The 142,493-nt window shown below is 42.4% G+C and overlaps 7 protein-coding genes across 12 annotated transcripts; 3 read left to right on the top strand and 4 right to left on the bottom strand.

Moving 5' to 3' along the window:
• Positions 1–11,559: 11,559 nt before the first annotated feature.
• On the bottom strand, positions 11,560–14,549 carry LOC146379709 (complement C1q tumor necrosis factor-related protein 3-like). Of its 2 annotated transcripts, XM_084941310.1 has the most exons (4): positions 14,274–14,549; positions 13,031–13,093; positions 12,088–12,219; positions 11,560–11,984 (listed from the first exon to the last, which is right to left on the bottom strand). In XM_084941310.1, the coding sequence occupies exons 1-4, from the start codon at positions 14,482–14,484 to the stop codon at positions 11,707–11,709; spliced, it is 684 nt and encodes a 227-aa protein (XP_084797436.1). In that variant the 5' UTR covers positions 14,485–14,549; the 3' UTR covers positions 11,560–11,706. The 2 variants fall into 2 exon arrangements, with proteins under 2 accessions (XP_084797436.1, XP_084797437.1); XM_084941311.1 differs by lacking the exon at positions 13,031–13,093.
• A 10,627-nt stretch (positions 14,550–25,176) lies between these two features.
• LOC146379708 (neuronal acetylcholine receptor subunit alpha-10-like) lies at positions 25,177–45,745 on the bottom strand. The gene is made up of 6 exons (XM_084941309.1): positions 45,588–45,745; positions 28,775–28,920; positions 28,526–28,680; positions 28,202–28,448; positions 27,843–28,128; positions 25,177–26,406 (listed from the first exon to the last, which is right to left on the bottom strand). Exons 1-6 carry the CDS (start codon positions 45,643–45,645, stop codon positions 25,706–25,708), a joined length of 1,593 nt encoding a protein of 530 aa, XP_084797435.1. The 5' UTR covers positions 45,646–45,745; the 3' UTR covers positions 25,177–25,705.
• Positions 45,746–51,488: 5,743 nt separating this feature from the next.
• On the top strand, positions 51,489–77,179 carry siah2l (seven in absentia homolog 2 (Drosophila)-like). Its single transcript, XM_084941036.1, has 3 exons — positions 51,489–52,128; positions 72,991–73,170; positions 73,821–77,179. The coding sequence occupies exons 1-3, from the start codon at positions 51,682–51,684 to the stop codon at positions 74,190–74,192; spliced, it is 999 nt and encodes a 332-aa protein (XP_084797162.1). The 5' UTR covers positions 51,489–51,681; the 3' UTR covers positions 74,193–77,179.
• A 3,353-nt stretch (positions 77,180–80,532) lies between these two features.
• Positions 80,533–86,356, bottom strand: rbmx2 (RNA binding motif protein X-linked 2). The gene is made up of 6 exons (XM_084941033.1): positions 86,227–86,356; positions 85,279–85,394; positions 84,222–84,273; positions 84,020–84,149; positions 81,430–81,613; positions 80,533–81,342 (listed from the first exon to the last, which is right to left on the bottom strand). Exons 1-6 carry the CDS (start codon positions 86,229–86,231, stop codon positions 80,933–80,935), a joined length of 897 nt encoding a protein of 298 aa, XP_084797159.1. The 5' UTR covers positions 86,232–86,356; the 3' UTR covers positions 80,533–80,932.
• Positions 86,357–86,532: 176 nt separating this feature from the next.
• ap4m1 (adaptor related protein complex 4 subunit mu 1) lies at positions 86,533–103,158 on the top strand. Of its 2 annotated transcripts, none has more exons than XM_084941028.1 (16): positions 86,533–86,862; positions 87,371–87,429; positions 87,642–87,727; positions 88,158–88,264; positions 88,402–88,498; positions 89,743–89,853; positions 91,108–91,185; positions 91,716–91,778; positions 92,005–92,071; positions 93,085–93,138; positions 94,928–95,034; positions 95,389–95,480; positions 98,994–99,038; positions 99,553–99,603; positions 101,467–101,584; positions 102,702–103,158. In XM_084941028.1, the coding sequence occupies exons 2-16, from the start codon at positions 87,372–87,374 to the stop codon at positions 102,891–102,893; spliced, it is 1,326 nt and encodes a 441-aa protein (XP_084797154.1). In that variant the 5' UTR covers positions 86,533–86,862; position 87,371; the 3' UTR covers positions 102,894–103,158. The 2 variants fall into 2 exon arrangements, with proteins under 2 accessions (XP_084797154.1, XP_084797153.1); XM_084941027.1 differs by having other exon boundaries at positions 87,368–87,429.
• Positions 103,159–107,089: 3,931 nt separating this feature from the next.
• On the top strand, positions 107,090–129,898 carry LOC146379704 (arrestin red cell). Of its 4 annotated transcripts, none has more exons than XM_084941029.1 (17): positions 107,090–107,345; positions 116,620–116,650; positions 117,699–117,759; positions 117,904–117,948; positions 118,913–119,010; positions 119,098–119,196; positions 120,258–120,317; positions 122,499–122,566; positions 122,948–123,083; positions 123,155–123,239; positions 123,325–123,397; positions 123,826–123,963; positions 124,047–124,130; positions 124,919–124,942; positions 125,177–125,253; positions 125,349–125,403; positions 125,915–129,898. In XM_084941029.1, exons 1-17 carry the CDS (start codon positions 107,323–107,325, stop codon positions 126,003–126,005), a joined length of 1,248 nt encoding a protein of 415 aa, XP_084797155.1. In that variant the 5' UTR covers positions 107,090–107,322; the 3' UTR covers positions 126,006–129,898. The 4 variants fall into 4 exon arrangements, with proteins under 4 accessions (XP_084797155.1, XP_084797156.1, XP_084797157.1 ...); XM_084941030.1 differs by having other exon boundaries at positions 107,091–107,345; positions 125,918–129,898; XM_084941031.1 differs by lacking the exon at positions 124,919–124,942 and having other exon boundaries at positions 107,093–107,345.
• A 2,236-nt stretch (positions 129,899–132,134) lies between these two features.
• Positions 132,135–135,498, bottom strand: taf9 (TAF9 RNA polymerase II, TATA box binding protein (TBP)-associated factor). The gene is made up of 7 exons (XM_084941034.1): positions 135,374–135,498; positions 134,654–134,735; positions 134,367–134,503; positions 134,047–134,181; positions 133,888–133,969; positions 133,682–133,795; positions 132,135–133,446 (listed from the first exon to the last, which is right to left on the bottom strand). Exons 1-7 carry the CDS (start codon positions 135,407–135,409, stop codon positions 133,289–133,291), a joined length of 744 nt encoding a protein of 247 aa, XP_084797160.1. The 5' UTR covers positions 135,410–135,498; the 3' UTR covers positions 132,135–133,288.
• Positions 135,499–142,493: the final 6,995 nt, after the last annotated feature.

Genomic DNA, 142,493 nt, shown 5'->3' with positions numbered 1-142,493 from the left:
ATAAACAGTTTCAGTTATCTTTGTGAAATCCAGGATAGTTTTCGACTATCACTGATGAAACTGTAAGAGTTTCAGCTTATTTGGTAAATTCAGACACCCAGAAAAATTACAGCTAAAAGGTTAAATTTACAGAGCTCACACTTTGTCATGTGACTCAAAGTTTCCTCCTCTGGTCTCCTCCTTCTCCTGCAACAAAAGACACACACCCATAAATACACCCCTTTGTCACATCTGGGTGGGGGTTAACCTTGCATAGTGGTGTTAAGTCAGTCAAGTCAGTCAACTCTTGTCAGCTTTTACCAGTCCAGTCAGTTCCCCATTTTTTCATTCATTATTCATTCATTCACTCATTGCTGATTGTGGAATCTATCGTCGCATTTCGTTTCCACCCTCAGCAATATGATGCCATTTCAAAAAGAAAAATAATTTAGACTAGATTACTTTGCTAAATCCTTTCAGACAGGGACTCTGATTGTCTCAATAAGTGACTTTCTCCCGAGCCCATTTTAATATGGAGAAACTCACTTTGCGACTGTTCCCGACAACACTGTCTAGCTCTTCCTGTTCAAGAGATTGTAGTTGTTTTAGGCTGAGAAACACCAAACACTCTCCATATTATTATTGCTTGTTTTCATCAACAACGCAACTATTTTCTTTCGTTTGTGTCCACTGGGGTAGAAGGTGACCTGCAGAATCACCTCTTCCCCAGTTGGAGACCGCTTCACACATACTCTTCTGGAGCACGCACACACACAGTGACATCAGACACATTCACCTGCTTTGCGCACAGTTTCACTTATTTTCTTCCTTCAATGATCTACATACTACGTGCTGCCCGGTGAATACTTTCAATGTATTCCATCCCCTTTCAAGGCAGACTTACTCAGTTTATTCCCCATTTCAAGACAACTTTCAGCCACACACAGAACACGTCTGGTGTGTACTTACTCACATCCCGCACACACACACAAAATAGGCCTAAGATCTCCCTTACAGCAGAGGAGAAACCATCCTTAAAAACTCAACGGCCCTAATTGCGGAGAACCCTGCTTAAAAAAAACTTGCGGAGAAACCAGACCTCCTTAAAAAACTGGTGGGGAAACCAAGTAGCTTGCGTCTGCATGCACAGCTAGCGCGCTGCCGTACATGCGTTTAATCGCATGGTCACGGTGACGAATAAGGCCCTCTCTCTTTACTTACTGTTGTGTTGCTTCTCGTTCACGGGGAGAGTCTCTGGATGCCGTCAATCAGCCTCCAACCTGAGGGGAGGTCAGACGTTAACTCACCGGCCTGGCCACAAATTAAATACCGGGGCTTTCGTCAAGCATCTCGGACGTCCTGGCTGCTAGCAGACTGCGGCGTCGGCGTCTCTCCCTCCTCAGTGGAAAGCCATTTGCTGGGCTCTGGCTCGGAAGGACCAAATAAATGTTGTGTCTGCGCTTCCACAGGCCCCGCTGGTTTAGAAACTTATTCCCGTTAACGAAGCAAGACAAACAGCTTAACCGGTTTTTCACATGCTATAGCAAGGGAAGGATCTCAGAGCAGCCCTTTTGCCTTCGGTGTCAGACCACTTCGAAGAACCACCACCCCACAGCAGCCTTTTATTTCTGTGACACACAGTTTACACAAACACCCATTGTAAACCCCCCCTATGGTGTCAAGCACTAGGTGTGTGTGTGTCTGTGTGTGTGTGTGTGTGTGTGTGTGTGTGTTTGGGGGTGCATTTGTGTGACCTCCTGCTCACAAAAGGGTCATAAAGGCAGGAAGTTTACTAAACAAGAAAACAGAACCTTCATGTGCCTATAATAAAACACTACAGCCTCCCCCACCATTCAACAGGCTGGGGAGGGGGTCAGAAACAAAAGAATGTCTTTGATCCTATAGTTTGAACCAAGACTTACAAATTTAAGTACAATGATGGCAACATTTAACAATTTGACTCCAACAGGAAACATTTCCCAGCTTGGTGAAGAACACTCATTCAGACAGAAAGATCCCTCAAACATCAGTAAGATAGTTTAGATTCATGCAGGTTTCATAGTAAAAATGTAATCAGATTCAATTTATCTGATTCTTCACAGTATATTTATGTTCCCCATTTTCTCTCATTTCCCCTTTGTTTTTATTGTTTTAAGATCCCAGGTATCACTTTTTTAACAAACTAATAATTAAATACATACACAAACACAACTTAGCTGATTAACTGGCTACAGCCTGCTTCACACTACATATATGCAAACCACACAACACTATTAAATATCTCTTTGCAGAGATTGTCTGAAAATATGTACCATTAGTCTGTTTTTTGGAGAATGTGAGAAAGTAATGGCTGCGCATTATTAAATGTTATGGTCCTTAACATGTCAGCTCAAACTCTGATATACTATGTAGGTATAGCGCACGTAAAGTATGGAGAATTTCCATGTCTCCAACTGTCGGCATGCTCTATCCAGAAAACACCCTCAAATCCAGAAAGAATATTTTCCAAGTTCTGAAGCAGATTATTTCCTGCTGGGTCCTACATATGGGAAAGTATAACTTTACACAAAATCCAAACAACATTATCATGACATTGTTAATATGCAGTGTTGGGGAGTAACGGAATACATGTACCGCCGTTACGTATTTAAAATACAAAGTATGAGTAACTGTATTCCGTTACAGGCACCGTTTAAAAAGGTGGTATTTAGAATACAGTTACTTTGTTGAAATAAATGGATTACACGACGGTACTTTCCTGTTTCATATTGTCGCGGGTCAGGCCTGTTTGGGTTTTGTTTGACAGCTACGTTCTGTTGTTCCAGGCGGCAGCGTTACGGTTACCATGGTTACAGGGTGACGCTCTCTCTCTGCGTGTTTCCTGGGTGAGAGAGCGCCTTTTTGTTGTTGTTGTGCTAAGCTAATAGGCAGAATGCTACAGGTATAGCTCTAAAGAAGGTAGCATCATAGGCAGTGTAGTCCGTGCTGCAGGGAGAATGGACTGCCATACACGTTATGTGTCTGTGAGCGAGGGAGGGAGAAAAAGGAAAAGTACGAGTTATCATTGAGCAGAAACGGGAGCTGGAAGCATGTAAATATAATAATAACCACTGCAGCCAAGAAGAGAGCCTGACGAGCCCAGCTGTAAGTAAGTTATTAAGACTCGACTGTACGCTGTGTTCGTGTTTTCCTCCAAAAACAATAAGTTCGGTTGGAGCAGCCTTTCAACGCCTCTCTGTGTCTCTTGCAAGCATAGTTGACCCAGACAACAAAGTAAAGCTATTTTTCGGCTACGAGCCCGACACAGAACCCACCGTATTAGCCAGAGGTCCCTTTACTACGGTTCGGAGTCGCGGACCTTCAGTAACATTAATAAATCACAGCAATAGTACATTCACGTAGTTGAAAACAGCATGATAATATATTAAGTAATCCAAAGTATTCAGAATACGTTACTCTCATTGAGTAACGTAACGGCAGTGGCGGTCCTAGCCTGTTTGGCGCCCTGGGCGAACACTCCCTCTGCCGCCCCCCCCCACACACACACACACACACACAGCCAAAACATATTAAGGATCGTACATTAACATAAAGCTGTTGTACACACACACACACACACACATATGAAGAGCGAGAGAGAGTATGCATAGTATGCAAACGGCTACCAAACAGCCATCATAATTCGTCATACAATGAGAACAGGACAAATCAACAATTGACAATGACTCATTAAGATTAAAACCTGTAACCTAATGTATTGTTTGCAGTTTAGTCTGTTACTGTTACTATTTTTACCATTTCTTCTTGGAGCAACTGTAACCCACATAATTTCCTTAGGGATTAATGTCTGTGAAGGTTCTCAGTCATCCAGGTCATCGTAGTCAAAGGAGCTTGCAAAGAAAAGCATCTGGACTTCAAGTAACTTAAAGAAGTCCAGACGCTTTTCTTTGCAAGCTCCTTTGACCCTTAGGGATTAATAAAGTATTCTGATTCTGATTGTTTCAGGATGACCTGCCATTATCCAATCACACATCTGCTTACCTGCATCTTTTGCTCGTTTCTCTTCCTCTTCTTTTCTCTTTTTTCTAAACTGAGCACCTGATGGCTTTGAACTTTTATTGTCCATCTTCCATTGGTTTTAATTTTGCACTCCAGTATGAACACAAATCCCACAACTCGAGGATCACCACAACATGATCTAACACACCTACACCTTAGTTCACAGATTCACTAGGGTGCATTTCTGAGATTTCACACAACCCAGGATTCAAATCATGAATACATAATGGACTTGGATTTACATCATTATAAATGAAATGTGCTCTATTTGGAAGCAGCCGCCCCCCTCCCCTTTCGACGGGTTGTGCGTGAGACTTTAAATCATCAAACTGTAAATTTTAAATTGTTATTGATCCCTTTACCCTGGTCCTAAAGTGTATATTTATTTTCTTACTCTCCTTATGTCTGTGAAGGTTCTCAGTCATCCAGGTCATCGTAGTCAAAGGAGCTTGCGAGTCCAGACGCTTTTCTTTGCAAGCTCCTTTGATTACTCTCCTTATATATATTGTTTGTTTCCTTGCACTGCTGTAACTGGAGCCTCGTCGTCTCGTCTCTCTATATACTGGACTGTATGTAGCGGAGATGACAATAAAGTTTACTTTGACAACAGCAGCGAGCAGGCGCACCGAGGGCTCTCGCGCTCACTTTTCGTGTATAGAATTTCGAAAAAACATCGGTGCAAATTATACGTCTGTATTATGATGTCTGGTGTTTTCGTGTTTGTTGGTTTGTTTTTATTTTGTTTTATTTTTGCGAGTTGGTTATTAGACGCTGCTCCAGCCAGCCAGAGAATCCTCCGCCGCCCCGCCCTCTCCTCCCTGTGCCGCAAGCAGCAGGCGCACCTCGCAAACGGAGGGGGCCCTTACTCCCAGCAAATGGGCGATAGAAAACCGATCGGTGCCTGTACCATTCCCAATATGCGCTGGCTGACGTCGGGGCAGCACGAGCATTTTTTTTTTTTTTTTTTGCCGATGCCCGTGATGCCGCCCCCCACCACGATGCCGCCCCCCACCACGATGCCGCCCCGGGCAACCACCCGTGTCGCCCGTATCTAAAACCGCTACTGCGTAACGGAATACGTTACAGAATACATTTTGGGGCATGTATTCTGTAATGAAATACATTTTAAAAGTAACCTTCCCAACACTGTTAATATGTTAATGAATGGTAATAAATAAACTGATGTTTACTGACTAGTAAGTCAGTGACTACTGACTTACTGATTTAGTGTGAGAATAGATTATCGTAGTATTAGGGATTTAGTTGTATTAACCATAGTAAAGCATTATATTCATCATTCATTTACACACACACTGAACATTCTGGACATTGTTTTCACTTCATCACTTAATCACTTTAAGCATATTTGCACTGCACAAGACACTTAATAATGTGGATTGCACAACACTGGACATTATATCTCTTCATTTCCATTTAATACTTGTACAGCTGCTGTTATTGTGTATATATATATATATATATATATATATATATTTATATTTCTCATACATTCGTATATATTTCTATACTGTGTATTGTGTATTTTGTTGTACAGTTATTTTATTTTCAACTTTAATTTATATATTTTATCTTATTCTTTCCCAGTTAAATTTACCCTTCATTCTAATTTGTGTTGTACAGTTATTTCATTTTTAACTTTAATTTTTATATTTTATTTTATTTTATTCCTTCCTAGTTAAATTTACCCTTTTTAATTTTCATATTTATTTCCTATCTTATTCATAGCCTTTTCTTTTTTCTTTAGGTCACGAGCAGTTGTGTAAGCATTTCACTGCATATCGTACTGTGCATGACTGAGTATGTGACAAATAAAATTTGAATTTGATTTGATTTGAATTTTAAGTAGGTCATAGGTAAAGCTACTAAACATTCACACATAGAATTGGGAGAATAGGTCAGAGGTGTATGTGAGAAGCAGAGGCGACAGAAAAGCTGCCGTTAGTGGGATAAGGAGTTGGCAAGCCAAAGCAAGGAGAATATAGTGTGCGAAGAAGTGGGCAGCAAGGACGTGAGATAGGGAGGCAGGAGGTAGAGAGGGATCCGCAGGAACCTAGTTTTGAGAGACAAAGATTGTTGATGTCTGTGCATAAAATGTGTGCTGCTGGGACTGCCCCAGCGGATTTTGATGTTGGATGCTGTCCTGTGAAAATCCCCATGTATATGTAATAAAATTAATTGATTGTTGACTTTGTTAATTGTTGACTTTGGCTGCGTTAGGTTTGTTTTGGTTTTTGCTTTTGACACTATTACATGCATCATTTTCCACTCATCCATTCGTTCACACACTACTGATGGTACTGATTACACACACCACTGTTTGTTTCTGACAGTAGGGTTCTTTTCGGTTTTATTTGCTTAAAAGAATAAAGCAGCTTGGAATACATTCCTAACCATGTGTGGGGGTTTTTTGTCATGACTGTACGGCCGAAAAAAACAGGAATGGAATATTACACTGTTTTATGATGCAATATACTGCTGATTTATAAGAAATTCTGTTTGCATAGAATCATGGCCTTATTTCTCTGATTAGGGAGAACAAAACATACTGCACAGGAAGCCAAGGTCATAACTGAAGCTCACTGAGAGGGAGAGAAAGAAAGTGCATGTTTAGATTTTATGACTTTGGAGGGGGGAAGAAGCTATAAGACTGTGTGAAACGGTCAGACACTTCAAGATCTGCCGGACCCCCTCCCATGCACATCTCCCATCCGGACGTTTGTATTGTGTTTGCATGGAATAAAGAGAATTGTACTGATTAAAGAGATTGTTGATTGAGCATTAAAACACAGAGTGTTGTTCTTCCTTCAGCCCGAAGATCAAAGAATTGGGTTTTTCAACACTGGTAAGTCAATAAGTTTGTGAACAAAAGTTTTATGTACTTTATTTATCCCCAAGGGGCAATTAACATACAACAGAGCAGCATGACTTTGAAGATAAGGACAGGGCATAAACAGGCAGTAAGACTGAGATAAGAAATACACAGAATATACATTATATACACAGTTTTAAAATAACTGTAAGTGAGTAAAAGTGAATAAAGTGTCTGCAGTGGATGACTTATACAGAGTCAGTGAGGGCCTCAGGTAATAATAAGATTACTATTGTGTCCTCACCGTTAGGTTCATAGAGTATCTCCCAGTCTTTCACCTCAAAACAGCCCTGTAGTTCTGCTATGGCCACCTATGACCACCTCCTAATACTTCTAGCCCTCCAGTTGTGGTCACCCCACAACTGAACACTGACAGGAAGGCTAGTGGTCACAGGCTCCCTCTTCAAAACAGGCATATGGCGGGGGTTGAGGTGAATCGGGTTATGAGGAGGAGGAGGAACTGTATGCATCCCTGACATTAGCATACAGTAGGTCTAAAATCCCCCCCCCCCGGTGGGACAGACCACATACTGTGTGAAAGTTGGCAGTGTAGTGTTCAAAGTGTTGAAGTTACCCAAGATAGCAACGGAGACACTTTGGTGCTGAGTCTGTAACCGGGCTATAGCAGAGTAAAAACACTGAGACAACACTAGAAAGAAGTTAAGAGGTAACAGATACTTTTAACCATTTCTGAATGTCTCACTGTGTTATACCTGTTTTTTTGGAGCACTGTCTGTTCCCCTTATTTGTTTTTTGTTTTTGTTTTTTTTTTGGGGGGGGGGGGGTTGTTTTTGCTTTGTTTTATTTTATTTATCTATATAAAAAAAAATTCTGCAATAATATCTGAATGATCTACATGGGAGAGTATGTATAACTATATCTATGGGTTTGCCCAACACTGTTCATATACGATGTACATACATTATTATTATACACTCAATTTTTTTAAATTAATTTCCTCCTCTATTTTATTTGAACTCTCCCTTCCTGTTGGTTAAAATGTTGTTGGAAAAGCAATAAATAAATCTTTGAGAAAAAAAAAAAAATTCTGAATGTCCACAGCAAAAGTTTTGACAACTGGCTACTGTTTGAGATTTAGAAAGCTCAGTAGTCAAAGTTTTCTTTGTTGTATGTGTAAGACCTGTAATTCCCTGGATCATCATTACTGCCTACTATAATCTTTGTTATCCTCTGGGAACTATTAACGACCTACATTCTCTCTCCCAGAGGGCTAATTACCACCAAAAGCTGTTAATAAGTGCTACATTAAGAAGCAGCCCACAGGGGACGTCATCAATAATTACCTTTGTTTCAAAAACATTAACCCTCATTACTAGCTGTAACAATTGGCAATTGGCAGAGTACTCCCTCAGCTCCAAACATGCAAGGGTTAAGACAACAAAGTTACAACAAAGTTTAATCACTGAGAACAAGAGGCTTTGTTTGATTGAAGAAAAACTTTTTCTTTTAAGAGTGCTATGTTTCATAATTTTTGGAGGAAGAAAAACTAGTTAAAAGATAAATAGTGAAGTAAAATACCGATGCAGTTTGGTACAGTTATAGTTATTTTGTTTTTTTGTTTTACCTGTTTACTGAAACATATTCCAATCAAAGCTGTATAATGGATCTGGACATAAGTGTAGACTCTTAGCTTTCATTTAAGGGTATCCACATTCAAATTGAATGATTCTGTTGTTATGTCATTATCAGTTAAGCAGATGCTTGCATTTGGAAGATTTTGCTGCGAACAGACAACGTGTGGTCTACAGCTCCATGGTGGAAAAACAAGCCATCCTTAAACTGCGAAAAGAGGAAAGAAAAAAAAGATCAGAAAACTTGAGCTACAATAGAAGGCGTGGCAAAATCTACAGTTTGGTACATCCTGACAAAGAAAGAAAGCACTGGTGAACTCAGCAACACAAAAAGTCCTTGGCGTCCACCAACGAGAACTGTGGGGGATGATCACAGATTCATTTCCATGGTAAAAAGAAGCCCCTTCACAACAGCCAACCAAGTGAACAGCACTCTCCAGGAGATAGGAGTATTGGTATCCATAAAGAGAACACAGAAGGTTCACTGCAAGGTGCAAGCCACTCATAAGCCTCAAGAATAGAAAGGTCAGATACGAATTGGCTAAAAAAAAAAAAATCTAAAAAGCCCAGCAAAGTTCTGGAAAAATATTCTTTGGACAGATGAAACCAAGATCAACCAAGTATGGAGAAGGCAAGGCAAACAACATGAAAACGGCGTTTTCAAATTAATCCACTTTGGAGAGCTTTTTCAAAAAGCTCAGTTTTCCTTGACCAAAAACGCCATCTCAGTGTGGAAGGAAGGGGCCCAGTCTGGATCGCATTCCTGCATTTTGTAGGCTGGTTTTCCTACAAAACACAACAAACATTAGCCCGCAAAGCCACAGTGAACAAAGCAGCATAGCGCAATGAATTCAATTCAAATCAATATAAGACTTATTTGTAACCTACATCAACAATTATGTTATGATAAATTATGTAATAACTACAACAGAAGACTTGTGGAAATGCTTGGAGCAGACTAACATGTGAGCTACGGAGCCCCGCAGGGGACATGGGAGAAAAAAAATTAAGACGGACTTTTGCGAGATCTCGCAAAAGTTGAATTCCAACAATGGCGGCAGCTACTTAGTTGTAATATTACTCTTTCTGGGTCACAAAATACACTTTTAAGATATTTTGAGGCGTGAATGTAGTTGTGTAAACGTCAGATACCTGCTCGGTTTACAAGACATCACATATTTGCAAAAGTGCTCCGACGCTTTCCCGGCACATCGTGCCTCGACCTCCCGGTCGGCTTCGAGCTGGCGGCCTCCAAAGAATGCGGCTAAAACTTTTGCGAGATCTCGCAAAACTTTTGCGAGATCCCGAGTGTGTTGCGAGATCTCGCAAAAGTCCGTCTTAATTTTTTTTTTCTCCCATGTCCCCTGCGGGGCTCCGTAGTGAGCTGGAGTGTTCTGGGACGTTATATTTGGTCTTCGAATGGCTGCAATCCAGGCCATCCGTCGGCTCTTTGTTACTTCGGAAACGTGGCTTAAACAATTTCTCTTCCACGACGTAATCCGATAACAACCGATCTCTTTACCCGTCGGCTTCCCGTGGCTGTCATGCGACCGGCTATTGCAGTTAATAATACAACAGCTTCTTTCCATTTTTTGTGTTTCTTTTTATCGCTGTGTAATGTAATTTCAATTGAAAGCCTGCGTGCGCCAGTACCGCTTGCCACGAGTTCGCAGAATCCTTTGCGGTTTTACCCCGAATGACGTCACATTTTCAATCTCTATAAGATGAGCCTGCAATGCAAGTAATAATAAGACCATTCATCTGCTATTATAACCTGGTTTTCAAATAACCCATGTAAATTTATTAAAATACACTTTTTAAACTTTTCTCCAGTAAATTATCTGAAAACAGACAAAAGAGTCAGGCTACAAATGCTTGTTTTGGTTCTTCTAAGTTGCGAACATTAAACTGATAAAAGCTAAAACTGTGATATATCCAATGGTTTCAATAGGAAAAACAAACCTGGTTGTAGAAAAAAATATCTTTAATTTGTGACACTTGACTTGGTTAGAATTTGCAACTGAGCTTAAATGTGTTTTTCAGTACTGGTAAGTTCACACGGACAGCTCCTGCACTTAAGTGATGGAGGATCAAAAACTCTAGAAAAAATGTAAAAACTTCATCTGGTATTTTTACAGCATTATCAATAAAAACGTAGCTGATTCTGAAGGAAAGTTATGTTTCACACGATATAAACAACACAGGTAGATATACAATTTGCACTTCAGATGAAGTTTTTTTCCCACGTCTTCACTCACAGTTTGTTTGCCTTTTCATTCATGCTGTTGTTTGAGGTGTTTATTGAGATCATAATAATGTAACTGATGGTGTGCTCATCACATCAGAGTTCAGCCTCACAGAGCTGTCAGCATTACTGTAGATGATGTTTTAAAAGCAGCTCTTTCTAAACACCATGTGATAGTAACTCCCAGCATGTGTAGGTTTGTATGAAACACATATAAAAAAAATCAACAGCGTTAGTTCAATGATGCTTTTATTTTGAAACTAAAGAATTGAAAGAAATGAACCCGAGTAAGTTTACAGTCAGTTATCTGTGTCTGGATTTGGATGAAAAATAAGGAAACATTTCAGCTTCTAGAAATTCCTCCACAGCACTGACACACATTTTTATATCAACCTAAATCAGCTGTTTACATTTTTATCATGATGGTCAGATTAAGTTTAACATCTGTTAAGAGTTTAAGAAAAACACCTGCATGATTATCAAAGAAGAGAAAAAGAGGAACTGTTGGATTTTGCTCAACTTAACAGGAAAGACTCCAGTTAAAAGCAAACATGTGGGCCAGCAGTCACCAAAATAACAGACTGACCAACACAGGACAGTGGAGCCAATAAAAAATGATGCAGTTTATCAACTTGTAGAAAATAGTCATGACCTAATGGAGGAGCAGCACTTTATGAAGAGCCGACTCAAAGAAAGGACAAAGAGAAGAGAATCACTGAGCATTTACCTGGATGTATTTGAATCAAAGATAAGAAGAAGAAGTAAATTATCTGAGTCAGTAGAAACAAATAAACACAAAACTAGAACCCAACCAGAAAGAGAGGGAGAGAGCAAGAAACTGATTCCAGCAGGTGATTTACTTCCTGTTTTACTTCTAAAAATGGCTAGGCTCCGCCCACACAGGACAGTCCAAACAGGAAGTGTTGGAGCTGTCACACCTCTCACATGGTGAAGATCAGATGACCACTGAAGGTGTTATGATGATTTTCATTGTCATATATCTTTGCATTAGGCCAAAGACGTACAAACACCTGATCTCCAACCTCTAGAAGCAGAGAGGCTCCATGAGAGCCAGTGACACTACCAGATCCTTGATCTCCGTATGCAAGAAAAATGTGTTCTCCATTCCTGAACAACACAGCACCTGCAACGCCATTAATATGCGCAAGTATGGTCCAGACAAAGTGGTAGACTCCTCTCACTGGTGCAGTGAAAATACCTGTGGGACATTTGTTTTTGTTAAATGGAAAATCAGCTCTCAGAACATCTGGAACATCAGCCTGACATCAACATAGCTGAGAAGTGACATTAAATCTTATTACCTGTGTGTTTGTTGTAGGCATTTCCAGTGTTTGTGACAACATGTTTGAAGATCAGAGTACTCTGAGTGTTAAAGGGTCCAGTATATCCACTTCCTGTCTCCAGCTGAGAGGCTGAGAAAGCCACCCGTTTGACTGAGAGAGAGAGAAATGCCATTATTTTTGAACTTTCTGTTTTAGAGTTACTCTTATTGAAAAAATGACCATGACAACAACTTTCATCTCAATGAAAGAAACAGCCAAAAGCATTTCATTGTCACAGAAGAAATCAGACTCTGTGATTGGAAACTGAAATTTGATTGAATCTGTTTTTAAGGATGCCAGACAGGAAGTTATTTTGTAGCTTCTGCGAAAACAACAAACTGTGTTACTCAGTGTTTTAGTTGCATCTTGTTTTGCGCTTCAGACAAACATGAACTCAGTTTAATGTCATTCAGTAAATTTGATCCAGTAATGAACTTAATGTGTGCTCTGAAACTTGAATTTTAAAATGTGATGTTGAGCTGACCAGAGCAGTTTTTAGTTTCAGTGTCTAACATTAATCCATTCAGACATAGATTTTTGAATTCAGGTCAATCATCCGTCCATTTTCTTCCACTTATCCTTGACAGGATTGCTGGGGGCTGGAGCCGATCCCAGAAGCAGGGGTACACCCTGGACAAGTCACCAGTCTGTCGCAGGGCTAAGACATAGAGACTGACAGACAGACATTCATTTGCATTCACACTCCTACCCACATTCACACCTATGGGCAATTTATGATTACCAGTTAACATAACCCCATTTCTTTGTCTTTGGACCGGAGTACCCGGAGAGAACCAAACAAACACGAGGAGAACACACAAACTCAGCACAGAAAGACAGTGCTAATCACTGCGCCATGTTGCAACCCTAATTACATAAATGTATGTTTTTCTATTTATATTTTCAGATTCCCACACAGTACCTTGTAGCTGCTGCTTCAGCTGATCAGTCTCAGCCTTCTGACTCTCCAGCTTCACTGCTTGTTCTGAGAAAATGCAAAATGAAAGAAATCTCACTGGCAGCACACAGTGATTCACATGGTTTTATCTGTAAGTAAGAAAGTAACTGTGACTCTTATTCTGTTCATGCTACACTCAGCAGTAGTCTCTATGGGCAGAACTTTGTGCCATCAGAAACTGAATTTGAATAAGTTAAATTCGAATTTGAATTGCTCAGATTGAATCTGAATTGTAACTTCAATAAATCAGAATCAGAGAGACTTTATTTATCCCAAAAGGGGCAATAAAGATACAACAGAGCAGCATGATCTTGAAGATAAGGACAGGGCATAAACAGGCAATAAGCTTTGTGTAAAAAGACACAAAGCTGGAGTGATTCTGTGTCTTTGCTGCACAGCTGCTCTTCTTCTCTCATTCTCCCCCTCCCTCTCCTGTTTCTACTTCAATCATGAAACTGATCAATGATCAGCTGATCCACCTTTCTCTCTTGTTTGTTTATCACCCACTTTGCATCAGAAAGAGGAAACCAGTGGATGTCAGGCTAAACAACAGCAGCACGTTTAAACTTGATCAGCTGTTGTTAGAATTTATTTAATGTTACTTTCTAGTATCAGCTGATGTTTGCTGGAGCCACAGCTGCTGGTCATGATATCGGTTTGGTGAGAGGGAAACATGAAGATGAAACCAGGAGATGTCCTTAAGTGGTCATCTGATGTAAACTGTATAGAAATCATACATGTATACCAACTAGACAGTGTACATTACTGTCACAACAGCGTTTGTTTTCATTCAAAGGCTTTATGGTTTTTCCTGTAATAGCTGGTGGGCCGGTCTCTAGTCAAAATACCCGGGCCGATTTTTTTGTCCCAGTCCGAGCCTTTCTAACCGGGTGATCAAGGCTCGGACTCCTGGCACATCGTTTTCAACCCCCCCACCCCCATTTTAATATTTCTAATATTTCTAAAGAAATATTAGAAATATTAAAATGTTTTGAAGTTTTGTACTTTGCAATCCAACATGTAAAAAAAACCCCAACATATATGTTTCAACATCATACATCATTAGGATGATATATTTCCTGCACCATGATATCTTTATTACAATCTCTTTTGACTGCAGCTTCAGCTGATTTTCTGTCTTCACCTCTTTATATGCTCTTTAATAAATTTCATTTTGTTGAAGTCACATTGATGTATGAAACTGTACCTTGATTCTCTCTCTGTAGGACAGTGATCCGCTCATTCTGCACAGCCAATGAGGCGGTCAGCTCTCTCAGCGCAGCGTGGATGTCCTGTGGACAGGACTGTTGGCCTGCAGTCTCAGTCTGATCTGCTGACACAGAGCAGACCAGAAGCAAAAGTGGGAGAAACATGATGATCTTCATTCTGTCAACAGAAACCTGCTGTATAACTGTCATCTGTTAATCTGAGAGTTTTATAACAAGGGTAAAAGAGGCGTGAATGAGGAGCTTACTGCCCCACATGTCCCCTCATCCTCCACCTCACACACTGCACAGCCACAGGACCACACCTCCTACAGGTGCTGTTGGTGAATGATTGAAGAAGCAGACTTTGACTGCAGGACTGAACAAACTGGGTCATGTAAACAGAGCAGGAATGAAGAGACTCTCTGCAGTAGACTATGTACACAGAGTTCATGCATATATATGTATGTATATGCATATATTTATATATGTATACTCTGAATATAAATAATGGATATAACCACCATACCATAGCTGTTGTATTCACCTTTGGTTTGACATTCTCAAGATTTGCTGTCATGTTTTTTTTTTTCAAGTCTCAATTTGATTTCATTTTATTTATACGGTGCAAAATCCCAACAACTGCTGCCTGAAAGCACTTTATATTGTAAGGTAGACCCTCCAATAACAATCTGGACATCACAGCAGTGCTTGGACTTATTAGCTAACACTAGCACTGTATAGCTAGATTTGTTAGCATCCATAATCCACTATGTTTGTATGTTTAACAGCATACTGAAATGCATGTAATAAAATGTGCTACATACAAAGAACTGCCAATTACAACCACAACGTGAACAGATATTCATTTCAAAACAGCCATAATAAAGATTAAATTGAACGTTTTTTTAATAGTTTTAGCTTTGGCTTCACAGAGCAAGAGAGAGCAAACATTTGTTTGTCAAGTGTGTTGAAAGAACCAAAGTACAATTCCTGAGACAAAAACACACACAGGATTTGTGCCTCACTGTATCCAGGTATTTCAGACCAACATACAGACCTCAAAAATGCATTTATTGCATTAATTAGTTTTTTTTTAACTGTAGTAACCACAGAGTCATGTCACAGCTATCCAGCACTGGAAAGATCACTGCCTGCGTTCTTTTCAAGTGATTCCTCCGTCTGTCCGGAGAAATCTTCCATGAATCGTCGTGGTTTCAACCCCACCCGTGACACAAACCACAGCCAGACTGCTGCAATATGAAAACAAAAAGAATCGGATCCTTGGGGTGGACCAGTTTTTGGCGCAGCATGTTTTAGGGCAGCGGTCCCCAACCCCCGGGCCTCGGACCGGTACCGGTCCGTGAGTCGTTTGGTACCGGGCCGCGAGAGTTGAGGCTCAGGTGTGAAATGTATGGTTTTCAGGGTTTTTATCGGTTTTCAGTGTTATTTTGTTATCGTTTTTATCGTTTACTCGGTTTTCCTGGGTCTTTTCACATGTGTTATGAATAAATCTTCTTTTTTTCGGTACCGGTACTAGTTTTATTTTGTTGTATTTATCCGCGACACCTTAAAGGCTGGTCCGTGAAAATATTGTCGGGCATAAACCGGTCCGTGGCGCAAAAAAGGTTGGGGACCGCTGTTTTAGGGTTTAAAAGCCACAGAGACCCGGTGTTTAGAAACACCGGAGTCCTTCCACCCCAAGGATCGGGTCCCCCGACACAAACAGAGTAACATAGTGTACGCTGTTAAGTGCAGGAGGATTGCCAGGATTTATACATCGGGGAAACCAAACAACCTCTGGCTGAGAGGATGGCACAACACAGAAGAGCCACCTCGTCAGGCCAGGACTGCAGTCTATTCACACCTACAGGCCAGTGGACACTCTTTCAAGGATGAGGATGTAACATCCTGGACAGGGAGGAACGCTGGTTTGAGGGCGGAGTCAAGGAGGCCATTTACGTGAAAAGGGAAAGACCATCTCTGAATGGAGGAGGGGCCTAAGGGTACATCTGTCACCATCTTACAATGCTGTGATTGCAGCCATTCCCCAACTCTCTGTGAATGGGACTCATGGACATTGATCAGTGGGTTTTGGTCAATGGTCATGAGAATTTGCATAATTAAGATTAAGGAACTGACCTCCCAGCCCATTGTTCCTTCAGTGGGCTGGTTTCAGTCATTATGCAAATGTACTGTTTATAAGATTGAAACCTGCAGTCAGCTGAGACTGAAGACGTCACCTGATGATGACGAAACATTTCTCCCACAAAACGCTACGTCCAGATGAACAGAATCAACTTTTGGAGATTTACTTTCCTGGATGATTGAGATGCATCAAGACGATCAAAATACAGTTTAGTAAGTAGGAACAGCATAACAGTCTGATGTAGACGACAGGGCATTCGACCCCTTTACCTGCTCGGACAAAATGGCCCCCAGCCCTCTGTTTGAGGCATTTGTCTGCTGAATGACAAGGAGTAAGAAGTTATGTGTGTAGAGCGGGGTTTCCCCACTGAAAGCCTTCTTTACCTGCACAAATGCCGTCTGGCACTGGACCAGATCTTTCAGGTTAGGTCAGTTAAGGGGCTCGTCCAGCACAAACCAGAGGTAATAATCAGCAGTGTTGGGCAAGTTACTTACTTAGTAAGTAAGTACTAAGAAAAAGTACTTAGTTATAATTACTAGTTACTTCACAATTAATCTAAAATCAGACAAAAAACATAAAATCCAAGTAGAAAAAAGTTGTATTTTTTTACTGTAACAACCACAAACATGTTCAATAAATCATTTTCATAACTTGCTATTCAGATATAAACTGTAAATTTAAAAAAAAAAAACTATGAACAAGTTTTGCAAATAACTTAAGTTATTTGCAGGTATTTACCTAAAAATGCTGCCAACATGTTTTTTTTTAACCATTTTAAACTATTTACAGAATAATCAGTTCAATTCCATTCAATTCAAATTTTTTTGTACATCACCAAATCACAACAACAGTTCACTTCACGGTGCTTTATATTGTAAGTTAGACCCTATAATAATACATACAGAGGAAAAAAACAACAACAATCATATGACCCCCTATGAGCAAGCACTTTGGCGACAGTGGGAAGGAAAAACTCCCTTTTAACAGGAAGAAACCACCAGCAGAACCAGGCTCAGGGAGGGGCGGGGCCATCTGCTGTGATTGGTTGGGGTGAGAGAAGGAAGACAGGATAAAGACATGCTGTGGAAGAGAGACAGAGATTAATAACAAGTATGATTCAATGCAGAGAGGTCTATTAATACATAGTGAGTGAGAAAGGTGACTGGAAAGGAAAAACTCAATGCATCATGGGAATCCGCCAGCAGCCTACGTCTGTTGCACACTGTAAAATTGAATTAGATCCCAGAACTCAAAAAAATTGAGGAAACTCGTTGCCTCAAAAAAATTGAGTAAAGCTTAGCTAAAAATGACTAAATTAGGATAACTTATTTATTTTGAGTACACTGTACAGCCTTGTTAGTTCCCAGAACTCAAAAAAATTAAGGAAACTCGTTGCCTCAAAAAAACTAAGTAAAGCTTACTTAAGATGACTGTTAGGACAACAGCCATCATTGCAAGTCTGCAGTATTAAGAATAACTTGATATTTCTGACTGTACAATACTAATTGTTTATTTACTGACAAACATTTCAAGTTCAACTAAATGAAAAAACTATTTGTGGTAACCTGAATGATTAAAAATAATTAACAACACTTTTTGTAATGATGTTAAAATCAGCCCAACTTTTATTTTCAAACACAACAAAGTATAACAGCCAACATACTGGACACTGTTCTGCTGAACAACAAACAATTATATTGCATCACTGTTATAATCTTACAATGAAACAAAGTCTCAGATGTAATTATTCTGAAAATAAGTTTAGGCCTACCACAAGTTTGTTTTGTACTTACTTATATAATCAAAATAAAATATTTGTTGTTCTGTCACAAGTGCAGTCTCTGATTTAAACAACACATTTGTTTTTCATTCCAACACAGGAGCTGGAATGTTGTAATGTTTTAAGGATGCTTGTCTCCAGTCCAGGCATCACTGCCTGAATGACTGTCATGGATCGAGGTGATCCAAATGTAGGTGCAGACAAAGTCTTTAACTTCCCTTCAGTACAGTGGCAGTGGATGTGGGTTGGAGATGCAATGAGCTTGAACCTGCAGGCGACCATCTTCACTGACCAACAATCTGTGACGGAGGACTCGTCTCTCCTGGTGTCCTGCAAGCAAACAATCATATTTTTTGGAACATGAACTTAATTGGTTTCTTAAAACATTTTTTTCTGCATTTGGTATAAAACAGACTCCAATTTATACAATCTCAGGCTCCCTCCCCACCGGAGAGGTGACATTCAATGTCCCAATTGTCAGTCTGGATAGCCCTGACCACCACCCGACACACAATAGTGTCATGAAAGCATCATTTTAAAAACGGCTATGCAAACATGGCCAATAACTTTCATTCTAATGATGTGCAAAATGATTTGGGCACAAAACAAATTTTGCTGTTAGAAAACTTGCAGACTTGACTATATACAGTGTAGACCCTCTAAACTAAGTTTGGGGGATGTGATCTTTCAAGAAATGCAGACCAAACTGTTGTTGTTTGTTTACTTACACAGCGTGTCTTGTAGAATTAACCGGAGTCACCAGCAACAGCATAGTGCAGTCATATCTCAAGTCTAATAACAGAAGACAGGAAAAGATCAGTACAGAAACAACTTCCCCAAACCAAAGCACAAATAAAACAATAAGTAAAACAGGCTGATCTAAAGAATGATTAAAGTTCAGCCTGATTAATATAAATGTTCATTCAGACGAGAATGTAGCTGTGTAATGCTCAAATATCTACTTAATTTATCAAAATATCACATATTTGCAAAAGTGCTTCCACGTTTTCGGAGAGCTCTGTTATCCACCAGCGCGATAGCTGACCGGGAGGTCAAGGCTCGATAGAGTCCACGAGCACAGCTAACTCCTGGCGTATTCTTTTCAATCCCCCTGCACTCTTTTGCTACTCAGGTTAAACATGATATATATATATATATATATATATATATATATATATATATATATATATATATATATATAATTAGTTAGTTAGTTAGTTAGTTATGGCTATGGATTGAAAATACCCCCCACACCCCACCCCACCCCTAACGACTGCACCTGCCGAAGAATTTTGTCTGGGCTCTTATCTCACTCTTTTATTTCAAACAATCAACAGAAAATTTCACAGACATAGTTTTATGTAATGTTTTTAAGGCTGTGGTGTTAATTTTTAAGTAACATGAGCCCAGCGGCAGCAGCAACGCTAGGCTAACACTAACTAGCTAGCAAGATTATAAACCTGGTGCTAAACTAAGAGAAGCCACAAAATCAGTTTGAATAAGAGTAAACATTTACTCACCAAGTCAGTGTATCAGGTAAAGATTCACAGCAATGAAAACAATAATTTCTTGAGCTGACGCTTCTCCAGGTTTGCTCAACATATTCCATAACAAATGCTGGAACCATGAACATGCGACTGATTCAAGAGGGAGGAGGATGGTAGTCTCGTGGCATTTTCAGAGTCAGTGAGTCTGTGTCTTTAGTTCAGTCTGTGTTGTTTCCTGTTTTATTTTGAAGGTCCGTGTCTTATGTTAATGTATCTGGTGTTGCTTCCCCTGTTTCGTTAGGCCTGATTTGCCCCAGCTGTGTTTCCCTCCTGTTATTCATTCCCTGATTGCTCCCTCTGTGTATTTAAGCCCTGTGTTTCTCTGTGTCCGTGTTGTGATCGACCCTCATTTATGCTGTGTGTTCTGTCAGTCTTCCTGTGTAAGTTTATTTTGATATATCCAGTTATGTTACATCTGAGTTTAGCATTAAAGCTGTTTTGAGTTCAAGTTTTGCCTCTGAGTGTCTGCACCTTGGGTCCTATTCCTGCCTGCACACAGCCGTTTAATAACAAATACAATACCACAGAGGATGAGAACTAAGGAGTCCAGCCTAAGTGAAAACCCGAATTTCCTTTTAATGTGTATTGATGGTTGTTCTGAGTTGTCGGTTTGTGTTTGTTTTTATAAATATAATTTAAAAAAATAATTCACCCACTTGAACACTGTAGTGCAGGGCCTGGCTGCTTGTAACTCTATTCTTTCATCCAAATCTAGTAAATTTTTAAAATAAAAAAACCCAAACAACAACAACTCGGTAGTGAGTAAACTAACTCTGATCTTTCAAAAAGCAAAATCTAAAACCAGAGAGTGACATCACGGTGACCAGTTTATCTTTCTAAACAACTGTTTTAATGGTTTATGTTCCTCCATCTTTATTAAATATCCACCTTTTTGGTCAGCCCATCAGCAGAGTTCTCAAAGTGTGGCTCACAGGCTAAAGCTGACCTTTGGTAATCTTAGGACAGCAGGAAGTAACTGTAGATCATTCATCCATTCATTGTCTGTGAAGGTTCTCAGTCATCCAGGTCATCGTAGTCTAAGGAGCTTGGAAAGAAAAGCGTTCTTTCCAAGCTCACTCCTCAGTCTGAACCTACACAACTCAGAGAAGAACACACACCTGAGGACAGTCAAGAAAAATGGGTGAAGAACTTTTCAGACCTGAATCTCACTGAACCTGAAAAGAAAGTATTAGCCAAAGGACTCAATTTTGCCATTTCTCTGCAACAGTTGCCCATAGTGGACCTCATCACAGCCACAGAATCCGCCATATGGATTAATAAATTACCACAGACAGAAGCAGAGCAAATCAGGATGAAAGTCTCAGCCACCCTCTCCAGTGTCAAAGTCCCTCCGTCCAACCTCCCAATACAAGAAAAGAAGGCCGTCGCTTCCCTGAGCAAAGACCACAACATCACGATATTACCAGCTGATAAGGGAAGATGCACCGTGGTCCTAAACACTACAGATTACCACACAAAGCTCACTACTCTCCTCAGTGACAACAACACCTACGAAGCCTTAAAGCGAGACCCCACAAGCAGCTACAAAAAGAAAGTTATAGCTTGGCTTCAAGACCTTGAAAAGGACAAAATCATTGCCCGCCTTACATATCACCGCCTTTACCCAGGGGATGCCATACCCTGCATTTACGGACTTCCTAATATCCACAAAGAAGGTGTCCCACTCAGACCCATAGTCAGTAGCATGAACTCAGCTACTTACAACATTTCGAAACACCTTGCTACCGTCCTGGCACCACTTGTGGGGAACACCCCACATCACATCAAGAACTCCACCGACTTCACCGACAAGGTCCAGAAACTTACCCTGGATCCAGATGAAACCATGGTGTCCTTTGATGTAGTCTCTCTCTTCACTTGCATACCCACCACGGAGGCCGTGGAGACTGTCAGAAAACGACTACAAGAAGACAGCTCCTTGGAGGACAGGACCAACTTCACACCCGATCAGATTTGCACACTGTTAGACCTCTGCCTCACCACAACATACTTCAAATACAACGAAGGCTTCTACAGACAAAAACATGGCTGTGCCATGGGCTCCCCCGTGTCACCTACTGTAGCCAACCTTTACATGGAGGAAGTGGAAAGAAAGGCTCTTGGCTCTTTTAAAGGGAGAGTATCCAGGCATTGACAATCCATTCATTGGATTCGCTGTTTGTTTAATTTTGTGCATCGTTGTAAGTTGACATATTTGCAGAACAATTTGTGTCGTGCACTTTAATAATAAAGCAATGTGCTGGTTTTGTACCGTCTTCTCTCACTGTTTCCATTTTAAAGGGAAAGCAGAAGAAAGCTGACATGTATTTTTATAACTACAGGATCAAACATTTCCCAGAGGTTTGTTCAGTCTGATGATGCTGCATCAAAACCTGCAGCATCTATCATACAATGTTTGGATCTTAGCAATCAGTTAAATGAGTCAGACTTCAGACCTTTAGGACAGTGTAAAATCACCTGTTGTCCTTGGGTTTAGCTTGTGTAGTTTTGTGCTTTATTTGCTCCTCCCATCTCAAGACTGACCTTTCTGAGTGCCGGCTGATCTATGTAGAGCAACCGTCCAAAGATGCAGCTGCACTGCCCTCTTCTGCAGAGAAGCCAAACTGCAATATCAAGAAATAAAAGTAAACCTGACACGTCCTTCTACTCACCTCTTCTCAAACCAATCTCATGTTTCTTCTGGTTAAAACAATAATAAGTGTTTGTTAGACTCCTTAAAATATACTCTAAAGTAAAAGCTCTTTTGCCTTTTCCATTTCAGGGTCCAGAGGGGGCCGTAGTCTATCCCCCTCCCAGCAACCATACAGCGAGAGGTGGGTTACACCCTGGAAACCTCGCCAGCCAGGGCCAAAGAGAGACAGACAACCATTCACTCACCTTCACACCTAAGTGTGATCTAGAATCAGAAAGTACCCCCCCACACACACACACGGAGAGCAAACCCCACAGACCCACAATACCACACACACATCATATCAGAAAAGTCCCAACAAACCTCTGTGAACAAAACAGTTTTAATAAGAACTTTCACTGCATTAACAGAGTGTCCCGTGTGAACAGCTCACAAACCAAAAACATGAGGCTGATAAATTTAACAGTTGTTGTGCTGACACTGGATGTTTCAAACACTGCAAAGAAATAAGCAGAGTAACATTTTTCTTGGCTTCATGCATATAAAATTACAGTTAATTAATTTTTTATCTTTAGTCTTAAATATTTAGTCTCATAAATTTGCCTTTTTATTCCTTTCATAATAAAACAAAAGCCTGTCTCTGGCCTTCAGAGGACAAACTAGTTCACAGAGACATGTTAATGCTCTATCAGTCTGTAAAGCAGCTTCTTTTTTAAAAACAAACAAAAGTTGATGCATTTTTACTCCATCCTGGTAACATAAACAAACCCTGAAGCTGCATTTATAGAGACCAAACCAAAAAAACAGAAAATTCTGTTTTCTTCAAGTGAACCTTCGATAAACTCTGTGCCTCTGTGAGGTTAGGATCATCACACACTCAGGATTATAACACTCAGTGTTTCATTGTGCAGACGTGCTGAATCACATGCATTAGATTACAAAAAGACACCAAACCAGAACAAAAAAACAACCTGGCGAACATTGTAAGGGAAACACACATGAGACATTTTACTGCAGACTGTATGTGAGCCAAGGTTACACCTGCAAAACAGAAAGATGAAGCCAGAGCTGCAGTTCCTCTGATATCCACTCTATCCCTGCAGCTGTTTTGCATCCTCATGATAACTGTGCTGGATGTGACTTATCTTTGGTGTCTTTGACTGACAGCTGTGAATCACCTCGGCTATTTTACCACAGCTGATTGGAGTCCCTGAAATGGACCTCTGGACCGTGTTTGTGCTGTTGGAGTATTTATTTAACCACTAATATGACTGCTGTGCAGTTAAATGTACTAACAGATCATACCCGAACTCCAGTTTGGTGAGTGGAATTTTAGGGCTTTACTCATCTGTTATTAACTAATTAGCCGGATCTGTGTCTACAAAGCTGCACCAACAGTCTGTGGATACAGTCGGCTAACTATCCAGATAGCCAAAGAAAACTGCAGATGTGAGGCACATTTGGGACAAGCAGTCATTCCCGTCTGAGCTAGCTTTCTAGCATCATGAACTCGTCCTCTCTGATGTCTCTGTTTGTTTGCTCTCAAATGTTTTGCTCAGTTTTTGTAAACTTTTGTGCGCCGTAAATTCCACAAACCCACGTGATTAAAAAACGATGATATGAGACTTCACTCTTTTTATTTAACATGCTGTAGTAAAAGACAAAATGCTGAACAAAGAATCTGTGTAATGTGATGAAATCGATATTTTTGCAAACAGCGTCAATAAAAAAAACATCCAGACGTGTAAAGTAAGGCTTTCAAACTCTGATATGAGGCTTTGTGCAGAGCTGTTTAGCTTTTGATCACTGCAAATATTTGATTTTCTGTGTTTTGACCTACATATAATTGCAGGGTTTTTTTCTCCTGGAACTACAGTTTAGTTGAGCTTTCTTAGAAACTTAAATGACCACAACTTGTGAGTGAATTTTAGTTTGTTTGAATCCTAAAAACTTTTTTCTATTTACGATCGAGCCTGAAAATGTTTTATCAACCATTTAAAGTTTGTTTTTGTTTTTTTCTTCAGTAGCAAAATGTAGCTGAAAGCATTTTTGGAGGGAAAAACCAGATTCGACTCTTATGAGATTTCCCTTTTTTCCTTTTTGTTTCCAGATTATGATTATTTGCAAGAAAACAGTTTGTAGTTCAGATCGTAATCACAGAAGCAGCATTACCGTGTTTAGAGTATAAAAAGTCTGTATTTTCCAGACAGAATTGATTCAGATAAAAGTGTGTTAAATATGAATAATGTGGGACAAGAAAGGATAAATTGAACCTATTATTACTTCATTAAGGCTACAAAGTCGAGATCAGCTGCATCAAAGCACCGATACCAACTTACCCTCAGGAACAAAGGTGGTGGGGATGCTGTTCTGAGAGTCAGATAGCTCAATGAAAAGTATTAAGGCATGATGAATGGGTTCATAAATGCCTGAATGCTGAAATCTAGAGTGACCAATTCAGTGCTGGAATGCATATGCAAACAGTCGCAAGCCTAAAACCTCTGTGATCTGAAGATATGAGCACAATACAACTTAAATTAAGAAAAACAGCAGATCACTTATTTCTAGTCTTGTCAGCGTTAATCTCATTAAAATGACGTTACCACCATAACCGCATTAACGCGGCAAATTTCCGTTAGCAAATTATCACGGATCACCCCGAGCGTGGGGCTGGACCGCGCCAACACATTAGCACGGTTAGCTCGTTAATGCGTTAGCGCCGTCCAACCCCACGCACGGGGTGATCCGTGATAATTTGCTAACCATACTTGCCACGTTAATGCGGTCATGGCGTTAACGTCATTTTAACGCTGAGATTAACGCTTAGAGCTCTACTCATTTCATTTCATTCATCCTTCTCAACTAACGGCTCTGCAGACACCCATCTACACATCTAACTGGTAAATTTCATTTAGGCTGTCCACAGTTGCTGCATCATGCAAACCACTTTGCAACCCACCCTTGATTCTCCCTTCATGCTGTGTCCAACAGAGACGTATTTAGCTTCTCCAGCATTTGTTAGGATCTTTGGAAATAATTAGAAACTATTTTTTTTCCCAATCATTTTACTTTCATCAGCCTTCAGAGTCTCTTTCAAATCCAAAGATAAGCATTTTAAATTCTGGTGGAAATGATTTTGAGGAAAGCTACCAGGTACCAGCTTACAAAAGAGTAAACTGACCCTTAAAACCATCATTCAGTTATTTTTTAGCTGTTTACATGTGTCAGAAAAAAAGGAAGAAAAAAAAGATTTAATCGTTAAACAAACAATTTTATCATCTCGTGAATTCTTAGGCTGAGCTCCATCAGACGGACTTTCCCAGGATGAGGATGCTCATGAAGAAGACCATGATGAAGAAGAGCCACATGAAGAAGCGATCCATGACCTTGGCGACCTTCCTCCACTCGCCGATGCGCAGCTGTGCTGCTCGCTGGTCCTGGTAGGAGTTGGCAATGTACTCAACATTCTTGCCCAGTTCCTGGTGTTGGCATAAACACCTCACCAAGATCTCCCTCCTGTTCCCCCCAGCTCCACCTCCTCCCTCAACACCTACGCCTCTCTTTTCCTCTTCGTGCTCACCACAGTTTGATTCCTCCCCTCGCACTACAGCAGCTCCTTTCTCCTGTGAGTGGTCAATGGTCACAAACAGATCCTCTTTCCAGTCTGTCTGGTTGGTTACTTCCTGCCCCATCTTCAGAGGCTCCACCTCCACCTTTCCTCCCCACGCCTTCCCATTGACATCCCAATTTGCTCCTTTGGTGCTGCCGCCATTGGCTGATGGGCTGTCAGACCCCTCCTGTGATAAAGGTTCTTTCCTGGCGCCACCGAGGCAGTTCTCACCCACCTCGTACACAAAGCAGATGCGGGCGAGGTACTTGAGGATGAAGCGCTCGGCCCATTCAGGCACGGGACGAGCCTCCCCGCCACAGTGGTGGATGTTCATGATGAAGATGGTGAGCGCTGTTGATGCAGTGACCATGGTCATGGTGGCAATGTAGTACTTTCCTATAGAAATAAGACAACGAAAAATCAGGTAGAGGTTGGCGACCCTTATTTGCTGTCCCTATAACTCCAAATCAACCTTTAGTCTTAGTTTCAGTAAAAGCATACAGCTGGTGAATATAGGACATTCTGTTTAACCCTGTGAAGTCTATGGGTAGTTGCTGCATTGAAGTCTCTGAAAATTGAAAGCTGAAAATCACAGTTAGAGTAAGATCCAAGCTACTTTGCAACCCTCCTCCATCCAAGCTCCACCTATCATTTTGATTGGGTCTGTATCTGAATCCTCTTGTCATTGATGCCAAGGCTCAGTGACTCAATGAGAGCTGCAAGCTGGAGGTTTTAAAAGGTCCTCAAATCCATTGACAACAACTGTGCCCCAGCAATCACTGAGATGTGCTACTTTTATCCAAATTACATACTTTAAAGGCATCTACAAAAGACTTCTGAAGTCAGTGAAGATCATATCTGACTGTAAACAATCAATGAACACAATAGTGTAAATTAGACTTTATAAACTGGTCAGCATCAGGTGTTGTTGGGCAATCACCAGTATTTTCTGCTAATACATTTAATACAAAAGATTACATCTTTCACGTGATCTAAAAACAGCCCCACCTTCTCCAGCTTCGATTTTAGACAGAGATCAGCGCGACGGTAAGCAAGAACTTTGTTCTTGATCTCATCCCTCAGAGAGATGTCCAGTAACCATTCGTAGACCTCAGAGTGATTTTCCGTTTCCTGTTGATTGACTCTTTGGTGACTCCTAAATCCCATTTAGTCTTCCCTTTAACCTGAACCTCGTTGTAGGAGCCATTTTCATGTTTTGTGTATTATCTTATGTGTGGGACTAGTTTTCACTTTTTGTGTTTGTAAATGATTGTATTTAAGGTAGGAACATTTAATTAGGGTCAGGTTTAATTGGTTGAAGGGACCAAACAGTTTTTGACTGCTGGGATTTGTTTTGGATATTAAGATGAACTGTGGAACAGCAAGTTCAATCAATGATGAGCAATAAATGCTTAATCTAAACAACGCTGGAGTTATTGGAGTTTCTCCATACCACAAGTTTTCAGTCATATTAGTGACATCATGTCAACCCCGCCCATCAAACACCTCAGTGGCTTCAAACATAGGCTTAGCCTCTGCACTCTTTCTGCAGTGAAGCTCTGCTTGCCTAACACATTGGCATAACAGGAAAATCTCTTTGGATTACTCTGAGGATACACTCTAGGGACATCCCTAAGGCTGAAATGTGTCTGTTTGAGGTATCCTGAGGCTATACGTGCACCCTCAAATATTAGTAACTTGTCAGATACAGTGTAGCCATGTAACATTTGCAGGAGGGATGATGAATATAAACATTACAATAATTCTGATTCATCATGAATGTTTTTTTTTTAAATACATAGATGTAAATTAAAGTCCGAGGCTGTTCTCACCTATCAGCGGGACGCTCTCAGAGGGTGGCATGCTCTCAGCTACGAGCAGCTGAAACACGGTGAGGGCCAGCAGCACTGTGACACCCAGAGAAACCTTTTCACCTGAATCCGCTGGCAGGTAAAAGCCCAGCGGAGCCAGAAAGGAGATCATCATGCAGGGAATGAGGAGGTTGAAGATGTAGAAGGAGGCCCGCCTCTTCAGGTGGAGGGAAAAGGTAATGTCTGGGTATGGCTCTGAGCAGCAGCCATACAAGATGACATTTTTCTTGGCTGGCATTCCCAGAACCTGGTTAGAGAAAATTTTGGTTTCGTCAAAACATTCATTAAGGATGTCCTAAACACATGACACCATTACTGACCTCCCACTCCACATTGGGGACAAAGTCGGCCAAGTCGGCGCTGTCCAGGGCATTGAACAAATCCATCTGGTTTCCGTTGTGAGTCCAGGAGCCAAAGGTTAGGTCACACTGCTGCACATCGAAGGGGAAGAAGGCCACATCAACAGAGCAGGAGCTTTTGGTGATGGCTGGCTGGTCCCACATGACTTGGCCATCGTTACGAAGAACAACATTGGTCTCCATGGAGCTGGAAAACTCATCATCTGCACTATGATAGAAACGAGGAAGGAGTTTGAAAACATCAATAAATATCCTGAAGATCAGCCAGCAGGATGATACACCTACCTGTTATACAGAACAATATCGGGTCTCCAAACGTAGCTGCTGGGTATGCGGATGGTGTCAAGGCCATCATAGTCCTCCTTCTTCCATGTGAGAAAGGCATCCATCCATACCTGGCGGACCCACAGGTAGGTAGTCAGGATCTGGTTCCGCTCATCCTGGTGAAAATCCATGAAAACGGCAAGGTCACACCAGTACCTGCCTGACTAGATACAGCATAAAGAGCTGGATAGGCATTCAGGGTTTGATTACCATGTCAATGATCTGGGAGAGAGTGACCTGTAATGTGACATTGATGATGTAGTCGGTGTCTTCCACCGGCCGCAGAGCATTGGTGTAGTTGGTAAATAAGTCTTTCATCAGCTTCTGAGCGAAGCGCCCATGAGCAGCCCGGCAAACTGAGGATCAGAAAACAGATGACAAGCATAGTGCCGGGTCAGGCAGACCTCAAAGTCATTACCTGCAATCCCAACAGATCAACTGATGCACAGCTGTTGTGCATTTACAGGCTGCTTTGCAACCCACCTCTACCTGCTGTGGCAGTCGCTCAGTGAAACTGGTCACAAAGAGGGTGCTGCACCAAAACCTTCCTTGCAATAGCATTGGTTCTAGCAGGTGAATGCAATTATCCATAGTTTGCATGGAAGATGCTGAGATGTGCCTAATTATTAGCTAGGTGCTAGTAAAGCTATAGTGTGACATCAGATATAAACACAGAACATTTGCCCTCAGAGTAAAAGTTGTGCCTCACCTTTGCAGCCAACATGTTTCAGAACATGAGACACACTTTTACTCTGAAGACAGATGTTCTCTCTTTCACTTTTCACAGCTGCTGAATGTTTGCAGGCAAGTTCCTCCATAAAAACTACTGGTACCTGGTACTGGTTTATGTGATCACTTTCAAGGACCAAATACTTCAGGCTAATGGAGTGTGAAGCGTATATACGCTTTTTAAATGATGGCGATCAATGTATTTGATATTTTTGTTTAAAGGAGAAGAAGCTGCTTTCCTGGATTTATTAAAAAGACGGCGCATCATGTCAATTTGTTAGTTAAAGGTCTGCCTGTCCACGCTTTAGGAACGATGTGACCACATTCTAATCAGCTGAAGTGAATCCTGTGCTGATGTAAACAGAAAAGAAAAACGGAAGTGATTTTATTTGGCCCAAATCAATTTCCTGACCCTCCAGATGTTGATTTCACTGTTTTGATCTCTCATTTGAAGAATTCAATCACAAATCTTGGAGTAAAAATTGATTCTGCACTTACATTTGATGGCCATGTGAATGGGGCGGTAAAATCAGCATTCTACCACCTCAGATGTCTATCGAAGATCAAGCCCTTTCTCTCCAAACGTAACTTAGAAGCTGTAATTCATGCTTTTATTACTTCACTCCTGGATTACTGTAATTCCCTTTTAATTGGGGCTGGGCACTTTGTCACGCTTACAATTAGTGCAAAAAGGAAATTCGACCGCATCACTCCGGTTTTGGCCTCTCTACATTGGCTTCGAATCAAATTTAGGATCCATTTTAAAGTTCTTTTATTGGTTTTTAAATCTTTAAATGCTTTGGCACCCGTTTATTTGTCCGATTTGTTGAAGCCTCATGTTCCAACTCGTTCCCTCCAGTCAGCTGAGCAGTTGCTGCTTTCAGTCCCTAAGTCACGGCTGAAACTCAGATTAGACCGGGCGTTCTCTGCTGTGGCCCCGTTGCTTTGGAACAATCTTCCTCTTCATATTAGACAGACTACATCAGTGCCGGTTTTTAAGTCCAGATTAAAAACCTATTTTTATTCTCTGGCTTTTAACTCTGTTGGTGACTGACATTTTTATTCATTTTTATTGATTTCATTGTTTTGTTCAGTTCTTATATTATTACTATTTATAGATGTATTGTTCAACACTTTGGTCTACCAGGTGTGTTTTTTAAAGTGCTATATAAATAAATGATGATGATGATGTAAAAATGATCAAGAAGTCAAGGTTTATAATCGTTCACTCTTCACGCTGTGGTTTACGTCTTTAGAATATTTTGCACATGAAACTTTAAGTGTTGTCAAGTTTTATGTAATTTCTCTGTTGCTTTTCTCTGCATTGATCTGCAGCTGGATCCTTTCTACAGAAATGCTCAACGCTACATACCATAACACACACATGCAAACCACATTTCCCAGTTCAATTAACCCAGTAATCACCTCAGCAGCAGCAGATTGATAACTGCTCTAATATCCTGTTTACACTTATTGATGGTGACAGCAGTGCTGAAGGCAAACGATGACTCTGTTTATGAGTCTGTCCAATAGATTTTTCACATAATAAAAACTGGAACAAAGGTAAGTACAAAGGATGAAATTATTGAGTCGTACTTACAAACAACAACAAACAAGCTTTATTTGTCACATACACAATTCTATATAGTACAACATGAGTGAAATGCTTGTGTCCGAGCTGCAGACGTGGCTGCCATTCCAGGGCTTGGTTTTGGGGGTTTTTTAGCTTGGGAGGTCTGGTCAGGACCCTTACTGGATACTCTGAATCAAACTTGCAACTCCGACTCCAAAGGTGTGTGGTCTTACCATTAGTTTTTACAGAGTAAAAAGCAGGCAACTCAAGTTTCAAATGTATTTTTTCACGAGCATAAAATACATTCACAAACTGTGCATATACACCTTTCACACACCATATTTCTTTCCTGAATGTGTTTTTACTCTGCAACAAGATCAAGATCACACTGTAAATATCTGATGAGAATGATAATCCACCAATCATTCTACTCTCCTATCCCAGCCTGGGTCACAGGGGCAGTAGTCTCAGCTTGTGCCTGACCCTCTGTCACCTCAGCCACCCTCTCATGCTCTTCTATGGAAGTCCTGATGTGTTTCTCGGGATAAGGGAGGAATCCTGTTTGGATGCCTGAACTCGCACAGCTGCTTCCTCTTAATGTCGAGGGCAGCAGCTTTACTTGGAGCCCTTCACCCTCTCTAATAATAACAATAATAGTGGCCCATGAATCATTTCTGTAAGAATAATAAAATGGTGTCTGAGGGGGAGAATAAATATTTCATGTTCTCCAAAGTTGTTATCAGATCAGACATCGTGGCTGGCAGTGCTGATGATTCATGTGAACTCTCAGCCAGACAGCAGCAGATAAACAGCACAGACCTCGCTGTTGGCTGCAGAGTGATGCTCACTCGCCAGGAAGGCATCCTGTAAGGTCCCACTGAGAAAATCACCTCGCAACCACAACATGCTGTCGCTTTCTGCCTGACACCTCACAGATTATTGGCTTTATGTAATAAAAAGATTACACTTTATTACAGACCTACAGTCTGTATAAGAGGGAAAATAGAAATGACTTCTTTTGTTTCACAGACTGTAGAGAAACTATTTGATTCAAATTCAGTAAATTAAAATCTACATAACAACAAAATCCAGACCTAATAGTCTGCTTTTTATTACATGATGTTCATTTAAAGATGGCGTAATTCAGAAACCTTTACGGATAAAATAAAGTAAAATAAAAATGTCTGAAAACTCAGATGCTAAACCTTCACCCACTCTGAACACTCGATAACAAGGACAACACACATGCTTTGCACAAAAAAGGAGACACACGAGACTCCGTTTTTGGTTTAACGACCTTCACTTAACAGGAAATAATACATTACTGCAATATGACTGTAGAGACACAGCGAGGGGGGTCAGAGTGTTCACATCATCTGTACTAAAATGGAAATGTGGATGTGAAGCTCTGGATCTGTGCAACAGAAGAAAACGGGATCGGGTGTCGTTTCCAGGAACACATGGAGATGGTCCAGTTCTGCTTCAGCTCTGTTTCTGTGTTTAAGGCTGATTCACAGCTGATGTTTTTGTCTGCAAACAAATCCACTGATGGAGAAAAGGTTAAGGTTCTGTTCTTGACCAAATGTGCTACAAAGACAAGGTTAGAAGGAAATACCTGCAGGTAAAGCCCCAAATTAGTGACAATCTTCAGTTTAAATGGAGCAAATTTATAGAAGTAGCTTATCTTTTCTTAAAAAAAAAATCCATAAATTAACTGAGTGGTTTGTAAAGTTTTTGATAGTTTGGCATAAAAAGCAAACAACATTTTACCTTTTGATTTAAATTAACTCATCTTTTCAGCAGTGCTTATAAGTAGATTTAAGTATTTTTTTACTAAGTTACTGTGTTTTTAGTAAAAATCGGAATTTACACTAATAAAAATATTTAAGCTTGGTATTCCAGATTGTGCATTTTAATGGTATTTTTACCCAAACAGCAATAAATGTTCGGCCCAGATGTGACCCATGACTGGAGTTTCCTTTGAGCCACATTAACATGACTTTCACTCAGGATGAGTTCCAGTGTCCTTAACTTACCACTGGTCTGCCGTTCACGGACCAAATGTCAGCATGGGCCACATCTGAACCACACAACATTTACAGCACCTGACCTGAACATGCCAGAAGAGAGTGTGAAAATTTTTGTCATGTGTTTCATTTCAAAGTATTTTCATTTTTCCCTGATTGCCAACATTTGGGAGCACAACTTAATAAAAACCAAACTTATTGCCCACTACTTTTGCACGACTTCCAATTACTTTACAACCTGCTTGTTGGCTTTTTCTCTGTATGTATTATTGTAGGGTCTACCTTACAATGTAAAGCACCTTGAGGTGTCTGTTGTTGTGATTTGGAGCTGTATAAATAAAACTGAAAATTGAAATTGAATTGTTCTTGTGTTATCTGCTTTCACTTTGTTTGTATCTTACTATATACATTTTATATCTGCACAGTTAGTGTGGAGCAGCCACAATTTTATTGTACATGTACAATGGCAATAAAGGTCTATTCTATTCTATTCTACTGTGAGAGTTAGAGTTGGGGATTATGCAGGGACAAGGACAGGACACAAATTTAATGCTTCAGCAAGCTGAGGAAATGTATCTGCAATAAAAACACCCTTCATGTCTCTAGTTTCAACACCTTACGCCCAGGCGAAATATCCAAACAACTATGGGCCAGAAATCCATTAGATCTGACAGTGTATAAACAAACTGATGACAAATGAAAGTGAAATGCAGCATAAAGGTGCTGAGGACGGGGGTAGAGTCTGTAAGAATATACACGTGGATCACAACAGCATGAGAATATCCTTATTTGGTGCTTTGATGATAATGGAGGATAGTCCAGTTGAACATGTTGCTTAACATTTTTCCATAAGGTGTTAAACATACGTATCACAGACTGTACCTCTTTAATAAGTACTTGATCCTCCTCATTAATGACTAACAGAAAAACACTTGAAGACCCTGATGGGGCCCAAAATCTCCTGGATCTGGATGCAGATCCAGTCTTTACCGATAAACTTTGTGATCTGTTATGATCAGTATGGAATGGACAGTGTTGGGGAGTAACAGAATACATGTACCGGCGTTACGTATTTAAAATGCAAAATATGAGTAACTGTATTCTGTTACAGTTACTTTGCTGAAATAAATGGATTACATGGCCGTATTTTCCTGTTTCATATGTTCGGCTATGCCGTCTCTATTTTTGGTAATTCCACGCCGGTGGAAACCCAAACAAAACACGCATTAAGAGGCTCTAATGTCTGTGTCTCATTCTCGCAGCAGCCTAATGACATGAAGAAATATTTTTTAAAAGTATTATTCAAAAAATGATTTAATATGAAGGCAATAGGCAGAGTGTTACAGACATAGCATGTATGAAGCATGTAAATATAATAATAACCACTGCAGCCAAGAAGAGAGCCTGACGAGCCCAGCTGTAAGTAAGCTATTAAGACTCGACTGTACGCTGTGTTCGTGTTTTCCTCTGAAACATTAAGTTCTGTTGGAGCAGCCTTACCTAATGTCCACCTTACTGTTACTCATTTATATTAAGATTTAAAAATCTAGTTGGTATTGGTAGACTTCAGTAATAGCAATAAATCACACAGCAATAGTACATTCAGTTGTAAAAAGCATGATAATATATTAAGTAATCCAAAGTATTCAGAATACGTTACTGTCATTGAGTAACGTAACGGAATACGATACAAAATACATTACGGCATGTAATCTGTAATCTGTAGTGGAATACAGAAATGGACCAAATTTCATTCATTCTTTACACATCAGTCTTCATTGACCGATCCTAGCAATGCCTGTTTATTGTTTACTAACAACTAGCACTTACTATCTAACTTCATAAGAAACAAAAAGAAGCAGTAAATGTGGGAACAAGTTCACCATCTGGAGACAGTTCACTGCATGGTCCAGTGACTCTTCATCAGTTTGTTGCCTGTCCCTACAAACCAACAGATGTTTGACCAACTGTGATTTCAGTGTGTACATCAACATTATGATTGTTTTTTCCTGTCAGATAATTGTCTGAATGATCTTCAGCAGATCGAATCAAAACGGCCTAACATACAAACAGGACGTCAGCAGCTGTTGGCTTGATTTTTGTGAAATTTTGTGCAACTGTTTGCCACAGAGGGCGGCTGATTTTGATGATGCCTTGACTTTTTCATCTTCAGTTCAAAGTATGTCCATTGTGTCTAGTGCTGGTAAACAAATATCTGCATATTAGCATGCTCAGATAAACATTGTTATACCACGATGTCATATGATACATAATGTGAGCATGTCCTGTCCAGCACTTTGGTCCATCATCAACTTTTAACCTCACTGTTCACTGAATTGAGGACCTGAAGGAAAACTTCTCAGTTCTGCTCTTGAAGTGCAACAATCCTGATTCATGATCCCACTGATGCATGCAACCACGCTAACCAAACAAACTGCCATGGAGCAAAGGGGGTTTTCAACAGTTTGTCATTTATCTTGATAAGGATGGCAGTATGTCTTTAATAATCTCATTAAGTGGGTTTATTGATAGTTTGCTTCACACATTCATTAATTTTCTCCTGTATATGTTTTGCAGTTCCTGAGTGTTCCCAGACCAAATAGGATTATATCTTCAGTGTGGTCTGAGGAAAATACTAATCTCCAAATGCTTCTCCAGTCACCAAAAGCAAACAAATACTCAGACATAAGTACATATGTGCAACAACATTGTTAGCCACTCTAACAGCTGTGCACATGAACAAAAATGACAAATACTGGCGGCGGTCAGTGCCGCCCTCTGCCTCCTCATAGATGCACCTGTGCTATCGTCTTAAACATCCTAGATTACATTTTTCTCAGTTTATTGTGTTCACAAGATTTTCAGAAAAGTTCAAACTCATCTGAAATTTTTTGTACCTGTATCTGTGGTGTGAATTTCAAAAAACTGCGTCACCTCTTTCTGAAGTTATCACAGTCACAAACCCGGGTGTCCACGCCGCCCGCCAGCGCAGCACGCTGACACAAATCCCCCATCAGTGATCTGATTCTGATCAACACTACCAAAGCTAAACTAAATCATCACACTAACATCTGCGTTAGCTAGGCAGTGCTTCATTTTTGGAAAATATAAAATCAGTAGGTTGAAGTGATTTTTGAAGTTTTTTAAAGACTAATTTAAGACAATTTAAAAAAAAAAACAAGGTGCAAAACACTGCAACAAAGTCTCCTTAAAAACAGCCTGATTTAACAAACAAATCCTTCAGCCAGTGGAAGTTCTGCAGATGGATCAGAACACCAAACTGCCCCACCTGAAATCAAAGACTGTTCTTAGTGAGTGACTGATAAAAACTAAAATATCTAAATCTATCCAATCATCATTCATGGTCTCCAGAGGAAACCTCCCTGACTGCCGTCATCAGGGCAATTTTTATTTTTTTAGGGGATTTTTTTTGTTGTTACTTCTTTAATGACTTCGAAAATTGGTTCAATACAGACGTTTCAGTGCAAATGTTTACCTTTGCTGACCTTTGATTCTGTCGATACACTCTTAGTCACAAAAACAAGTTTTTGGCAAAAAAACTAGTTTTTGTTTTTGGGGGGATTTTTTTGCTTTTATCTGGACATTCTCCAGCTTGGTTTTCATGTTACAACAGTCACTGGAGACCTACCACAAACTTCCACAAGCAATTATTGCTGTGAAGGAAGCATATTGCGATCATGAGACCCGTTACGGCATGCAGACAAATTAACACCTCTCATGATGAAAAAGAGCAACTAGAGAACACAGAGACACAAACCACAAGACAGAACTCTAACAAAGAAACCAAAGACTAGAAATAATAAATAATATCAAAATCAATTTCAATATCAAGTTCAATAATATAATAAACTCAAATCTCTTAGGCACCCTAACAAGATTCAGATGAACAGATAGAGACACAGAGTGTTTACCCGTTCATGCTTTCAACATTGCAAAACAAGCACTTCCTTTCATTATTAAATCTTCTCTGCGATCTTAGAATTGCTTCCTCCTTGAAATAAATCCAACCCTTGTGGACAGGTATACAGTTTAAATACCTTATTATTTGTTAGGATTAAATCTAGACTTTTGCAATACTAATTATTTTGTTAAACCCCTTGAATTAAAAAAAGTCGAAAAACTGTCAAAAACCCGTGCTGTAACATAAGTTTTACAAGACTGTACAAGAACATTTTCCAGCTATTCAAAGTTAATGTTTTATCTTATTATTGGCAATTTAAGCAAATATATCCTGTACATTATGTCTTAATCCACTTTTTTTTTTTTTTTTTTAGATTTCTTTTAAATTTAATCGCTTTACACAAATCATGGTCTCAATACAAAATGAAAACGTTGCGATTATACATAAAAATAAAAAAAAAAGGAAAGAAACCCCCCTCAGAACAAACAGAACAAAACAAAACAAACAAAAAATGTACGTCACACATCTGGAAAATACATTTTTATATAGTCAATAAATGGGTTCCAAGTCGCAGAGAATTTTTGTTGTGATGAGAGAACTCCAGTGGTAAAAAGAAAAGCACCTCCTTTAAGGAGCCTTATCAGACTTCCAGTGGAATAGAATGAGTCTACAGGCAAGCAACGTAGCAAATGCTATGGCGTTTTCCTGGAGGTTTACTAATTTCGTATTGAGGTGGCATAACTCCAAAAATGCCAATGCGGAAATCAAGCACTAAATTTTGTGCACTGATGTGAGATAATACTTTGAATATATTTCCCCAGTAATTATCCAGGTTCGGACAAGACCACATCATGTGACCCTCATTTGCTGGATTATATCCACACCTGGGACAGGCAGGATCGGCTTCTGGGAAAAACTTTGAAAGCCTCTCTCTTGTATAATGAAGATGATGAAGAATTTTAAACTGAATTAAGCCATGGCGAATGCAAAGGGAGGAGGTATGTATACGATTCAAGCAAGATCTCCACTCATCATCAGATCAATCCACCCCAATGTCTTTTTCCCAATTATTTTTAGTTTTTTCCCAAGTAACAGGCCTTAAGCTCTGCATCAGTTTGTATATGACGGAGATTCGCCTTTTGCCAAAAAGATCTATTTCCAAAATAGTATCCATTTGATTTTTCGGAGGTAAGTAGGAGAATGAAGGAAACAATTTTTGCAAAACTTCGTATTTGCAGATATCTAAACACATGTGAGGTTGGTATATTGTAATCTCTCATCAGAGCGTCAAAGGTGTTAAAAGTTTCTCCTGAAAATAAATTGCAAAAAAAACTTCAAACCATTATTGTGCCAAATTTGGAATGCTTTATCTGAAATGGATGGTAAAAAAAAAGGGTTAAAAGCAACAATGAAAAAATTACTAACCTGTTGCAAACAGAAGTGCCTTCTGAATTGAAGCCATATTCTAATAGATGTTCTTACAACTGGATTTGTTATTTTCTGTTTTTGATTTAGAGCTAGGGATGAGGTTAGGAGGGGAAGTGGATTCGACATCAGTTCGATTTTTACCCAAGCCTCACCCTCGCTGTTCCCATGAACATATTTCCAGTGCAATAATTTGGTGATATTAGCCGCCCAGTAGTAAAAGATAAAATTTGGCAACCCCAGCCCACCAGCCTCTTTTGGTACTTCCAAATATGTTTTTTCCATTCTGGGATTTGAATTTTTCCAAATAAATGTTGCTATTGATCTGTTTAAATCTTTGAAAATTGATTTGGTTATGAAAACAGGAACCATTTGGAAAACATAAAGAAATTTTTGTAAGACCGCCATTTTAACTAGATTTATTGTGCCTGCTAATGAGATTGGAAGTGTTGCCCATTTTTAAAAATCTTGTGATGTTTGTTCTAACAAAGTGTCAAAATTCTGAATCCGCAACTCCATCATTGTACGGGTTATATTTATTCCCGAATATTTAAACGTTTCTTTTTCTAATTTAAAGGGGAAGGCAGAGAAATCTTGCTCTATGTTATTAATAGGGAACAATAGGCTTTTCGATTAGTTAAATTTGTATCCAGATATGCGTCCAAAGTGATGTAATACCTTGAGCAGTTTAGCGACTGATGCCGTTGGATTAGATATATACAGCAATAAGTCATCTGCACACAATTATACTTTGTGCATTGTCCCGTCCCTAGAGATTCTGGCAACCTGATTGTCCTCCCTAAGAGCGATCGCTAAAGGTTCGATTACTAAGTTGAAAAGATAGGAAGATAAACTACAGCCTTGCCTGCAGCCTCTACTAAGCTGAAAATTAGCAATTTTTATACTTGTATTACAGAAATATAATTAGATTTTACACACTCTGGCCTTGATCCAACCCATGCAAATTACATTAGTGCAACAAAAATGCTTAATCGTAATAGAAAGCCATTTATTAATGTGGAAATCCTTCCCATGATTATTTTAAGTTCATTTAAAGAGTTATTTTTTTAGTGTTCAAAAAAGTCTAGAGTCTGGTTACCATAAAATGTTAATGGTTTTATAATAACTTCCACTCCATCCTATCTTTACCAGGGTTGCAGGGACCTATCCCAGATGTGATAGGGTGAGAGTCAGAGTACTGCAGTGTAGTGATGGGATTTCCGGCTCTCTTTAGAGAACCGGCTCTTTCGGCTCCGAACCGGCTCTTCAGGTTGTTTTGTTGCTTTAATTGATTTATTATTAACAATAATATACAATTATGCACAAAAGGAATTACTAATGTAAAAAAAAGTGGTTTTATTTATATATGTTTATATATAAATATATGCGGTGGCCCCCAGAGACAAAGCACGTTCAAACTCAAAAAAACACATTTCCAGCTTTAACTGAACTTCCAAAACAGAGCTACCTACATCACTTAAATTACACATTTGAAAGCATGTGTGTATTGTTTGTGTATTTATACACAAGCACTCATATATATTCAAATAATTTTAAAAAAATGTTCATTTACCTGTTACTACCACACACCAAATCCAGTTGTTGGTACTTGCTGGCTTGTGTAGCCACTAGGTAACAAAAGCTCAACACTGCACCCAGCATCCTGGAGCACTTCTGTTGTGTTTTGTTTTGCAGTTTTTACGTGTTTTGAAGTTTGTACGTCCTTTGTCTGTAGGGGCCACCGTAAATATACATTTATTTATTCACTCCACATAAAATGTAATAAATAAATCATATAATACAAAAAACAACTATTCACATTTCAACTTTTAACTATTTAAATTTTCAGCTTTTTCCTTTTAAATAAATTTAAAGTGAAACAACACAAAACACTGCAAACCACAACACAATTAAATATAAATTAAAATATGAAAACAAAAAGAACATGCACATTCTCTGTCATATGGACCTGCATGAATAAACTTTCTGAATCCTTTATCATCCGCAACTGAAAATAGTTGTGGATGATTACTATACCTTTCTAATGTGGCGTTGTTGTCCCTGGCTGTGTTTCTCTCTCTCTCCCTCCCGCTCTGTTCCTGTGCTACTGCGACTGTAACTACCGCCCCTCCCCCCTCTGCCCAGAGCAAAGCAGAAGACTCACGTGTGAAGTGAAGCGGAAAAAAGTGCGAGAGAGAGAAAGAAAAAAAAATCCACAGCTCACGTCGTTCACGTCAAAGATTCGGCTCTAAGAGCCATTTCGTTCGCGACCGACACATCACTACTGCACAGGTCACCAGTCTATCACAGAGAGACAGACAAGCATTTGCACTCATGTTCACAGGTGTTTTGGAAACACCAATTAACCTAACCTTAATTACTGCACAGTGTTGGGTAAGTTACTTTAAAAAAGTAATAATTACTAATTACTTAATCAATATTGTATTTAAAATACTTATCTAATTACTGAGTCTGAAAAGAAACTTAATTCCGGAATAAGTAATTTAACTAAATACTTCTTAAAATCCCAATAAAACATTGAGTGGACAAACAATAGAAATTAAAATCCCAGTGTGTGAATGTGTGTGTGAATGTGTGTGTGAATGTGTGGACGACTGGATATGTAAAGCGCTTTGGGGTCCTTAGGGACTAGTAAAGCGCTATATAAATACAGGCCATTTACCATTTACCATTAAACTCTTTAAATAATAAATACATTTTTTAAAGACGGAGACTCTACAGTACGCAGCGGTAGCATCTCTTCCACAATGTCGCCTGCAATTATTCTTTAAGATCACCTTCAGACGCTTTCTGTGCTGCTGAAGTAAAATCAGGTTTTGCTGCTTAGCAGGAGTTGCCGCGGTGTTATCCATGGATGATGAACAAGGATCACTCAGAAGCGTTCGTCTATGCTCTCGTGTCAGGCGCTTCAGTAGATTACTCGTGCTATTAACAGCAGCCAATAGTTTTTACATATTACTGTAATGTTCTTGTCTGCTTGTTTCAGAAAAGTGAAGAGACGGGAATATGTCCATGTCATAAAACAGCCACTCGCTTCAGTCCGACAGCTCCCGCTTTAGAATACGACTGTGCAGCAAACTGGCGCGAAATGACGAGCAGCTGCGCTACAGCGATGTTAAAGCGGCAGAGTTTACTTCTACGTTTAGAAGATAAATTATTGAAATTAAATAATGACATTCAGCGAGTTTAATTATTTTACAATGTAACGCAAGCACATTGTAAGTCACTGTAATAAAATACCTAAAAATGAACAGTAATCAGTTACTTTACTTTTTTGTGGAAAAGTAATTTAATTACAGTAACGCGTTACACCCAACACTGTTACTGCATGACTTTTAACTGTTTCAGGAAACCGGAGTACCCAGAGAGAACCCACTGCAAATTTGGCCAGATTGCAGATTTAAACCCAAGACCTTGTTGCTGCGAAACAACAACACTAACCGCTGTGCCACCGAGCTGTCAATCTACACTTCAAAAAAATAGGGAAGCAATGATTACAAGGCTTGATATAGAATTTTTCGGTACAGTTTTGTCCTTTACAGGTTAAACTACAATACATAGCGAAGGCATATACGTAGTGTGTGTATGGTTGTCTGTCTCTTCTAACCCCAGTGATTTTCCTGTGGTTTGAACTCTTGTGTGATCTTGTGAATTTGTGAGTCAAGGCAACTAACCACTCTTACTAGATTGTATCAGGTCATCTGAACAAGAATAAATTAAGTTGCTGAATTTCATGCAGATCCTACACGATTTAATTACGTTCACCACAGAAACATGAAATTATTTTGTTCACATTACAAGTTTGAATTTTGTAAATGTAACAACCACCCAATTTCATTTTTTTTAGTGCATGGAGCAGATGCAGTGGACAGGATTGGAGATATGCCCGGTTAAAGCTGACCTCCTCTCCTGGAGGTCAGTTGCCTCATTCTGAAGGTTGCTGACAGCTTTAATCCTCCAACCATTGATGCTTATCACTGAACATCCTGCCTCCCAGTACTGCACAGCGTCGTGATTTTCTTCAGACGACATTCCAGCGTCTCTATTTGAATGTATATATAGAGGAAGGGCCCAGAGTGATGGCTCTAAACACAAACCTGTACTTTTGAAATGGTTGATGATGCATTTTGTGACCTTAAAGTCATCATTTGGTTTCTTTAATGTGAGGTTTTACATGAGTTACTATATTAGTGTAGTATTATTACTGCAGAAATCACATGAGTACAGATGCAGGACATTGACACTGTGAACACATAATTTGCTCAAAGATAATAAAGTATTCTGATTCTTTGCTCATGGTCTAATCTAATAATAAAAAATAAAAAAATCCATCATATGACATTTTAAAAGTCAGCAGACTTCACCGACAGCATAGTTAACTTTGCTTTGCAGCATCAGTACTTCTACATCTTAATGCGCAAGTTTTATAATTAATTATCCCATTAAATTGGAACTGTTTTTGTCCTGGTCCTGGGTCATTTTGACCCAGCGTTTTGTGTTTCCTTGAAGTTCATTTTTGTGCCTTGTGTTTATCCTGATTTTGTATTAGTTTAGGGTTGAACCTGAAGTGTGGTGTATATTCAGCCCTACCTGTGTCTGTCCTCGGTGCTCTGTTCATGTCCCCGTGTTGTGTTGTAAATCAGTCTGTGTGTTCCTGCTTTACTTTGAAGGCTCGTGTTCTGGATTTCCTGTTCTATTCTGAAGGTCTGTGTCTGTTGTCATTGTGTTCAGCTTGTGCCCTCCAGTCATCACGTGTATTCAGATCAGCTGTTCTTCCCTCCTGTGTGCGATTACCCGATTACCTTGTGTGTGTATATATAGTGGGTGTCGGTCTGTGTTCGTTGTTGGTTCGTCTGCGTTCTATGGTGTTCCGTTCCTGTCTCTGCGTCGCTCTGCCCCGCACCCCTTTTGTATGCTCTCAGGTTTGTCATTTAGTTCTTCCAGTTTAGGTTTCTTCAGTTGTTTTCTCATGCTTCGCTGTCTGTTTCTGCCACTGTCACCTGTAAATAAACCCTCACTCATATCATCAGTCGGCTGCCTGCATTTTGGGTCCTCCTTTTCCTCCAACACCACACGGCTCACCCCGCCAGCCGTGACAGTTTTACTTTTTCCTCCATTTCTTTCATTTACATGATGATATAATATAAATTTCTTATAATAAACATTACCAAAGTCTTAAATAATGAGGTCATGTCCAATAATCCCTGTGAGCTAGAAGCTCTCAACACTCAGTTTCAGGCACGTTTTCGACTCTAGGCTCTGTGTGATGTCACTGTGAAGTGAACATCCTTAATCTGAAAAATTCTAAATCTGTCATTTTTGCATATTTAATGCTGCAAAGGCCCACATTTTAATTCAAACTACTTCCTTTTCTCAACCTAACCAATTAGTTTTAGTTCCTAAATAAGTGATTAAGAATTCAAAGATACAAAAGTACCAGTGGTGTCCTGAAAAACCTGCAGTCTCCCACAGCTCCAGCTCCATAATTTATTCTCATGGTAGCGTTACATGATTCAAAGTTTAAAACAATCCATGATAATCTTATATGGGCCTGAGAGCAAGGCCCCCATGTTTGTCTGAAATAAGCTGTTTTAGTTCCTCCCCATTTAAGGCAATCCTTGCTTTAAGCCAGCTTTCTTTTGATTGGCTGCCCCTCATAAAAGAATCTTAAATAACAGGTGGGCGGGGCTTCTGTTATCACTACCAGAGCTGTGTGCCTGATCTGATCATATAAGGATATTCTGCCCTCATGACATGACAGAGCACAGTGAGGAGAAAGCAGTGTGAAGCTGAGTGTTCAGAGCAGCGTGAGGGTCACAGGGGTTACCGTCCATACGCCGATGTCATTATTAGTAAGGCTGGGCAGAATATACAGCATACAACACAAAGCAGAACATGCACAAGACGCATGGTGTGAACGAGTCTGTCTGGTCTGTTAGTTCCAGAAAACTTCTTCATATTTTGTTTGTAAAACATTTTTTACATTTTAAGGTCCAATTTTTAATCCAAACAATGTTTTGGTCTCAGAGCTTTCTCTTTTGCTCTCACACTGTCTCAGAGAATGAAACGAATCTTAGAAGCAAATGTTCAGTTCGCTGTTTAATGAATAAAGACACAGATTGTTATTAATAAAGCCTGGGAGGTCATGGTTACAGGGTGTAGGGCTTTAAATATCAGAGCCGAGTTGACAAGAAAACAGAAACCTGAAGTCATTTTAAAGGAATATTACAAAACTTAAAGCTTTTGTTTATCATATTATTTTTATATTTTAGGGCACTTTCAGTGTGCCTCTTTAAATCCAATATGATGGGCATATATAAAGTATTTTTGGACACTTTGGGAATGAAACAGTGAACTAATCATAGATAGAAATCTACAGATTCACCGCTAATAAAAGAAAATATCTGTCACGGTCCGCTGTGGCAGACCGTGTGGAGAGTGTGTGGAGGACTCAGGTGCAGACACAAGTGAGGACACGGGAGTGAACTTAAACAAAAGCGAGCCTTTTATTGTGGCTGATAATCACAAAAGAAACAAACAAGAATGAGGGCAGCACAAGAGCAGTAACTAAACAGAAACCTAAACTGGGAACAAACTATGGTAAGGCTATGGCTGGGAATACAAAAGACTGGGCATGGAAACACGGAGGGTGGGACCACAGACGACGCGACACAGACTGTATGAAACACAGAGACTAAATACACATGAGGGATGATCAGGGGTAGTGGCCACACATGGGAGCACAGCTGACACACATGAACCCAACGACAGGACAGGCGAGGTGAAACCAAATACACTGACAATGAAAACAGACTTTCAAAGTAAAACAGGAAACATGGAGATCAGACATGACATGAGCTAAACATAACCACGCAGACATGACACATGAACCAGGGAGACTTAGTACCGGGGGAGATGACATAAACAACTAAGGAACAAGACTAAACTGCAATCTAGAAATTAACTAGGTGAACTAAGCTAGGTGCAAATGAATACAAAAGATACATGAAACTCAAATACTGGGTCGCTCGACCCAGGACCATGACAATATCACTTGGAGCGATTTGTAATGGAGGAGAATGGAGCGTGTTCAGAGGTTCAGCAGCAGCACAGAGATCAATATCATTAATCCTCAGTTATATCACCGTTCACATAAAACACTGAACAATGTTTAAAAAAGCTCACACTTTCCCCACTTTAAGAAAACATATTTCAGGAAAACCCTGAAATATCAACATCAGTAACAATAATGAGAAAAACACTCTCACTGTGTTCATGGTTCTGCACTTTAAAAATACCTGAAGTGAAGCTGAAAATGGGTTTTACCTGGCAGGATGAGGAGAAGCACGAGAGGCGCAATTGATCCACTGCAGAGGAACTTCATCTCGTCCTGATAACTGTTATTGACCCGGCAAAAACAATCTATTAGTAACAGTGCAAACACACATCAGAGTCCGACCACAGAGCAGGGAGGAGAAACCTCACTGAGAGAGAGAGACAGAGAGAGAGAGAGAGAGGGCTGATGATGCAGGTCAGTGTGTTTGCTGTAGTGCGGTGGTCCCTGTATGGGGGCTCAACAGTGTCACAACAACTTCTGATTCCTGCTAACCATGTTGGCTAAAAATCCTCCTTAAGGTGCTATGATGACATTTTTGTTAACATGTTACAAAACCTTCAAACATCAGATTAACAATTTGTAGCTCTTAAATATAATTTTGCACTTTTACTGATGTTACAGTTACACTTTGTATTGTTGGGTTAACCAACAACACTCTCAGAATGTCTCGTGGCAGTTTACTGATTCATTTATTTATCTTTCTCTGCTGTTTTTTCCCTTTAACATCATTTTTTAAACTGTTTTCATTTTAAGGTGGCTGAGGTTTGGTTTTATTCAAACTGTAAAACAGACATCCAGGTGAAAGAAAACTAAATGGTGTCAACCAAAATGACAAATTCCATCCTTCCGAACAATAATCCATAAGCCAGCGATCAGTGTCACACGAAGCTACGTCCAGGATGAGCAGGATGGAGGAGCTCAGTGCATCGATCACATCTCCAGCTTGTCTGACAGTTTGTCCTAAATGTGCAGTTACATTTAAAAACTCATCACAACTTTAATATTTCAAGAATCTCAAAATCTGCTGTAGTGACGTGTGAAATCCACTTTGTTGGCCCACATGTGTATTTGGTGTGACTCGGTGGCTCTGACTCGTGTGGAGAGCCGACTGAAAAAATAAAGTCTGAGAAGTGATGTGATGACATCAGGAGGAGATTAGCGGATTAGCAGGAATTAAATTGGCAGACAGAGACGGTGGTGATGAAGTCAGAGGTTAAAGCCTGTTCTTTGTAACAGAAGTAAGGAAAAAAACAGCATATTGTCCAGTTTGGTTTGTGGTTTTCTCTTTATTTACCAGTGACTCAGTGGAAGTTTAAAAAAAACCCAATGATGTCAGTTTCTACAAAAACATCTACAATTTTCCAGTTTGTGCTCCACTAAAATGATCACAGACGATCGTTCATGTGAGCCCCAGAAAGGTTAGTGCTCTGATTTTTGGTAGTTTGTATTTCATTTCATGAAATCCACCCACAATAATAAAATGTAAGAGGGTTCATTATAAAACAGCTGAATACAGCAGCTGATCTAAAAACTGAAACATTTCACATTTAGTTTTACTAAAGAAGCTGCAGATCAGGAGTGTGTTTGAGATGTTCAGTTATCATACTCCAGCAGTAGGTTTTAAAAAGCACTGCAGAGATCTCCCAGCTGGCTTTGCTCAGCTTTTTTGTCTTCTCAAGCTGCTTTTGTTGAGTGAACTCAAAAGCATCTGAAGGTTAATTGAGCTGGGACGCTGCTGACAGCTAATTCTTATAACTCCTCCTGGAAAATAAAAGTAAAAGCCTTTCAGGTGGGCCGAGGGCCAAAGCCGGCCCTAACCGGCCAACAGAAACCAGTTATGGAGCCAAACTTTAACAATGCGCACTGATACTGGGAGCAGGTGTTACCAGACCAGTGTGATGGAAGGCTCAGGTATCCCTCCACACAGTCTGATGTGCCAAAGTCCAACTCACACCTGAGCTCACAGAAATGATCTTTTTTTCTTTTTATCAGTTACAGTTTTAATTTAAATGAGTGAAAACAGGGTCAACAAATCAATTTAAAACCTTAATACCACAAAGCTCATAAATGTGAATAAAGATGTGAATTTATACATTTTCCTCCTGTGCTTTACAGCTGGTATAAATCCTCATAATATGTTATGGATTAATGGACAGCACTGTTGCCGCACAGCAAGAAGGTCCTGACCATCAGGCCAGGGTCTTTCTGTGTGGAGTTTGCATGTTCTCCACGTGTTTGCGTGGGTTCTCAACATTGAAAATAATGATTTGGACATAAAGGTGAATTTATTTATTTATGTAGTTTATTTTTCCCATTTTCTCCGCAGCATATACTGACTGAAGTGCACCATCTTGTGGTGCAGCTTGGTATTACATGTCAGTAGAGTTCAGATAAGATAAGATAAGACAGTGGTTCCCAAACTTTTTTTGCTAGCCCCCCTTTATTTTAACAAGAAAAAATGTTCGCCCCCCACCCGCGCGCGCGCGCGTGCACGCACACACGCACTAACACATCCTCCAACCACACACACCCATATTTTGCTCCATTGCGGTTTATTTCACACCTCAAACATTTAGTGAACAATTAAGCAAATACAAGTAATCTGCAATAAATTACAGGTTGTAAGAAAATAAACTACCAACTCTTTTACGCTACGTCCGCACCTACACGGGTATTTTTGAAAACGCAGCTGTTTCGTCCACGTAAACGGCGTTTCGAAACGGAGATTTTTTTAAAACTCCTTTTTTGCGTTTACGTGTGGACTAGGAATACAGAGTTCGTCACGCAACGTCAAAGGTATGTGCCTTTTTTCACGTCACGCTGTGCGCCACGTTATTGTTTACATGAGATGAATTGCAGAATGACAGATAGAGACGAAATACTGTTAATCTGACTGTCTGCAGGTTTTACACGCAGTTACTGTCCCTCCATTTACAAAGGCAGAGGCGTCACGGTGGGATTATTTTACTGTAGTTGTTTTTTCCTGTGTTATAATATTCAACATTGCTATCAATACATTTTTCAAAAAATGCCTCTCTGTGCAAAATGGGTTTAAAAACATAAACAGCTGTGGGATCCTGTTTGTCCGTGATTTGAACCGGGGAACAAATCGTGGCAGGATCAGCCTGATGTTATTTGTATCCCGCTGTAACTTTACTGCAGTGGTGGTCCTAGCCTGTTTGGCGCCCTGGGCGAACACCCCCTCTCCCTCGTCTCTCTATATACTGGACTGTATGTAGCGGAGATGACAATAAAGTTTACTTTGACTTCAGCAGCGCGCAGGCGCACCGAGGGCTCTCGCGCTCACTTTTCGTGTATAAAATTTCGAAAAGACACTGGTGCAAATTATACGTCTGTATTATGATGTCTGGTGTTTTCGTGTTTGTTGTTTTGTTTTTGTTTTGTTTTATTTTGCGAGTTGGTTATTAGACGCTGCTCCAGCCAGCCAGAGAATCCTCCGCCGCCCCGCCCTCTCCTCCCTGTGCCGCAAGCAGCAGGCGCACCTGGCAAACGGAGGGCGCCCTTACTCCCAGCAAATGGGCGATAGAAAAACCGATCGGTGCCTGTACCATTCCCAATATGCGCTGGCATGACGTCGGGGCAGCATGAGTACGAGCAATTTTTTTTTTTTTGCCGATGCCCGTGATGCCGCCCCCACCACGATGCCGCCCCAGGCAACCGCCCGTGTCGCCCCTATCAAAAACCGCTACTGCTTTACTGTATAAAGAGCTCACATCTCCAACATGTCAGGAGTAGCGAGTCATTACAACAAGTGTTTGTGAACTAAAAATCAAGAATGTGGGATCCTGTTTGTCCGTGATTTGAAGAGCCCAGCGCTGCTCCCGAAGAAGGGAAAAGCAATCCTGCAGGAGACCTACCTCGGCACTTGTGCAGGTGAAGCCAAAGGGCAGATATACGTCACCATATTTTCTAGTCTTTGGCTTAGAATGAAGTTGGTTTGGAAACATATTGAGCGATGCTTCATCTCCTGCTTTGCGTTTGTGTGGACGCCCCGTGCTAGCAGTCTCCAAGCATTGTTTTTATTTTATTTTTTTCCCTTTTCATACCGCGAGCCCCCCCCGCAATGGCTCTGCCCCCCCCCCCCCCCCAGGGGGCGGGCCCCACACTTTGGGAAGGTCTGAGATAAGATAAGATGGCCTGAGTCCCACAGGTGGGAAATTTGTTTCGTTACAGCAAAAGTGCAAAGTTATGTAGCAGAAATTAGAAAACACTGGAATGCAATAAAATAAAATACTATATACAATAGAATAAAATGGAATACAAATGCTATATACAACTGAGTAAGAAAATACAAAAGTACAACTTTGTCAGAAAAAGATTTGCACATATAGCAGTCTTATTGCACATGTGTGGGTTGATTTTCATGATTTTATAGATTTTTATGATTTTATTTCAACACAATGCAAAAATGTTCTGGATATAAAATGAAAACTGTAGTTTCCTCAGATTCTTTTGGCAGCTTTGCTTTGGAAAGTTTAAAACTATTTTTAAATGAGGAAATTTTAAACAGTAAATATTTATTTATAGGTTGGGGTGAGATGGAGACGGATGATCTGCTGTGTCAGTCCCCAAAGGGAGCAGTCGAAAGAAAAAGAATAATATTGATTTATATTATCGATAGCTTCACATTTATATTCCCGTCTTTCTCTATCAAAAAAATAAAAACTACTGCTGCACAGTAGTCACTGCTTATTGAAGTGAGAATAAATTCAGATTTGGTTTCTATAAATTCAAACACATCCACACATCTGGTTTGTCTTTGTTGCTCCACTCCACAAACAACATGCTGACACTGAAACGTGTGCAGCAGCTTTAATGAAACAAGTCCACGAGCCAAATGTGACCTGAACGGACTGCTGTGACATGACAGAACACAGAGGAAGGAACATCTGAAGCTCATCTGAGAGCTTTCATGTCTCCGTTTATTAACATTCGCTGGATTTGAAGATAATGAGGGCAAAGAAGGCGGTCGTGTCAGTCTAACATCCAGCAGAGGGCATCAGAGAGTTTCAGGTGAATTGAGCAGGGAGCGTAAACTTCTAAATTCTTCATATAAATTATATTTGGGGACAATTATCTCAAACTTCACAGCGAGGCCTGCAGAGAAACACACTGACAGCAGCATGTGATCAGTCTGTTGCAGTTATGATCAGGTGGAGCAGTTAATTTCAACACATTTGGACGGCTGGAATTCCCTCTGTTCAGCTCAAACGTTGATTTGTCTTTATTCCCTCTCCACCATGTGTTTATTGTGTTTGTGTGTGCAAAATGCAATTTATAGGCAGTCTGGCAACGTGGGTATCATCAAGCAAACAATCACAAAGTATGGTTGTTGCCAGTATGCTGATTAGTCAGAATGAATAGTGGGTGCTGGCAGATGTTCAAAAACAGGGGGGAAAAGGAGTCAATTCATAATGGAAAATTTCTACACTCTTATTTTGAAAGGATGGATGTTGTCAAACATCTAACCCCAGGTTTCCTGTCTTGTTTCCTTCCAGTCTGGCTCTCTGGTGACGGCAGCTCCTCTTGTTCTTTGGACATCAGCTGTATCTCTGCTTTTTGATTCTCACAAATTTGTTTGTCAATAAAATATTTCGAGAGGAAAAACACTTTTTGGTGTAATTGAGTCATTCATTTACAAAAAAGAAGCATAAATATTGGGTGGTGGATTTTCAGGGATGAAGGAAACTACTCGTGCTTGAGTTCTGTTAATTCTTAATTTATTACAACTGTTTCCGTAGTTGTTTAACTTTGTAGAAGATTATTAAACTCACAAAAGTTTGCAGCAAACAGGAGACGCCTGTCACTTTGGCCAACAAGCAGGAGCAGCCCAGCGCGGCTACAACAGGTCAGCTCTGCTAGGACCGACACAAAAGCCGTTTATGACCACGCTGAGGTGCTTAATTATCATGATTCATCATTTTAGGGGGAAAAAATCCCACAAAAAAGTGTTTTGCTCAGTTACAAAAAGAATAAAACAACAACAAAAAGCAAAGAAGAGGAAAAACATTAAATACTCACTTCATTTATTTTTTAATATATATAATTAAATAAGTTACCAATATTCTCTCCTGTTCTATTGTATATATTTGTTCTTTTATGCGACGTCTGTTTGTTTTTCTTTTGCTTTCAAGCCGAACACGACTCCACTCTCTGATTGGCCGAGCGGCCTGTCAATCTTTGACGTAGCGGCCAATGGCAGGAGCCGACAGGCGATACAAACTAGCAGCCGCCATGTTGTGTCTCCGGGGGCCTCGAGGGACGTCCGGTAGTAAACAGTAGATGACGGTACCGCCTGTTCGGCAGCTCTCAGGAACGGGACCGCAGCTGGAAGCTATGAGTCGTCCATCTTCAGCCGGAGGTGGGGGACTCGGGGCCGGGAAAGCAGGCGGAGGGAAGCACGGGGGAGCGGGAGGCGCCTCTGTTGCCGCAGCGGCCGCCGGCGTGAGCTCCGTGGCCGGGTCGGGGTCTGCTCCCCCTTCCTCCACCGTGTCCATGCCGGCTACCGGCCTCGCCGGACAATCCTCGGAGCTCACGGCGCTATTCGAGTGCCCGGTATGCTTCGACTACGTCCTGCCGCCTATCCTGCAGTGCCAGGCGGGTCACCTGGTCTGTAACCAGTGTCGTCAGAAGCTGAGCTGCTGCCCGACCTGCCGAGGCCCGCTCACCCCGAGCATCCGGAACCTGGCCATGGAGAAGGTGGCCTCCACACTGCCGTTCCCCTGCAAGGTAGACCCACAGACACAAACCGGCCCAGCTGATACTCACACACTACATCACAACTCTCTTCACTTCAGTTTGTGCACAACTTCCTCCACGCACACCTGTCATGTGACGTCATCAGAGCCAAACTCTGCCATAGAATTTCGATTTATTTTCCAAGAAAACATCTGACACACAGTCAACGGAGTTAAAGGTCAAAGGTTACTCCAGAAAAGTGTTTTGTTTTTTTTGGGTTTTTTTTACGTGCTGAGTTCACTGCCTGTAGTAATAATCGGACGTTGAAGCATCACTGCTTAGTTCACTGCGTGCAATCAGTGAAGGAAAGTCATGTCACAGAGTTCATTATGTAATATAGAAAGAGTATTAGGACGACATTAAGAAAAAATATGATTGATCAATTTGAGAATAAAACCAATATCTTAAGAAAAAAGTCAAATTAGTTATTTTGTAGAGGATTTGTTTGCTTTGAAACATCTTCCTATCATATCTTGTGATAACATCCATCCTCTTTGTTGCAGGTGTAATCATCGATATCCTGGCATTTGTTCATTGCCATTTCATTTTGTACAAATTCGGCCAACTCTTCCACGATTGTGTGTTTGTTCTTTTGTTTGATTGGTTTTTCCTTTCTTTTCAGTGTCCTTATGCTCATCACTGCACTGTGTATGAACACAGTGCAGTGATAAAGGAACTAAAACACATTGTAAAGTACACATTTGCAAAATCATTTGGTTTTATTCTCAAAAATATCAATGATTTTTATTTTTTTTACGTGGCCCTAATACTCTGTCAGAGTAATACAACCAGGAAAGTCCAGAGTCTGTGTTTAGTTCAGTAACTGTAATAAACATAGTTCAGCCAGCAGTGATGAGTCCACTGATTAATCAGGACTCGTCACTCTGCTGATTGTTTCCTCTGTTTGTCTAAAACCTGCAGATAAAAATGGATGACTGGTGTTTCAATCTCCTGCATACCAAAGTGACTGTAGAGTGAGAATCGTGACCAGGTTTTAAATAACATGTCCAACAAGTGTGCAGCTGTCCACATACCTTTGGCCTTGCAGCGTGTCGACTGATTGGAGCGGCGGCTCTGGTTCCATTACACGCACATTAAAGTTGAATTGTGTCTCGGCGGCTGAAAACTGAGTCCTGACTCTGACCCTGAGGAGGAAGAGGAGGTCTGATATGGACACAGTTTCCAACCTGCATAGTACAGAAAGACTTGATACAAACTGAAAGTAGATGTTTCACAGCTCGCTCAGCTCAGCAGGCTGGTTACAGGACAGACTGCCCTCTGGTGGTGTTTTCATGCAGTGCACGTGACCTCAACAGAATATGTCCCCAAGAGTTTAGGGGAGAAAACATTAAATTCAGCTTAATTTGAGTTTATTGAAGCTGTCAGTGAAGATCATGCATAAAATTTGGCTGGTCGACGAGCGTTTCGTCATCATTTAGATTTCAACCCACGAGAATCTCCTCACCACTCGTACACGTCCTGCTGCCCTGTAATCATGTTGTGTCGTTATACCTCCTGCAGACAGCAGGCTCATGCTCATTTGTTTCACTATTGCTGTTAAAATATGTGTTTTTTGTTTCTGTTGTGATGATCTTCCTCGTCTAATGCTTCTTGGTAAGTGTCTGCAGGCTGGTGTAGATGTCAGCCATACAAATCATTTGGTCACAGATGTTTTGGGGTTTTTCAGGGGAGGTTTGTGTTTTGAAAAGCCCGAAAATTCTACGTAGGACCCAATATTTACTGAGCTGTTCTCTACAGTAGGAGGAGGAACTGCAGCCTTTATGAGGTAGAGAGGACATGAAACTCTGCATATATGGCTGATTTACACCACTAAGTCCTGCTCTCACACCTGACATATATTACACTGTCTGTGAAGCTGGATTTAAGAAATAAGTGCTTAAAGTTTTAAAAAGATGTTTGGTGCCATCTTCTGTCCGTACAGAATGTGACGTCATGTGGTTGGTTGGCTGGTTGTGGCTAACAGACTAACATTAGTTTATGTTAGCTAAGTCGTGACAGTGATGCTATTGGCTTTCTGAGTAGCAGCATGAGGTGTAAACATCCTGTAGTCTGGGTACAGAGCTGCCAATAATGCGCTCTACTGTCAGACTGTGGCAGTTTCCATGCCAGACTGTGATGCCGCTGGTTAGGATGCTCTCCATGGTGCCTCTGTGGAAGGTGTTAAGGATGGGTTTGGGGAGGCAAAACCTTCCTTAGTCGTCTCAGGAAGTGCAGTCGCTGCTGAGCTCTTTTTGTCACTGATTTGGTGTTGCTGGTCCTCTGTGATGCAAACACTGAAGAATCTGGTGCTCTTCACTCTCTCTACTGTGACACCAGCAATGCTGAGCTGGAGATGGACAGCCTTGGTCTTCCTAAAGTCAACATTGAGACATAGATTATTGTCCTTGCACCAAAGTGCCGTTGCACATCCTCTCTGTATGCAGCATCATCATCGTCCCTGATGAGTCCCACCACTGGGGTGTCATCTGGAGACTTGATAATTTGGATTGTGTTGGAGCTGGAGGTGCAGTCGTGGGTCAGCAGCGTGAAGAGTAGTGGGCTCAGCACACATCCCTGGGGGGTGGAGGGCGTCTATGCTCAGTGTGATGGTGTTGGATCTTGTATTTCCAACCTGTACTGTCTATCAGTGAGAAAGTCCAGGATCCAGTTGCAGGTGGAGGTGTTGAGTCCGAGCAGGTCCAGCTTGCTGATCAGCTGTTGGGGGATGATGGTGTTGAATGCTGAGCTGAAATCAATGAACAGCATTCTTATGTGGGCGTTGCGTTGATCCAGGTGTGATAGAGCTAGGCAGAGTGCCAATGAGATCGCATCACCCATTGATCGTGATATGCGAACTGTAGTGGGTCCAGTTTGGGGGGGAGCTGTTTCTTAACTCAGGACTAGTTGCTCGAAGCACTTCGTGATGATTGGAGTAAGTGCTTCTGGGCAGTAGTATTTGAGCTCCGAGGCTGTAGCTGTCTTTGGCACAGGTCTGATTGGGGGGGGGGGTGTTTAAAGCACTGTGGCACAACAGCTTGTTATGAATAAATCTTCTTTTTTTCAGTACTGGTACCAGTTTCATTTTGTTGTATTTATCCGCGACACCTTAAAGGCCGGTCCGTGAAAATATTGTCGGGCATAAACCGGTCTGTGGCGCAAAAAAGGTTGGAGACCTCTGTACTAGGACATCGGTCAGCTGGTCAGCACAGGCTCTGAGCACACGTCCGGGTATATTATCTGGTCCAGCAGCTTTGTGTGGGTTGACTTTAGCGAGAGTCCTTTCACTCGGGCCGTGGACAGGGACAGCACTTGGTTGTCTGGCGAGGGGCTGGTTTTCCATGCTGGCTCATTGTTTTGAGTCCCAAACCTGGCATCGAATGTGTTAACTGCGTCTGGTTGAGAGGTGTCCGTTACACACGCGGTGGGGCTTTGTAATCTGTGATGGTTTGGATGTCCCACCACATTCGCTGAGAATCTCCTGACCAGGCAAAGAGATCACTGACTTTCTTTGAGCTTGATGTCCTTGATTTGCTTGGTTGAAGTCCCCAGCGATAATGAAAAATCCCTCAGGGTGGAGAGATTGCAGGTCCCTGACGGCCTCGTACAGCTCCCGTAGCGCCTCCTTAGCATTAGCATCAGGAGGAATGTACACTGCCACAATAACGATGATTCTGAACTCCTGCAGCAAATGATAAGGCCTGCACCTCACTGCCATAAATTCAACACACGAGCAGCTGCCGCATGCTTTTTCAGATGTGGGATCACTTTAGTGCTGCAGCAACGAGTTAATGTTAAACTGAGGATATACTGCCCACTTTGCTCTAGTTAGTGTTGACGCAGCGCATGCCACATCCGATTTGTAAAGACAACTTACTGCTAAAGAGAGACAGACGGCAAAGGACCCAAAATTTGCGCCGCGCTTGTGAGTACACAAGCAGATCGATCAGTCCCAGTATTAACACTGTACACTAACACAGTAGCTTTATTACAAAATACTAAAACACTGGTTTGATGAGTAGGAACTTTATTGTTTTTAAGCAACTACAGAGAGCAGCAAGCTAGTCATGCACATTTCTGCTGATATACTGTGTGCCATGGTTTTCAAATAGGGCTGCCACGATTACGTCGACTATCAAAATCTTCGACGACTAATTTAATAGTCGACACGCCGTTTGAAGCTTTGTAAGATCCCAAAAGACGCAGGAATAAGTAGTAGGATTTAAGAGTGTAATAACGGACTGAAACAGAAGATGGCAGCACTGCATGTACAAGGATGCCAGCTGCCGTTAAATATATATTTCCCTCATTTTTACTGGTGACTGGTAGGAGGTAAGCTTCTGATTTCTCCAGGAGGTGGTTGTGTGTGAAGAACGTATTTGGCAACATTCAGTCGTTGGACAAACAGGAGGAAGTTTTGTGTAACTCCTTGAAAACGGTGAGCTGAGGTTCCCCGTAAGCGCTCACAGCTAACGCTAGCATCGCCAACGCTCGATCAGCTGACAGTGATCTTTGAACAAGCTTCAAATTCTTCACAGTGAAAATCTCATTCTCCTCAGTCATGGAAAAAACAAACAATAAAAATGATGATTGAACATGATTATTGATCAGCTTAACAAACCTGCATAAAAATGTGTTTTACCATAAAGCTAAAAGCTGACGGGTGTGAATAGGGCTGTTCGATATAACGATATAAAAACATCTGTCGTTTCATTTTACGCTATCGTTTGTTTCGTGGTGTCGCAAAATAAACTGTTTACGGCAATATTTTTTCATTGTTTTGATGGTCACTGTAGTGGCTGTATTAATTTATTAAAGTTCTCTCTTTCTCTTTTATTTAATATAACCACACTACGGACGGACAAGCGCAACAACGACGGTAACACCATCACATGTCCGCTTGTTTAATTTCCACATAAACCTTTCACAATAAAGCTCAAGATCCTGTTGAGACTTTTCAAAATAAACTGAATCACGTGAAAGAGCAGATTATTTACGGATGAGAAGCAAAAACGAGCCGCCAGGTGCTAAAAAATAAACCTTAGACTCAAACGTTAGAACAGGCTTTTCCCCGCAGCACGCCGTGTAATAAATACTCACAAAGAAAACGGCGGCCGTTACAACTTATGTCTAAAAATGTATCGTTTCATGCATCGGTTAAAACACTCGACTCCACTTCCCGCAAGTCGAGCTGCCTGAGATTCACAGAATTTACAGAAAATGTTACATTTTTGTGATTTATATCGTTATCGGGACGATAGATGTCTTGTATCGGGATATGAGATTTTGGTCATATCGCACAGCCCTAAGTGTGAAACCATCACAGATCTGGAGGTGAAGGTAACTTGAAACGTTATGATGTTTCAGAGTCGCCTGTGCAGAGCTTTGGCTGCTGACTGTCTGGCTCTCTGAGACACAGTGTGCTGGAAGGTAGAGCTGCAACTATCGATTACTTTACTAATCCATTACTCGATGGAAAACTCAATAGATTAATCGATAAAAATGCTTTTGTCTTATTAATGAGTAATAATATTCAAAAGAGAAAAAAATACAGGTCGTCTAAAATAAACTGCTCGCTGACTTCTGTTTTAGGAATTAAAATGTTTTTGTTTCATTCGTCAGAAAACAAAACCTCTATTTACTTGTGATATTACTTTTTATTTTTTTAAAGAAACATTTTCTTAAAAGTAAAAATACATGGCAGAGTCAAAGTCAAATACAACAAGATAAATACACAATCTAAACTGAGGCATAAACATCAATCTTTACTGTGTGTCTTTGAGGCTTTACGTTTAGTGAACGAGTGAGTTTGTGTGTGAGCCAGTATATCAGCATTCTGACGTTTGCTCTGCGCTTTGATGCAGAGCTTTTGTGCTGCTGAAAACAAGATGGTGTGATGATGTAGACGTTAATTAATCTTGGCAATAATTTTACCGTCCTACCTGAAACCTGTCAGGTCAGTTTTACTGGCACATGTACATTTTTATAGGCTTTTGGAAAAAAGCTTTAATTTTTATGTTTTTAAAGCTTCTACAGTTGAGCTTCATTTGATCTCACAGTGGTGCAAGATGAACAAATCTGAGAAGGCTTTGTATTCAGAATGATTACAAATGTCAGGAGTGAATCAGCGCTTTGTAGTGGTTTTCTTTGTGGATGTGAATCCAGCAAACAGCATTTTGCATTGAATTTGTTTTAAAGAGGTGTCAGTAAGGAGGCAGACACCAGGAACAGACTTCAAGCACATCAAATAATAAAATCAGTCAGGTTTTGCCTGAAGTGTCGTGGATTTTTGCTAGGACCAATTCTGTTTACATTATACATTTACACTGCTATGCAGATGACACCCAGCTCTCTCTGTGCATGAAGCCAGATAACACACACCAATGAGTTAAACTGCAGGAATGTCTTAAAGACATAAAGACCTGGATGGCCGCTAACTTTCTGCTTCTTAATTCAGATCAAACTGAGGTTATTGTACTCGGCCCTGAAAATCTTAGAAATATGGTATCTAAGCAGATTCTTCCTCTGGATGGTATTACCTTGGCCTCCAGTAACGCTGTGAGGAACCTTGGAGTCATGTTTGACCAGGACATGTCCTTCAACGCACATATTAAACAAATATGTAAGACTGCTTTCTTCCATTTGTGCAACAGCTCTAAAGTTAGAAATATCCTGTCTCAGAGTGACGCTGAAAAACTAGTTCATGCATTTATTACTTCCAGGCTGGACGACTGTAATTCATGGGGATTCAGTTTTCAGGCCCCTCTTCCAACCAGCTTCCAGTTTGGATTCAGGAGACAGACACTATCTCTACGTTCTTTGTATTACTGTAAGGTCTTTACCTCACAGTATAAAGCACCTTGAGGAAATTGTTGTTGTATTGGTCACACACTGTGTCACCAGTGTGTGAATGGGTGGATGACTGGATGTGTAAAGCACTATACAAATACAGGCCATTTACCATTTTTACCAATATGTTGCAATAGAAATAAAATTGAATAGAAATTATTTTATTTCTATATTCACAACAAAACAAAAGAGTGAAGACAGAGGTCCTGTGTTTGGTCTCAAACACACACACACACGCACACACAAACACACACACACTGTGCATGCAGAGCAGTGCTGACAGATGCTTGGAGGAGGATGGCACTTGGTTAAACGATACTCCCCTTTTATTCTCTCTCTCTCTCTCTGTCATGTTTCCCCGCCCCCACTGTGTGTGTGTGTGTGTGTGTGTGTGTGTGTGTGTGTGTGTGTGTGCGCGCGCGCGCGCGCGCACACGCTGCAGTGTCTCAGTGTCGGTTGGAGGACGCACGTTTTTCTGCTGCTCAGACAGTCAGAGGGAGAGCTCGGTCGAGAGACATTCACTAAAAACCAGAAACAGTGATCGAGTGTGTGTCGGTGTTATTCACCGCCGGTCAGTCAGACGGACGCCACACAGCTCACACTCAGTGTGTGTGTGTGTGTGTGTTTAGGCCCTGCGTGTTTTGTTTTTCGTCACCACAGAAGAAGAAAACAGCTGCCCGTGTTGTTTCTTTTCTGCTGCTGCAGTAGGAGAGGGAGAGCGGGCGAGCGAGGTTCAGCTGCATTACGGCTGCGTCTGTTTGATCCGACAGGTTCTGGTACGTTTACCGATCGATTATCGATTGATTTGATGAGTCATCAGGTTGGTTTGAACTGATGTTGATGTTTTACCGCCTGAACTGGAGACGAATGCTGTCAGCTGTTGATCAGAACAACGTATGAAAATGTTTTTGTTTGTCAAAGTAATCAATTACCTGATTCACGTTGGTGGTGCAGCTGTGGGTCTGATTGATTAATCTGCCAGTTAATTTCCTCATTAATTAAAATGATAATAAACATGTGTACAGTGAAGCAGCAACAATGAGTATTTGATTGTCGATTGTGTTACTGCTTGTTGCTCTTCAAGCCAAAAAAAGCCAATAGAAAATATTTCTATTTCTACTTCCTCCCATGTTAGAGACATTTCACTGTTTTATGTTGTTTTTTATGTTATCAGCATTTGTGGTTTGACTCGGCGGCTCGGTGTTTTCACAGATGATTTAAAAAAACAAAAAAACAAATTTACAGCAAAAAACAGTTGAATTAAGTGTTACACTGAGATGGCTGTTAGTGTGAATCGGCATATAATAATAAATAAAACATAAATAAAACTAAACTGAATCAATTTGATCTACATTAGATGGAAAACAGCGAGTACGTAAGTCTCTTTTGGCTGCTCCGGTGTTTCTTAAATGGCCCCCACATGTTTTGGTTTGGATCGTCCTCCACTTGATCCGGACTTGGGACCAGCACTCGGAGTACTCTCGTGACCCGGATCTTGTATTTGTGTCCCGGTCTCAAACTGGCATGCACAGTGAATGTGTTAATCACTGCAGCAAAGAAAACGGCTTCATTCAAAAATGCTGTAAAATCACTGGATGTCTTTGGGCAGTTTAAACCCAGACGATGAAACGCGAAAATAATTGGCAGATTAATTAACAATTAGAATAAACATTCACACTGAACCACAGGGTGGCGCTGCTTAAACAAATTGGGGGTAGCTGACGTGTGACGTTGGACATCAAACATTTTTATTTTAAAATATTTACAAGTTCTTTTATTTTATAATTAAAAATAATATAAAACATCTTATTCTTTCTGCCAACAAAGCTCATGTTCATACCCTCTCAAACTTAGAGACTAAACCTGTGTTTTGAGTCACAGTGTGCTACGATTTCACCACAAAAACATTAAAAAAGTTATAAATTTAAAAGTGTATGAAGAATTTTCAGTAAATGAAAACGGTGCCTAACTGACTCTAATATAAAAAGAAAGAATGTTGGTTTGTTGGTCTCGGTGTTGGTGTTTTGGCTGCTGCCATGTTGGACTGTATTTAGACAACAGGGTGGATTGTTACGTTAGCTAGCCTGGCTGTAATGGTGCCTCACAGACACACGGATACCTGCTAATTAATGCTCACATACTGTAGAATTTAAGATAAGATAAGAACTTTATTTATCCCGACGGAAATTCTTTTGTCATACACATGCTCAATGCAGCAGAGAGACAGAGGAATAAGATATAAAATATGTACAATAGAATACAAGTATACAGTAGGATAGTGCAAAATATAATATCAAATAACTGTAGCAAGTAACAATATAACTATTGTTACTTGCCTCACACGGGCCTGTTATTGGATCATTGCATTAAAAATGCTCAAATAGACTCACACAGCACAGAGATCCAGTCCAAGGATTCTGCAGTTAGCTGAGGTGAAGCCTAGCAGCAGCTAGCACCTGTCTCATCGTCCACCTGTCAGAAAACTTAATACAGTTAGCGATAAAGACCTAAAGTGTTTCTGCAGCAGGCTGTTTGTATGTGTTTATTTCTGCTGTAAAGTTGGAGTCTATCGAGATCAGCAGCATCGCTATAGCCGGCCTGTCGCTGTGATTTTTGCTAATTTACTGCTGGCAGTGGCTGATGTGTATCTGGCTAGATATTCACAGACCATGTCATTTCTTTTTGTTCTTTGATCAATCACAACAAAAACAGCCATCATCACTGAAAATCACTCAGATTTTTATTTTAAATAGCAATATGGCTCTATAAACTCACATGGTGCGTGCGGTGAAGGCTAACGCTGCTCAGGATCCGGTTTCCACACAGATTCCTCACAGTGAGAACAAAACCATGGAAGCAGCTTCCCAAACCAAAGGATGCTGAAGCACACTTTACAGTCACAGGTGAGGGTTTGAGTCTGAACATGAGATTTGTGGACAATTAGAAAAATATTTGTATAAAAAAAATGCCCCCATTATTTAATCCAACTAACATGAGGTTGTTTCATTTATCAACGTTGTTGATAATTAATGTGTGTTTTTTGTTTCATACTTTGAAATCTTTTACTGAGAAGAATAAGCAAGATGTTTGAACCCATCAGCTTGGTTTTATTTCATGGTCCTTTGAAGTTGATCATGAAAACAGAAGAGGTCATTTTTTTTCTAAACGCACCATTCTGTTAGAAAATGTACTGATTAATAGCTTTACTTTGGTTTTGGATACTTAGTGTGAATATAAAGGTGCTCCTGTACTGTAAGCATGTATTCAAACCAAACTCATTGTGTTTGTTTTCAAGACTCTTGCAGTAAATCTGAGAGCTCAGACTAAAGCAGACTGAGGCCAATCGTCTGACTTCGTGAGTTAAACAGAAACCAAACATGGTCAGACGCTCGTCCGGTCTCTGTCCTCCTGTGAACTTCTGATCACTCTGCTATATGATCTCCACGTGGCTCTGCAGTCTGTCTGAACAGCTGCTGGTTGTTTTGTCCTCCTGTCTGGTTCAGTATGGTGAGCCCAAAGGGACAAAAGACTTGAGAAATCAAAGTTAAATTTAGAGTTGGAGCCTCTGAGTTTCCAGGACAAATTTCAAAGAAAGGAATTGCACACATGGAGCATGTGCAGAAGAACTTTAACTAAAGTTTTGATTCTGACTTGTAGTGTTGAAAAGAGTGAGAGACTTTTATGCTGGTGAGCTGTCGGCTTCAGCAGGAGTCAGCCTTTCTCATTGTCCATAGTGATGAGTTCAAATGTCTTGTTTTGTCCACCCAACAGAACCAGAAAATACTCAGTTGTCTTTCACAGAAGACCAAAGAAACCTGAAAATATGAGCTGAAATGATCAAAAACAGTTACTAGAGTCGACTAATCAGTAAAATTGTTGCAGCTCTAGCCTGTGCCGATGCTGTGCCCAGCCTCCTGCCTACCTCTGCTCAGAGAGTTGGCTCACTGGCGCTGCCTTCTGGGCTGGCATCACCGCCATGGGGTTGGTTCAGCTAGTGCTGCAGGCCTGACCGCTAACACCGTACAGCAGCAGCAGCATGGGTCAGAGGTCAGGGACAGAGCCCGTCGACCTGTCGGGCGCACCAAACCCCTGCCGGGCAGTCAGGTGAGTCCTGAATGATGCCGGCGAGTTTTAACGTACGGCTGCGTCAAGACAGATTTTCAGTTTATTTTTATTTTAAAACACATCATCACATTTTGTTTATGGATGCCCAGACAATTCAATTCAATTTTATTTATACAGCGCCAAATCACAACAGCAGGCGCCTCAAGGCGCTTTATATCGTACAGTAGATCGTACAATAATAGATACAGAGAAAAACCCAACAATCATATGACCCCCTATGAGCAGCACTTTGGTGACAGTGGGAAGGAAAAACTCCCTTTTAACAGGAAGAAACCTCCGGCAGAACCAGGCTCAGGGAGGGGCGGGGCCATCTGCTGCGACCGGTTGGGGTGAGAGAAGGAAGACAGGATAAAGACATGCTGTGGAAGAGAGACAGAGGTTAATAACAGATATGATTCAATGCAGAGAGGTCTGTTAACACAGTGAGTGAGAAAGGTGACTGGAAAGGAAAAACTCAATGCATCATGGGAATCCCCGGCAGCCTACGTCTATTGCAGCACAACTAAGGGAGGATTCAGGGTCACCTGGTCCAGCCCTAACTATATGCTTTAGCAAAAAGGAAAGTTTGAAGCCTAATCTTGAAAGTAGAGATAGTGTCTGTCTCCTGAATCCAAACTGGAAGCTGGTTCCACAGAAGAGGGGCCTGAAAACTGAAGGCTCTGCCTCCCATTCTACTTTTAAATACTCTAGGAACAACAAGTAGGCCTGCAGTGTGAGAGCGAAGTGCTCTAATAGGGTGATATGGTACTACAAGGTCATTAAGATAAGATGGGGCCTGATTATTTAAGACCTTGTATGTGAGGAGCAGGATTTTGAATTCTGGATTTAACAGGAAGCCAATACAGGAGAAATCTGCTCTCTCTTTCTAGTCCCTGTCAGGACTCTTGCTGCAGCATTTTGGATTAGCTGAAGGCTTTTCAGCGAGTTTTTAGGACATCCTGATAATAATGAATTACAGTCGTCCAGCCTGGAAGTAATAAATGCATGAACTAGTTTTCAGCGTCACTCTGAGACAGGATATTTCTAACTTTAGAGATGTTGCACAAATGGAAGAAAGCAGTCTTACATATTTGTTTAATATGTGCGTTGAAGGACATGTCCTGGTCAAACATGACTCCAAGGTTCCTCACAGCATTACTGGAGGCCAAGGTAATGCCATCCAGAGTATGAATCTGCTTAGATACCATATTTCTAAGATTTTCAGGGCCGAGTACAATAACCTCAGTTTGATCTGAATTAAGAAGCAGAAAGTTAGCGGCCATCCAGGTCTTTATGTCTTTAAGACATTCCTGCAGTTTAACTAATTGGTGTGTGTTATCTGGCTTCATGGACAGATAGAGCTGGGTGTCATCGGCATAGCAGTGAAAATGTATAATGTAAACAGAATTGGTCCTAGCACTGAACCCTGTGGAACAAGATAATTGACCATAACATAACGTAACATAACATGTGTCATGTTTTAAAGAGCACAAAAACTTTACACCTCCTTGAAACATTTGTCGAGTCTTGTTATGAATCAAACGCACCTCACGTAGTTCAGTTTGAGGCAAGATGGCTGAAAGAGAAGCTCGATCTACAAGTTGCAGTGATGTGTGTTAGCTTCCAGCTGCCTCCGTGTCCATGTGTCTTTCACGTCGTAAACACCCGACTTTACTAGAGACAAAATCTGAACAATGTCCTCTGAGCGAGCGTTTGTTACACTAAACAAAGTAGGGAATGAACCAACACTGAGCTTATGGACTGTCGTGTACACCAGAGCTTTTTAAAAGCTTACCGTAAAGTTGTGCTGCACGTGAAGCCGGATTGCGACAGTTCTCGCCGGTATCGCTGAGCTGCGTCTGCACGAATTTCCTCGCTCGGTGGTTGGATCCTGTAGCATTGGTCGTCCTTTTTGTTGCAGTCTTGCGTCTTTCCGCCTTGAACTGTGAGGTCCAGTTCATGTGTTGCTGGTGTTCATCCAAAGGACTGGGGCCTCGCTGCAACGTCAGTTGAATATGTCTTTGGCAATTAACGCATCTGCAGAGGTGCACCTTTTCATGTCAGAGCTAATACCATACCAGTCGCATCGTTTTTTCCTCACAAGGTCTTGAAAAGACCACGAGCATCACCTGATTCTGCAGCGTACTGCAGGTTACATCGGCCTACAGACCAACTGCTTCATTCGACTAAATCTAAACCGCAAGTGAACTAAAGAAACACTTCTTTCAACCAGAGGCAGGAAGACTGTGTGAAAGTATCTGATAAGGCAATGGAGGTTAGTTGATGTGCTTTAGCTTACTGCAAAGTTGCGGTTGTGAGAAGTGTCGGTAGAACAAAGGTGCTATGGCGTATGTCTTAGTCTAATAATAAGGTGAAACGGTCTCTTCTTGACTGCAGGTGTGCTGTGGGTTTACAGTGTTTGAGCATGACTGCTTTAGGAGGCTTTATCAACGTCTTAGGATGTGGCTGCATCTCTCATAGAGATAATCACTGAGGTATACACATTTTCATAACTTCTAAGATATGTGCAGAGTTTGATAAGCTTGTCAGGCTCCTTGAAGAGATGACTAAAAATAAAAAAGAATAAAGGGGTCTAAAAATAGGCTTTGTTGAACTGGAGAGACAAAAGCCACCTTTGTGAGGCGAATGACAAATCCAGAGTTGGTTAAGCGAACCAGAGTCCCAGCTCGTATTCAGATGCCGTTCACTGTGCACATATAATGTGTCTGTAATCACAAGCAGCATCCTCAGGCAGATGGTGAACAGCCGGCAGGAATACCAAAACCATTATCCTGAACCACAGCGCCCTTCATCGTCTCACCAATCCCAACAGAACAGATTCATCAGATCTGCGCAGGCTGAAGCAGCAGCACAGCCAGGAAAGCACTCAGCTGAGCCCCAACACGATCAATACCAATCAGGCTGAAAGGATCAGAGAGGGTGAGCGAGACGTGCTGCTTAAACGAGTTAGGGGCAAAGAAGCCTCCCTCCTGTGCAGTCGGGTTTTTATTAGGAACAAAATAGTCCAGTAAGTTTGACTGAGATCGATGATGAAATGAGGTTAATGGATGTGAAGATTTAGCTACCCTAAAAAACCAGCCTTGATGGTTCAGGGTGGAGTTCGATACCTCGGCTGCACAGCAGAGCTGGTTTTCGGTTTTATGGCTGACTGATAATCAAAAAATGACTCAGCAAATGAAAAAAAATACTTTAAGACCTCAAAGATGAAATTCATCGAACATAATGAGACACTTATATTTACAGTGCAGCTTTTTACTGCAGCTACCTGAGCACACGTTGGCTTTAAAGGAAATGTGCTGGTTTGAATCACATCTATTTATCTGCTTCACACACAAGTTGTCCGTGGTGTTCCACAGGGTTTTGTGCTTAGACCAACAGGTTTTTCATCATCCATGCTTTGTGAGAAAACCCTGCATACATTTGGTTTGCCCGTAACACTCAGTACTGTCATACTTTTAAATTCAACAATTTACTCTACAGTTTTGGTTTTCCTGTACATGACAGATGTTGATTCATCAGATTCACAGCAGACTAACATAGAGATGTTCAGCCTGTGTTGGTCAGGACTGCGAGGTGTTTTCTGACAGCAGGTTGTGCCGCTCTGCGTCCTGATGAGACGCTGCACAGGTTTTGTTCTAAATCCTCTGCTAAAACAATCTGGATAAGAGGATTCCTGCCTGCTGTGTGTTTGGGACAAAGTGACAAAATGTTCTGACCTGTTCTAAATCGAATCCTGAAAATTGATCGTGGAAATCAGGTCATTGTTTTTAGTTCTGCTGATTTCTGCGTTTTGGCTGCAGAAGGTGGTGGACGTGTTTTCTGGGTTTTGGACAACAGATGAATATTCATATTACAATTTTTTTTTTTATAGGTTGTAGTTAATAAATCACAATTTCAACTAAGTAATCATTCCAAATAAATAATCTAAACCCAGAAAAAATGAAGAACAGCTCATGTAAGTTTATAAATTAGCTTACACGTTAATAATTCAGAGAGCTGCGTTTGTTAAATCTGAACCAGCAGTTTGCTTTAATGAATAGAAGTCGGTTAATGTGGGCTTTGTTTGTGTCTGCTGCCCTTTCCAGGAAGCCGCTGCTGTGTTTTGACCCGCAGATCGTAAATATTTAATCATTGAGTAAAGCTCCTGCTGAGCAGCGATCCAGGACTTCGCCTGCAGTGGCTTCATGCCTGCTACATTATTCTGATCATTAATGCTGTCGAGGCTATTTTGTGTCCCTTGGTTATCGATTGTCTCTAGAGTTGAACTGATGACATCCATACACCCAAACTCTCAAGTTTCTAAAAGCTCTATGAACAAATGGGGTTACCCACAGGAAGTGGCTAGTCAGCGTATTCGTCGCCAACTGGTCAACCCATCATAGCATATTTAAGTTTATCACTGGTTAATTTATCATCTGCTCTCAGTTTAGATCCAGGTAACCAGGATACCCCAGAAACATCCATAGGAGGCTTCAGTATAACCTTCAGTTGGGGGGAAAGTTCAAACTACGTTACGCAGATTGTCTCTCAGAAATGGGAGCCTGAAGTAAGCTAAAGAGCCAGATCTGGTTGAATTTGTCTGAAAAGTCTCATTTCATTGAGAGCTTTTGTTTGAAGCCTGACTGCACTTAGTTGAGAAACTGAGTGAAACTGTCAGTTTGTTGGTTAGTCATCGGTTACTGGAAAGAGGAGCTCTAGTCCTCACAGGCTTGAACTGTTTGGACTCCTGGTCATGAGTCTGATGCTGTCTCCTGACCTCGCAGCAGGTTGTGCTGCCTGTTGTAGTAGACAACAAGTGTTTCACCAGATCTGTGTTAACACAAACAGGAAGTGGTTAGTGTTATACATTAGTGAATAAATGGATGTTACATCATCCTGTTTTCTCCTCCTGCAGATGTGTAGGTGTGCTCCTTATCCATCCTGACAGCCAGATCCTCTCCAGCAGTCGCCTTCCAGACGTTAATCTACTTATCGTGCTGCCGACTGAGATAACGCTCAGTCTTTGACAGCAGTTCTTCAGGCTTAGCCAGAGGAAAACCGGTTATATCCTATTTTATTAACAGAGCGTGTTTGAGGTTTATTTATTGTGTTTAGGCAGCACAGTGATGCTTTACAGCTTAAATGATTACTACACTGGCCAGAATGCCTCAATAATGAGCTTCAACAAAGGCAGATCTGCTGTCAGACATTTTATCCTCACTGTTTTATAAGCACACATTAGCAGAAATCACTTGGGCATCAGCGTCTTGTTTGGCGTGAGAATAATGTTTCGTTGGGTGGAGACTGTAGCGGCTGAAGCTCAGGAGGCTAAATATGTTCCACTTTATCACCAAAGAGTTCTCTGAACGTCCTGAGGGTAACTACCTGCTACCCATCCTTCAAGAACAGCAAAGCTTCAGAAGCTTTTTTTCTTTTGCATTTACACCAGTTGCATTGAATCAGTGGGAATGCTGGTGTTTGGCGTGTCACTGACACTGAGGAAAACATGATCAGAGCTGTGTGTTTGGTCCGTTTCAGCCGATGTTCTTAATCTGTTTCAGTTTCTTCATTTTCTCAGCTCTCTCAGCCACAGCAGACCTGCTCCACTCGAGGACCAGAGATCCAAAACAAGCTTGAAACTCCCCACCCCAAACTCAACCCACCTCATTCCCAATGTAGCAAAGCGTGTGAAGCTGTTAACTCACCGGTTGCTCTGTTCCTCCTTGACCTCCAGCTCTGAGCTGTGCGTGACTCATAACTTAACAAGAGTTTTAACAACTGTTAGAAAAATTGGCTGATTTCTAAATCGACTGTCAGGCAGACCCAGGACTCGCTGGAGGAGGCTTCCCTGCTTAGACCGCTGCCCGTGACCTGGCCCCAGATAAGCGGGAACAAATGGATCGATGGAACTCCGACACTAAATATCAGTTACTCTTCAACTTGAATTGTACTTCTGCGTCGGGTTTATGGCTTACACCATAACCAGAACCCCAGTTTAACCCTAACCTAAAACCTTTTACATAACCTGATGTGCATCTGACTACACATTAGGCCGACACATACCACGGCAACTTGGATGGCGTGAAACGTTGCTGTGTGGGAGTTAAAAGGGTTTTGTGGTTAATGCGTGAGTTGGATGTAGATTTGCTGCAGGAATCTAAATGAAGTCTAGAGACTATCTGTGCTGAGGAAGGAACTAAAAACTAGTCGCGTATCGGTATCGGTCCCATACTGACCTAAATTACTGGATCGATATCGGAGAGAAATAAAAAATGTAATCCGATCCATTAAATATCACGAAAGCACCTCACAAAACTTGCGACACGGCGTAACTCAGCTCATAACCGTAGCACGTCGGAGCAGTGTGGTCACATGATAGAGCGGCTGTGGCGTGCGAGACCTGTCGGTGGGCTGGTTGAGCATTCGGAGCCTCGCTACCAAACCAGCATTTCATCTCCGAGAAAGTTACCCCAGAGAAGTAAAGCAAGTGTGTAAGTTCATCTCTGAATGTTTGTAAAGCATTCCAGCGTTAAGCTTAACAACCGATATATGGAGCGACTGCCTCTCTCTCCCTCCCTCTCCTGCTGCTACTTCAATCATGAAACTGATCAATGATCAGCTGATCGGCTTTTCTGTCGCGAGTCCGTCTCTCTTGTTTGTTTGTTTTTGGCCCACTTCTCACCAGAAAGAGGAAACCAGCAGCTGAACAACAGCAGCACGTTTAAGCTTGATAAGCTGTTGTTAGAATTTATTTAATATTACTTTCTACACCAGGATCTTTTTCTACGCAGCTGGTAACTGTGCAGGGGCGGATCTAGCAAAGTTTAGCCAGGGGGGCCGACAGGGCATGAACAGGGAAAAGGGGGCACAAAGACATACTTTTCTTTCTTTTTCTGTCATGTCCAGCTTTTAATAAATAATTATCTGAATCTTACAACCAAAGTTTTCATCTGATGTAAAATGTACAGAAGTGCATTACTGTAACTATTAAGTCCAATACTAAGCTGTAGTACTTTTTGCTTTTGGAAGGCACCACCTGTGCAGTCTGCAATTCTGTTGAAGTAAGATGTTGAATTGATGGAAAAATAATTGATTTCTGTGCATTTTTTTTGACATGCATTAAATTAAAGTAGATTATGTTGATTAAGCATCACGAGGCGGAGGGTGGGGGGTGTTTCCCTATGTTTTTTTGTTTTTTTTTTGTTGGTTTTTTTTTTTCTTGCTGCGAGTGGGCGACCCTATTAGTTAGCAGAAATATTAAGCCTAAATATTTAACCTAAGTACTCTTTAAAATACCAGAATAGGGAGGATGGAGCAGGTTTAAGTTTATTAAACTGATGAGTGTTGCTGAATTATGAAATATTTTGGGTGCAGTGTATTGTTTTTACATACAGGTATAACAGAATAGCTTTAATGTTTTGTTTTTTAAAACTTGAGTATGAACTTATACAAAATGCAGCAAGATATTAAAAAACTTTTTTATCGATTAAAAAAACACTATATCGGATTCATATCGGTATCGGCAGATATCCAAATTTATGACATCGGTATCGGACATGAAAAAGTGGTATCGTGCCATCTCTACTAAACACCAAAGTCCCTGAAAAACACACCAGAGGCAAAACAGGTTTACCCGGTTCTTGCTTGTGTGAACATAATCATTCATGATGGACACAGAAAAATTGCCCAGCTGATGGGAAGAGGAGGAGCAGAACATAAAGTTCACAAGAAAAACTTTGTGTTTGGTGTGAACGTACTGATGGTCTGATGGTTCTTAAGTCCTAGAGAAACACTCAGTCATACTTTACTTTGTACTTTTGTGTTGAGTCTACGGAGTATCCTGGTGGCGATCGTGGCTCAAGAGTTGGGAGTTCGCCTTGTAATCGGAAGGTTGCCGGTTCGAGCCCCGGCTCGGACAGTCTCGGTCGTTGTGTCCTTGGGCAAGACACTTCACCCGTTGCCTACTGGTGGTGGTCGGAGGGCCCGGTGGCGCCAGTGTCCGGCAGCCTCGCCTCTGTCAGTGCGCCCCAGGGTGGCTGTGGCTACAACGTAGCTGCCATCACCAGTGTGTGAATGTGTGTGTGAATGGGTGTGTAAAGCGCATTGGGGTCCTTAGGGACTAGTAAAGTGCTGTACAAATACAGGCCATTTACCATATCCTGAAACCCTTACGCAGAGCTTACTCCATAACCTGACAGTACAGCTAATGTCACATTGGCACAGCCCACAATTACTGTGATTATTTCCTCACATTTCCAGCTACGTCTGTCACCATTTTTCACCTTGATTGGCAGAGAATGGATCAGTTTGAACTGACTAATGTATAGTATGAATGTAATGTAAGTGCTACAGTTGAACCTTGTGTAGGCTACACCGATGTAGAAGTTGAGCTTAAGAAGAGTGGACTATCTCCAAGACTTAGAAGAACTATGGAAAAAGGTCTCAAAGTTTTAAGAATCTTAAAATGAGATCATGCTTTAGCTGAACAAAGTGGCCAGTGAGACCTGAGAGGTGCTTCCTGAAGTCTGACTTTGCCCATCAGTTTAAAAATCTCCGGGGCACATGTCTGCCCCATTCCAGCACCGCGTTAGTAAGACTGGGAAAGATATGACATTGAACATCAGAGACATGGAACAGATGTCAGTTCTGCATCTGGGATCCTGTTTTCTGTTCAAAGCTACTCTCATGTATATATTTGATGTATAAATAATGGATCCATATCTCGATGATGTGCTGTGACAGCTGGGTGCAGAGCGTGTACTGTCTGGTGTTCCGGTGTCAAACCAGCCAATCAGCAGTCATCTTCTGAACACGCCGTTCTTGTCTGGATGTCTCTCCCCTCATGTTTATGGATGCTCTCCCAGCACGCCGAAACCAGGGGGCGATGTTCAAACGGCATCGCTAACGACATCGTCCGCTTCCCCCGAGAGCCTTCCCGTCTCCCTGAGCTCCTCACCGCCTCGCTGTTTTCATACCTCATTTACTGCCTTCCTCATCACCCCCCCCCCCCCCCCCCCCCCCCATGCCCCGCTATAAGCTCCGTCTGTCTGTAGTCAGTCTGTTGTTGAAGATGAAACGGGATGAGGGAGAGAGAGTCTCATCGCTGTGACCTTCAGCGTTTCAGAAAATGAAGGAGACAGCTGCAGCCATTACAGTAACGCACTCCTGTCTGCATAAAGGCAGCAGCCATCGGCTGTCTTTATATCCCAGCTTCTTAATTCATCCAGAAAATTTAAATTACCCCTCATTTAATGTCCTCTGAGCCGAGGCAACAGTTCAGACATTTCCACATTTATCAGGAGGAAAAATGTGGAAATGGCAAAAATATCAGTACAGAAGCATCAATGAACCGTTGAAATGAAAAGTGGTTTGTGTTGGACCTGGACTGACATAACAATATTTCAGTTTAGTTTTTAAAATGAACCAAACTAACAATGACTAAAAATATTACAACTTTTCTGTATTTATTCTGTTTTAAGCACACAGCATAGTTTTAACTGTAGAAAGTATAAATGTTGTTACTTCCTCAAGATGCGTGTTTATGCTGAACCTGGATGGCGAGGGCCGGATCTCAACAAGAAACATTGTACGTTAGCCAGTGAGCATAACCGTTCTTTGTGACTCTTAATGGACTTTTATTAAGTATGATCTGAGTGAGTCCATGAACTCATCAAAGCGGTAACACCGGTCATGGCCAAGGGTCATTTTCCCCGTCATGTTTCAACCGCGGCCATTGAAAAGAATGCAAGTTTAAGGCACTTCCACATTAGTTCAAGTAGATTCTCGGTGAGGGAAAAGGGTAAATTTCCTTGATGTAATATTCATGTGAGATGCGACTTTCCTTCAGCAGCTGATGTTTCAGGTCGAGCGTGCCTCTAACTGTGTTGTGTGTCCTCCCTGCAGTATTCGTCAGCCGGCTGCCCGCTGTCCCTTCACCACAGCGAGAAGCCCGATCACGAGGAGGTGTGCGAGTTCAGGCCGTACACCTGCCCGTGCCCAGGAGCCACCTGCAAGTGGCATGGCTCACTGGAGGCCGTCATGCCTCACCTCATGCACGCTCACAAGTCCATCACCACGCTGCAGGTCAAGATCGAAACTTTGATTCTACAGACACACAGTATGGGGTAGAAACACGGGGAAAGTGGGAACCCCAAAATCAAGTGTAGCCAATCTTTGTTTGCAGCCTGTGCTTCTGACTGTTTCTGCACTTTGGGGATTTAACACAATGCATCCACAATGAATGTTGAGCTGTCATGTCAGCGTTCCAACCTTTAACCAGTGTAAAGCTTATAGAAAGGGGGAACTTACTATGAACACCACAGGCTGCCCTGCATTCAGTATCAGTGGAACCTCTGAATCAAACAAAATCGCCGTTTGAAGTAACCAGCAGATTTAACTACTCGCCAACTGAACATGCAGAATGTAGTTCGAACGCAGCTAGGAGAGATTTCAGGACATCATACACGTCAGTTCTACAAGCTGCTGAGACAAACAATGTAAATGATTAAGGAATCCTCAGCAGCGAAACAGATAAACAGCACTGCGCTGTGTAGAAACGGGATCAGTGTTCTTAACTCTGTGACGTTTGTGTGAGTAAACGTTCCACCTGTTCTGCTCACGTCTCTGATACCACAGCAGTTCTTGCTTCTTCAGCTTTTTTTTCCTCATGATTTCAGGTGTGAAGTGTGAAAACGTTGATGTCTTCCTAATGGGTGCTTGTTTCCGTGCTGCAGGGGGAGGACATCGTTTTCCTGGCGACGGACATCAATCTGCCGGGCGCCGTCGACTGGGTGATGATGCAGTCATGTTTCAGCCACCACTTCATGCTGGTGCTGGAGAAGCAGGAGAAGTATGAAGGTCACCAGCAGTTCTTTGCTGTCGTGCTGCTCATCGGCACCCGTAAGCAGGCCGAAAACTTCGCTTATCGCCTGGAGCTAAACGGCAACCGGCGCCGGCTCACCTGGGAGGCCACGCCGCGCTCCATCCACGATGGCGTGGCCGCCGCCATCATGAACAGTGACTGCCTGGTCTTCGACACCTCCATCGCCCATCTGTTCGCTGACAATGGTAACCTGGGGATCAACGTCACCATCTCCATGTGCTGACTGAGCCGAGGGGAGCCTCACGTCGAGGGAGGAGTTAAGGAGGTGCAGAGTACACCTGCTGACAGCCTCAGCTGGAGTCGTTTGAGGAGTCGGCTCAAACAGTCAGCAGCAGCCCTTTGACCTCTGTGGTCAGCTAGCGATGGACGCGGGGCAGAATGTCCTTTGGTTACCTGTCTGGAAAAGAGGGCGTCACCTCGAGCCTCCAACACTCTCCTCGATGGAGGAAAAGTCGGATCTGCTGGTTCGACCGCAGCCAGGACGTCTGGCCTGGTTAGAGATTAAACTCCCGAGGACTCGGTCCTCATTGGTGGAAACAAACACTTCTCTCTGCCGAAGCAGCTCCCTCTTCCTGCGTCGGGTTAATCGGCTTCCTGTCAGGCCGGCGTGTTCACAATATTCTGCTCTGCAGTTCTGGTGCTATCAGACTGAGTTTACGTTCTTCACCAGCAGAGGCCAAATACACCACGACTGTTACGACATTCACAGTTAATGGTTCAGGAAAAGTTCTGATAACGTTTGCGTTCACGTCTCATTATAGTTGCGTTACAGAGAGATTCTGAACATGTAGTTTGGTAAACGTCGGCCTCCGGAGTTCAGCCGTGGCTTCTTTATTGGTTAATGTGCAGATTATTTATTGTTTTGGCTTTTTTGTTGAAAGGAAGTGGAGAATGTAAAGATATTTGCTTTAGTATCACATATAACAAAGAAATCATCCAGTGTTTATAGGACAGAGTGGTAATGTTAATGTTTTGGAAAATGAGTCTAACCTTGTTGCCAACAGACCAAAAATATTCAGGAAATATTATTCAAGGTGAATTTGACTTATTACAATAATCTCTGTGCACTGAAGGAGTTATTGAAAACTATCTACATGTCCATAGAGGTGAGGCATGTGAAAATGTTTATTTCTGCTGTAAAGTTTTAGTATGAAAGAGGATAAATGTCATTTTAAGACTGGAATTTAAAGCAAAATGAGAGATTAGACACTTTTAATCCGAGGAAAATGTTTGTCTGATTTGTTAGTTTTCTTTGTCACGTGTCAGTAAATTAAAAACTGTCATTCCCATTATCATTGGCTGTTTCCTCACACTTTTTTTAGCCTTTTTTCTGCTTATTTGATAAACTCAGTAAAGAAAGGGCAGAGAGAGAAGGGCGGTGGGTCGGGCTCTCAGCTGTGTTTTTAATATGCATGTATAGAAAATAATCTGCAGGTTAATCCGTCTGTCTTCATTAAAAAAACAGCAGATGGTTTGAAAATGAAACAAATACTGTGAAAAAGCTCCACAGACCTCGAGTCAGCTGGTGGAAGAAGGCTGCCAGCAGTTCAGGTAAAGCAGAGTAATGTGAACACCAACATTCTGACTGAGAGGTTGCCGGTTCAGATCCCTGCAGCTGCAGATGGTGACTGATGGCGGGTCTCTGACTGGAGGTCGGCCTTTGACCTGAGCTGTGCTCAATTAATCCTCAGACTTTCTTTAATCTCTGATAAAAGCAGTAAAATGGAGGAATAATCCTCCCGTCCCTCCTCCTGCAGTCCGTTTAGCCGCCAGCGCCTTACTTTTCTACCGCTAACCACCTCCTCCCATTCACCCGCTTTCTGAAGGGGTCTTGGTGCTGATGTGCTGCTTCTGGGAACGGAGAGCTGCTCGTCTGCTCAACGCCACAGAGACACGACGGACACAAACTCTTGTATTTATGTGGAAATGTGGGTTTTAAAAACTAAATTCCTTCTCGTGAAACCGTCATAGCAACTGACCAGAAAGATACCTCTGACCACAGACATGTCTGTAACTGAACCGCAGAGCCCTCAGAGCTCAGCGGCGTTTCCTCTGTGTTCATGAAGATGAAGAAAAGTCCAAAATAAGCCGATTTCTTCCCATCATTCATCCAAGTGTCTCATCCAGCTCTGGATTTTTCTTTAGAGAGTAGCTTTGTAGGTTTCAGAGTTACGTCTTATTCTGATTGGCTGACTTCTGGAAGCCTGTTGAGGCTCGTGAGCTGTAGTTATTAGATTTTCTGTTCTTGTAGAAAAACACACCCGGCTCCTTCGTACCTGCTTGATGATTATCGTGTTTCTGTGGTGTGTTATGCTTGACTGGTGGGTCGTGAACAGAAAACTGCAAATTTGAGCTTATTTGTCATAAAACTAGTCACATGCCACATTTACAGAGTGGGGAGGAAAAAGGCTTATTCTAATATGACTACTGTATGTGCACACAGTAGAAACACAGAGCAAACACTGCTTTCTCTTTGTCTCCAGGTGTGGTTACCTCGACACGAGTGTCCCGGTTTCAGGGTCCCATTTTTCCATTTGTGGATCATTTTGTGATTTTTCAAAATCTGAAAGTGCTCGCTGCAGTTTGATGTGACTCTTTGATCACAAACAATGAGAGCAGGAAACATCCTCTCAGTGTTGGAGTGACGAAGAAAACTTTTTACTCTTCGGATGAAAGTACGTTTACTTCCACATAGCAAAGAATTTTTATGGCACCATAAGAAAAATGCTGCTACACACACACACACACACACACACACACACACACACACACACACACACACACACACACACACACACACACACAGCGCAAAAGTCTTGAGCCTCCATCATGTGCTCATATTTGAATGAAGGTTTTCCAGCCTCTGAATGCCAACAATGAATCGGACTCAGTTTTAACAGCCTTGGAAAGGAAGCATGAGGACGCACAGGGAGGTCCACAACCCGGGACGCTCGTGTCCACAGACACACTCAACAATAATCACTTTCACGTCGCCCGCCGACTTTCCATGAAATATTTTGAGATATTGTAAATGAAGCTAAAGTGACAGTCTATTTTCTAAAGATTTATTCCTCCCACTCTGTTTGTTTTCACACGTATTTGTGTTGCTGTTTGAGATTTTCAGAGTACGTTTTCTACGCTCACAGTGATGTTTCTGTTGTAAAGCTCAGTTTGTGATGTTTCTGTAATAAACAGGTTTGTTTACGCTGACCTTCATGTTGCTATTCCTCCTTTCATTAATGAACTGAACTTTAGCTCCTCATTGTTTGGAGTACACCTCAATATTTTAACATTTCAGTTCTAAACCATCAGTAAAAAAATGAGCATCAAATTTTTTACTGCTTTTGCTCAAAGTTTAGGCTTTTTATTTATTTTTTATTTTTTTTAAAGATTTTTTTTTAGGTACCTGCTAAGTGCCAGAAAGACACTGTAGTTTGAGGATGTTCCCTCAGGAGCAGGTTCAAGTTGTCTCTGAATCCATCCCGTGACCATATTTATGACACAGTAACAGAAAAAGAAACTTTTGTGGAACAACTCGCAGTTCAAAAACTATTTTGATAAAAGATACGATCTTGAATTTGGAAGGACTGGGTTACAATCCAAATTTCACAAATTTATTTGCTCCAGAGTGACAGGAAGTGGAGATGTTGTCATGGCAACAATTCTGAGGACTGAAGCTCAACTGACAGCTGAGCTTATTAGAATCTGACAGTTTTTTGGAGTCTTCAACAGGCACCTTAACTCAGTTTAGCTTACAGCAGCAGTTTCTTCAAGGTGCTTTATATTGTAAGGTGAGGACTCTACAATAATAAGGAGAAAACCCCAAAAATCAGACGACCCCGATATTAGCAAGCACTTGGCAAAAGTGGGAAAGAAAAACTCCCTTTTAACAGGAATCTCCAGCAGAACCAGGCTCAGGGAGGGGCGGGGCCATCTGCTGGGGGTGAGGGGAGGACGACAGGACAAACAGCCAGAGATTAATAAAAAGTTTAAGTTTAAGTCATGTTATCCATCCATCCTTCCAAGTACGGATGGATGATTCAATGCAGAGAGGTCTGTTAACACATAGTGAGTGAGAAAGGTGACTGGAAAGGAAAAACTCAATGCATCATGGGAATCCCCCGGCAGCCTACGTCTATTGCAGCATAACTAAGGGAGGATTCAGAGTCACCTGGTCCAGCCCTAACTATATGCTTTAGCAAAAAGGAAAGTTTGAAGCCTAATCTTGAAAGTAGAGATAGTGTCTGAATCCAAACTGGAAGCTGGTTCCACAGAAGAGGGGCCTGAAAACTGAAGGCTCTGCCTCCCATTCTACTTTTAAATACTCTAGGAACAACAAGTAGGCCTGCAGTGTGAGAGCGAAGTGCTCTAATAGGGTGATATGGTACTACAAGGTCATTAAGATAAGATGGGGCCTGATTATTTAAGACCTTGTATGTGAGCAGCAGGATTTTGAATTCTGGATTTAACAGGAAGCCAAAACAGGAGAAATCTGCTCTCTCCTTCTAGTCCCTGTCAGGACTCTTGCTGCAGCATTTTGGATTAGCTGAAGGCTTTTCAGGGAGTTTTTAGGACTTCCTGATAATAATGAATTACAGTAGTCCAGCCTGGAAGTAATAAATGCATGAACTAGTTTTTCAGCGTCACTCTGAGACAGGATATTTCTAACTTTAGAGATGTTGCGCAAATGGAAGAAAACAGTCCTACATATTTGTTTAATATGTGCGTTGAAGGACATGTCCTGGTCAAAAATGACTCCAAGGTTCCTCACAGCATTACTGGAGGCCAAGGTAATGCCATCCAGAGTATGAATCTGGTTAGATACCATATTTCTAAGATTTTCAGGGCCGAGTACAATAACCTCAGTTTTATCTGAATTAAGAAGCAGAAAGTTAGCGGCCATCCAGGTCTTTATGTCTTTAAGACATTCCTGCAGTTTAACTCATTGGTGTGTGTTATCTGGCTTCATGGACAGATAGAGCTGGGTGTCATCGGCATAGCAGTGTAAATGTATGCTATGTCTTCTAATGATGCTGCCTAAGGGAAGCATGTATAATGTAAACAGAATTGGTCCTAGCACTGAACCCTGTGGAACTCCATAATTAACCTCAGTGTATGAAGAGGACTCTCCATTTACATGCACAAATTGGAGTCTATTAGATAGATATGATACAAACCACTGCAGTGCAGTACCTGTAATACCTACAGCATGTTCTAATCGCTCTAATAGGATATTATGGTCGACAGTATCGAACGCTGCACTGAGGTCTAGCAGGACAAGCACAGAGATGAGTCCACTGTCAGAGGCCATAAGAAGATCATTTGTAACCTTCACTAAAGCTGTTTCTGTGCTGTGATGAGCTCTGAAACCTGACTGAAACTCTTCAAATAAACCATTCCTCTGCAGATGATCTGTTAGCTGTTTGACAACTACTCTTTCAAGGATGTTTGATATGAAAGGAAGGTTGGAGATTGGCCTATAATTAGCTAAGACTGCTGGGTCTAGAGATGCTTTTTGAGTAAAGGTTTAACTACAGCCAGCTTGAAGGCCTGTGGTACATAGCTGATTATTAGAGATAGGTTGATCATATTTAAGATCGAAGCATTAATTAATGGCAGGACTTCTTTGAGCAGTTTTGTAGGAATGGGGTCTAAAAGACACGTTGATGGTTTGGAGGAAGTAATTATTGAAGTTAACTCAGAAAGATCAACTGTTATGAAAGTATTGTAATATCAGTGGTATTGGATTTGGTATTTTCTCTAATGGTTAAAATTTTATTTTTGAAGAAGTTCATAAAGTCATTACTAGTTAATGTTAAAGGAATAGTTGGCTCAACAGCACTTCAACTTTTTGTCAGCCTGGAGACGAACCTGATGTTCTTTTCATCAATCACTGATCAAAAGAACATCAAGATATTTGAGCTTTACAGAGGCCCGTTTTTTTGAAGAGCAAGTTTTACCAGGGACTCACGTACTTGTGATCTGAGGCATTTGTTTTCAGAGGACCCAGTATCCAGAGTCCTTGCACAGAAGATGTAAAATTATTAACATGATCAATCTCTTTGCGAGTTCAGCTGCTCTGAGCTGTGGTGGTACACAGCAACAAGAAATCCAATCCTTTAACTTAGTGACAGCACTTTCAGAAAGTCGTCTGCTGCGATGACGTATGTTACCCACTGCTGTGGAATCATTATTGTAGATTTTAATGTTATTAAGAAATAAAAGAGGGCTTCAGGGATTATTATTAAATGATGTTCAGTTTCTATGGCACAGAGAGTAGACCTCATTACTGTAGTAGCTCTACATTAAAATATAATGTGCTTTGAGGTGACTGTTGGTGCTTTGGTGCTATATCAGTAAACTAATCGATCTACTAATAGATTAAATGTACTGTTGATGTTATTTTCCGCATTTACACGAATGTTTAAATCTTCCATTAAAATTATTTTTTCTGAGCGGAGCACAAAATCACAAAGTCTTTTTCATTTATGTGACTCTTTTTCCAAATGTAAACAAACTGTTGAGGCATCATCGTGATGTCACCAGGACGGGCTTAAAATGAGTTCATGACAAAAACTAGAAATATTTATTTATTGTAGAACTCTTTCCAGTAAAACAAACATCAACGTTTTGTCAGACAGACGTGTGGACTTCAAGTTTTTCACTTAAAGTTTAAACAGAACCTGAACTTAAGACTCGCTGTGGTGCGATGAGCCCAGCAGTGACACCAGTGCTGGGCTGAATGTTTCCAGAGCTCACACAGGATACAGAAGCATTTTCATTTATGAATAATGCATAAAAGTAAAGGCTGACATGAAACGAAATATCAAATTAATATCTAAGAATGGACTAAAATGTATTCATTTGTGTTGATTTCAGCTTGGATTTAAACATCATGTCTGTTATTTTCTTCCAGTATTTAGCCATGTTCTTCTTCTGCGTCTGTCCTTCTGTCCGTGCTGTCTACCTCCTCCTGTCATAGTCTCTGTCTCTCTCCCTTCGCCTGTCATCTCTGTCCCGATCTGTGTCTCTTCTTCTTTCTCTTTCCGTCTCTCGTCTTCTATCATTATCTCTGCTTCTGTCATTCTCCCTCTCGTGACCCCTCTTCCTTTCTTCCTCTCTCTGCCGATCTGCGTCTCTCCTCCTCCTCTCCTCCTCTTCCTCCCCTCTCAGTCTCTCGTTGTGTCTCGCCGTCTGTCCATTCGGTTGTCCTCCTGGCTTTGGCGGCGGCCCTCTCTGGTTGTATTTGTCGTACCCGGTGTCCTCTTTCTCCTCTTTGACTCTGACTGAAACAGGAGGTGGTGATGAAGAAGAGGCTCTGCTCTTCCTGTCCTTCTTCTTCTCCTTCTTCTTTTTCTTCTTCTCTTTCTTGTCTGAAACAGAGAGCGCAGAATGAAGATAAATAAAAATCCACCTCATCTTGTGTCAGGCGGGTTTCACATGACAGGATGTGACCTCACCTTTCTTGGGCTTCTTCACAGGTACGGCGTACTGCTCGTCATCCTCAGAGGAGGGGGAAGACTCGCCGACTTTGGGAGCGCAGCCCTCCTCCCTCAGATGCTTGGTCACGTCGTCGATGTCCTCGCCATCTTTGGGGGGTCGGTAGTCTTTGACGTGGTCAACGCGAATCGTGCGACCTTTGATCTGACAGCACAAACCAACAGTCAGAGATCAACACTCACTGGAACCTTTAAACTCCTGAAGTCAATCGAACAACCAGCGAGCAGTGACCGCGTCACAAACAGCTGATAGTTTACCTACATTAACTTCAGCTTCACACGTTTGCAGACTCACACTTGACAACAACATTAACAAACAGGAATTAAAATTCATCTTTCAGTCTCTGAGCCAGGGCTGAGATTAGCCTTTACTAACCGCTCCTATAGAACATGCCTTCATATGAGTATTTAAATAAATCTGTCATCTGCTGTGTAACATCTGCCTCACATCCATGTAGGAAAATGAGGTTCATGATTGTTTCTCTAGTCTGACATCATGAAGTGGAATGATCTGGCTTCTTGTAATATAAAAATCAAAGTAAAAACACTCCCAGGAAAAAGGTTTTCTGTCAACACAGGAGATCGAACCCTCTGGATGTTTTCGTTTTCTGATAATTTGCTGGAAAAAAATGAAAAAAAAACTGCATTCTGGGTCATGTGACCATGTGGGATAGATGTCTGCTCACAACAAGCTCGAGGACATGAACGGCCACCTTTTAATCTACATATGAGTCAGGTGGCTTATCATGTAGCCACGACTCCTTCAGGGCCATTAAAACATTAAAACAACATTAGTGTTCACATGTTCCTCATCATAGTTCGGACAGACCACGCTGATGACACAACTTTACATCCTAAATTTTACAATTTCTTAAGAAACCTGGATCATCATCTCTGCAGCTGTTCCCTGTAAAACTCAAGTACAGTGACTGAAAGGGATGAAGCACAAAAAGGCCTCATGTGCCCGATACCCTCGAAAAACCTTCTTCAGGATCTAAAGTCATTCTGTCAGTGTGAGCGCGAAGGCTCTAATAGGGTGATTATGGTACTACAAGGTCAGGCTTTTCAGGGAGTTTCTAGGACTTCCTGATAATAATGAATTACAGTCGTCCAGCCTGGAAGTAATAAATGCATGAACTAGTTTTTCAGCGTCACTCTGAGACAGGATATTTCTAACTTTAGAGATGTTGCACAAATGGAAGAAAGCAGTCTTACATATTTGTTTAATATGTGCGTTGAAGGACATGTCCTGGTCAAACATGACTCCAGGATTTCTTAAATAATTAAACTGTAGTTTAACTTTATTTGTGTCATCTGGTGGCTGGATAAATATAGCTGGGTATCATCTGCATATCAATGAAAACAGATGTAGTGTTTTCCTGTATAACACAAACAGTATTATTAGACACTAGGGATGGGTATCGTTTAGGTTTTATCCGATACCGGTGCCAAACCGGTACTTTTGAAACGGTGCTGGTGCTTAAACGGTGCTCAAACCGGTGCTTAAAGAATGGAGATCACAAAATTGGTCCAAAAACCTCTCATGTTCAGCTGTTTTTTGTAAAAAGATAACAATGTTAGCCTTTTCTGCAGCCATGGGGCATATATGGTATCACTCTTGGCTGGAAGCAGTGCTTAAACAATGGAAAAAACACAAACTTTGTCCAAAAACCTCTCATGTTTAACTGTTTTCCACTTTTTCTTTGGTCATTTTAGCCTTTTTGGCCAGGGTGAAGGGAGCATCTGCCATCAAACAAGAAGACAGCCGCATGTAGCTATGATGATGTTTGCTAGTTCCCCTTACATGCATTAATGTAATAACGTGGTTAGCCTACTCAACGTAAATTACACACGAACAACATTAAGCTACTCACGCAGAGAAGAACGGCTGCTGCTGCATCATCATCCTCATCATTTCTGCTACACTGGCAGGGCTAGGGGCCAGGACTCTCCTCTTCGGGTTCTTGGGGGATGTTGCTAACTCCGGGTCCGATAACAGGCACCACACCCGCAGTAGATGTGCTCGATGTGAGGTCTCGCAGCAAGCTATCAAATACGGCGCATTTCTTGGCTTTTAAAAAAAAACGCTATGCGTCGCCAGGTGTTTCATCAGATTTGAGGTGTTACCTCCTTTGACAGTATCACAGTATCAGCTTAAAGCACTTGTTGCTGCTGAGTTTGCATATTTTGCTGTGAAGTACAGCCAGACTTTGACCGCTTCGCCTGTAGCTCTGCTCTAAAAGAACGTACGTACCTGGACCCGCCTACTATCCTCGGAAACGTAAAATGATTGGCTAGAATCTAAAGTGTATCACAGCTCAGGAAAAAAAAGCACCGAAATAAAGCACCGAAATGTGCGCTGCTTTTCGGTCTGGTTACTACCGTTTATGTCAGAACCGATGCCATCATGGCACCGGATACCGGTACCCATCCCTATTAGACACACAGGACCCTGTAGACCTCCATGACTGACTTCTGTGTTAACAGGAACAAACTGCAACCTATGAGTCAGATGAGATTTAGACCAGTGCAGCAGAGTGTGTCCTTTCACCTTAATGCTGTTGAAGTTGTCGACGGCCAAGATGGTGCTCCTCTGGTCCTCATAGCAGATAAAACAGAAACCTTTGGACTTTCCGGTCTTCTTGTCACGCACGAGGTTGATGTTGACGATCTCTCCATACCTGACAGGACAAAGTGAATCATGGTGCTCCCCATCTGTGAGTAGTGTAGTTAAGAAATTATGAGGTACTTACTGAGAGAAGACACAGATCAGGTCTCCTTCAGTCAGCTCGTATGGAAACCCTCCTGCAGAAAACAAAACATCCAAAACGCTGTTTATTCATTCTCCAAAAACCTTTCAGTACTTCATCACTAATGTCAGTAACATAAACACTGCAACAACACAAAACATCCAGCAGATGCACACAAAACAACACTGCTATTTCCAGTATAAACACCTTTATTAAAGCTGAAGATACCATGGTTGGTAATGGTTCAGAGTATTTAATGTAAAATGAATATTTCCAAAAAGCCAAGTCTTCATCAAACCCCTTCTCCAGAGGTGTGACTATGAAACAGGATTTGTGGTTTTTAAACTAGCTTCACTTTGGTGTTACAAAAGTGGTTCATTGTTACCACCTCAGTAACTTATGCTTATGACGCACAGCTAACCTGCTCCACAGCACGCGATGTTCAAGATTATAGATCAGCTGGTAGGAACTCACCATCACCTGACCAATTAGATCTCTGAACAGCAGCTTCACCATCGCTGGAATCACTCAGAGTACAGATTTTAAGGCGGTCTGAGGGTTTTTGTATTCGATTTTAAGTGGGAATTTTCAACACAGACTACACGATCTGAGATGTCTCATGGATCTTCCAGATTGAGTGAAGTCATTTTCCAGAGATCTGATTGGTCCGTAGGGACCATTTTTTGATACCCGTCGATCATTTATCTGGAACATATGAAATATCGGTCTATGAAAAACCTCTTAAGCTTACTAATACATGACATATGGAGCTTAAGCCGATCAGGAAGAGTTTGTGTTGCAGTGACAGAAACTTTGAAGTAGAAATGACAACCAATGGGAGCACAGGAAATCCCTGACTGACCAATGACCTTGGCAGACTGGTGACCACCTGTCAGCTAAGAAGCAAAGGATGGTGAATGATTCAGTCATGTGAGGATGTGGCTTCTAAAGAAAAGCCTTTACTTCCTCTCAGTTTACATTTTTCCCTCAACTTTTAAACTAATGATTATTTTCATTATCTGCTCATCTGTGGATTATTCAGTTTGTCACGCAGTCTCACCAACAAAGATCCAGGCGCTGTCTTTGTACTCGCTGTGCCAGGAAACGGACTCGTTGACCCCGAGGCTGGCTTCACGCTCGTTCAGCTCGTTTATCAGCTTCACCTTCGTTAGAGGACTGAAAACACAGAGAGAAAAGAAAGTGTTTCCTTTTCAGAATCCTGGTTCATAATCTGTAATTAATATGTGACAGTCATCTGCTTTCATCTCTTACAACCCAGCGTTTAAGTTTTATTTCTGCAAGGCTAAATTTGAGGATTTGGAGAAGAAACATGAGCTTAATCATATATGAGTTTATAATAAAAAGGCAAAAATATAAAAAGACATAAGCCATAAACAGTAAAATATAAAAGAAATGTAATTTAAACCTAAACATAAGGCACAAACAGAACTGATTTTAAGACCACTGATTCCAGATATGTGGAGCTTAATGGCGTCTGTTTCTACAGACCAAACTCCATTCAGATTATGACTGATTTAAAGCCCCGTGAACACGCGGACAGGAACGCAACACGGGTGTTTGTGCTCTGTGAAGCTCTGATTCGTTTTTATTTTAGTGAGCTAACACACATCCCGCAACGGTAAAGAAAATCGCCTATCGCCAAAACAGGAGGCGATGATCACCTCTTCAAACTCTGGTCCAAGCTTAATTTTATGCTATTTTACTGTATGCCGAATTGAAATAAGGCTCCTGTAATTGTATAATAACCGCAGAGAGTGTGTCTGATTGTTTTATGGGGAAACTTGGTGGAAAATAAACATAAAATCTCAGGTTTTCTGAATGGAATCTGGGAGACGAGATTGTACATGAAGAAGTACTCAAACAATCGCTTTTGGGTAGCGAATAGTCATTTTCGAATGGCTATAATCATTACCGAATAGTTATCATTGTTCAGTAAACGATAAAAAAAAACTTAAATTAAACGCTTAATAAGAAAATAATTACTTACTTCATGATCAACTATACGGTTTGTACATCAACGCTGTGCTGAAAATGGCTAATCTCACTGACAGAAACAACTTCCGTTTGAATTTCCGCCTCTGCTAGTGCTGCCCCCTGCTGTTAGGATGTCTTTAAAACGAGCTACATTTACACGGCTAAATATCTAAACTGTCATTAGTGTGAGTGACACTAATTGATATTGATAGAAAGACGATGTAGCTATAAAGGCTATTTATGGGGTTACATTTCTAAATATTTTAACTGGATTTTCACTTAAATTATCCTCCCGCACTGCTGGTGGCGCTGTGCGCTAATTGCGAGCTGATGACGCGGTTTGTAAACACTAACCTGTCAACTGAGATGCTCTTGTGGTGTGTGTGTGTGTCAACTACCCGGATAGCCGGGAGCTAGCTTACAAACGAACTTTTTTAAATTTTAATTTCACCTTTTAACATCTTATTTTTGCCGTTTTGAGTTAATATATGCTGGGTTCGCTCACTCGAATTTCCAGTTACCATCAGTAAATTAGCTTTCCTCGCCAGTCATGGCTTCCTAGGGATAAAAAAAAAGGGTTAAAAGAAACCTTTTTACTTTTGTATTTTTTTTTTTTTTTTACATCTGTTTCCCCGGAGGCCATCTGTGGGTGAGTAAATCAGTAACTGCTATTAACCTCAGCTTTACAAAATGAGCGTGAAAAGCTAATTTCCGCATGCTAATGGCTTTAGACTGAGGTCGCTTACAGTTTCCGTCATTTTAAAATATTTTTTCACTTCTTCTAGCACATGTACGCATTAAAATCACATTTAAGGGTTTCTCGGATTATTTTGGTTCTAAAATCAAATTCGGCATAAGAATCATTAGAGCTGATTAAGGACGAAATATTTTATTGTCACCTGGGTGTTTGCATGAGGAGCTCTGAGGCTTCGATCTGCCTGAGGAAATCAAATCGTGGCCTCAGGTACTTACTTTAAGTCTCCTCTTAAAAAAACAACTTTTTCCTGATTGTACTTGATTTTATCTCCTTTTCAGTGTTTTTATTTAGTTACCGATTTCTGTCACTTTATGCCTTTTTTGTTTGCAACATAATGAATTCATATAAGTAAATAAAGACGATTATTATTTTCTTATTTCTCCTGTGTGTTTCTCAGCAGGATGATCTCTCAGGTCTTCATCTTGTCCTCGAAGGGGGACCATCTCATTTATAAAGACTGTATCCTTCTGTTCCCACAGCTGGAAACAGCTCAGGACAAATGAAAGCTGTATGAATAATTGTATTAGTCCCCCATTAAGTAAACTTTAATTGTAAATATATTTCGGCAGTGCCGGACCTCCATACTGTCGGTTGTATGGGGACAATTCTGAATCTGAAAATATGCTTTATTTATTTTGTGTGTAAACATCAACCTTGACCTGACCCACCAGTCCGTGGAGAAGCTGGTAACGACATTGTCAGTATTTTCTACGAGAAGGTCACGGCGCTGACCGGAGACCAGCCTCCGGTTGTCATGGTAAATAAATTATGGCTTCTTTTTATTGAGACGCATACCTGCTGATTAATGCTCAGGACCATCCAAACACACAAAGTGGAGCTCAGACTTTTTGAAGGGTTTGTTAGAACAGTTAACCTCACAGCAGTTAGATTATTGGTCCGTGTGAATGACTCGGACTCCACATGATGTTCTGGTGTCTGTTTTGGTTCATTTTATGTAGCTCCCAGTGTTTCCATGACGTGGTCAGCTTTCCTCCTGCAAAAGCTGTTGCAATGCAGCAACATCTGCTCTCTGTCCGGACTTTGTCCAGTCAGCTCATAATTAAAAACATTTAAACCAACAATGAGCAGGTTGTTCTCAGATTTCAGAAGAAGGAATCATTATGTTTGATTATAATGCCAGTTATTTTCTCCTCATGTCTGGTTAAACATCTTTTGTTTTCCTGCAGAATCATAAGGATATTTACTTCGTCCACATCAGGCAGGGAGGACTGTACTGGGTCGCCACGACCACGGCGGGCTCCTCGCCGTTCACCATTACCGAGTTTCTCAACAGGTATGAGGTCATCCGTAAGCTGACTGCTTGTGTTTGAGGATGGCTGTGACCTCAGACAGTTTGAGGCTCTGCACCTGATGGTGTTACAGCTCCTGTCTATGCACACCTGAGCTGACTGAGCATGCTCTTGGTTGCAGGTTAGCAGCTCTGGTTAAAGATTACTGCGGCAGCCTATCAGAGAAGTCGGTGCAGATGAACTTCGCCCTCATCTACGAGCTGCTGGACGAGATCGTGGTGAGTCTCTGTGCTGCCACCCCTTTTGGCTACAGGTGGTGCTGTAAAGTTTTAATATATGTAAAGAAGGACGTAGCCTCAAACCTGCACTCTTACAGATATCCACCTGGGGAAGACTCCGGTCTGATTGTGAAGAAGTCTTTGTGAAAATGAACATATCGCACTTTTTCTGTGACCTCTGTTAATGCTTCACTGATGAGTTCATGATCTCATTAATTTCCCATGAATTTTCTTCCAATTATCCAAAGTCGTTTTTCACATCGGACAAACTTATATGAAAGTTTTCCCATTGGTGTGGAAGTGGAAGCAGTGTGGAGCTCGTTATCTCTCAGGTTTACAGCGAAGAAGTAAAAACATGAGCTGTGGGTGGAGCAGCATGTTTTCCTCTTCTTCTGTAGTGCAGATTTAGCACCTCCTGCTCCATCTCTCTTAGAGGGAAACAAGCATTTAGGCTACGTTCACTCTGCAGGTCTTAATGCTCAATTCCGATTTTTTGATCAAATCCGATTATTTTGTCTGCTCGTTCACACTACAAATAAAATGTGACAGCAAACGCGCTCTAGTGTGAACGCTCAAAGCGGCCGCATGCGCAAAAGAAGACGTCACACACAACGGCTCTGTTTAGACCCAGAGCAACAATATTGTTTGACTGATGGCCTTAATATAAAGACTTCGGACTTCACGTTTCCCAATTTTTGCTTTAAGTTATTTTGTTATTTACATAATAATGTAAATAACCTAATAATGATCCTTATTGCTGTTTTAGAGGAGCGGTGCTTCAAAGGATAGCTGCAGATTTCTGTCAGAATCTGCAGATTATACAGTACAAATAAAATGTTCACGTTTCTCCAACGTTGTCTTCCCAACACTTTCACTGACATCTACGCTGGATGGCCAGGAAGCGTTCGCGGTGTCTTCTCAGGAGCTGATAATTGGCGTCTGTCTTGTGTCAGTGACGTAAAAGACGGATTTAATGCGACATGACCATCAAACAGCAGTCGCTTTCTGAAACATCAGATATGTATCGGATTCAGTACCACATACGAAAGTGACCCAGATCGGATTTGAAAATATCGGATTTGTGCCGTTCACACTGTCACACCATGATCGGATAGATGGTCGCATAGGGTCAAAAAAATTGGATTTGATGCGCTTTCGCCTGCAGGGTGAACGTAGCCTAAGTCACATTTTCTTTTGATGAACCTCTGCTCGTGTAAACACCCTCCTCTCCTTCTGTCTGTCAGGACTACGGTTACATCCAGACGACGTCCTCTGACGTCCTGAAGAACTTCATCCAGACCGAAGCCGTCACCTCCAGGCCGTTCAGCCTGTTTGACCTCAGCAATGTCGGCCTGGTACGGTAGCACCACCTCACTTGCTTGCTTTGTTTTCTTGACATTTAATAGCTTCGAGGGGAACCGCAGCCATCTGTCCTCAGAAGGCATCAAAGTCACATGTTTGTTTTCAGGTCATTCAAGGTGATTTGGCCCAGAGAAATAAGAACTGTCATAACAACAGGATTAAAAACAGGAGTTTCGGCTGAATCAGGTGTTCAGGACGTTTGCTTCACAGTCAGAGGCTTTGGGCTTTTTTTCTAAGGCAGCAGAAAACAAATATGTGAGCCGAGGTCCGTTCCGTGCTTTGTAAATCTGTCCTTAGACACACGGATGGATGTAATTTCCTCCAGCTGTCTGGTCTTAATGAGGCTCTGGATGAACTGCAGACGATGTTAGAGTCGTCTAACCTGCCGAAGAAAATAATCTGAGCTATGTTTTTAAGGTCAGTCTTCTTGGTTCCATAATGTCTCGACACAACTGCCTGTTTTGTTTTCTTCCTCCAAATTTTGAGGGTTTAAGGACGGATTACTCTGTCAGCGCTGGGCTCCTCCTCAAATCTGTGACCTTAAGTCTGTGCACCCAGGGCTGGACGTTACGGGAAGACGGGTTTGACCTCCTCAGTGCACGACTCTTATTAGCTCTGCTGCTGAATACAACTTTTTCTTGTTGTTTTATGTTTCTGAGCACTCCTGGTTTCCCATCAGCCCCTGTGTCTGGTTTTTGTTAAACATCCAGGGAACGTGTCTGTGCCGATAGTAAAGATCCCCAGGAGAAATGTTTGGCTGATCAAACTGGGCTGTAAAAGTTAATTATGTCTTGTCTTCAGTCTGTTTGACTGTTAGCAGCTCTGTGAGTTAGTAAGGTTGTGCTCGTCTGCCTCAAGAAGGCAAGTTTGATTTATCGTCTTCACCTTTATTTTATAGCAAGAAAAGAGAGTTTATTTGAGAGCAGGAGCATCACATCACCAAGATTTACTGAGCAGTGACAGCAGCGATGATCAGACACCAGGAGAAACTGAGGGTATTTGGGGTGGAGGCGGGTTGCAAAGCAGCTGGCAGACAGGCCCGCTGTAAAGTTTACTGTTTTAGGGGAAACACTTCTCTGTATGTTTTTGCCTTTGAGAGCTAACTGTGCTGGAACAAAGACCTCAGAGCCTTCGTGGAGCTTTAATGGATTTTTATTTTTAGTTGAAAGTGTTCATTCTGCAGTCAGCTGACAGTCTGCATTCACCGCGTTGTTTACCTTGTTTTTATTTGTTTGCTGTCGTTGCAGTTTGGAGCAGAGACGCAGCAAAGCAAAGTGGCTCCAAGCTCTGCAGCCACCAGACCAATCCAGTCCAGCAGAGAGCAGGTAAAACCCCACACACCTGTGGGAGGGAAACACCTGAGCGAGAGGACGCCGACAGCCTGACAGACGAGTGAAGAACAAGCTGCTCTCGTTTCAAGTCTGTGGATGATCTGTGGGCTCGTTTCCCTGGAGTGTGCTTTTATCTTTTAGATAAACAAGCCTCAAAAAATGAAGGCGATCTATATTCATATACATGTTTTTGTTTCTGGTGTAAAAATGTTGATATTCTTTAATTTTTCCAAGAAGATGAGCTGATTAGTTTAAGACGAAGGTTAAACCAACATTCAGAACACCTAAAGCTGAGGGTGAGGCAGTCGTCGTTCGCTGAGATATGAGTTAGTAAAAGTTCAGTTAGGTCAGTTTTTATGGGAACTTTGAGCCATTTGCTCCGTTTTATAAGCAGGTTGGGAGGTTTGAAACTGTCAGATTTCAGTAAATAGTCTGGTCCCAGCTGGACTGAAAACTTCCTGGAAAAAAACAGAACTTTTCATGTCCTGGCTTCTGATCATCTGGTCTGTGTGTGTGTTTTCCAGGGAGGGAAGAGCGAGATATTTGTGGACGTGATTGAGAGGATGACGGTCGTCATCGGCTCCAACGTGAGTAACATCAGCGTGAGAAGAACAGTCACACCCGAAAAGCTTAAAAATGGCCAAAAGTGTTTGTGGTGCAGTTTCAGACTCGCAACAAATAAGACGGAATAATCTGAGGAATGTGTTAGTGTCAAAAAACATTTAATTACGAAAGATTTCTGAGATGAATCAACCAAAACAAAGAACTTTGTGCAGAGCTGTTGGGTGTGGTGAACTTTGGTTTGTGCTGCAGGGAGTTCTGATGAAGGCAGATGTGGAGGGCGAGATCAGAGTGAAGTGCTACATGCCGAGCTGCTCAGGTGAGACTCGCAACTCAAAAAGAGGTTCAGCGAGCCACCACACAGGTGGTGTCTATGGAGGGTTCAATCAGCTGGTCCCGTCCACTCAGACACATCCGTTGTCAGATGTGTCTGAGTGGATGCACTGAAACTGTGGACTTTCCAAGGATCAGCAGTGCTAAAGAAAAGATGAAGCATCGTATGTTCTCCAGTGAGTTGGAGGATTTAAAGTCAGTTGATGCTCGCCGTCGACTCAGTTCCTGATTTTACTCGTTTAAACGAGAGGAAACAAATCAGATCAGTCTTCAGTTTTGCTGAGATGTGAAGTCGTACCAGCAACTTCCCATCAAACAGAGAAACGCACAGACAATCAAACACACAGCTGTCATTAAGGTTGATGATGTCATAGGTGGCGCACGCAGCAGCCAGTCCAATGAGAAAAGGCGAGCCTTTAAAAGGCTGCGTCTCGTTTATTCTGAGTGGTGTTGATGCACTTTTTGTTGTTGTTGTGTTTATTATTATTATAATGTGAACAAACGCGTCATAATGAGCCAATAAAGATAAACCTTGAACTTTGAGCACAGGTCAGGTTTCCTCAGTCGCAGCTAATCTTCACACTCAGCAACAGTAAAGACATCACAGCATGACAGCAACAACACTGCTAACTTAACCTGAACGTGAACAGTCCGGGTTCATGTTCTCGTCCAGCAGAACAGCAACCCAGTCAGGAACCATCTGCTTCATGAATGCTGCTGTTCGATCCCTACACTTCACCTACGATTCAGAAGTTCGACTCTCCCCACCAATATCCTCTAAAGAGAAGGTTTTGTTTTTTTTCTTGTTTAGCTCTCCTCATATCTGAATTAAACTAATCCAGCAGCACCGAGTGAACCAGTACAACAAAAATGTGCATTACAATATCAAAATAAACTTCTTATACGTTAATACTTGTGATTTGTTTCTTTGTCTCTAAAGTCTGAAGCGATGTCATCTTCTCGTCTCAGTTCGGTGTGTCTGTGCTGTCTCTTTAACAGAGATGCGAATCGGACTGAACGAAGAGTTCAGCATCGGCAAGTCTCAGCTCAGAGGTAAAAACGCACAATCACATCGCAGACTTTCATTCGTTTATTGTATTTATTTTATGTTGTCATCACAGAGTAAATGCAGCACATATGAAGTCCACGATCTGTGTTCAGTAGTGAGTGAACAGGCAGAAGAAAGGCTCGTATAAGCCTGGCCTACAGATTTGACATTAAAACTATTCTAACCTGCGAAGAAGAAGAAAAAAGAACCAGACAAAGATGGACTGCAGGGATCTGTGAGTTTGTACCAGTGAAGGGGATAAACAACAGACAACCGTGTCGTCTGCACAGAAACAGGATTTAACTGATATTGCTTAGATATGAAGAAGAGCATCCATTCGCTTCTCCTTTTCAGGGTCGCTCACATTCACTCCCGCATTCATTCAAACTACACAGAAAGACCCCAGCATGATGGTGGAATTGAACTCAGGACCTTCTTGCTGTGCGCCAACAGTGCTAACCACCGTGCTGCCCGTGAAGAAGAAGAGCAGTGCTGCCACACTTCTAAGTGACAAGTAATTTGAAAGCAAAGTTTTTCACTATTGTTTGCAGTTCTGTAAGAACTGAGTCAGCAGCAACTACAACCTCCTTAAGCAGCATTAATTTGCAGTGACTGTTTTCTGTGTGACTTTATCAGGCTCTCACATCACTGTGGGGCGGTTTTGGTCCACTCTGTATTCAAGTTGTTCGTTCATGCAAAGCTCTCTCAGGTCTGGACTTTGACTGGACCATTGCAGCTCGATTGGTTTATTTTTCAGCTGTTCTGTTGGAGATTTGCTGCTGTACTTGGGATCATTGTCCTGTTGACGACCCAGTTTGGTCCAAGCTTTATCTGTGGGACAGATGGCCTCACATGTGACTAGAATACTCTGGTATACAGAGTTCATCTAATCTATGGTGCTGTGTTCTTTTTACAGAGAAGAGGCTTTCTCCTACAGCCCTTACAAACCTGTCATGATCGTTGACTGTTAGCGTGCTGAGGCCTGAGCAGTTTCTCTGAGCATTACACGCTCTGAGCTCGGGGTGAAGTCGCTGGGACGTCCTGACAGGACTGTCTAATGCTGCAGACCAGCAAACTGACCTTATAGAGGTGATCACACTTAGTGGTGTGATCAGTGATCATCAGCACCCAGGTCAGACTGCAGGTGAAGGTTTCTGTTACTCACTTTCATAGTTATTTGTGTTTCTGACCTGATTCACACGAACTGTAATACACTTTTCATGCTGAAACGCTGAAATGTTGCAGCCGTGTTTTTGTTCAGCGATCAAAGTGACGTGTGAGTAGAAAGACAAACTGAGCCGTGCACGATGTCCGTCCTCATAAACACAGAGCAGCGTTGAACGTGCTTCATCCTGTCGGTGTTATTAAAAACAGCACGGCTTCATTTCCTCAGAGATTTCATTTCCTGCTGCTGTTTGTGTTGTTGCTTTTCACAGATGCATGCGTCTTTATTTTGGTATTTATTTGCTTATTAGCTTCACGGTGGATTTAAAGGTTTGGAAGTCGGCACGTACTGAGCGGGGCTGGTTAAAGAGTCCGGACTGCGGCTGCCGTCAGTTTATGGTTATGACTGAAAATCTGAGCAGGAAGTCGGGACTACTCTGGGAGTCCCCGAATCCTGAAAAGTCTGGATTCAGATTAGTCGGTGATGTTTTTCAGACAACAGTGTGACCCAGTCTTTTTGTGGGTCATGATGTTGGCTCCACATCTGGATGGACTCCCATCACTAAGGCGAGAGGATGTGCAGGTTAAAATGAAGGGGGTGTGTGACCTGCCGTGTTTGTTCCTGTTCAGGTTACGGAGCCGCCGTTCGGGTCGACGAGTGCAGCTTTCACCAGGCGGTGCGGCTGGACGAGTTTGACAGCCTTCGGATCCTCCGACTGTGTCCCAGCCAGGGAGAGGTGATCCTAATCCTACAATATTACATACAGAGAAACCCAACAATCATATGACCCCCTATTAGCAAGCACTTTGGCGACAGTGGGAAGGAAAAACTCCCTTTTAACAGGAAGCGACAGCTTTGCCTGCAGAAAGAGAGCTTGCTCCTCAGCACCATCAGAGTCGCATGAAGGAGCTGCCTGAGCACTCACCTGTTGTAGTTTCAGGGTTACGTCAGCAGCGCGCTCTGGTTTCTGTCTGTAACACACGAGCAACACTGAAACGTTTCACTCACATCATCAAATCAGGCTGAACTCTGAGCGTGTGCAGTTTGTTTCTCGACTGCTCCTCACGCTCTTCATCTCCTCCTCTTGCAGCAAACTGTGATGCAGTACCAGCTCAGCGACGACCTGCCGTCTGCGCTTCCTTTCCGACTCTTCCCCACCATCGAGAGAGACAACGGAGGAAGGTAGGACCTTCAGACACATCGACACAAACTACATGAGGTTCAGAAACCTGCAGTTCCTCTAACGTCCAGCAGAGGCTCCAGCGGTGCACTGTCTCCTCAGACTCCCCAGGTAAAATGTGCCGTGGCCTCCTTAAACGATTCTCATAAAATCTGTAAGTTAAACAAATACTATGCAAACATGAAACAGGTGAATGCTGAGTGACGGACACATCGCTCACTCAGCAGCTGGTTGCAGGTCCTGCTCTGAGAACAGGGTGAGGGTTGTTGTTGGACAGTTGTGCCAGCAGAGGGCAGACAGTCTGAGCAGGTGTTTCACCTCCTGCAGGCAGGTGAGGGTTGATCTGTGAAAGGGTGGCGCCCCCTTTCAGGTATATTCGCCTGATTCTTCACCCGTTTGTTCACTCCAGGCTTCCCTGAGCTCAAACTGACATTTAACGGCCATAAAGGGAAAAACGTGCTGGAAAACAGGAAGCAGGCTGCTCCAGCAGTTTTCAGCCTACACCCTGTTAACAGGCTTTCTTCCATCGTTTCCTGCTGCTTTAGTGCAGCTCGCCTTCTATTCCTGTACATGCGGCCGCCAGCTTCATCCTTTATAGCAGGGTCGGCAACCTTTCTGATGATGAGTGCCATCTAAAGTTTCCTCAGAGGTCAGTGTGCCATATGACTGCATTAGCAATAAATTGAATAACGCTCTATATTAACAGTTACACACTATGTAGAACAACTTTATAGAATTATATTTGTTCAGATGTTGGCAGCTATCAGCGAATAGTTATCAGCTACTTTGAAACAAAAAAAGACTTTTTATCCATAACAGCAAATGAACTGTATAAATGCTATTTATGGTCTCCTCACAAGAATGATAAGAAAAATAAACTGGGCCAATATGGCATGTTTGTTAATACAGAGACACACATGTTAATGTGATCTCTGGGCTCCCACTCAGAGACACAGGTCTCCCAGTGTCCAGCATTCAGAGGCTGCCTGAGGACTCATGTGAGAGGAAATCTGCTCACAGACATGTAGAGCCAAACACTGTCAATAAGGCCTCTGCAATCTTCTGAAGACAGTTAAACTTGTCAGGTAGTGACGTCCAGCAGGTGAACATGCAAGCTTTGAATGAAAGCCAACGCTGTGGTGACAGTGATGTTCAGTCTTGTTGGTACATGTATGATTTCTATACATTTTACATCAGATAAAAACTTTGGTTGTAAGATTCAGATAATTATTTAATAAAAGCGAGACATTTTAAATGAGAATAAGAAAGTATGTCTTTGTGCCCCCCTCTCCCTGTTAATGCCCCACCTGGACCCCTGGCAACACTTTGCTGCACAGTTACCAGCTGTCAGCTACTTAGAAAAGGATCCTGGTGTTATTTGTCTCTCAGAAACAGTTCATTACTTCCCTTCAACTCATTCATGTCACCTAAAAGGTAAACCTGTTCCTCCATCACCTGTTCAGCTCTGATGATTCAGTAAGGACATCTCCTGGTTTCATCTTCATGTTTCCCTCTCACCACATATCCAAACCGACATCATGACCAGCAGCTTTACAGCTGTGGCTCCAGCAAACATCAGCTGATACTAGAAATTAATATTAAATAAACTCTAACAACAGCTGATCAAGCTTAAACGTGCTGCTGTTGTTAGCGCGACATCCGCTGGTTTCTTCTTTCTGGCGCAGAAAGAAAAGCCGATCAGCTGATCATTGATCAGTTTCATGATTGAAGTAGCAACAGGAGAGGGAGGGGGGAGAATGAGAGGAGAAGAGGCAGCTGTGCAACAAAGACAGAATAAATCCAGCTTTGTGTCTTTTTCCATTCGAGCTGAAGTTCGGGACAAACTGTGTTCCTTCTCACCTCAATACGAAACGCGTAATATTTTCTCTGAATACGGGACGACTCTGTTTATTACTGGACGGTTGGCAACTCTACTAACTAACCTTATGAATAAAATAAAGTTCACTATCAGTAACATCATAGCACCCACCCAGCTGTATAGAAACTCCGTCATGCTCGTTAGTACGCAGTACGAGTTATTGTAACTGACAGTAAAAAGTCAGCACAACAAAAATAAACTCCACCTAAACTTGGTTTATATCTGACCCAGATAGACTGCAGGTCATAACTTCTTACCTGAAGTTCAGTTCACCTGACGCTCGGACCGGCGGCCGCCTCGGGTCTCTGCTCCTCCTGTCTCCCCTTCCTCTCATCCACCTGCTGGCCTCTGTGGAAGCTCCACCATAGCCACCACCAAACAACTGACTTATTTTTACACATCGACCAGATCCTGACCAATCCACCAGCTTTCATTGTTTATACTGTTACAAAAAAAAATCATCGGCCCATAAAAACGAAAAATCACCATCGGACCAGTCCAGCTATGGTTGTGCCATCAGTTAACCCAGGGTGCCCAGGGTTGCGGCCCCTGCTTTATAGCCTCAGTGTGAGAGCTGTGAGCACAAAACTCAGTCCATCATCAGGCTGACAGCAGATTTACCCAACAGGGCTGTGCAGTGCTGACTGTCACACCGTAACCATGTGACTGTATTTGGATAAGAGGGGGAATACTGAGCCATCATTGAATCCCAGAGAGTGGATACTGTTCTTCATCATCATCATCCTGGTGACTCTTCAGTCTCAGCTGACTGCAGCTTTCCAACCTTATAAACTCCACATTTGCATAATGAGTGAAATAACTCCACTGATGAACAATGGTGCCGTGAGCTCAGTTTCATGATCAATAATATGCAAATGATTGTTGATCATATCAACTAAAGCTACCTAACTTCAGTTTGCAGCATCCCATCTGCAAACTGATGCTAAAAAACGTCCAATTAACGTCCCAGAATTTCACCAGAACTGGAGCTCAGACTTCCTGAAAGGTGCGTTGGTCCAACAACCTGACAGCAGGATTATTATAGAAATGCTCCAAAAGCACCGACGCGCCCCTGATGGAAACTATAACCCTTAATGCAGTTTAAACACATGAGTTATAAAATACAGGTGTGAAATGATGTGCAGAGAATGAAGAGTTTGTGTTTCAGGCTGTAAACATGTTTGTTTCTGGTGTGGGGACCCACTCACCGCTGTAGCCTCTAGTGGACATTAGAGGAACTGCAGTATAGGACTTTAGCTCCTTAGCTCAGGAACGTGTATTTAAATTGTAACTGAACTTAAAACTGAAGCATAGAATAAACTGATTATTGAAGCTCATTAACCTAAAGTTAACCTGCTGACCTGCCAGCCTGTCTCTGTGTTTCTTTCATTTTATCAGCGTACAAGAAAACCTTCAGTAAAGTCACATCACAGTTTACTGGCAGTCTTTGTGTTTCAGTTTTTGGTGACTAAAACTTCTCTATTTATTTTATTTCTTTAGTTTTGACCTTGGGGAGATCAGCTCGTTCACTAACATCACACAGCTCACAGCTTTACTCAGCACCATCATGGTTTTGTTGTAGCTGGTTTTATTAACTCTGGGAGGTTCTGTGTGAACGAGTTTCTCCTCTCTGCAGGCTGCTGATGTACATGAAGCTTCGCTGCGATCTACCACCAAAGAGGTCTGTTTGCATCCCACATATTTACACAGAAAGCGCTTCAGGTGCTGCGATGGAAGCAGCAGACATGTTTGCTTGAGGCCGTCTGCAGGTGCAGCAGGTGTGTTTGAATGATTCACGGCGTCCGTGTTGGAAACGACACGAGCTGCTGTCGGCCAGACGCCGCTTTAAAGGGCCAGCGCACCAAATTAAAAAGGAGAGTTCAATCTGGGGAAGCAGTCAGCAGGGGCTCACACAATCCAGAGGCATGATGGGAAGTGTAGGATCCAGTCTTTTTAGAGTTTGAGGATATCTGAGTCTCCTTCCTTTCCTCTCAGCTGTTAAGATAAAGAAGGATTATTGTGATCTGAGGAGGGAAACGAGCAGAATAATGTTACTTTGGAGAAAAAGCTTTAACAGCTTTTTTTACCATCACTGTAAGCAAAGCGAGGACCGAGCTGAGGCGTCAGTGCAGCACTCGAGTGATAATGACAGATCAGGATGACGACGATGATGATGTCATTGTTTTGTTTTGCAGCGCCGCCATCAACGTGTGTGCCACCATCCCCGTCCCCAAAGGCTCTGTGAGGTGAGGCGCTGCCATTCAAACCAGCTGCTGCTTCTCATGGAAATCAGTCTGTATGTAAACACAGCGCCGGCGCTTCGATTTGAATGTGACTCAGTTGTTGTTGTTCTGCACGTCACTGACACCTGCCCGAACAGGGAGCTCAAGGCCAGACGAGAGTTCCTCGAGCCTGTGAAGAAATCGCGGCTCTTCTTAGAAGTGTTTTAAATGGAAAACAACATTAGCAAAGTAGGAGGGGCGGTTCTTATTTGTTAAGGAAAGTCACGGAAATCAAAGTCAGCGATGTGTGGAGGGCCTCGAGACACAGAGTCCTGCTGCACAGTCACAGGTGACCACGCCTCCAGTGACGTACAGGCAGCAGTGATGGTGTTGGTTTAAGTTCTCACGTCATGTGAAGTCCAAACCAGTAAAATCATAAAGACATCAATTTCCTTAAAAGCCTGTCAAACTCAGCGCAGATCACATGATCAGATCCCTGTAATCCACTGATCAGAAAGATTACAGGGCCGCTTTTTAATCACTGTGCCGTCATTTCAATGAAGCATCAGGGATACTGATCGGGGGGTAAATCAGGTTCAGAGGGCCAACAACGAGACAAACCCTAAACAGGAACACTGTGACAGGACACTTTGCATTTGGCTAGTCGCAGTGTCACTGCTGCTAGCAGGAGGTGATACCTGGACCCTGTGGAGGCTGCACAGGTAGTCCAGCTCTTTGCTGTGTCTCCCAGCACAGTCTCAGGTCCTTAACCCATCAGCAGGGCCGGTATCTGCTGCTTTGTGTCAGGAGGAACAGAGCGCTGTCAGAGCGACACACATCCCAGCAGGTCGCTGACGTCAACATCTCTGAGCAAACAATCAGAAGAGGGTGGCCCGAGGGCTCGACGTCCTCTGGTGCTCAGTGCCCGGCACCGTGGAGCCCGACTTGCATTGAATACCATAGAATACACACAAGCTCCACACAGAAGAGTCTGGCCAGCATTCAGGCCGGGGGGCAGAGGGGTCGTGGTTTCTCGCTCCATCCAGGCGTAAATCTTCCAGCTTCTCCACAGCAGGTGTGAGCTGAGGTGGTTTCTGTACAGCTTGTGTTAATGTGGCAAACTCACAGCGATGAAGTTTTCATCACGAAGTTTTAAGAAAAATGTTTCAAAAGTTTAAAGCTTTAACCTCCTAAGACACGAACTCTTTCATGGCATTTTTGATTTCTCTTTGCTATTTGGCCTGATTGGGACCCGATGAATGTAAAAACAAAGAATTACCTGATTTTTGTTTTTGATGAAAATGAGATCCACGTATGAGGACATTCGCTTTACATTTTGATAGAATAGTGGCAGCATAACGTCCTCGTAAGTGGACATCAGGCCCTTGTAGAGCAAAATTAGTATTTTGGTCTAGACAACCCAAAATGTGACGTCCACATATGTGGACGCCAGGTCCTAGGAGGTTAAAGTCTGATGTTTCCCAAATGTCTCCAGACGGCTTTGAGCTGCTTGAATCAGAATGAAGTCTCATCTGAGGCCTTGCTTTACAAACTGCTGCCGACAGCTGCGAGTGATTGATGAACGTTGCGTCCTTCCTGTTGGACGTTACGCTCGCCGTGACTGGAGAGCTGAGGTCAGTTTAACGACCACAGAGTTCAGTTATGGACGGAGCAGCATTGTGGAAAATGACGGTTACATCAGCTGAAAGCTGCCGTCAGGATTACCAATCAAATCATGTCTGAAAGCTTCTCCGCCTCGCCGCCGCACACTGAGATTATGTCTGTAACAGCAGCCAGGTGACCTCTGACCTCTGGCAGGGGTGGTGTGTGGTTTGCAGCAGGTTGTCAGGTGTGAATGGAGCCGCTCACGTTTGTTTGTTTGCTCAGTTTGTCGCAGGAGCTGAGCAGCCCGGATCAGAGCGCCGAGCTGAAGCCGCAGAGCCGAGCCGTCGTCTGGCAGATCGCTCGCTTCGCTGGAGGGACACAGCTCTCAGCGCTGTTCAAGGTAAATGGCCTGTATTTGTATAGCGCGTCACACAACATTCAGTCATCCACACATTCTACATTGTGCTACATTGTAGCCAGAGCTGCCCTGGGGCGCACTGACAGAGGCGAGGCTGCCGGACACTGGCGCCACCCGGCCCTCTGACCACCACCAGTAGGGTGGAGTGGTGTTTTGCCCAAGGACACAACGACCGAGACTGTCGGAGCCGGGGCTCGAACCGGCAACCTTCCGATTACAAGGCGAACTCCCAACTCTTGAGCCACGATCGCCCCGTGTGTGGTGACCACACACGCCTGGAATATCTGGAAATTTGTTCATACTAACAATCAAATACACAAACTCTTGTGATGCAGGTCGAAATGTAATTTTCAAACACATAAATGTAATTACAGACGGGCGACACTGAACCGCTTCCTCCAGCTTCACAAAAACGAAGCGCAAACATGGCCGCCATCACAGCAGTGACAAAAATGATCGGGAGTTCCAATTACACGTTATTCTTCGTGCTTCACGCCCTCTGTTACAGCGTGCTGATCGGTCAGAGATTTAGGAAAGGACATCCTCCCTCTGTGGCACCTGCCTCCAAACAAGAGGCAAAATGGTCATGTGATCACTGAAATCAAGATGGAGGATGGTGCAGTGATGTGTCTAATCCTAAGAAACAGTTCAGGTTTTAGATTTGTGCTTTGATTGAAGGAAACAGACAGTCCAATTGGAAAAAGCCTGAACAAGTATGGCGTGTTTTCACATGACCGCACAGTCCCGTGAAAACACGCTAATCTGATTCATTACCATCAATGTGATTAAAAAGTTCCTAGAAAACAGAAATATTAATAGAGGAAACGTTTAGCTTTACTTCGTCACGCTGGCTAAACGCCTGCTCACACAGGCCTGAAGGCTGGTAGTGACCGCCCGGCAACCACCGGTCGCTAGGGAAAAATATGAATTTACCGAGAGGTTTGTGAATGTTTGTGCGAATCTCCAGACAGGTGTGAGGTGATATTGAAAACCTCGGCTGCCTATAGTTTGTGTGAAAGATAACAAGTTATCACATGAACATATAAATGATTAACTAACGAGCACCCCCACCCCTCACCTCTGTCCCCCCTGTTTTCAGCTGGAGGTCCCCAGCCTCAGCTCGGCCTCTATGTTGGAGGTCGGTCCGGTGGGTCTGAGCTTTGAGCTGCCGAAGATCACTGCCACGGGGCTGCAGATCCGCTTCCTGCGCCTGTCGCCCATCCAGCCTGGCCCCTCGCAGCGTTGGGTCCGATACGTCACCCACTCAGACTCCTACACGATCCGGATCTGAACATTTGGATTACCTCAGCGAGAAGATGATCTTACTGACTGATCACAGGACTGGAGACGAGACACGTGACATCAATAACGCAAATGTGATTCTCGCTGTTTCATCCTTTTGTGACTCTGTGTTTGGTGGTTTGTGCAGAATCGGAGCTATGTGCTGATTCAGTTGAATCATTTCTGCTCGGTGACCAGTTCCACTTCTCTTTGTCCTCCTTGCATTTAACCTTCTAGGCATGACATAAAGTTGAAATTAAAATTGAGCTTTAGGACACTGTGTAGCTCTTTGTTTCCTCAGGATGGATGGATGGTGGCGCTGATGATGAGGATGTAAGCATCCTGGAAGTGAAGAGCCAGCTGTTACATTTCCATTCAGGCCTTTATAAACAATCCCTGTTATTAGTTCTTGTGTTCTTTTTGCTCAAGTTCAAACTAAAGTTTAAACTAGTGAATTCCTTCACCTGCTGTCCATGCTGATGTTCAGGAGCTAACTGGTTTAATCTGACATTGTTTGTCTTTGCTAGTCCTAAAGTTTGGGGAAAAAGAAGGCAGCGTGACTTCTTTATGTTTGTAAAGACATGTCACGTCTCATCCGAGGAGCTCCTTCAGTTCTAAAACAAGAGGTGGAGAGTCCTAGGTATTTAACCTGTTTGGAGTCGATCCTGACAGTCGCTGGTATGGGTCATTACCATCAGTGGGGGTTAAAGGCGAAACCACCTTAGCACATGTGATGAAGCCTCTGCTTAGGTCACCGGTCTTACTCTGCAGAAGTCAATGACTTCGTAAAAAAAGCAGTTAAAGCTTTTTCTCCAAAGCAGCGATTCCCAAAGTCAGGAGTGCTGCAAAACCAGAACATCCCAATCTCAAACCTCCACTCTGATCAAAGCGTGAGAGAGTGAAGCATTTACATGACAATTTTATTCAAAATCAGTCTGTTGGCTATAAAGTGCTAATGTTACCCATTAGCATTGGCAGTTTATATGCAAAGTGTTAAGGCTAACGTGACCCATCTGTCACTAGGACACAAACTTCTCCTGCATTTCAAGTTCACATAAATTAATATAAATATATATAATTGTACTTTGTAAGTAAATTAAAACTGAATTTCTATGACACCTGCAGTACCGTCACGGCCCACTAGGTTAGATAACGGTCCACAGGATGAGAATTCATTGGCCCCCTGGTGGCCATGAAAAAGAATACAGTTTAAGGCACTTTGGTTTCACTGTTAGAAAACCAACTTTTGGGGCTTATTCAGGATAAAATATTTCTGTTCACAAAGAACCAACTGTTAGCTCTAGATGAATCGAGGAAAGTGTCTGTTTGTCTAGCTTGAAATAAACGTGTTAGTCCTTAAAGTCCAATGAAGAACGTTCTGATCCAAACCTCATGTTGTACAGAAACTGGAAGGAGAGACCTTTGAAAGCAGATGTTGTTAGCACATGTAGGCAGCACAAGAGCTACCTTTGAGCTACCATCTCGTGTTCACGTGGAGCGTCCGCCACATGGAGTGCCATTCCAACCCAATTAGTGTTAAGTGGATTATGAAGCCCTCGAAAACCGAGAGTGTTTGGCGATGCTTGATGCGTGATCTGTGACTCCACTCCTCTCGAGCGCGCCGCCTGTTCAGTGTCAAATGTAACAAACCTCCAGATATGAGTGGCGTGCTGTTATTCCCTTGGTAATTAATAAGAACTTTCAATAAAATGGAAATTTTGTTGGTGTATCTAAGGACAGAATTTCTGAAGTAATGCAATTAGTTCAAATAACTATAATTTTATTATGCTTTCCCAGAAGAAGGGAGTGGGGTTTTCCCATTGCTCTTGCTGTGACATCGCCTTTAGTCTGAGAGCAGAGAGTTTATCAGATGAATGAAAGTTTCCTAAAATGCACCGAAGCCAATAAACCAACAGACTAAGCCTGGAGTGAAAGTACGCAGCCTTAAGCATCAAACTTTAACTGATATCAGTGTGTTAATAAGATTAATAGAAATATGGTATAAACAACATGTTTCCTACGGCGCTATCTGCTCATTACAACAAGCTAACAGTGGGTATGTGTTTGATATGTCAAGAAATTAAACAGAATCAACAGCAAAATCTATTTTTCATTCATCCAGGTGACTTTCTTGAGTCTGTGCTGACCACAGGTCTCCTTACAAACAGGTCACAGCAGTCTGCATCATAAGACAGATCTCATGTTATGTGATGCTGTGGTTTTGATTGTTGCACAGGTGACTGAACAAACCTGCAGTCAGCTGAAACTGAAGATGTCATCCAGGTGACTTACCTGGATGACCTCATCAAGACCATTTTTTAATTTATTTTGGGATTAAATGTTCTAAAAGTGACACATGAACAAATTCCTGTGTTGTAAGAAATAAGTTGTTGCTTTATTGTACGCCTGCATTCGTGGTTAAAAACTTAAATGATGAAACATCCCAGTTGATGCTCGCTGTTCTGATGCTGCAGCATCAGAAATTAGTTACAAAATAGTTTGAAGTTGTGAAATGCGTGTTAAGTCTGGAACGAGGTGACAACATCTAATCTTTAACTGCACAAGCTGCAGGCTTAACTTGCAAATGTCCTGCAATGATGTCACAGGGCAAACGCCTGCATGTCCTTTTACAGCGCAAACACTGTTCTTACAGCGGCTCAGAAGAACATTAACATCTATGGAGGAAATATGGAAGCTCGTCTTTAACGCTACATTTAAATTTCAATCTAATAACTCAAAACTAGGGTTAGCCTGACACTCAGTAACTCAAGAAATGTTGTTTTAATAAGTCCAAATTTGAAGACAATAGCCCAAAATTGTGATTTACAGATTACATGGCAGAGTAGCATTTTTTGCAGTGGTGGAAAAGGGCTTCCTTCAAGAGCAGCCCTGAAGGCTTTTCTCCAACCGTGGCCTCTGGATGAAGGTTGAACATAGTCACTGTGACTTCACTGCTTCAGTCTGTGGGCTCTGCTCCGTAAAGCCTGAAACCGTGTAGTTTATTGGTCAGGCACTTGGATAAGCTGAGGTGAAGCCCAGCAGAACAGGTTGGAAAAATGAAGCACGTGTCTTAAACCCGTGTTCTACCTGAAGACCAATAGATGGCGATGACTGTGGTTGCATAAAAAGACCTCCAGTCTCCTAGAGGCTTGTCACATGATGTCAGTCTGCATTCCTCCAGAGTGGTCTGCAATATTGGAGGTGATACACATTAGGGCAAAGTATGTATTCCCTGAATAGTTGGTGACGGTTCCTGGAGGTTGTTAGCGTATGCCTGGTGAAATCGGTTGCAAAGAGCACGCTGCGACAAAAACGTCTTTGTGGTTGCTTCGGTTGCCTGTAGTTTGCATGGAAGATGCCAATTGTGGGCAAACGCTTTGCTAATTACTGATGTGGTGACGGTGAAACCTGAAATAGTGCGATGCAAATCAGAGAAGGGTCGCCTTCAAAGTACAAGTGATGGCTCAGAACCACGCTGATATGTGTCAGAAGGCACAAATTTCACTTTGAAGGTGAATCTTCGACATTTCTATTTGTGTTGCTTTTTTCACAGCTTTGCAGACACACGGATGATTGCAGCAACTTGCTAGCAACCAAAGCAATCGCTGACGAGTTGGGGAATACACTTTTCTCCCACGACCGACCAGCGGTTGCCAAACGGTTGCAGACCAGTCTGTAAGGATATCATGTCTCAAATGACGGACAAGTTAAAACCATGTGGTTGGTGATCATGTAGACGTCTATGGGAAAAAGTCATTCGGAGTTTTTGGGCTCTGCTACTTGTTTTGTATCTTTTTAAATAAAAAATATTACGTCTGTTTTGTACATTTGTCATACTGTGTTTCCTGGTGTGTTATTGGGGAAAAAAACATCAGCTACAGTAAAGATCAGCAACTCCCTGATTTCTGTATTGCTTCATAATGTGGAGGACTCCTGGGGGCTCCTGAGGGTCCGGGAAACCTGAAGCCTTGTGGGTAATACGGCCCTGGATTGCGGTGAACCTTAAACATGTCAGGCTGTTTAATGTGAATCATCTCCTGCTCTGTTTAACATTGAATGGCCGGTGGTAGCAGCATGTCTGCGCTGCACCGCAGTTTCGGAATCATTTATGCCAAACTATGAATGGACCTTGAAGCAGCAGTAAACCCTCGGTCAGCCTGTAAAGCAGCTGGATTAGCCCGCTGCTGTTTCATTTCGCAGCGGGTCCTCACAGAGACAGCAGAGCGCGCACAAACACGCAGAGGGGAGGGGGAGCTGCTGCCTTTGCGGAAGCCAGTGGAGAGCCGAGGCGGCGCTAAATCAAATTACCATACTAACTAGTTCTCTGTGCGCCGATGTGAGGGGAACAGCCTGAAGAAAAGCCTCCGTTTTAAAGTCAAGACACCTACGAGTCCGGCCTCATTTTGTCGGGATCTTCCTGCCGTCCGCCTGCAGAGGAGATGGGGGACAAGGCGGGCACCAGGTAGGACGGCTAGGCTATAAACGGCTAGCTGCGGGTTAGCGTCGGTTCTCACGCACTTCGCTAGCAGCCGTGCTAGTGGCCCAGGCGGAGGAGTTTCTCCTCTCAGCCCGAGCATCAGAGATTTACCCGCTTAATTAGCTAGACCCGGGCCGAGACCAGCGAGCGAGCCCTCTGGTTCTGGTCCGGAGCTCTCAGAGCGATGACCTCGTTCGCAGGAGGCGAAGTTAGCACAGCAGGGTGGGGTTAGCTATCCGCGGCTGTGGTGGAAGGGACGGCGTTCCAGCGTCCGCTCAGAAATCTGTCAATTTTCAACATCCCGCTAACGTTTCCGTTTGACTGAAAAGCACACCAAAAATGATCAACTGTTAATGCCCACCGCTTAATCTAGCACAAAGAAAAAAAATCGGCACCATATTCGTGTAATTCTACACCACATTTGGGTGTTTTAAAGAGGAATTCCCACGGTGTTTGTCCAGTAAAAGACCGCTGAAACCTTAGTGGGCGGTATCGACATGTAACCTGAAAAACAGCATTTTTACTCGACATTTGTTTAAATTATGGAGGTTGTTCTTGTTCGATTCAGTTCCAATGTTTACAGTCAGCTTTTTTGAAACGTGAAATATTAGAGTGTTGTTTATTCTCGTTAACCAGGGGCGAAATGTTAAAATGAAGTGTTTTTGAATGGAATTTGGTACGAAGGAGCGTATTGGTGGGCTATTTAGGTTCGCTTACCTCCATCACGCTTATTTCGGGTTTCTGGTACCGCAGGTTCATGCCAGTTAGCTGTAAATGTGTTTTAAAGAGGGTGGAGGTTTCGTTTTCGGACATTTGTGAGTTCTGGTTCCTGTTTCGGGCCGATCTACTCGGTGTGTAGGCACAGCACAACGACACAAAGTGATTGTGGTTTCTATAAAGATCAGGATGCCCCCCTTCCCTTTTTGTGTGTTTACACCCCCAGTTAATTGGGTTAGCACTGCTGTGGATCAGCGTTCCTTCCCGTGTTTTCGCCTTTATTCCTTCTTCTGCAGATTCCGATTAACAGAAGAGACCCAGAGGGCTTAACTGCATTAATCCAACACACAAAAATAAGACTAATGATGAGGAATAACTGTTATGTTTTTGTGCAGCTTTTCAGATCCCGTCCTGTTGTAATGTGACAGGAATACAGGGCCTTTAAAGTCAGGTTCAGCTCTTTCCTTTACTCCAGCACATGTAAGCTGCTGAAAATGACATTAAAGTGCTGACTGCTTCAGGCTGTTTACATCCACATCCTGCCTGTTTCTCCTCTGTGGGGTCAAGGTTTGTTGGATGCATTTCATGCACATGCAAATGATCCGTTTCCTCATGTGTAGCAGCTTTTTGCTATAAAATGCTGATCATCGCCGCTGTTTTTGATGGATTTTCCTCTAACTGGGGGGGGGGGCGAGTCAGCCCAGCCCATTCCACTTGCAACTTAACTTTCTTTCCTGCCAGTTACTTCCTGTTAGGAAGCAGGTGGAAAACTGGGAGGAGAGGAAACGGGCAGGAGGAAAGACCAACGTCATAGCTGTTGAAGAAATGGCTCTCACTGACATTCACGCTCGAGCTGCTGTTAACAGATTATACATCGAAGCTGCATGTCGAGTGGCTCTGTGGCACTTCGCCTGTTTGCAAAACACCAGCCAGCAGTGGAAAGTTTTTCTCTTTGACCTTTCACCTTTTGTACTGACAGCTGTGAAGCTTCTCTCCTCGAGTTTTGTACGACTAGATTAGTAAGTGTGGCTGCGAGGTGTAGCGACGAGCCCAGCTAGAACCAATCACATCCTGATATTTTGTCTGTGTGTTACATTAAAGACAAAAAGGCCTCTCCTTCAGAGGCGACGGCTCAGGAAAACTGCTATTTCACGCTTTGCTTCCAGTTATTTACCGTGTCAGGTTTTGCACAGCTAAAAGAATCCGTTTTAATTGGCTGTTGTATTGAGATCATCTTCAACACCTGTGTCAAGGACGTGAAGCCGTTACGCTTTACCAGACTCATTCACAAAAACAGCAATTTTATGTCACGAAACACGTGAGCTGCTTGTTTACAGCTCGCTCAGCTGCTTAGTTCTTGCTGCTGCATGACTTTGGTGTTCCTAATGTATTTAGTCATATCGGAAATGGTGCGTTGCATAAACTCGACCCTGTTTTCATGTAAGAGTCGCTGGTTTTGTAAGAGGAGTCTGGTGGTGGTTCTCAGCGGTTCCCACAGATCAACAAATGACACTGACTTTGTCCCTTCTTGCCACATTTTTCGTGTAAACAGGTTGGCGTGCTCTCAAAGCTGCAGCTGTTTTTGTGCTCAACGTGAAGTTTAGATATCTGGAATTATTGTCACAGCTCAAACTTCTAATTATTATTATTCATGTCTGGTTGTTGTTTTTATTATTATCAACAATGGCTGACCCAGCCCTGACCCTCTTCATGCTGCAGACACAGAGATGAAAGTAGCAGTGTGTATTTGCTCTGCATGCAAATGCAAGCAAATCATTTCTTTTTGAAAAAAAACAAACAAACTGGTTGTTATTTTTAGCTGGAAACAAACAGTGATGCACTTCCTGTTCTTCAGCCTGCTTTTAATTTGTACAAACGTACGAAACACCGACCAGCTGTGAAATGTCGTACATCGGCTGGAGATGTTCATACGCCCAGGAATCGAATTCAAAACCAACTAATATATACACGAGCCGCAGGTTTCTTACTCAGGGCGTCAGACTCTGCTCAAAGGCAGAGGAAGAGTCCGACTCGATGGCCCGTATGAAGCTTTAACATGTGACCTCAAAGTTGGTTCGCTCAGAGCGCAACTAAATACACGAATGTTTCTAACGTCGGGCTTTTTCAGGGTAAATGTTAAAAAGGACCAAAAAGACGCAAAAAGTCCATTTTTGACCTGCCAATGATAAAAGCTGATCAGAAATATCAGGAAATGAAGAATAGCTTTAATGCTTACATCCCATATGGCTTCTTAAAGCTCCGCTTCGTTCTCCAGGCGTAAATATTTAATGGGAGACATAATTGCAATATTTATTTATTCATTTTGAGGGACTTCCTGCGGCCTGAAGCTCCAACATTGGAGCGACGCTGATCGATTTCAGATTAATCAGAATAAAAGTTTTTTTTTTTTTGGTTTTTTTTTTAGAAGTGATGAAGAAAAATAAGCTGTGACTGTTTCAGGCTTTAGTGGCTCCATAAAGTGTCCAAATTATAATTTTTTTTAATTCATTTTATAAACAATAAAATGATTCTTATGTCACATAAACATGAATTTGATGATAAAAATAACTGTTAGTTGCAGAGCTGATTGAGTGCTGAGGGGATGGAAACAGCAGATACTGCAGTACTTTTTCCTGCTGTAGTAACAGGAGGAACTGATGCTGGATCAGGACATTTAAAGGAAAATAATCCTCAACACAAAGCTCAGATATTCACGTTATTGTTGAATATCTTTTGACAAAAACATCAAATCGTCAAATCTGACTCTCAGAAAATGACACAGATGGTTTGTTGTGTTGGCGTTTGTGTGTCTGAAGCTCAGTTGCAGGTGTGTAGTTTAATACCAGCCTCAGAAATCCCTCCCTTTCATCACTTTTCTCCCCTCATTCTGCACTAATTTTAGTTTTTCTAGGAGCAGCTGTTCGACTAATTGGCTGATAACTAATGAAAACAGTTGCAAAACCGCCCACAGTTTAATCATTTAATCTGAATCAGCAGTTTGAAAGAGGAAGAAAACAGCCTGAAGATGAACGTCTAGTTTGAATCTTGCAGAATAACTTCCTGGTTCCTTGCTCAGCTGCAGAGTTTAAAATTTAACTTTCACCCTGTTTCGTTGCTCCGGTGGTCAGACCAGTCTGAGTCCTGCTTATCTGCAGCTTCATCGTTACAGACTCAGCTGAAGGCATCAGCCTGACAGGAAGGGCGGGCTGAACTGCCACAATAAGAGCCTGCTCCTGCTCGTGCGCTTTGTCCCTGGGATTATTTCTGCTGCCACTAAACTGTGTTTGTTGGGTGTAAATCCAGAGGAAAGTGTAACTGAGGCTGGCATGCATGTGAAGGCAGGCGGCCCTGAAACACGAGTGTATGTGGGCGGCAGGCGCTGCAGAGGAAGTGCAGCGACGGTGGCGTCCGGCAAACATGAGGAAGTTTTGTCAGAGTGTGAAACGCAGCGAGCATCACGCTCCTGCAGCTCTGAGTGTTTGGCTAATAAACAGCACTGCACGAGACGCCGCCGCTCACTGAACTGTGACCGAGAGGAAACCTGGTTTCCTCATGTTGCGGTCCGACCTGCTTCCTGTCCTCCACCTGCTTGTACAGGTACTGCAGCGGAGCATGAATTTGAATTTGTGTCATTTGGAGCTTTTTAAAGCTGCTCAATTTGGTTTGCAGTCCTTTCCCATCCCAGGAGCTCTCTGGTGATACTGAGCCTTCTCCAGCATGGTGCTGCACCATGCTGGAGATCATCAGATGAAGGTTTAGGATTTATGGCTGCAGACTCCCAGCTCTCAGATTGGTGCATGGAGCCGTTCTAAGCCCATCGCTCTCCCGTTTCAGCAGCTGAAGCTCCGAGTGTCCTCTGGTTACAAACAATTAAGAAGAGAAAATCTGCACTCAGACTCTTCAAATCATCTGAAATGTTTTTACCACCAGCAGCTGGGTAACACGATCCCGTTGTCACATGGCAACAGTTCATGTTCAGACATGAAGCTTCACGTCAGCTGTTTGTCTGAGCGAGCGCCGTCCCTGCAGACCTCCCCCTGCAGGTGGAAGCGCTCGCTGCGACGCTCTCCTGTTTGCGGGATCTCTTTCCCTCGACGCCAGCTTCAGCCTCACGTCGTCTTATCATCCGCTGCTGCTTCTCTCTGTTTCTGACACAAATACAAATCAGAATATTTGAGTTTTGGGGCCACACTAAGTCTCACTGATGGGTTTGAAGCTTTGCTGAAACATCTGAGTGTATTCATTTTAACCTACTCATAAGTGCCCCTCATCCTCCTGATTTATTGATCACACCAAAAGTGAGTTTTTTTTTAAATTTCCTGTTCATATTAAACATGAGCTCGGTGTCTGCAGCACGCTAAACACAGTTTGTTTTTTTTCTACTCTGGGATCTGTATGATGTCACAGAGAAGCACAGAAGCCCCACCCACTGTCCAAAGCATCTGTTTATGCTTGGAGCCAGGATGAAGGGGGTTGTTTGCCCCTCAGCTGGCTTCCAGAAGTTAACCAGTCAGATGAAAGCTTGTTGGAGGGTGAACTAAAGGGACTGCAGCAGGCTCAGAGTAAAGAGGAAGGATTATTTCTGAACTGTGACTCATGTAAAACTGCTCTGGTGGAGTCCCAGAATAAAAACATGGAAACGAGCCACAGAGGTTCCCTTTACCTCGTTCAGCCACAATAAGAACCAGCAGTTTAAAATAAAACCAACATGTCTTCCAGAATGTAACCATTTCTACCTACTGACTGCAAAAATAATAAAAATAATATGAAGGTGCCTAAATTATAAAGACCACAGAATAAAAATGCAGCGATCGCTGAATGAATCGCAGGAGCTGCAGCGACGCTCAGCTGAAGCACTACAGCCGGACTCCATGATGGACGAGTGTTTCTGCTCAGCCTGGACACAAACACTGTCGCTGTAACTTCGTCAGTCCAGGAAGCATTTCGGGACGAGACGTGTTTATATCTGCACAGCAGGGCCCTTCATCACCTCAGATTTAACGTTGGAGTCGAGGACAAAACAGGCCTGCTGTTCGTTAAGGTTAGCAGCTCAGAGGGACGTTTACGACTTCATCCTGCGAGGACTCGAGCGAGTTTCTCCTCCTGGTTTCTCTGCCTGCAGAGCTCAGTTAAAATACTGGTCCATAACACACTCAAACCACAAGCCCACCATCTGCTCCTCAGCAGGCTTCCAGAAGCTGACCAATTAGAAGAAAGAATGATGCAGGGTCTTACAAGTTATCCAATTCTTACAGCAGCCCCGCAGTAACCAGCTGATGGGCGAGCAATGAGCGGCCATGACGCTAAAAGGTGCCGTGGTCCCAGAGGTCCACTGTGTGGTTCAGCTGACACACAAACTCAGAGTTTACGGTGGAATTAAAGGTAAAGGCAGCGAGCTGAAATTAGCAGCAGCTAAAATAAGTCGATGAGCTCCAGCCGTGCTGCTGTGATTTGTAATGGTTTGAGAGGCGCTGGCAGGCTGCTGCCATCATTGTGGTGCGATCTGGCAGCCCTGTGGGCCTCTCTGCAAGGTGCTGATAACTGGTATTGGCACAAAGTTTGGAAAACGTGCTCTCAGATAATTGGGATGGAGGGTGACCCACTTAGCTCCAGCTGGTTCCTCCTCCTGCTTTTAGTTTGTTTTCTGATGGTGAAGTCACAAAAATGCTCCTGAAAAGAAACAAAATGTATTCATTTATTTCATATCTGAAGCCTCGCTGAACAAAATAACTTTATTAATAAGAAGCAGCAGACAAATATGGGCGGAAGTGACAATTTAGACTCGTCAGCAGTCCAGAAACCATCCGTGTCTTTAAACAGCCGTGTGTGCAGCGGCAGGACAAACACACACTTTAGTCTTTTTTTGTTGTGCTTTCCTGGGACCACTTCTACACACTGACCTCATTATTGGGGACTGTGGCCACCAACATTCACCAATGGGAGCAGGAAACACGTGACCGGACGCAGGTCCATTATAGTCATCACACCCTGCCATGTCTGCCCCCTTCCTCTTTTGCAGCGTTTGCGTCTCGTCGAGTCATCGTTCCTGATAATGAAATCGGATTTCTTTGGGCTGGATGTGCAGAGGTGCCGACACAGGTGGACGTGTGAACCGCTGCACCGTGGAGCCGTGTTGTTTGCCTTGGTTCCACCTGTTTCCTGTTTGAAGTGTAGAATAATTAGTTGATTCTGGCCTAAAAAGTCACTTGGACCGTTTTGTTCTGAGCAGTCGAGCTTCATTTTCAGCAGGTTTGTGTAAATATCAGGAGAAAGAAATGCATTAATCACCAGGTTTAGGCTACGATTAGTAAACAGTCTCAATTAGTGAATCTCGCTCTTGTAAAATGTCAGTAAGTGAAAATAAAAGCAGAAACAGCTGATGTCTCTGACATGTCTCTTTCTGTGCATGAATGAGCAAAATGACCACACTGACTCCAATTTATTCATAAATGGTAACATTTTCAATGTTTTCTTCAACTCTGTTAAATAAAACAGTTTCTGGATTATTAGTCTGACATCAGTCGCCTCTGGCTTCGAGAAGCTGTGACCATCCTCTGCTGTGGTGTTTGAGGGTAATCAATAAAGAAAATGATTGCTGTTATTGGCCCTAATTGGGAAGCAGATCTGGAACGGCGTGGCCTGAAGAGGCGTGGAGCTGAGCTGTGCGTGCGGTTCATATCTGCAGCTCATTACGACGTGTTTTTGTTCTTTTTGGATTCAAAGCTGCAGATTAAAAACACCACAGTCGTAAATAAGCCTCGAGCGCCAAAAATTGGAGCCGCAGAAACCTGTAAATCAGTTTTAATTCATGCTTTGAAGTGATCTAAATTTAACCCGAGTGTGGAAAGCATCAGCGGCTGTGACGGGAAGCAGGAGCTGCTGTGAAGCAGGACAGCAGCGCCTCGTCCTGGCAGAGGATGATGTCTGAGGTGGCGAGGGCCTGGAGGAAGTGACCGTTTCATACAGATGCTGAGAGCCTCGGTGCTTCCTCACACAGCTGCTGAACTGTGGTCATGTTTGGTTTTCCAGGCCTTAAAATGAGTTCAGCTTTTCAAGGTGTGTTGGCACCTGTGGTGGTTTTTCATCACATAACTAGACTGAAAAGACTCCAAACGGCCATCTGCTGTCAGCCACAGAGGCCACGCCCCTAATTTACAAACTGGATGCAGTTCAAATTGATGAGTTCTAAAAACATTTACCTGCAGTTATGATGGAGAAAATGAAAAGTTAGAGATTTTAAGACATTGTGGGGTCTGACGGAGTTCTGAAGCCTCAAGTGGACATTAAAGGAACTGCAGCGGCGTCCGTTTTCAGCTGACTGATAAAATTCAGCAGCATGAAAAGCAGCGTAACACACGGGATGTGGCATTTCTGGTTTGCACAGTGGGAGGACACCAGAGTGGGTGGAGCTTCATCACTGTGAGCAGGATGCTTTTGGCACTTTCGTCATTGTCCAAGGTTAAACTTTGGTCCTGCTGCGGTTTGTGTTTGCAGAGCAGAACGAAGACTGCGGTCACAAACTGAAGGTTTAGTCCACCTGTGCTCTCTCTGCAGGTTATTGTCAAAAAAGCCGCGGTTCGCCACACCTTTCAGGGTTTTCCATTAGGTCATAGTACCAGCTACTTTTTTAGCGACCTGAGCAGGTGGTAAAATGTGATGTCATCAGACTGCATGCCACCAATTGGTTGGTAAGTAGCATCACTCAGTGAGCATCAGGTTCACGAAAATCAAAACCACCGTCTTTGAAACCCGGCAATGCTGTGACGACAACCAGACACACCCAGTAGTGCTGGACTGTAAGTGATCCGAGTCGGCGCTGACCGAAGAGGGGCCAATGTTTGCTTTGGTTTATTGACATCAAAATCGTGGGTCCAAGCTGCGCCTGGGACCGATTTTGGGAGATTAGTTTTTCTTTGATGCTTCTCTTCTCTCTTCCACCACTGTTTTTATATCAGTTGGGAAATGGGCAGTCCGCTGCCACCTTGTGTTTTGGCAGTGAAACTGCAGCCACGCTAAAGCCTCACTCTTTCAGCTGCGGCTCATATAGAAAGGTCTAGACTCAGTCCTGGTGTCGGTGTGTTCAGCTGTTCTTGTAATGATTGTTTAGATCCTGCGGCGTGTTTCTGGTGGTTCAAAGGTTTGTAAAAGTTTCAGTGGCATCGTGCAGACTTGGGCTTGGACTCGATCGTGATCGTGTTGGTTAACATCCACCTGTTTCCCTGGTAAAGCAGTGCGGTGACATCCCATAATAACCCTAGGTCATGTACACTGTTTTTCATCAAAACCACTTCCCCCCACCCCCAACCATCGGTTTCAAATAAGGCCACTGTTTATTTCGACACAGCAGGAAGCTGCCACACTTCCTCGGGTTATTTTTCACAGAATTGTCTCACCCACACGCTCTCGATGAGCTGCAGCAGGTCTGAAAACCTGTTTGAATCGACCGCAGCGCTCTTCGTTTAGCGACAGGATTCAGCCAGAAAAAACGAGCTAACCTTCTCTTTCTTTCCTCCTCTCTGTCTCCTCTTCCCAAACCTCTCAGAGTTTTCAAGAAGTCGAGCCCCAACTGTAAGGTGAGTCCACGAGTTTGTTCTGCAACATCTGACACTGTGTGAGGAAGCATTAGAAACCACTCTTCTCCCTCTGCCACCTAAAACATGAAGCTTTGTTCATACTGACCCTTCAGATCGCAGCATTTCACTCAAACACCAGAGTAAAAACCACAATCATAGAATCAGGGGGATTAAAAGCAAATATACAGACGTAAGGTCAGAAAAAGGAGCTGCCAAAGGGAGTGATTGAAACCACTCATTACGTGACAGAAGATGAAGCAGGCAGAGCAGCTCCACAGTGAAGTCAGATAGTAAACTGGGACGTCACCAGTGTGACCAGTTCATCCAGTTTTAATTAAAATATTTGTTAAGAAGAGAATCGAGATAAAGATTAATATTCAGTGTTATGCAGTCGTTCCTTTACTGTTGCCTCTAAATTCACTCCCTGTAAGAATGTTTTGGTTCAGTGTGGTTAAACACTCGGTCAGATCCTGCTTTACTCTTTTGATATAGTTACATTTTTCTTTTTTAAAACTTCCTTCTCTGGCACGAGTGTCGATGGGGAAGTTTAACATGAGCTCACACGCTGCATGCTGTTAGCAGATTCTGTTCTTTTAGGACTTGGATCAGAGAGCGTCCCTTCTCCCGGACTTCTGGCTTAGGGGTCGCTAGCTTCCAGGTTGGCCGAGAAATAAACCCCATCACCTGTTTAAACACTTTAACACTCCTGAGACTGGTCTCCACCTGTGTGAGGTGTTTTTACAACGTCCTGCAGCAGCTCTCTGGAAGGTTGGATGCTGTAGCCAGTGACCGCCTTTGTACTCCAAACCAAAAACCTTCCATTGTTGTACTTGGGAAACAATACAGAGACCAGCAGTTTATAAATAAGTTATTAAAACATATAACAGCACATCGTCTGCAAACGTGTGCACAGAACTGGTGATCTTTGTGTGGGGATCAGGAAGAGAAGAGGTCAAAGTTATTCCAGTAGGATTTATCCAGTTTTCACTGAGCTGTTGTGATCACACATCTGGATTAAATAAACTAATCCTGTGATTGGTCTGTGCAGTTGACAGTTTACTTGGGAAAGCGAGACTTTGTGGACCACCTGGACCACGTGGACCCAGTCGGTGAGTCTGGACTCGTTTGTGTTTGTTTTGGAGTTTTTAGGGAGCACGGCTGCTGTGGTGCAGTCCTATATTTACAGGAGTCAGAGATCCTGATCAGGTAAACCAGTGACCTTCGTGACTGTTTGTCTTCCTTCCTGCCAACAGATGGCGTGATCCTGGTCGACCCAGAGTACCTGAAGGACAGGAAAGGTAGGCGAGAACACCTGCACACATGTACAGGAACACACTGAGACTTTACTGCACGATCTAAACGTTAAGTCTATAAAGCAAATGTCTCATCAGCCAATCATGTGGCAGAGTGTGCTGAAGCCAACTGTGCAGCGACTTTGACTTGTTGCCGTGTGTAAATAAACGAGAGTAAAATCCTTGTGCTCGTGTTGTTTCATCAACTTCCTGCTGACCTTTCTGTGCAGAGCTGAAGCCTTTGATTAATGACTTCCTGTTTATTTCTCAGTACGTTCATTTATTAAGGACACAAACGTCTCATTTTTGTCTGTTTACTGTTAAACAACTGTTTCAGAAATGTTGAATACAAAACAGACAAAATGACCTTTGTTTACATAATAAGCAGTTTCTGTACTGCTGACTGTATGTCAGTAGTTGGAAAAACAGATAAATTACTGTTTGCCTGAACGTTGTTTTTAATGTTGCTACACAAACATCACCCAACAAAACCCAGAAAGCAGCTCAGCTCTTATCCTGCGTCTGGTTTCCTGTCGTATCTGCTCTTCCACTGGTGGCAGTTTGTGCTGTGTACAGATAATCACTGTGAGCTCTAAACAACCAGTTTATCACAGTCTCTTACACTCGTGGACCTGCGTGATGTCACAGTGAGATGTCAGGAGAAGTCCTGTTGTTCAGTTGCAAAGGGCAGCCAATCAAAAGCATGATGCCTCAAAGGGGGAGGAGCTTCATCCCTGTGTCATGTTCGGCATGAGCTGTAAGGTTATTTTGAAGTGTGGCTCATGCAAAGCAGCAAAGGTCCACTTGACCTATTCTGATGACGCGTGGACTCGTTTCACTGGTGTAACGACGCTGTTTTGCTGTATCGATGATTTTTAACAGTTTTAATGTTTTATTGTTGAATTAAACCTGATTTTAATGAATGACTCATTTAGATAAACTGCAAACAGCCTCTTCTTCCTCCCCACAGTCTTCGTCACGCTGACCTGTGCGTTTCGATATGGACGCGAGGACCTGGACGTGCTCGGTCTATCCTTCCGGAAGGATCTCTACATCTCCACCTTCCAGGTGAGCTTCATCAGCCTCCGTCTGAGCAGAAAGTTGAGTACTTTTAAAGATCGGACGTTCTCACTGTCGTCTCTCTCTCGGCGTCAGGCCTTCCCTCCGGTGCCCGAGGAGCGGAAACCCAACAGCCGGCTGCAGGAGAGGCTGCTGAAGAAGCTCGGCCAGCACGCACACCCCTTCTACTTCACCGTGAGTCGCTGCTCCTCCTCAGGGCTCCGTCTGTGGAGCTCGTGGTGAAGACGCCACGTCTTTATATGGTGTTTGAAGTGAAATACGCTCCATGTGAGTCTGTGGGCACTGACTCACGGCTGGAGCCCCTGCTGGTGATTAGAGGAACTGCAGCTGTAGGTTGGCGGGAGTTCTGTACGGCGCACTATCGAACCTTTCTGCACCGCACGTGTGCAAGATATATAAAATATGTAAGAAGAAGAACGGAGCTGTTTAACCAGGTGGGAGCTCAGGGCCTCGATGTAAACATTTAAAGATGAGCATATTGATCTTTGTCATCAGTTCATTAGCCTGTGTTTACCCAGCATCCATTAGTGTCTGAACGCCGTCCGCTGTGGCCTGAAAAAGCAGATCATTTATAGCCCGCTGACCTCGTCTGTTGGCTCTTTCCTCGGGCTGCTTCAGCCCGGCGTCAATATCAGGACGAGCGTCAGACGTGTCTCGTGATGTTTGCTGATCGCCAGCTTCCTGAAATAAACAAGGAGATGCAAATGAGGAAGACTTTGACTTCCTGTTAGACTAGAAGTGACACACTGAAGGGCGTTTCCATCGGAGCGCAGTTCCCTGTAAGATCAAGAACCCTTTGAGGAACTCAGGAAGTCACTCATTACACTCATTTGTTCTGGCTTCCTCCTCCTTCACATACGGTGGAAATTTAATTGCACTTTTTTACCTTCCTGGAACTTTTTGGTTGAAAGGGGTTAAATTTATCACACCTCCTCAGCAGGGCATTTATGAGGGAGCGTGACGGAGGACGTCCTTCAGGTCTCAAACTGTCATCTGGCGTTTACTCTTAATGTGCACAGATTATTTTACTTGATAAAGCACGTCTGAGAAAATATCTGAGCTTTATGGGAGCCTCGGATTCTTTACGAGAGTCGAGCTGAGCCAGGGCTGCTGGGAGTTTAAAGGTTGGCGCTCTGTGGGAAGCTTCATAAAAACGGGCTCTGAGTTTGTGGTGTGGAAACAACGAATGAACAAACTGTGATTCTGACGTTCTCGTTCTTCTTCTTGTTTTCCAGATTCCTCAGAATCTCCCCTGTTCAGTCACTCTACAGCCCGGACCCGAGGACACCGGCAAGGTAACCGAACCCCCCCCAGCTGTGAAACGGCAGAGCATGGATGTCGTAAATTAGCTGTTCCCAAACGTCACACCTCAGTTTGAAATGTAAATCTCTGTCTGGGTCCACCCAAACACGCCTGCCCGAGGGGATTTACAGGCCGGCCTCAGGGGGTCACAGTAAATGCGAGGGTTACGTCAGGAAGGGCATCCGGTGGAAAATCTGTGCCATTCATCTGCTGTGGCGACCGCTGTGAGTTCAGGGAGCAGCTGAAAGCACCGCCTCCTGCTTCTGATCGTTAACTCGATGCTTTAACGATGAGTTCAGTCTGAAACTGAAGGACGAGAAATGAAAGTTTACGTTTTCAGGTCCAGTAAATGATCTCAGAGCTGGAGCACCATCTCTGTCTGATTGTTCTCTGTGGAAGTCTGACGGAGGGTCTCCGCCCTGTTCACGTTGCATTCAGCGCCCCACCCTGCAGCTGTTTCAGCAGGACAATGCTCACGCCCACAGGGTCGGAGCAGAGCGGGCTCTCTGGATCGGACGGCGAGCCACGCACGTCCCAGTACGCTACATCGGCACAACCAGTAACTGCTGCACCCATCTGGTTCCTCCACAGCAGGTCAGCAGACGGGTGGATGCCCATGTCACGTTCAGAGGAGGTTTAAATATATTTTAAAGACGTTTAACAGTAGTCGGATTTAAACTCCACAGTCTGCTTTATTAGATCAGGTTCCTTTAAAGACTTGATGGAATTTAAACTAAATTATAAAACCTGGCAACTCATTTCTTATTTGCGAAACGAGGAAAAAACAATCAGACTAACCAACTAGTCTGAAACTAAAACACTCAGATTTTAAGTTACAGCTGAGGGAGAAAAGTGCATTGAGTGATCCACGCTGTTCCACATTTATCAAAATCATAAATCGTCCAGACATTTTTTTTCTTCTTCTGCTTCTTCTGAAGTGGGAAAGCCCAGACCTTCCTCCCTCCACTTCCTCCAGCTTATCCGAGGAAACGTCGAGGTGTTCCAGGCCAGCGTGTCCCAGGTCTACGCCGAGCCTCCTCCCAGTAGGACATGCCCAGTGGGAACACGTGACCCAGGAGGCGACAGCCTTAGCTGGCTGCTGTTGATGTGCAAGAGTAGCAGCTCCACTCAGAGCCCGTCCACCTTCTGGAGAAAGCTCATTTCTGCTGCTGGGATTTGTGATCTCATTCTAATAGAGTTCACAAAAGCTAACATGAAAGGATTTATGAAGCGCCATCTGGTGGCAGACGGCTGCATAACATTTAGGACACAATAATTTACCAGCACCAGGGATCAATGACAATTTTAACAGTTAGATTAAACAACTAGTGACAACAGCGGTGATTGGTCCACCAGTTGCACACATCCATAATAATAATAATAATATAGTGTCCGCTGATGATGCAGCCTTTTACTGTCGTGAGATTAAGAACCTGAATGTGAGACAGGTGTGAGGCTGAGCTCTCCTCCGCTCAGGTTACTTCAGCTTGTACAAAGATGAATATTCAAACCCTCCTCTGTTCTGCAGCTGCGTGTTCGACTCTGAAGCGTCGCCGAGTTTGCGTGCGTCTGCAGACTTCCTGGTTTTTAGTTGTTTATTTTCTGCGTCGGCTGATGTTTCCCTGATCAGGCCCTGAAACAGCGGAGCAGTGGATCTGAGCGCTCGGTCAACTAAACAACTTGTTTCCTGTCAGTGAGGGAACAGTTCCCATCACTGCCTTTTTTCTTTCTGCAAATGCAGCATTCTGATCTGCAGAGTGTCCTTCAGGCCTGAAGACGTGCAGATCTTTTCTTTCTCACACATTTTGGCTCCTGAAACCTATTTTATTCCTGATTAACAGCCTGACGTTCAGGAGCTTCTTCCAGCGTTGACATGTTTGGTTTTAAACGGGGAGTCAGATGGTGTCGGTTATCTGTGAGGAGCGTCGCTGACAGGCTACGATTTACCGTAACGACCGCCTCAGACAGGCCGATAAACACGGCGTTGATTTTTAGCTGAAGCTGTTCCAGCGTCGCTCATAGCGGAGAGAGAGAGACCGGCGCAGATTCAAACAGAGCGAGCGGTCTGTATATAAAACAGAAAAAAACAGGGCTGCGCTCGCGGCGCGTCAGCACAGTTGAGGCGTTTTTATAAACACGGTGGCGCTGAGCTGTCCTCTCTCCTCTTCCTGCAGGCCTGTGGTGTTGACTTTGAGATCAGAGCTTTCTGTGCCAAGTCAATGGAAGAGAAGATTCACAAGAGGTGAGTTCAGACCTGCGGGAAGCCGATTTACGAGCTTCACTCAGGAGCTGCGTGCAGTTCAAACCCAGAGTAGAAATAACTGAGTGGGGATTAGCTTTGGTCGTGTAAACATGAACATCCACCCGTGGAACAGGAAATAAAAGGTCCACTTTAAAGCTTTTCCTGTGTTTCATTGCAGTCTAAAGCCAGCCTGTACCCCAGCAGGCTCTGTGCGGGGCTTTTATTTTGTAGACTCACAGTACAGTAATCTACCAGAGGCAGTAAAATGTCAGACTCAGTGTTTACTTTAGGACAAGAGAGGCTCTTCTGTGTGTCATACTGTGAGCCAGCCTCTAGTGAACGCTAGAGGAATCACCGTGCTGAAGCTTGTGTTGTGTGCAGGAACTCGGTGCGTCTGGTGATCAGGAAGGTTCAGTACGCTCCGGAGAAGCCTGGTCCTCAGCCGATGGTGGAGACCACCCGCAGCTTCCTGATGTCCGACAGGTCCCTGCACCTGGAGGCATCTCTGGACAAAGAGGTGCGCAAACAGCCCCGATACCCAGAAACCAGTCCTTTGTTTTTATGCTAATAATGGTGTTCTGTGTGTAGCTGTATTATCACGGCGAGCCCATCAGCGTCAACGTCCACGTCACCAACAACTCCACCAAGACCGTCAAGAGGGTGAAGATCTCCGGTACGCATCTCTGAACTCTTTTTCTGCGCTTCTCTGCACGCCGTCATGTTATCAAAGTAACACCTCCTCTGTTTGTCTTCCGCAGTGCGTCAGTATGCAGACATCTGCCTGTTCAGCACTGCCCAGTATAAATGTCCAGTGGCTCAGCTGGAGGCAGAGTAAGTGTCCCTGTCCCTGCATGCTGGTTAAACTGGTTTAAACCAATGTTAATGAATGAAAATGTGATTGTTAATTACAAATTATATCAGTAAGGAAGCTGACTAAATATTAACTGATAATTTATGGCAAAGGGGTGGGATTAAATAAGTGTGTACTTCTTCCCTTTCAACGTGTAAATTAATCAGAATGTTTTTTTGTATGTAATTTGTATAGTATTTTTTTTCTCTCTTATTTTCTTTTCTAAATGTACCTGTATATTGTTCACATGTTGAAATAAATTACCAATCAATCAACCAGGCTAAACAATCTGAGCTGGTTTAAAACCAGTGACAAAAGGTCATTGATGTTCACAGCTGTTTAATGAGATTGGTGGAGGGGCGGGGTTTACCTGAACAGTTTGACTGACAGCAGCGTCTGGTCTCCACAGCGACCAGGTGTCATCCAGCTCCACCTTCTGCAAGGTGTACACTCTGACCCCGACACTGGACAAGAACAGAGAGAAGAGAGGACTCGCTCTGGACGGGAAGCTCAAACATGAAGACACCAACCTGGCCTCATCCACCATGTAAAACACACAAACACACACAGGTGTAACACACAGGTGTGTTTGCATGGTCATGTGACCACAGTGCTCCGTGTGTGTTTCAGTGTGAAGGACGTCACCAACAAGGAGGTCCTGGGGATCCTGGTGTCCTACAGAGTCAAAGTCAAGCTGGTGGTGTCCCGTGGAGGGTACAGCAACACACACACACACACTCTGCTGACATCACTTCCTGTCCTCTCCAGCTCACTGTTTCCTGTAGCTGTCATCAGTGAAGTTTGGAGGTGTTTTTATCTTCCAGACGTCACTCAGTGAAACGCCTGAGGCCGAGCTGCACCTGAACGTTTCCTACGCAACGGTCTGACGTTTGTCCACGTTTACATGGAAACGCCACACGTGTGAAGCGAGTCTCTGGATCATATTTGACTTAAAGAAGTACAAAAACCACATGAATCTGTTTGAAGCTTAAACACGGCCCAGAGCTTGAGCTCAGACTCCAGTCAGCTGAGGGAGGCTTTACAAAGTCATCCTTTCACAATAAAAGCCTGTGAGAGCTTAATGAGTCCCTCAGCATCTGTCTAGGACCGTAGTCCTTTATCTACTGTCTGTCTCGCCATTGGACTTTAAAGTCACATGACTTGTGATATTTACTGAGGCGGCTGGAGGTGGTGCTAAATTGAGCATCTCTTCATTTTTTTTCACGGTTGGTTTAAAGACGATTTTCTCGTTTTTCGGGTGTTTTATTCAGAAAGAGCTGCAGGTGCAGCTCGGCCTCCACTTCCTGCTTCCTGCTCCACCCTGTTGGCTCGTTGCTGTCGTTGCTCCTCACTGTGTTTGCTTCCACTGTAGGTTTTTGTGAACCTGTCGCCTCCTGCTTTTCATTTCACCTCCCTTCTCTGTGTTTTTTGGCGTTTTGTGTGGCTCCGCCCCGTCCCCTTCTCCCCCCTCCTCTTCTGTGTGCCCTCCCCCCTCCCTGCAGGCTGCTGCGAGGCTTATTGGAGAGGTAAATGGGACTGAAAGCCTCAGTGTTCATGTGGGGGAACCACAGCCTGGTGTTTAATGTTAACATGGGTTTCTAGGTGGTTGTTGTCACTCAGTAGTCAGTTTGCTCTGAAGTGAGTTAATTATCAGCTGTGGGGCTTTAACGGGCAGATTTATCAGGACATTTTTAACCTGTTGGTGGAAAAAGGAAGGAGGCGGGGTTTCCTGCCATGACGCCGTGCTTCCTATTTTCCAGGGACGTGTCGGTGGAGCTGCCCTTCATCTTAATGCATCCTAAACCTCCGGAGCCGCCGGCGTCCCGCCCGCAGTCAGGTGAGTCTCTGCAGCCTCGTATGCGGATTCACCATGGCACTGAGCATCAGTTTCCATGGAAACGGCAGTGTGACATGCTTGTGTGTGTGTTTCAGCTGTGCCAGAAACTGACCCGCCCATCGACACCAATTTGATAGAGTTTGACACAAAGTGAGTTTCCAGACTTCTGCTGAGTTTTATGTTACATACAAACAGAAACCATGACAACCAGCACTAACACAACGTCACTGATTAAACTGAGCATGTGTGAACTACAGCACGCCATAACGTGGAACTGACTGACCCTTACAAGGAGCAGCTGTCGGTGTTCAATACCTGAAAGTTTAAAAATCCTAATGAAACAAAAAACGTCTGTAAAATGAATCCATGGACGTGAACGGTTTCTCCTGTGAGAGCTGCGAGACATGACGGGTGGATCTTGAATCTGTGAGCGCATCATTAATGCTGAAGGGTGAGGAGCTACCGTCTGTTTCAGGAAAGTTCCAAAATGACAGCAGACACATCTGGAGCCGTTTGCAGCAGCGGCAGATTCACAAACCCGGCGTGAGGTGGAAAACTTCACAGATGCTCAGTTCACACATGTGACGTGCTGTTGGTGCTGAATTCAAACAGGGCTGTATGGAACCTTTCACAATAAAACTCGTCCTTTTCATCCTTCAAGCAGCATCTCGCAGGACGATGACTTCGTCTTCGAGGACTTCGCCCGCCTCCGGCTCAAAGGTGTTGTGGACGACAAGGACGAGGACTGCTAGGAGCTCGCCAACCCCTTCATATGCTCGCTTCAAAACCACAACACACACACACATACACACACACTCACACACTGTTCACATTCCCCAGGGATGGATGAGGGTATATTTGGACAGAGGCCTCGGAGGGGCTTGGTGGTGTTCTTCCTCTCTTGCTTCAGCCATTCGTCACGCCACCTCCGCCATTTTTCCGCCGTCTTCTCCATCTGTTGTCTCTCGTTTCTCTTTTTTGCTAGAAATTCTAAATGTTAAGCAGCTGCAGGACAGATGTTGGCACTGTGGATGGGAACCTCTGCTGCTTGTCGTGGGCGGGGCTTTGAGATAGAAAGCAGGAAGCTAAAGAATCAGCAGCGTTCGTCCGCTTTGTTTTTGAATGTTTCCCGACGATCACCGTCCTGTACAAACAGAATATATATTTGGAAAAAAAATTGTTCGGTGGTGATCGCCGCTTTCCTTCGAGTAAATCCTGTAGATAGTTTTTCTCGCGGTGGCTGCAGCGAGAGGAAATACATGTGCACACAAACACACACACTCAGAGAAGTCTTACAAGCGACTGAAGTTCGATTTCACCAGCATCCGCTCTCCTCCTGCTCCAACTGTCGTCCATGTTCAGAAACGTTCACCATGTTCTGTCGGCTTTTTTTAATTATTAAAAAAAAAAAACATTCCAGTGCGGACACTTCATTAAAATCCCAGAGATCATTTTGCAATCCTGCTTTTTAAGAAATTACATGAAAAGACGACAACCAAAACTTTATCCACCCTCTCCGTAAGTGGAGCTAATTTAACTCTTTATTTTGGTTTGGATTTAATCCTGTTAAAGCTCAACAGTAAGCTGGTAGTTGTCTGAATACTGTTGTTGGTTAAGAGAATGAAGACGTGTAATTGCACCAATGTGACAGCGAACAAATTGAAGCTAAAAACAAAGCATATAAATTTGAGATGGTACAGGGGGCCTGATCACTGAGAGTCACGATTCTTAATTTATATCCTGGGTTGTTTTAGTTTTCTCTGATGGAAGTAAAGAACACTCTTGAGTTTAGTCACACTGGAATCTTTTTTTTTTTCCCTTGAACTTTGGACTGGATTTGGAGGTCGAGTCACTGGATAGGTTTTTTACCTTTCTTTGATCTGTTTCTGTTTATTTCACTTCCAGATTTACAGTTAAAGTCAACAAAACTGATGCTAAAGTCTGTTTCTCCTGTTGCTTGTTAAAATAGAAACAGTCTGAGACTCAGTGCGGCCGGTTTAACTCGCCATTGTCAGCTCATTGAAGGGAAACTCTGGTGCTCGTTGTTTGGTTTGTTGTCTTCACTCACTGGTCCAAACTCACTTTGAACAAGCATTTAGATGAAGTTAGTATGAAGCTTCACCTCAGAGTTAAGTCATCACAGGAAGCTGTGCTGTGCCTTTAAGGTTTCACTGTTGCCAACACGATGATCTATGAACCTTGGTGACTGACAAGAACTCAGCTTTTTTTAAAAAGAAAAATTGTTGGTTTAAAACGTTTGGGCAAACTTGGGATGTGTCAGTTTAGAAACACTGCGTGGTGTTATTTTTCTCTAATTAAGTTCATATAAGTTCAGGTCTTACATTTTAGTTTCAGGGGATAAACCATTAAATATTTTTTTTAGTAAATATAACTTTAAAATTAATATTAACTTTTTAATAAAATAAAACAACCACATATTCTTATAATTTCTAATCCTTGAGAGCTTTTCTTTATTTTATTGTGTAGATTGCAAAGATACATTTTAAATTAATGTTGTCACCATTTTCTTTTCTGGAATTATTTCCAATCTGGTAACAAATATTTCTGTGGCCTTTACTATTGTTTAGTTTGTACTGTGATGATACAATATTTGGGGGTTTGTCCGGGATTTGGCAGTTTCACAGTTATTTCTAGACCATCAAACACAGATTACTTAAATCCCACTATTGTTTTGTTTGACACATTGAAAGATGCTGATGACAGTGAACAGACTTACTCACTTTAATGTTGACCTGTTCAAATTTGACTTATTTCCTGTGAATGTTCGTATTAAACATGGTTGAAGTTTCTGATAACCAATTGGTCAATGATCCGTAATCCTGCAGCCAAATGCTCAGTTTTTTTATTTTTCCTACTCACAGTCTGTATGATGTCACGCAGAGCAGATGTCCCTATTATGATCATCTCAGGACACAGAAACCATCTCATGTTCTGACCAGAGGCAGCCAATCAGAAGAAAGTTGTCTTAAAGTGGAAGTGAGAGCTCAGTACAAGATAAGGATTATTTAGAGCTTTGAATCACGCAAAGCTGCTTTGCTATATTCTCATAGAGACCAAGAATAAAAATGCAGAGCTGGTAATGAGCAGTATTGATTCACTTTGAAATGTTTTTCACACCTTTATTCTCGGTATGTGACCTTTTTTTCTCTTAGAAACAAAACATAATGATCTAAAAATGAAACCATAAAACTATTTTTAAAGGTTGATGCCAAAGGAAATGTATAAACTTGAGAAGCTGAAGTTGTTTAAAATAGTCCAAAATGAACCAAAGCATCAAAACAAACATGCATAAAAAGACCACTAGGCAGTCGTGTTGAAGAGAAATGAACTGAAACTAAAGGCAGTGCTGTGCTGTGTAGTACCACGAGATAGTGCTGTGAGTCTTTGCTGGACCTCGATTTCAAATCTGGTCCAGAGTTTGGATTTAGGTGTTTGGGCGAGTACCCGGTCTGTCTGCCATAATGTCTACAAAACAGGAAGTGATTTCTGCTGGTGGGACGGACAGGGAGCAGCTTAAAAGTAGCTGCACATTGACTCTCTGCTTCATCTTGTGGTCCAAAGTGCAGCCATGCTGCTCTTCTTCACGTTCTTTTGAAACTTTAGCTCATTTTGGAAGCTTTTAAACAGTTTTTAAAGCACATTTACTTACAGGAAGTAACTTTAGGGTGCCATGAGAAACATGACAGCCAAAATGAACCAATCAGCACCAGTGTTTCCGTTCTAAATCCACCTCACCAACATCCCGCCTTGCCCTCTCAAGACCATCAAACCATTTAAGTGATCTCTTTTCTTTCCTCCATCCAAACTCGGACACGATGTGAAGGACTTAAGGTTTTAGATGCCAGCTTTCCAAATCTGTTGCTTTTATTCTAGGCTTTATTATCGTTATTATTAATGTTATTTTGTTAATGATTTTTGGCCCCAAATCCCCGTACAGATCAACATTTCAGATGAACACGAGCACTGCACTTTCATTGGACGAAAACCCCGCAGAACTGCAGACGTTTTATTTCAGAAGACGAAGAAGAATGTTAACATTTATTTTTCCCTAAAATTGTTTGTCAGGGTTTCACAACTTGAACTTTGTTTTGTTCAATTTTAAAACTGCCAAATTTCCCTCCTTCCCACCCTCCCTCCTCAGTCAAACGTTACAGCTGCGACCCTAAAAGAAGACGTAGATGAAGAAGCCGACTCGGAGCATGATTTGAATTCCTTTGTTTGAAATTTTGTTTCCAAGCAGTGCTGTGAATCGTACGAGCTGTGATTCTGTCCTTATTTTGTCGTGCATATGTGGGGTAACTTTGCTAAGTGTGAAAATATTTTGACAAGTGCCACGCCCCGGCCTGTGCGATGCTTACCATAATGTCTATAAAACAGGAAGTGATTTCTGCTGGTGGGACGGACACCAGAACAGATAGATCTATGATTATTATGCTTCTGATTATTATTATTATTATTATTATTATTATTATTATGGTGACTTCTTATTATTCTACTGTATCATCATTGCGACCATGATTATTCTCATAATCATTTAAGAGTCTATTGTTTCGCCATGTATTTTTTATGTTGAGATTTTTATTTTAGTTTTCTTTTTATTAAAGGTAAAAAGAACTAACAGACACCCAGGCTCTGCTTCGGTTTTTTTAATCTCCGACGATGAAGCTGTGAATTATTTGTTGGCAAACAATCACATTTATATCTCTGAATAGACACCCGGTAGTCACATTTCTGATTTCGACCAAATAAAGTGGAGCAAGACAACAAAACAGGCTACAGTTACATTCTCGGAAGTGTGTTTGGAACAATTTATGACATTCTTGGGTTAAAATGTGAAATTTTTTTTTCTGTAGAGATGACAGGAACTACAAAAAACACTTGGTCAGCATCAGGCTTTATTGTGAAGAAAAAACGATGATGGGTTTATGAAGACCGAACACTGGTTTTATCTCGAGGGCCATTTAAGTGAACATTCAGACCGGGGAAACTAATCCAGCCAACAGTCGCCTCAAGGCGCATGCTCAGCAGTGTTGGGCAAGTTACTTTGAAAAAGTGATTAATTATAGTTATTAGTTACTACTTCAAAAAAGTAACTGAGTTAGTGACTGATTTACAAGATTCTAAAAGTAATTAATTACTTGAAAAGTAACTATTGCTTTACTTAAAAAAATGTTTGACCCTCTGGGGTTGAGAGTGTATTTGGCCATTTGTAACTACGTCTGATGTTTTCTCCACATTTTACCTTTAAAAAGATTTATTTGCCTTGTTTGGTCTCATTCTTTTCAGCACAACCTCACGTGTCTGAATATACAGTCATGTTTTCATTTTGACACACTGTATAAACACAATTGATCTAAAATCAGACAAAAACCATAAAATCTGGGTAGAAAGTTATATTTTTTTACTGTAACAACCACAAACATGAACATTGAATCATATTTCATAACTTTAAATGCAAATATAAATTGTCAGTTTTAAAATCATACGCACAAGTTTTGCAAACAAAGTTATTTGCAGCCATTTACCTTTGACCCTTTTTTTAATAACCATTTCAAACTATTTGGGGTGGCTGTAGCTCAGGTGGCAGAGCAGGTCAGCCACTGATCAGAAGGTCGGTGGTTCGATCCCAGGCTGCCTCCTGGCTGCATGCCAAATATCCTTGGGCAAGATACTAACCCCATGTTTGCCTACTGGTGGTGGTCAGAGGGCCCGGTGGCGCCAGTGTCCGGCAGCCTCGCCTCTGTCAGTGCGCCCCAGGGCAGCTGTGGCTACAATGTAGCTGCCATCACCAGTGTGTGAATGACTGAATGTAGTATAAAGCGCTTTGGGGTCCATGCAGGCCATTTACCATTTATTTACACAACAATTTATATTTTTATATTTATTTCTATTTACAGAACAATCAGCTGTTCTTCATTCAATAAGATGCCACACTAATTATTTGTGCCACTCCAAATACTTCTGTCCACTATAAAGGAGAACATCACAGCCTGATACCTGCAGGTCTGACAGCAGCAGGTGTGTCACTCCTGTTTCTACCTGGAGACAGCAGCCGCCTCATTGTTCTGACACACAACACTACACACTAACTACACAAGACGACACATTAACTACACACTCCAAACACGCTAAACGTCACAAATCTCTCACATCTCAAAACTCGCTCTCTCTCTTTTTCTGCTGTCTCTCTCTCTCTCTTCCTAAACAACCAAATGTCATGTTGCCATATCATTTTTTGATTGGTCGACATGGTGCATTTTTCCACCAACACAAACGGGCTGTTTTATGTTTTGTTTTTTTATTTCTTGCTCATAAGCAGAGAGGTCTCGCTGCGCTGTCCTTAGACAGTAAGAGTGATGAAACTATTGAGGAAAAAACGCCACGTATATATTGTTTATCATGACTCCCTGAGCTCCAGGTGTTGTGCCAGCAAGTGATCGTGATTGCCGCCCGCGGGAGCGCGTTCAGCAGTTGTAGCGCCCGGCCTACTTACATAGACAGCTACTTCCGTGCAACTGATATAAGATCCGGTAAGCTGAAGACAGCTTCAACCGTCTGTTTGTTGAAAAATAGTAACGTGACCGCATTTTCTTAGTTAGTAACGGTAACGCTGTTGTAACGATAGAAATAGTAATTAGTTAGATTACTCGTTACTGAAAAAAGTAATGCCGTTATTCCCATCACTGGTGCTCAGTAACATCCAAACTAGTCTGATACCACATCAGCAATATTACTGGTCAGATAAGTGCATTTAAAATACCCCGACATGAAAAACAAAATCCAGTGGAGCGCTGAAGTTTCCATATGAAAATCTGCACTTTATGTTCATGCTCTTAAAGAAAAAAAAATAAACCAGCATATAATGTCTCACAGGAGAGAAGTCTCAATTATTTTAATGTTCAGTGTCTCTTCCAAGGCTAAATTATGCTAAAGGTGACTTGAACTGGGTGAAGATCATTTTTTTTCCTGATAAAACATACTTTTCATCAGAATACATTAAAGCAGAATAGTACATGGCAAACTGAATTACTGCATTTCCCCCGTATACAACATCTTAAAACATTTCATTGAGGACCCAATAAAAACTAAAGCAACACAATGAAAGTCACAACTACAATGTTTGAACAAAAAGTAGAGGGCCCATGATAGAGCCCTGTGGAACTCCACACCAGTAAGAAAACACAACCCCCCCCAATCTGGTCTCCTTATTACATTTTTATAAATCAAGGGGGAGTAAAATAGTTCAGGTCGAGCCTTTAAAGGCTTTTTAAACATGTGTACTCATGTTTCTTCACTAAAGTAACCATTTTCAGAACTATATAATTGTATGCGGTCTATGTTAACATGCAGTTTCTCATTAAACCACAAAACTGTGTCATTGTCACAGTGAAGGATCCCTCCATCATTCTTAATCTGATACTGTCAAACATCCAGATGCCGTTACCAAAAAGTACTTGCACCATAATATAAAGAAATGTATTATATTAAAAAAAAAAAAAGAGTATCACCACTTTGATGTACAGTTGTTCAGGATTAAATTATCAAACAGTTTGTGTATACATCTGTATACATAATTATTTCTGCTGTAAAGTTTCAACATGTGAATCTATGAGGAGTGACTCACTGCTGGATATTAGTGGAATTATTGGTTTTCATCAATTTCATAAAAAAACCAAAACAAAACCCACAAACGTTTGACTTAAATGTTTTAGGGATTTTTCACTACAGGACTCAAAAGTGAAACCTTCAGATTTATAAGTTAAAAACTCTTCTTGTTCTAAATGTAAATTTTGGGTTCCAACAAACAGACGTGATCACATCTTTTATTCATTTTATTGAGAATCACTTCACTTTTGCTTCCCCCTGCAGCTTTGAACCCACCGTCCAGCTTCAGTCCCGCTGTGAGCAGGCGTCGTGTTCCTCTCAAACAAACTGTCAGGAGCCTCCTACAGTCTCTGAGATTATTTTTTTAAAGGTCAGTACAAAAGTGGCAATGGTGGCATCGCATTCAGCGTCATAAAGCGTCGTAGTCGTCGTCATCTTCATGCTTCCTCTTCAGCGACTCTCCGCCGGAGTTCTGTGACACCATGTTGGTCGTAATGAGGATGTTCTTGGAGCCAATCAGAGATGGGTTGATGAGGACGTTGGAGACAGCGGGTGTGGATGGCGTTGCTATGGGGACAGAGCGAGCATCGAGGTTTTTATATAAGTAAACTGTTCATTTAAACATGATTCTGTTTGGCCATTAAAATGTTTATCTGGACAGATTTTTGTCCTTGTGTTCAGGAGTTGGTGGAGAATTTTTTAACGGTTTCTTCCACATTAAAGTGTTTTTCACAGGTATTCATACGTCTGACTCTTGTTCCATCAAAGCATGAAGCAAAAAATAAAACGGGTCTGTTCTTACTGGGTTTGGTGGTGGTCGTCTGAGAGGGCGGCGGGATCTGCACAGTGAACCTCTGACCCGTCAAAGACACTGGAGTCCCGACTTTAGTGGTGACCGACTGCACAGACGGCGTCCCTGAGGAGGAAATGGCGCTACACTTTCAGCATCCAGGATCGTACTTTAATACTTGGATTTATAAATCACATAATGATAAAGCTGAAACTCACCGAGCGTGGGCGTGGTCGGCCTGCTGGTGACGGCGCCGACACTGAGGCGAGGCACCGATATCCTGCTGGCAGACGACGACACCTGGAAAACAAACTGTTGTTAACCACAAACAAAGACAACGTGAAAGCTGAGGATGACCACGAGAGGTTGTGTCTCACCTTCTTCTGTATGGACTTGAGTCTGTAGTTGGGGGCGGTCAGACAGTAGCGGTCTGGGGGCAGCCGGGGGCCAGTGTAGGGCTTGATGAGAGGGAGGGGGGTCTGGTTCTTCTGCCTGGCAACCTCCAACAGGAACTGGAAACACAGAGAGGGTGAAGCAGCTATCAGATCAGCCCTGTCGCTACAGTCAGCTGGTTCCTGTAGAGTGACGGTCTTAATGATCAGAATAGAATCTGCAGTCTCCATTTTCCTAACTGACATTCTGGACCCCTGACGAACGAATCAAGAACCAAATGTTACGCCCATCTGTGAAGACTTACATCTCGTGGCGGCGGTGAGGTGAACGACTGATCCATGCGGCACTGGATGGCCAGTCTGATGTCGTCGGCGTCCACGTTGGACTTGTTGGCGTGTGAGGCGTAGGTTTTGGCATCTTCGATGATGGTGGTCACGTATCCTGTGGACACAAACAACAACTGAGTTGTTCAGAACTGCTCCTGCATGATTCACAGTTCAGAATAATCCTTCTTTGTCCGAGAGTGTCAGAAATATTCAGTCGGGATATCAGAGCATTGTTCCCATCGGCTCTGAAACAGAAATAACTTACTGTAGGTGAACTCCAGCATCTGGTTGATGACTCTGGGCTCATACTCTGTGATTCCCATGTCCTTCAGGATCTGGATCATCACCTACAGAGGAAACGAATAACTTAAAATCTCAGTGCAACAAACTCAAACATGCTCTCAATTTTACTTTTCCCGCAGATTTTTACTGCATCTCCCATTTTTACTCTCTGGAAAACTGTCAGGATAAAAGAAGCAGGATAAATAAATTATCCCGGAAACGTGGTGCTGGAGCGAGGTACAGTGCCCGGCCTTGTCTCGCAGGGTGCACCAAACCAGGGTATTTACAAACACACCATAGGGTGACAAACGGCTTCACCAAAGCACCAACAGCTCGCGACTAAAGGCTAGGCTAAAGTGCGGCTGCTATTGTTTTGAACGGCAACGTTGCTAAGCTAAGCAGGCTATCATGTTGCACAACTGCAAAGGGTCACCAATTAATCAACACAAATCCAGCAACAAAATTCACCATCAGACAATAAACGGGAGAAGAAACTCCCCAATGTGAACCAAATTTGCACCAAAACACCGACAGGCTCGCAGCTAGGCTAGCATGTTAGCCGCTATTGCTTTGAGTTGCAGTGTCGCTAGCTAAGACAGGCCAGTCTAGCAAACGAGCAACGCAGATGCATTAAAGATTATCGAGCAAAGCAAAAAGCTTGACTCAAACTGTACAATATAAATGAAAAAAGCTCGTTTCTGACCTGAGCATCTTTCGGGATTGTTTTCGGAGCAGACATTTTAACTTCCCTCGCAGCGCCTTTGCTTCCTCTTCTTCTACTGTTTCCGTTCACAGCTGAGCCATTGACCGAAACCGGAAATGAAACAAAACACAGGAACTGCAACTGCTCCGAGTTAAAAGCTTTCAAAATAAACCTCAAATTTATAAATCAGAAAAATCAAGATTTTATTTATTTCTTTTACAATTAACACCTGATGTCTCGTATTATGTAGACAAATTTAATTAACAAAACAAGATAAGTAATACGAAACACATAATAACACGTTTTAATAAACTTCAAAGTACAACAAAAGTAAGTCATTAAAATTGAGCAAATCAAGGTTTTTGATTTGTCTCTTATTCCCGTTTTAATCATTTTGCTTACATCATGAGATAAGTTTATCATTGATTTAAACTGATGTTTTTTCTACTTTATGTCTTTTAAATATGACAAAGTTCTACCTCTAAATATTCATGGTTTAAACTTTTGAGTATCTTTGAGGTTATAACTACACAGTACCTACAGGGGGCGCCACAGGAGGACATATTGAACTCTAAAGCCTGCGTGAAAAATAAGCTACAAACCGAAGTTATCAAACTAAACCAAACATGTGGAAAACATCTAAAAATGTAATTCACTGAAATAAAAACAAGAAGAATCTCTGAAACAATCAGTCTGCATTTTTCTTTTATTTTTGGCTGCTTGACAAACAAAAAATGAATCAGTAAATTAACACTTAAAACGTTTTAAATGGTTGAATATTTCTATGACACTCTTTTAGGAAAAATCTGCTGAATGAAATTAAACTGAACTGAAAACTATAAACTATTCTTTATTGAATCTCACAAACACAAACTTCTGCTTCTTTTTCATTTGCAGGTTAATTTTAGTGACAAATAACACTAATAATAATAATAATAATAATAATAACTGTGGCACAGTGACTTGGAAATAAGAAGAAAAACTTGATGACGAGATAAGAAGAAGTGTTTTCTGAGAGGTGATAAAAAACGTTCACTGTCTCTCACCTCTGAGACTAAAGAGGAGTCTCTGCAGGTTTCCAGGTGTTCCCAAAGACTTGATCCAAACACAAGGATGGGAATAACGCCGACACGAGAGGGAAGCGGACGTTACAGCCTGAAGGCCTCGCGGTAAGAAGATGAAGCGAGCCACTGCATGACCAACGCTCTGATGAGACTTTGGAATTCGTCACATTTCACCATCACACTGTTTGCTGAGCAAGAAGTAACACTCTGTTTACATACGTGTAGAATAAATTAACATTTATTGAGCTTGAACACTCAACTCAACACGCACCAAATTAAGTCACAGATAAACATTAAATCACAGCTTTATCTGCTGCCTGATAACCCATATATATCTATGATAATCAGGAATTTTTATTATTTCCCAGGATATTTCCGACACCATTGATGGAGCAGCGATCAAAGGCAACCAGACCTCCACTTTTGGGGTCCCCAATCATCTTACGGCCATTTTTTACTCCAATGAGACCAAAGTTTACATAAATAACTTGAAGTTGTATTCAATGATATCTCCAACTGCTGACGGAACCATGAACGCATCATGAGAGTGTTTACTGAAGCATTTATGACCAGAAGAGTCGCCGCCTGCTGGACATTTCAAATTATACTGGTTTAAAGGACTGCAGACCTGTGGCCTCCCACATCGAAGAGGACTCTGAAATATAGACTTGAGGATAATCACTTGATATCAGCAAGGATGGATGAACATCCGACTCCTCCTACGTCAGCTCTGCAGATAAGAGTCCCAGCGTGGAGCCAAAACACCGCTGACACCATCCACAGAGGTCTGGGTCATGGACTTCACCCAGGAGCCATTAGAGAATAAAGCTTTGATATGGAGTCAGATTTTAATAAACAGAGTGATGCTGTGTTCTTCCCACAGCTGAGCTCATCATCAAACACGCTTTTCTCAAATAACCATTCATCAGCTCGCCGCAGACAGCATTCCTGTATTTACCCGCAGCGTTTATGACACACATTCTCGCCATAAAGCCATGAGAACCGCCACACCTCGCCGACTGTACGCTGCTCTGTGTGCATGACAGTGTGTGTGTTTAAATGATTAACCTTTACAGTCTCTAAGGCTTGTAAACGAGGGCGCTCATATCTGCAGAAAAACTTCAACAGCGAGGCGGAAATCCTGCTGCAGACATTATTTTAGTTTCATCTCACTGACGAATGAACGAGTCTCTGGCTGTCTTTAGCATGACAGCTTTCCACAGGTAAATGGAGGTGTACTTACATGATGAGCTTTTACGCTGAGTACTCAAAGTGCTTTCACACTGTTTTCTCCGTGTTAAGTGTGAAATGCCGAACAGCTGAGCATCGCTGAAACACCACCGTCTGCCCGAGTGCTGTTACAGCGTTGAACCACAAAGAACTAAAACAGCTCTCACAGAAAAAAAATCAGTAATGAGCATGTTTTACAGTGACCTTTGACCTTTGTTTGTAATGTAACAGTTACCACACTGAGTGTATAAATCCCTCAAACCTGCTCTCATTATAATATATAAAAATATAAGTTATGTTATTATAGTGTTGAACATTTTTTGTCAGTTCAATTAATATAATCATGATAGTATGGGCAAAACATTAGGAACACCTTGCTGCGTGAGCCTGAGGCTGCAGGCCTTTCTTTGACTTGTAGCATATTTTGCAGTTTGTTTGTCGCCTGCTTCCCTTCTTCCTCCAGCTCTCTTCTACAGTGTTGGGGAGTAACGGAATACATGGACCGCTGTTTAAAATACAAAATATGAGTAAGTGTATTCAGTTACCGTTTAAAAAGGTGGTAATCAGAATACAGTTACTTTGTTGAAATAAAGGCGGTCTTTCCTGTTTCATAAGTTCGGCTATGCCGTCTCTATTTTTGGTAATTCCACGCCGGTGGAAACCCAAACAAAACACGTATTAAGAGGCTCTAATGTCTGTGTCTCAATCTCACGGCTCATGTCACCTCGCACAATGACGTGAAGAAACATTTTTAAAAATTATTGTGCAAAAAATGATTTAATATGAAGGCAATAGGCAGAGTGTTACAGGCATAGCATGTATGAAGCATGTAAATATAATAATAACCACTGCAGCCAAGAAGAGAGCCTGACGAGCCCAGCTGTAAGTAAGCTATTAAGACTCGACTGTACGCTGTGTTCGTGTTTTCCTCTGAAACAATAAGCTCCGTTGGAGCAGCCTTTCAACGCCTCTCTCTGTCTCTGCTAGCAAAGTTGACCCAGACAACAAAGTAAAGCTAGTTTTCGGCTACGAGCCGACACGAACCCGACGTATTAGCCAGAGGTCCCTTTACTACGGTTCGGAGCCGCTGACCTGTTTTATATACGCGCAGAATAGTTTCTATACGAGATCGCTGCAAAAAGTGCAGCCTTACCTAATGTCCACCTACTGTTACTCATTTATATTAAGATTTAAACATCTAGTTGTGTTGGTGTGGAGAGGAACCTTCATTAAAAGTTATAAATCACGCAGCAATAGTACATTCATGTAGTTGTAAAAAGCATGATAATATATTAAGTATTCCAAAGTATTCAGAATACGTTACTCTCATCGAGTAACGTAACAGAATACATTACATTTTGGGGCATGTCATCTGTAATCTGTAGTGGAATACATTTTAAAAGTAACCTTCTCAACACTGCTCATCGACTCGTCCTGGTGTTAAAAGTCGCGCTCAGTCACAGGTGCAGTCTGGGTAAATAATGGTGGAGGGGGTGAGGGGCAGGAAGAGCGGGCCGTTAGCATGCTTTAGCAGAATTTGCATTTTCAGCAGGCAGCAGCTCAGAGGTGTGAGTCCTTCTCGGTCATCCCAGGGTCATGACCTTTAACCTCCCCCCAGGTGAGCAGAGGCTGGGTGTGCAGTAGGACACGGGTCAATAGTGCTGTTAAAGAAAACGTAGAAACGATTACAAAGCAAACAGTGACTCTTGTTTCTGTCGGGTAAATTAAAGCCCTCTTTCATCAGCCTGCTCTCATATGACCTGATTAAGAGGACAGCAGTTCACGTTATTAATTACAAACACCTGTCAGAGTGAGGTCGACAGGTGTTTGTCCCTCTGGGGTAAGTCAGATCGAGCCTCATGCAGGGAGGGCCTCAGTGAGCTAATCAAATCTGAAAACACACATAAATCAACTAATTGGCGACGTCGCGCTGTGGGATGGGCCGCTTTGATGGAGCAAACGAGCGTGTTTGTTCTTGAACTTCAGTCGCCACATTTCCACACCACTTCGGCGGCTCGTCATTGATCGAGGTCAGGACTAAATGCTGGACTCCTGCACCTACATTGTCTTTTAGTTACTGGTTAGAGAGCTATTGTTGGCAGCTATGGATAAATTAATGCACCAGTAAATGTGTGAGCCAGCTGTGTCCTAAAGCTCATGAACATGTGTAACTGCAGATATCATGACCCTGCTACCTGGGTCAAAAATAATGCTGACAGTGAAGGTCAAATGTGGAACAAAGAAAACTGAGGGCAGGATATTATTCGGTCCAAACATCACCTGGGCCCAGAAAGTGAAGCCAGTGTGGAAATGCCTAAAACATGCATTCTATCTAATGACCAGCAGGGGGCAAACCAACTCTGATTGTGTAGAAGTCTATGAGAAAACGACCCCACTCATCAGATGAACGATCATCCCAGAAAACACCTCCCTGATGAGGTTATTGCATCACGCACTAGTTTCAAATGTTACTGAATAAAACATGATGATAATTTTGTAAATGATGGCACAGGGAGGGATGCTTTGGCCAGCATCTAGTGGCCTGTCAAAGGTACTGCACTTTGGTTTCAGGCTCAAAATCTAAACTGAATCAAACTTTGTGCCTGTTAAAAGATAACTGAGAATGATGCTGTGGTATTCAAAGTGTGCTTTTCTGTTTGCTCGTCTGTCTTTCTCTTTTTGCTGATGTGAGTGTAAAGTCTGTGCAGGAGTAAAGTCTGGGAAGCATGAGCTCTGCAAACACTCAAAGAAATGATTCACAGAAAACTGAAACCTGCAGGCAGAGCAACAACACAATGTGATGATCTCTGTGATTGCAGCTCCCCGTACATATAAAACATTAAGATGATTGGGGATATAATCAGAACACGAGTGTCATATAAAATTATACAAGGAGCGATGAACTCCAAACACCCCATGACTTCCTTTTACTTTTTTTGCTGGTTAACTATTGACTGTGTTTAACAGCCTGGAGGCCGAAGAGGAAGAAACACAGAGCTGAAACTCTTAGAGAAGGGAAAGCAAAATAATTCATCATTATTTAACTCACAGGTTTTGATGCTAATGTTTGGTCTCTGTTATTAGAGCTCAAAGTGTTAGCATATAAATGGTTTCAGGATAAATACAGGTCATGGTTTGGTAGGATGAAACCTTGGCAGCACAAGTCAGCCAGCCTCAAAAAAGACTCACTGTAATTGTGATAATTACAGTTAATGGTAAAAACTGGATGTATGACAAAGTGTTTAAAGATTATGAGCTAAAAAATGAGTCTGACAAAATTTCGATTATGCTACAAAAAGTCAAAATCATGAGAAACAAATTATGACAGTAACAAAGTTTACATTCTCAAGTTTGCCTGTGTGATGTAAGGACACTGGTACAGTTCCTGCTGCTCAGATGTTCAAACACTTCAAACAGATTAGACAATGAAAACCATCGAATCCTGACATTAGAGAAGCTGGAGGAAGCGTTTAACATTTGTGCTTTAAAAATGAATAAAATATTTCCTTTTTTAAATTTTTGTCTGAATGTTTAAAAAGTGGGTCAAATTATGTGTTTGAGTTTTCACGCAGAATAAAATGAACGAGAAAAAGAAGAAGACTCTGTGTTTCTTCAGCTGTTACCAAACATGAACTTGGACGGGAACAAGGTTCTACAAAGCTGTGTTGAAACCTCCGACACTATCGAGGGGACGAAGGTTAATGAGGGGGAAAGGTGAGGCGGGTGGGACTCACGCTAGCCTGCAGTTAAACTAAGATCTATAAACTGCAGGTAAAAGCAGGTGAGAGGTGCTCAAAGAGTTCAGAGAGTCAGTACAGCAGAGAAAAGGGTTAACGTGTAAAGTGTGTGTGTGTGGTTCTATTACAGTAATTATCATCATTATCATTACGAGTTGGTGCTTTTCATTGTGGTCCATCTTTGCTTTTGCTGCTAATGTGAGATACAGCCGTTTAGCTCTTTCATATTTAGCCATGTTGTATATTACACATACAACAATAGCAAGAACACCAACAATCAATTTCCTATGAGCATCACTTGGAGAGGGTGGAGAGGAAGAACTGCCTTGAGACGTGTTATGATGTGATAAAAGATATAATGTAACACATTTGTAAGGTGTTACATTGAACACTGGATATGCAGCATTTTAATGTTAAAATGTTATATACCTATGTGGTATGTGACTTTTGTTGCCATGATGCCAGGTCTCTCTTGGAAATGAGATTTTTAATCTCAATGAGATTTTTTACCTGGATAAATAAAGGATTAATAATAATAAATAATACAACACAACAGTTTACAATATAACACGCTATGCTAACACTGAATACTCTCTAACATATTTATTTTACCCCATTTTATCTGTGACACTGTTACAGTATAACAGGATACAATATGACACAACAACACTGCTGAAGAATCTGAAACACTGTAAATCATTTCATGTGATACATATATAACATGTTTAATTCGCCACATGGAAACTGTTGTTGACTTTAAAACCCCTTCTTGATACAAAGTAATATATATTTTTACAATAACGGACGTTCAAAAAGTGTGAAATATCAAATATTAAAAAATATGTTTAAACTGTAATCATATATCATTGTATACTTCCTGCTCACGAGAACAAAAAACATACAAACCAAACATCAACATGGTTAGTCACAGCTAGGTGCTCAGACAGCTGCAGCTGCCATTATTTTAATGGAAACTCAGAGATGATAAACCAAACAGAGCATGAGAAGATGATGCCAGGCTGAGCCTACCTGTGGCCTAATCGGCTGATACCTGTAACAGTCAAATAAGCGCCGTGCTGGAGCCTGACG

The sequence above is a fragment of the Perissodus microlepis genome, chromosome 10, assembly GCF_051167445.1.
Source record: "Perissodus microlepis isolate ML-2025 ecotype Zambia chromosome 10, ASM5116744v1, whole genome shotgun sequence".
Classification (NCBI taxonomy): Eukaryota; Metazoa; Chordata; class Actinopteri; order Cichliformes; family Cichlidae; genus Perissodus; species Perissodus microlepis.
The sequence above is the reverse complement of the archived record's forward strand: the minus strand, read 5'-3'. Positions and strand labels throughout refer to the sequence as shown.

What these genes read in the sequence shown, in the direction of transcription:
- LOC146379709 (XM_084941310.1), bottom strand. Translation starts at nt 14,484, where the DNA reads ATGACAGTTATACAGCAGGTTTCTGTTGACAGAATGAAGATCATCATG. An exon ending in CCTACAGAGAGAGAATCAAG is followed by an intron (nt 13,094 to 14,273) that starts GTACAGTTTCAT and finishes GCATTTTCTCAG; the next exon opens with AACAAGCAGTGAAGCTGGAG. An exon ending in GCTGAAGCAGCAGCTACAAG is followed by an intron (nt 12,220 to 13,030) that starts GTACTGTGTGGG and finishes TCTCTCTCTCAG; the next exon opens with TCAAACGGGTGGCTTTCTCA.
- LOC146379708 (XM_084941309.1), bottom strand. Translation starts at nt 45,645, where the DNA reads ATGAAGTTCCTCTGCAGTGGATCAATTGCGCCTCTCGTGCTTCTCCTC. An exon ending in GATATTGTTCTGTATAACAG is followed by an intron (nt 28,449 to 28,525) that starts GTAGGTGTATCA and finishes TTTCTATCATAG; the next exon opens with TGCAGATGATGAGTTTTCCA. An exon ending in TGAGAGCGTCCCGCTGATAG is followed by an intron (nt 26,407 to 27,842) that starts GTGAGAACAGCC and finishes TTATTTCTATAG; the next exon opens with GAAAGTACTACATTGCCACC.
- siah2l (XM_084941036.1), top strand. Translation starts at nt 51,682, where the DNA reads ATGACGGTACCGCCTGTTCGGCAGCTCTCAGGAACGGGACCGCAGCTG. An exon ending in CACTGCCGTTCCCCTGCAAG is followed by an intron (nt 52,129 to 72,990) that starts GTAGACCCACAG and finishes TCCTCCCTGCAG; the next exon opens with TATTCGTCAGCCGGCTGCCC. An exon ending in AGTCCATCACCACGCTGCAG is followed by an intron (nt 73,171 to 73,820) that starts GTCAAGATCGAA and finishes TCCGTGCTGCAG; the next exon opens with GGGGAGGACATCGTTTTCCT.
- rbmx2 (XM_084941033.1), bottom strand. An exon ending in CAGCGCCTGGATCTTTGTTG is followed by an intron (nt 84,274 to 85,278) that starts GTGAGACTGCGT and finishes TGTTTTCTGCAG; the next exon opens with GAGGGTTTCCATACGAGCTG. An exon ending in TGTGAAGAAGCCCAAGAAAG is followed by an intron (nt 81,343 to 81,429) that starts GTGAGGTCACAT and finishes TCTCTGTTTCAG; the next exon opens with ACAAGAAAGAGAAGAAGAAA.
- ap4m1 (XM_084941028.1), top strand. Translation starts at nt 87,372, where the DNA reads ATGATCTCTCAGGTCTTCATCTTGTCCTCGAAGGGGGACCATCTCATT. An exon ending in TCCAGTCCAGCAGAGAGCAG is followed by an intron (nt 91,186 to 91,715) that starts GTAAAACCCCAC and finishes TGTGTTTTCCAG; the next exon opens with GGAGGGAAGAGCGAGATATT. An exon ending in TGCGATCTACCACCAAAGAG is followed by an intron (nt 99,039 to 99,552) that starts GTCTGTTTGCAT and finishes TTTGTTTTGCAG; the next exon opens with CGCCGCCATCAACGTGTGTG.
- LOC146379704 (XM_084941029.1), top strand. Translation starts at nt 107,323, where the DNA reads ATGGGGGACAAGGCGGGCACCAG. An exon ending in GACCCGAGGACACCGGCAAG is followed by an intron (nt 120,318 to 122,498) that starts GTAACCGAACCC and finishes CTCTTCCTGCAG; the next exon opens with GCCTGTGGTGTTGACTTTGA. An exon ending in GAAGAGAAGATTCACAAGAG is followed by an intron (nt 122,567 to 122,947) that starts GTGAGTTCAGAC and finishes TGTTGTGTGCAG; the next exon opens with GAACTCGGTGCGTCTGGTGA.
- taf9 (XM_084941034.1), bottom strand. Translation starts at nt 135,409, where the DNA reads ATGTCTGCTCCGAAAACAATCCCGAAAGATGCTCAG. An exon ending in CAATCCCGAAAGATGCTCAG is followed by an intron (nt 134,736 to 135,373) that starts GTCAGAAACGAG and finishes TTTCCTCTGTAG; the next exon opens with GTGATGATCCAGATCCTGAA. An exon ending in CCTCACCGCCGCCACGAGAT is followed by an intron (nt 134,182 to 134,366) that starts GTAAGTCTTCAC and finishes CTGTGTTTCCAG; the next exon opens with TTCCTGTTGGAGGTTGCCAG.